The sequence below is a fragment of the Panthera onca genome, chromosome E3, assembly GCF_046562875.1.
Source record: "Panthera onca isolate mPanOnc1 chromosome E3, mPanOnc1 haplotype 2, whole genome shotgun sequence".
NCBI lineage: Eukaryota > Metazoa > Chordata > Mammalia > Carnivora > Felidae > Panthera > Panthera onca.
In genome coordinates, this window is record NC_138354.1 from 20,250,081 (window position 1) to 20,371,976 (window position 121,896).

General features: G+C 53.9%; 3 protein-coding genes across 12 annotated transcripts in view; 1 reads left to right on the forward strand and 2 right to left on the reverse strand.

Annotated features, from left to right (window-relative positions):
• GTF3C1 (general transcription factor IIIC subunit 1) overlaps positions 1-6,450 on the forward strand; it is a 76,223-nt gene extending 69,773 nt beyond the window's left edge. The window contains exons 31-38 of one of the 2 annotated variants that reach the window (XM_078440438.2): positions 1-74; positions 260-519; positions 1,498-1,778; positions 2,948-3,437; positions 4,101-4,152; positions 4,947-5,139; positions 5,366-5,579; positions 5,870-6,450. The exon at positions 1-74 is cut by the window's left edge and continues 214 nt beyond it. In XM_078440438.2, the coding sequence (XP_078296564.2) occupies positions 1-74; positions 260-519; positions 1,498-1,778; positions 2,948-3,437; positions 4,101-4,152; positions 4,947-5,139; positions 5,366-5,578 (1,563 nt within the window). In that variant the 3' untranslated portion in view covers position 5,579; positions 5,870-6,450. Of the gene's footprint in view, positions 75-259; positions 520-1,497; positions 1,779-2,947; positions 3,438-4,100; positions 4,153-4,946; positions 5,140-5,365 lie in introns of both variants that reach the window. The other variant, XM_078440437.2, reaches the window with a different exon arrangement.
• A 7,953-nt stretch (positions 6,451-14,403) lies between these two features.
• Positions 14,404-48,048, reverse strand: IL21R (interleukin 21 receptor). Of its 5 annotated transcripts, none has more exons than XM_078440454.2 (11): positions 47,449-48,048; positions 42,410-42,512; positions 42,089-42,183; positions 27,040-27,104; positions 24,362-24,464; positions 22,227-22,426; positions 20,237-20,382; positions 19,196-19,373; positions 18,778-18,871; positions 17,613-17,694; positions 14,404-15,920 (listed from the first exon to the last, which is right to left on the reverse strand). In XM_078440454.2, the coding sequence occupies exons 4-11, from the start codon at positions 27,086-27,088 to the stop codon at positions 15,156-15,158; spliced, it is 1,617 nt and encodes a 538-aa protein (XP_078296580.1). In that variant the 5' UTR covers positions 27,089-27,104; positions 42,089-42,183; positions 42,410-42,512; positions 47,449-48,048; the 3' UTR covers positions 14,404-15,155. The 5 variants fall into 5 exon arrangements, with proteins under 5 accessions (XP_078296580.1, XP_078296579.1, XP_078296581.1 ...); XM_078440453.2 differs by having other exon boundaries at positions 42,383-42,512; XM_078440455.2 differs by lacking the exon at positions 42,410-42,512.
• Positions 48,049-79,827: 31,779 nt separating this feature from the next.
• On the reverse strand, positions 79,828-120,664 carry IL4R (interleukin 4 receptor). 5 transcript variants are annotated; one of them, XM_060648819.3, is made up of 10 exons: positions 120,533-120,664; positions 99,272-99,359; positions 98,111-98,243; positions 96,670-96,821; positions 95,398-95,549; positions 90,240-90,396; positions 86,728-86,824; positions 84,736-84,814; positions 83,302-83,351; positions 79,828-81,992 (listed from the first exon to the last, which is right to left on the reverse strand). In XM_060648819.3, exons 2-10 carry the CDS (start codon positions 99,339-99,341, stop codon positions 80,438-80,440), a joined length of 2,445 nt encoding a protein of 814 aa, XP_060504802.3. In that variant the 5' UTR covers positions 99,342-99,359; positions 120,533-120,664; the 3' UTR covers positions 79,828-80,437. The 5 variants fall into 5 exon arrangements, with proteins under 5 accessions (XP_060504802.3, XP_060504799.3, XP_060504800.3 ...); XM_060648816.3 differs by having other exon boundaries at positions 98,105-98,243; XM_060648817.3 differs by having other exon boundaries at positions 98,105-98,243; positions 99,272-99,362.
• Between the last annotated feature and the right edge of the window lie 1,232 nt (positions 120,665-121,896).

The window sequence follows — 121,896 nt, forward strand, 5'->3', positions numbered from 1 at the left end:
TCCGTGGACGTCCGGATCCCGGAGCAGATCGTGGTGGTGGACAGCTCCATGGTGGAGAACGAGGTCATTAAGAGGTAAGGGCTGGGGTGTAAGCAGGTGGGGCACGCACGCTGCTCTGAGCACAGCCGGGGCTCCGGCACCGGGGGCTTCCTCTCACGGCCGCGGCGTCACAGCGGCCACGCCCTGGGGGAGCCGGGGTGCGGCAGCCAGGCCGGGCCCGGCTCGCGCGCGGTCCCCTAGGTCCGTTTTCCTCTCCCAGCCTGGGGAAGGACGGGGGCTTGGACGAGGATGACGACGAAGAGGAAGACCTGGACGAGGGCTCTGGGGGCAAGCACCGGGCCATCGAGGTGAAAGCCCGCCAGGCCTCCCACACCAACTACCTGCTGATGCGGGGCTACTGCGCGCCCGGCATCGTCAGCACCCGCAACCTGAACCCCAACGACAGCATCGTGGTGAACTCCTGTCTGGTGAAGTTCCGGCTCCGCCGCACCCCGGCGCCCACCCGGCTCTGGCCCATCGGTGAGTGGCGCCGGCCGCCCCACGCCCCGACCCCCCTCGCCCACCCCCAGGCCTCGCGGGGGAGCCTCCGCTGGCCAGCCCTTCTCCTCCTGGGCCATCCCCCCCAGCGGCCGCGTTAGAGCGGACCCCCTCTTCTGTTCCTTTCCCTCAGTCCCACGTGCAGGCCTACACCCTCAGGTGGCCCCCTGGGCCCCGTGTTCTGGCCCACTCGCCACGCAGCCTTGTCATACTGCCGGTTTCCTCCATCGCTTGAAATCACATACTTTCACAAACTGCTTACGTGTCACTTCTGACCTCTTGCTAGGACAGTCGGGTGTTCGGCTGACATTCATTGCCTGTCACCTCCCTTATTTACACTTTTTATACTCTTTCTGTCTCTTCTGTTAATTACGTCTGAAGCTCTAAGTAGCCTGCTTAAACCTTCCGTTCCCACATACCCTGAATGTGAGGCAGTCTCTTCCTCTCCCCCCACAGAAAGTGAACACATTCGGGCCCCTTCCCACCCCTTTCCTGCCTCCGCCTTTCCTTCGCCTTCCCCCGTCGGGGTGCACGGTGTTTACTTTCAGTTTCAGAACCCCAGTTAGTGTTCTGTGCTCTGTCTGGAGTTTGGCTTGGGCAAAAACGTGGTCCGTGTGACCGTGGTCGTGGCAGAGACAGCTTTTACGGGAAGAACGCACACCGGCCCCGCTTGCGAGAGCACACGTGGGAGTTGGGGGCGGGGGCCCGCGATGTCTCCCGGGGTCTGAGGAGCAGGGAACACGGGAGCACCGACAAGGCAGGGCCCCCTCCGGGGTTCCGAGGCTGCACTGCTCAGACCCTGGCCCCAAGGGGCATCAAGGGACACGTGTCGGGAGCCCAACTGCCAGGGGCCGTGCCCTGTGCAGCCAGAAGGTGACCCCTTGCTGTTCGGGGGGCAGTGAGCTGGCGTTGGAGCCCGTGCTCCGGTCTGGGCTGATTCGGGTCTCCCTGTCTTCACAGTCACGTCTCTGGAAGAGCTCCCCGTGGGAATATCCTGCCTCCCCGACACGTTCACCAGGCTGATCAACAGCCAGGAGGGCCCCTGCAGCTTGGATGAGTTTGTCCACCAGGTGGAGCTGTCCGGGTATGAACCTGGAGACGTGTGCGCGGCCCTGGAGGTCCAGGGGGCCATTGCAGCCACGGGCTGCTTCGGGGTAGACCGAGTGGAGCTGAGCAGGTGGTTCTCCGCCTTCGAGGGGACAGATGGCGAGCGCACCAGGACCTTCGCAGACTACGTCCAGGTGAGCCGTGCTCTCGGGTCACCTGGGGCAGCTGCAGCTCAGGGGCCAGATGCACAGAGTGGGTGGGCATGGCTTGGGATGCGTGGTGGAATTACTTGCCAAGATTAAAAATAGGAGATTTTGCCTAAAACCCAGCTTTGGGATGTTAGAAGGTCTGGCAGCCTGGGCCCCGTTGCTTTAGCCACACAGCACGGTTGGACAGAGCCAAGTAGGGCCATGTCCGCGGCCGTGACTCCCGGGGATCCTGCCCCTGGCCCCGCGTACTCACCCCTCTACCTGCCTGGGCCCAGTTTCATCAGGCACCCTTGAACCTAGAGAATGTCAAAACAGATGGACCTCTTAAATCAAGTGCCGTGGGGCCTGGCTCTCCCTCCTGCGTGTCGTCCGTAGTTGGAAGCAGTGGGATGCACGTCAGCTATCGGTGATGTCACAGAGATGCCTGCCTTGCAGCGTTCATGGTGGGGGAGGAGAGTAGAGACCAGTGTTCCTGGTTATCAAACCAGTTTTTAGGAGCACAGGACAGGAGAGAGGGGTCGTGACGACCATTCACGTGGTGTTTCACTGTTCACGTAACTCCTGCCTCTGGAGCTCTAGGAGGTAAACCGACACGGGTCATGCGGCTCCCTGTGTTCCCAGCTTGCCCAGCCCCGGGCCCCAGGTGGCGAGTGCCCGCATGACCCTCCCCACCAGTCCTGCCTGACCTGGTTTCGGGACGTGAACTGGGGCAAGTTTCTTGAACCCTGACCTATGGGTCTTCGAATCTGGAAATGAAAAGAAGGACCACCCAGCGTTGGTGCAGTGCCTAGATCAGAACAAGGACCTCGGAAGCAGGGCTTGGCATAAGTACGAGAGGAGAGTTCCCGTCATTCATGTGGGAACGGTCTTGGCCTTTACAGAGCTCGGGGTGTTGAGTCCCCTGGGAGGACGCTTTGATGGCCGCGTCAAGGGCACAGCTTCGGTTCCCCGAAGTTCACACCAAGCGTAGAGAGGGCCACACGGCCAGCTGGCACCCACCTGGGGCTGGAAGGCAGACCTGGGCCCCGAGTTGTCCGTCCCGGAGGGACTGGGCTTGCCGTTTGCTCAGGGCGTTCAGACACATCGGGCAAGGGAAGCGGGCGTGAGGATCGTGGGGTCCCCCACAGACCCAGTGTGTCCCCCGCTTCTCCTAGGACCTCTTGGAGTACCACCAGGTGGTGGAGGTCGGCGGCAACACTGTTCGCCTGGTGGCCATGGCCTCTGCCCAGCCCTGGCTCCTGCACTCGGTGCGGCTGAAAGGCAAAAAGGAGGATGCGGACGCTCAAAGAGAAGACCACCGGAGCCCCCGGAGCGCCAAGAGGCGTGCCAGCTGGACGAGCAGCGATGTGGCCCGTGAGGGTGGGGACACCGACCTGGAGAGTCCCCAGAAGCCCCCCGCCAAGAGGCCCGCGCTCCAGGATGTGCGCTTGGCCCTGAGCCCCAGGCCCAGAGCGGAAGAGGAGCCGGAAGCCCTGGCGCCTGCTCCGCCAGCGGCTCCCGGAGACGCGGGCGTGAAGGAGCCTGCCCCGGGGGCGCCGGAGGCCGGGCAAGAGTTCCAAGAGAATCTGAGGGCAGCCAGCCCTCTAGGCCAGGAGCCGCTGAGCTGTCAGGCCCAGCTTCCAGAGGGATCTGAAGACCCCAGAGGTACCGAGCCTTGTCGCCGGCCCACCCTCCCCCACCTGCCCATTCTCTGCCCTCGGGTCCGAGCAGTCCCCACATGCCGCTGGGAACCTGCCACCGGCCACAGAAGGCCGTTGCCTCCAGCCTTTCCTGTCTCCGCGTAGAAAGGTCTCGCCTGCGTCCGCTCACTGCTTCCACTAGAGGGCCTCAGACTCCTGAGTGGGGGTGGGGGTTCTAAGCGTGGTCACCGGGGTGCTTCTGGAGGGCTGTGTGTGCCAAGGTGTCCCGTGCGAGGGAGCGGTGCCTGAAATAGGAGGCGTCTCGCTTTCCGTCGGGACCGGCTGACGCCCGGGGACTGAAACCTCCCCTGTGGCGAGAGCGCTCCTGTCTGGGCTCAACGCGGGCCTCTTCACGGGGCTTCAGAAGGTCTTTCCTGGGGTTGATGCACAGAGCTCTGCGGTCAGGGCTTCTGGGCGGGAGGGGCTCGCTTGGCTCCCCTTGTGGGGGCTCCTCGGGGCCCCGGGAACACCCCTCACACTCACACGCCGTGGCCCAACCCGGCTTCGTTCTGGGCGTGCCGGCTTTGTTCCCTCAGCCCCAGAGCCCGCACGTGCGTGTCGCACGGAGGGAGGAGGAAGAGGTGGACTCCGCCCCTTAGTCTCCCTTGCCCTTTCCCTCTCCTGTCAGGTTCGGCAGAGAGTTCTGTGGCCGGCAGCCTGTCCCAGGCAGCATGGGAAAAGTGAGTGTGTGCCCAGATTCGGGGGGCCTGGGCGGGGCGTGGGTGCGAGGGTGGGGAGTATGCCCCAGGGTCCCCGTAGCGATCATCAGGTGGAGGTGGTTCACGGTCGGGCACAGTGGTTCTCGGCGGGGAGACCTGCAGACTCATGGCACGTTGTCCCGCTTGCTGGGGGCACAAGGCAGGAGCTTCTTGCGTGCGGTGGGCGAGGGCCCGGGGTGTGGGCTTCTGCAGTGTGGGTCCATCTGGAACCGTGGCCTTTCTGGTGGGGGGGCACCCCCACAAGTGCGTACGTGGCCCTCAGCTTGGCGGGGCCGAGCGCCCCCGGCTCAGATGCAGCCCTTCCAGGGCCCAGCCAGGGCGGGCGGAGCCAAGTGTCTAGCCGATGCCGGGCCTGCCCTGTGCCTGGACCCTGCGCGGCAGACCGGTCCTGGGGATAAGGGGGGAGGGGGGCTGCCAGATAGGACACGGAAGTAGAGCTTCCGCATAAGGACCCCAGCTTGGCCCAGTGTGCAGGCAGCCATTGCCTCAGGGTCCGGGATGGAGCTGGTGAATCCAGAAATCGAAGCTCTTTTCCGTCCCCAGCCAGTGGGGGTCCGGTGGGGGGCTCATCGAGGCCTCGGTTGAGGCTGAGGGGGAACGGGTCCCCTCAGCCGGCGATCCTGGGCCCCGGGGCCGGGACTCCTCCGTCCAGGTGGGAAGGGCCTCGGCGTCCCCTCTGTGGAGCGGGGGGTCCGCGCCTCAGCGAGCCTGTCCCCTCGCCCGCCAAGCCCGACAGCGGACTGCCGTCCCCGCAGGGACTGCGAGGGCATCTCGTTCGTCGCCCGCCCGTGGCGCATCGTGGACGGCCACCTGAACGTGCCGGTGTGCAAGGGCATGATGGAGGCCGTCCTCTACCACATCATGACCAGGCCCGGCATTCCCGAGACCTGCCTGCTGCAGCACTACCAGGGCGTCCTGCAGCCCGTCGCCGTGCTCGAGCTGCTCCAGGTGTGGCCGGGCCGTCGGGGGGGTTTCTAGGATGGGCCTGAGGGTGCCGAGACTCCCCCCCCCCCCACCCCCCCCCGCCCCAGAGAGTCCTACCCCCCAGCCCTGCCGAGAGATGAGCCCCACGCCTGTGTCCTGCCCCGGCCCTGGGGTCCTGCAGCTCCCAGGATGGGGCAGAGGATGCGATCCGCAGGTAAGCCCGCCAACCTGGGTGTCCCGCTGTCTCCAGGGCCTGGAGTCCCTCGGCTGCATTAAGAAGTGCTTGCTGAGAAAGCCCGCGGCCGTCTCTCTCTTCTCCAAGCCCCAGCTCCAGGAGGCCCAGGCGCCCTCCAGCCTGAGCGACAGCCCCACGGTGTTCTACGAACCCACGCTGGACTGCACCCTGCGACTGGGCCGCGTGTTCCCCCACGAGGTCAACTGGAACAAGTGGATCCACTTATGAGGCACGTGTGGTCACCACGACCCCCCCTTCGCACCACTGGCTCCTGAGGAGGGGGTGACTGGTGGGGGGGAGGGCTCCACTTCGCCCCCGCGCACACCCCACCCTGTCCAGCGCACGGGGGCGGGTCAGTGCCAAGCCTCCCCTCTGGCCCGAAACTCAGAAGAGGGCCACTCGCCTGCCCTCTCCGGGGCTCCCTCCGGCTGGCCTGACACCCCGCTAGGTCCCAGCGGGAGCTGTCGGGGAGCAACTGCCAGGAGACTCCGGTCCCCACTCTCCCCCTCTTGTTCCCAGGGCATCTCGGCCCTTGCTGCCCGCACAGACACTGCCCTCGACGCTGCAGCCTGCCTCCTCTGGGGAGGCCGGGTTGTGGCGAGTTTGAGCAGCCCTCGTGGGCCTGGACTCCGAGGGCTTCCGAGTTGTGGCCGCCGTTGGGGAACAGAGCCGCCTGCCCGGGCCCCTGAATCTTCGGTGTGGACCTCAGCCTCATTGTCCTTTGGCCAGCGAGAGATCGGGAGCCCACGTCGCTTATGCCTCCAATGCAGATTACAGCCACCGTGGCAGAAAGCCCGAGTGCCCCTGAGTGGCAGGGCCCCAGCGGGGACTTCCTCCGCTCCAGGCAGGACATCTGACCCAGCCACCCAGAGAGGACCCTGCGCTTCCCTTTTTATTAGCCTGGCGAGCCGCCCGGCAAGCCTGCAGCGGGATGGGCGCTCCTTCCTGCTGGCTGCAGCCCAGGAGCCATGGAGGCCTTGGATTTGTTTGTTCTTTTCACCTCTTTCCTCTTTAAAAAAAAAAAAAAAAAAAAAAAAAAAAAATCTCTTGGCATGTATTTATTTTGGTTTTTTTTTTTAATTAAAGTGAAGTCAAATGCATTTAGTTTGATGTGTTTCCTAAAGACTCTCTGATCCCCTGGGGGATCCCCTGCTTCCACTTGCAGAACAGCCAGGAATAAATGTTCCCAGTAGAACCAGAGGAAGAGGGGGTGGCCAGCCCTGGGCACCGCCTCGCCCGCCTGCCTCTGCCCTGAGAGCCTTCCTCCTCCTCAGCTGGGCCCGGGCCTGTCCTTGACAGAGAAGTGACTGGAGGTGTGCCAGGCCAGCAGGCCGCAGAGGTCACAGGCCTGTAGTGTGGGTTTAGGGAATGAAGTTCTCTTTCGCTCTCTTCCCTCCACTCCCCTCCTTCCTTCCGTGTGTGTGTGTGTGTGTGCATGTGTTAATTGCCAACATTTTTTAAAAATTGGGCATTTCACATTTTTTAAAAATCCAGAGTTTTAGTTTCTTAAAAAAAAATGGAGAGATCCAGCAACAACTGTATCCACAGCCAGAAGTGTGGCACGTGCCCCCCTGGTCCCCAGGGTCCTGGCCCGGGCCCGGCCACATGCCCACCAGCTTCTCCAACTTAAAAAGCAGCCCATCTGGGCCATGTCTGACCTGCAGCACCTGACCTGGCCCAGCTCACGGCCCAGTGTCTCTATCCTGGGACCTGGACCCTGGACCCTGGTCACTCCAGGCCAGACTCCAGGGTGACAAAGGGCAGGATGGGGCACAGGGTGGGGAGTCAGGGTGAACCCCAGCACAGCCAAGAGCGGGCCACGTCTTACCATCATTTTTTTTTTCTTTTCTCATTTTTACTCAAATGTAAAAGAAATAGCATTTAGGGGGATTTTTTGAGATCAAATAGAATAAGAAGTGTTATCTGCTCTACGAACAGAAAATACTTTACGAATGCCAGGTGCTTCCTTTGGGAACACGTCATGTGGTAGAAGGAAGGTGGGGTCATGGGAACCCAGTGTTGACATTCACATCTCAGAGCCTTAGTTTTCTCACTTGAAAAATGGGGTAGACTACCTCTCTCATGGGAGGACCAGATACACTGAAGAACTCCCAACTGTGAGCGCATGGTAGGGTTCAGCAAAGTTTATCTTCTCTTTTCTTTCTCTCCTGCCCCCTGCCCAGATGAATGATGGTTTGGGCCTGTGTTTGGGGGTTAGCACATAGGGATGAGGGGTGCAGCCCTCTGGTGGAGAGATGGGCTTCTGTGACCACTGTTCCACATTCCACAGCCAGCCATTCTGTGCAAGGATCATCTGTTCCTCCCACTACCTACCTGTGCATCTGTCCATCCACCCATCCATCCACTTGCCCACCCACCCATCCATCCACCCATCCACCCACCTACCCATCCATCCATCCACCCATCCACCCACCCATCCACTTGCCCATCCATCCATCTGTCCATCCGTCCACCCATCCATCCATCCATCCATCCAACCATCCATCCATCCACCCATCCACTTGCCCATCCTCCCATCCATCCATCCATCCACCTACCCATCCATCCATCCACCCATCCATCCATCCACCCATCCACTTGCCCATCCTCCCATCCATCCATCCATCCACCTACCCATCCATCCATCCATCCACCCATCCACCTATCCATCCATCCATCCATCCATCCATCCACTTGCCCATCCATCCATCTGTCCACCCATCCACCCATCCATCCATCCACCCATCCACTTGCCCATCCTCCCATCCATCCATCCATCCATCCACCTACCCATCCATCCATCCATCCATCCACCCATCCATTCATCCATCCATCCATCCATCCACTTGCCCATCCATCCATCTGTCCACCCGTCCACCCATCCATCCATCCACCCATCCACTTGCCCATCCTCCCATCCATCCATCCATCCACCTACCCATCCATCCATCCATCCATCCACCCATCTACCCATCCACCCATCCACCCATCCACCCATCTACCCATCCACCCATCCACCCATCCACTTGCCCATCCCCCCATCCATCCATCCATCCACCTACCCATCCATCCATCCATCCATCCACCCATCTACCCATCCACCCATCCACCCATCCATCCATCCATCCATCCATCCATCCACTCACTCACCCACCCAGTCATCCAGCCACATCCATCCATCCACTCAAGGTAGCTCTGCCCTTCCAAGTTCTACAAAGTGCTCTAGGAACCACAGCAGAGACCAGAAGGTCTGAGCACAGATGCCTTCAGGGGTCAAGCAGGTAACATAAATGACAGGAAGAGGAGCCCTGTGTTAAATATGAGCGCTAGGGAGTGGTAGAGGCTGTGGAAAACTAAATTGTGTGTGTGAAGGGTGCGAAAGAGTTCACGTTTGGACTGAGCAGCAAAGGCGGGGGTGAGGAGGGACGCTGAGCCCAGAGGGCAGACATCCTGTTCACCCTGGCCTGCCCCTCACTGGAGGCTGGCACCACAGGGCCCGGACACCCGTGCCTCTGTCTTCTTGGTGTCCCCAACCTGCAACATGGTAATCCAGTCTCTTTAAAACAGTACAGTAAGACTTAAGCCTCCGAGTTCCTTTCCCCTGAAGACCTTTTTCTTTGTGCTTCCCTTTTATGTGCCCCTGGAAAACAGGCCTGTGATGATAAAGCTCACTCCGCTCCCCCGCGGGGTCCCTGGCACACCCACATCATCACATCTCCCGCTAACCGGCAGGAGTCCCCGGCACAGGCCCCCATGTCCTGAATGTCCCCCCTCCTTTCCCTGGGGGTGAGCACCGCCGTTCCTGGTTTCCCCCACCGAGCACCCTGGCAGCTGCCTCCCCAGACTCTGCCTCCCCAGACTCCGCCTCCCTTCTGTCTTGAGTCCTTAGATCTTGTCCAGCCCTCCTGGGTGCCTCCACCTGAGTCCTTCTTCCTCCCCTTCCTGCCTCGTTTCTCACCTGGGCTGAGAGTGATCTCTGCCTTCTGACCCTTGACCCACTTCTGCCAGAGATTTTCCAGTTGTGCTTGTATGCATGGATCTGTGTGCAGACGTGTAGGCGTGTGGACGTGCATGTGCGTGGGTGTGCGTGCACGCCATGCGATCTCCCTGCTTTGTGAGATTTCACCACCCCCACCCTCCAGGGCCCTGTGCGTGTCCAGCCGCCCAACGCGTAGCAGTCAACCCGTGTTGAATTAACGAAAGAACCCCATCAGCTCACTTTGTGTCCTCACCACCATATTCCCACTGCGGAGGGTTGCTGTGACCATCGTGCAGGGCCATATAAGCCACCTGACCCCAGCCTGAGGCCGCTGCCCTCCAGGGACACGTCAGACTAGTTCCAGTGGTCACCAGCAGGTGGCAGCACTGTTCGCTGCTCGTTCAGCGGGCTCTCCAGAGGTCTGTACAGCCTGGGCTGCGGTTGAGATCAAATCTCAACCTCAAATCTCTTGCCACTAAAGATGGGGGAAAGACCCCATGGTGTGAGCAACAGGGGAGGGTCTCCTGCTCCATTTACAGACTTCCAAGCAGGCCCCTGTCTTCATCTCTGTATCCCATTCTGTGGCACTTCCAGGGTCGGGGCCAGGTGGCCCTCTCCTGGTCTCGGTCCCCTCCTTCCTCTCTGCCCACTGCCTTGTCAGTGGATATTCTGCCTTTGATTGATTCACTCACTCATTCGTTCATTTACTCAGTATTTGCTGAGCACCTGCTCAATGCAGGTGCTATTCTAGACTCTGAGACATAGAAGTGAATAAAACAGACAAGACCCGGGGCGCCTGGGTGGCTCAGTCGGTTAAGCATCTGACTCTTCATTTTGGCTCAGGTCGTGATCCCAGGGTCATGGGATCGAGTTCTGCGTCGGGCTCCCTGCTGAGCATGGAGCCTGCTTGGGATTCTCTCTCTCCCTCTTTCTCTCTGCTCCTCCCCCACCCTCTGAAAATAAACATTTAAAAAAATTGTAAAAGAAAGCAAAGAGCAAAATTATCTTTAACAACAACAACAAAAATCCCAAAAAACAAACAAACAAACAAAAAAAGACAAAACCCCTGTGCTAGTGGGATAGACAGTAAATAAAATAAATCAAAGACATAGTTTAGAGCTTAATAAAAGGTTATGGAAAGAAAGAAAACTACGTCAGCGGGGGGTGCTTTGGCTCTGAGTGAGGGGCCCTGGGCAGGTCCTGCTGAGAAGGTGACATCTGAGCGGAGACGTGATTCCTCTCGTTTCCCATTCCAGGGTTGATGTTTCTTGACTGCCGAAGATTCCTCTCCCGTTTCCTTCCTGCTGAGAACGCAGCTTGCTTCCTCCTGCCTTCTGGGTGTGATGGGCTCCCGGGACGGGAAATGCATGTGCTGACTCTCCCATCTTTCCTGTCCCCGGTTTTCCGAGAAACGTCTGGAGTAGCCGCGGTGGGATGTGCCCTGCAGGGTTCCGGTGGCCAGTCCCAGGTGGGAAGGGGGCAGAGGCTTCCCCTGCAACAGGGAGCCTCCAGGAAGAGGCTCTGCCCCTGCTCTGCTTTCTTGTGTGTTGGCCTCATCCCAGGTGAGCGGTCCCTCCCAGCAAGCTGAGGGGCTGATGGCTGTCCCTCACCCCCTGCCCAACGACGACGGGGAAATTGAGGCTCAGAGACAGAGAGTGACAGCCCAAGGCTGTTCGTGAGAAGGGACAGAACCTGGTCCTCTGGTCTCAGGATGGGAGGAGAGTCCTCACGAGGCTAGGACACTCCCCACGGCAAGTGACACAAAACCACCTCAAACCCACGGAGGCCAAAAAGGGAAACTCACGGCCCCTCAGCCCAGTCGGGCCAGGCTGGGTTGTGCTGAGCTAACAAGCAGCCCCCTAATCTTGGTAGGTTACAACAGGGATTTATTTCTCACTCACGACTCGTGTCCCTCTCGGGTGACCTGGAGACTCCGCTCTCCGTGTCTCCTGATGGAGCAGCCCCCAGCTCACCCGTCACGGTGGCAGAGAGGAACAGCGCTCTGGAGGACATCACGATGGTCAGGGAAATGCTCTGGTCCAGAAGTGAGACGTCACCACTTCTCCTTACAACTCACTGGCCAGTCCCGGTCACGTGGTACCACACAAGAGGAACCAGAGAGGGAAGAGCTGGAAATATTTGGTCAACAGCATAATGACTTCCGTACCCGTGGTTTCAGGCATGGCTGGATCCAGGAGCTCAAGAGGTATTACCAGGAATCTCTCTCCACTCCCGGCTCTGCTTTCTTGGGGGGTGGCCTCATCCCAGGTGAACTGTTCCTTCCTGGTGCCCCCCACCCTGCCCTGCGGCCCCAGGCTTTGTTTAGTCCTGGTTCCAGCAGAAAGAGCACACTGAGCTGCTCGGGTCATGTGCATGTCCCTGAACCAGCAGCGTGGCTGGGAGGGGCACAGAATACTCTGTCAGCCAGGCCCGGGTCATGCAGTGGCCACTCCCAGAGCTGGGGTCAGCAGCCCCACACGGACGCCGCACAGGCAGGAACAACAGGCAGCCTCAGATATTTGCCGAGAGTTTGTTACCTCTTGACCTCGGTCCCTTCCAGCAGAGCAGAGCTATGCTTGGGATCAGGAGACTAGAGCCCGAAGTGGGGCTCAAACACAAGAACCCTGAGATCGTGACCTGAGCCGAAGTCGGATGCTTAACCCACGGAGCCACCCAAGCGCCCCGATCCTCCTGACTCTTAAAAGAGTCTTAGCGGGGTTGAGTGTCTGACTCTCGATCTCAGCTTGGGTCATGATCTCGTGGTTTGTGGGTTCGATTTCAGTGTCGGGCTCCGTGCTAACGGGAAGGAGCCTGCTTGACATTCTGTCTCTCCTCCTCTCTGCCCCTCGCTTGTTCGTGCTCTCTCTCTCTCAAAATAAATAAATAAACTTAAAAGAGAGAGAGAGAGAGAGAGAGACTCATTGGCAATTGTGGCCTCACCTTCCCCCACCTGCAGATGCTCAGGGCTCCAACACACCTCCAGGTCCTTCCTCAACCTCTTCCTTCTGCCTGAAGGGCTGGTGAATCGAACAGCTCCTATTCGCGTTTCAGAGTGCAACAAACACCACCTCCTCCCTGAAGCCCCCCAGCCCCTCCTGATGCCCCTCTGGGCTCCCATCAGTGGGGCGTGCTGCCGGGGCTGGCCCGGCCCAGCCGGGAGAGTCGATGGCACGCCCCCTTTTCCCGATCCCTTTTAGAGTTGTCGGGTGAGTAGCTGGGAATCGGCCGTCTACACCATGGAAATAAGCACATGCCACACACTATACAAATCGGGCTGTTTTGAGTGGCTCGGATGTGCCGGGCTACAGATGGAACAGTGAACAAAATCAAGCGAGTCGCCCTCGCGGAGCTTAGAGTCGACTTGCCATCTCTGTCTCCAGCACCTGTTTCCAGAGTTCTTCCTTCGAGGCTTTCGCTGTCCCTGTCTCCACCCATCCGTGCTCCCACCAGCCCCTCTGCTGTCCATCCACCCACCTCTGCTCATCTGTCCTCCCAGGAGGGCCAGCTCTTGCCTCTGTTTTGCACCCGAGTTTAGGAGCGGAGTCCCCTTCAGAGACAGAGGCAGTGAGGAGCCGTGGCAGGGCCAGGCCCGAGCCCCCCACCAAGGCCCAGGCCTGGCCTCCGTGACCCTGGTGCCCCTCCCCTGCACCCCGGCCCAGAGCTCTGTCGCCTGGAGAGCTGGGCTGCCTCCCCAGGGAGCTGGTGGCTCAGGTGGCCCCTGGACCCCATTGCCCCCGAGAGGATGTGAAAACCACAGCACAATTTGGCCCAAGTGTCCCCGGGGGGGGGGGGGGGGATGGTGGGGGAGGGGGGGGAGGGGGAGGGCTGCTCGCACGAGCAGGGCCTCCGGTTTCAGACCCCAGCTCCTGTGTGAGCCTCGCTCACTTTGATCCCGGGTCCGCAGCCCCACGGTTGAAGCCATCAATGTTCTAGAACTTTCAGCACCAAGGAGTCTCATGTGTGACTCTCTCGGGGACTTCCCCAGTCACCCCATCTTACAGATGAGTCACAGCGAGGCTTTCAGCAGGACCGACTGACATCTACCAACTTGTAGGTCAGATTCATCCAAGAGGAGGGACAAAGCAGAGCTTTCTCCTTTAGAAAATGTTACCCTGCAGCCTGGCCTCTGGGGACAATGACAGGAGGACGGGCTCAGACAGTTCCAGGCAGGAGTGGGGACGCCCCCAGGGCTCTGAGAGCAGGCCAGCTGAACCCCACTCTCTGCCTCCTTAACCCTGCTTGGTGGTCTTGAAAAAAAACGTCTCTAAGGGCACCTAAGGGGCTACTTCTGTTAAGCACCTGACTTTGGCTCAGGTCATGATCTCGGTTTGTGGGTTCAAGCCCCGCATCAGGCTCTGTGCCGACAGCTCGGAGCCTGGAACCCACTTCGAGTTCTGTGTCTCCCTCTGCCCCTCCCTGTTCAGTCTCTCTCTCTCTCTCTCTCTCAAATATAAGTAAACATTAAAAAAAAATTTTTTTTTAAAGGAAAAAGCCATCTCTAAAGGTGAGCACCCTTATTGGAAAAACGATCTATGTTCTTGTGGGGTTTTTTGTTGTTGATGTAAAAGTAGGAGTTGACTGATACCCAGCTCCCGTGCAAAGCTCATGTTCAGGAAGGTGCCTTCAAACGTGGCTAAGAAGTGTCTTCTTAGCTTCTTAATTCACATTTGAACAGGCTCTCTGATAATTCATCAACAAGAACTTGACTTCCCCCTAAGTCCCCGGAGGGGAACGGAGGGCTACATCATCACTGCCGATTCCTGCCCGCCCCTCCCCCAAGGGAGGTTTCCACCCCCAGTGCTCCCCCCACCCCGCCACCGGGTACCCCAGAACCCGGCACGTACTTCTGCCCCATGAATATTTCTTGGGTGCGTTAAAGGAATAACTAAGTGGGCAGCAGGAACCAGAAACAGAAATCTTGGTTGGTGGGGGCTGTTTCTAAGAGACAGGCTGATGTTAAGCCTGGAAACCCCCCGTGCGCCCCTCAGTCTGGTGGGAGAGCCCACAGGCGCCCGGGCTGTGGCCGATTTCTCAACCCCGCCCACCTCCAGCCCCAGGCTTGGTCTGGGCAGCAGAAGGAAGGAAACTGAGTTTATTGAGGGTCTGCTCTGTCGCACCCTGTACACTGCGTGACCTCACCCATTTCTCCCCAAGATGGGTCACGTACCCCCACACCCTAGTCCAAACGGGAAACTCCAGCCCAGAGAGGGGAAGCGGCTGGCCCAAGGCGGCACAGCCCAGAGGCATCACAGTTAGGAAGCAGATCTTGACCCACCAGGCTCCCCCCAAACCTCCCCACACCCAGGATCACGGTGGGCCCCCTCCATCCTCTTCCCCGCCCCGAGAAGTGAAAAGGAACAGTATGGACGTCCTGCGGCTCCTGGAGGCCGGATCCGGAGGGCTGGAATTCGGACGCCGCAGGCAGTGGCCTGGTCCCGTCAGGGCCGTGAGTAACCCTGGACCAGCCCCTCGGCACACGACCTGGGGCCACCCCACGTGTCTGGCCACGAGCGAGGCTGGCATCCCGTGCACACAGTCACGGACACATGTGCTTCTCACATCCGTACACACGGGGACCTCGGGTGGGCACAGACGCGTGTGGCCTCGGGCACGTGGCTTCACCGCGGCACGCTCCGTGCCCTCTGGCATTTGTGCTGGTCACACACGGACACAGCAGTGTGCACCTGGGTTGCCGTAAACACCGGGCCCGGGGGCCCCGTCGGGGGGATGGGAGGTTGCAGGCCGCTTCACCCTCCGGCCCAGGGGCCCCCAGCTCTGGCTCAGGGCCGAATGGCTCGGCCGGCTCCGGACGGCCAGTCGGCCTCGCTAGCTGGCCTGCGGCCCAGATCCCTCAGGTGGAGGGGTCATGACCACCCACTGGCGGAGGTAGCTCCTGGGGGGCCCTGCGTCCCCGGGGCTGGCAAAGTCACACTCCACAGGGCTCCCGCAGTCAGAGCCCGCGAAGCCGCTGTCAAAGGTGTCCATGTCTAGGCCGGCCGGGGGCGAGCCTGCCTCGCTGCCAGGCACCCCTCGGGGTGGCCCGCCGCTCCAGGGTGGCCCCGGGGTCCAACCCGCCTCATCTTTGAGGGGCAGCTTCAGCCTGTCGAGGAGGCTGCCCAGAGGGCTGTCCGGCCCGCCCAGGCCACCAGTCGAGACGCAGCCACAGGACAGGACTGTGGTCTCTGTGTCCAAGAGCGGGTCCCCGGTGCTCGAGCCGGGCTCCAGACTGGCGTCCAAGTTCAGGGCTGGGTAGCCATCATCTCCGCAGGTGCAGGACCAGGCACAGGGCCCCTCGGTGTCCGCCACGGTCACCGTGTCAATGGACACGAGGCCGTACGGCCGGTCCCTCTCCTGGCTGTAAGCTGAGCCTCCGAGGCTGCTGACGACGGAGTGGGCTGGGCCCCAGAAGCCCAGCTCGGGCACCCCGTCCGCCTCCACCAGGTCCGCGGGCTCCAGCAGCTCCGTGGGCTCCGGCCCCTTGCTGGCACCCTGCGGCGGGCAGCCGGTGTGCGTCTCCAGGGACGAAAGCGCCTCTGGGCTCCAGGGCACCAGCTCCAAGCTGGAGGCAGTGAAGGGCGTGCCCACCCATTTCTGTACAAGAGAAAAGGGGCCAGTCATGACGGGACACGGGCGAGGACGGTGTGAACAGACACAGAGACCAGACAGAGACAGCAAGTGACGGGGACACCAGTAGATAAAGAGAGTGACGGCGGCCAGAACCCTGGTGTGCCCCCGTCCAGACACGCTCCTCACCACTGTCCCCTCCTCCCCGGGCCTCGGTCTCCCCACCTGCAGTGGCCTGCCAGACCACTGGCGTTCAGAGGCCCGGGGTCTGCGTAGGGCCTGGGTAGCGGGGGCCAAGATTCCTGAGTGGCGGGGACATGGGGGCGGGAGGGCCTGAGTCCAGGGTGACAGCGCCATGGCCTGGTCCCCCCGTTCACTTCCTCCGGGACGCTTCTCAAAAATGGCCATTTTCCTGTTGGCGTCCCCACTAGTGTGGACGCTTCGGGTGCCAGTCTCGATTCTTCTGGTCGCAGCTGCGTCCCTAGAGGCTCACACAGCGCCTCGCACACAGTAGGTGCCTAATAAATGCTTATTAACTAAACGAACGCACAGAGTGAATCAGCGACAAGCCGCTTGGAAAGGCCTCTGTGTGCTTAGTGGGTGAAGGATGTGGGGCAATGATAAACCGAGGCGGCGGCCCCCAAGCTTTGAGAACCCCCCTGCCCTCACTGGCCGGGGGTCCCACTCATGACACAGGGCCCCCTCCCAATGGGGAGTGAAAATCCCTGAGGACCCGGGGCTCCCAGTTCGGGCACCTTCTGCCTCAGAAAACCCATCTCAGGACCCGGCTGAGGCCCCCGCGACTGATTTGAAATTACTTGTCAGCTGAGGCACCAGTTACTTGGCCTTTCTGTGCCTCAGTTTCCTCCTCTGCAAAACGGACCTGCCAGTGGCACCGACCCCACGGGGTTGTTGCAAAGAGTGAACGGGTTCCTATCTCTGAAGCTCCTGAGGGTCGGTCGAGGGAGCACCGAACAGGTGCTCGAGCTTCAGGGCAGGTGCAGAGGGGAGACGAAAGTCTCTCTCCCGTGGGGGGGAGGGGGAGGAGCCCGGGCCGCTCCCCTGCCTCCCTAAGGCCGTTTCCCCACCCCGAGCCTCAGACGGAAGGGGCAGGGGGCAGAGAGCGCTCAGTGCGGTGCCAGCCAGCCAGCAGGGGCTCAGCCACTGCTCTGGTCCGCGTTTCCTGACATCCAGGTTCAGACGGAGGAGGCGGGCTGCTCCCCTCCCCACCCCCCCCCCCACCCCCCCCCCCCCCGCCCCGCCAGTCACCACATCCTCTGTGCGGCGGGCCCTCCCACGCTGGGTGGGTGTGGAGCGGTAAATGGGCACAGAGCCCCGTGGGCGCCAGCGGGTGCCGGGTGGGTGGGGCTCAGCGGGAGATCCGCGTGTTTTGCAGGTAGGGCCAGAGGCTCCCCAGAACCCGCTCCCCGTCTACCTCCCTGTCAAGGGCTCCCGACAAAAGACCCAGGAGGCCAGTTTGTGGCTCACCCAGCCCCTGGCCCAGCTGGGCTCCCCGGTCGGGAAATGCCGCCCCGTGTCGTGTCATTTTTACACCAGGTCTGCCCCACCGGAATGATTTCCTGCACTTTGCAGGTGCGGCGACCGAGGCCTGGCTGGGGCCCGGGGGCTCTGGGCCCACACACCTGGCGTGCGGGTGCACGTACGCCCCCAGGGGGTGAGAGGTTTCGAGGGGCTTGTCCCCGGGGGCAGGGCACTCACCCTGAAGTCTCCGCTGTGGCTCACGTAGAGGGGCTGGAAGAACTGCTCTGGGCTGGGCACCTGCACCCACTCTTTACACAGCCTGGGAGGGCAGAGGCAAGGTGAGAACCCAGCTCCCCAGCCCCCCAGAAGGCGGCCCGGCCTCCCGCTCAGGTGCCCCCCCACTTTGTCCCGCAGGAGACTCAGCCCCTCCCAAAACACACCCCGGCACCTCCCTTCCAGTCCTCTACTCCCGGGCCTCAGTTGCCACATCTGTAAAATGGGGGCAGGGAGTCTCGTGAAAGTGCCCAGAGTTTAAGTGCCTGACTGCCTATTCTCTGCCGGGCTGGTGCTGCCCCTTCTGAGCCTCGACTCCCTCCTCTGCCACCAGGGACGCCACAGGGGAGTGAGGAGCGGTCGGTGGGTGTCCGCACGGCGCCCTGCCCGGCTCCCCGGCAGCCAGACAGTGCCCTGTGCTCTCCGCTGTTATTCGTGTCGCTCTCTCTCCCCCTCCAGCTTCCCTGCCTCTGGATGAAGATGAACGAATTGAACTGCGCCCGGGGCGGCTTGGGGGCTGTGGGGGTGCGGATCCCCTGCCCAGGGCTCGGCACACGGCACCTGCATTTCCTGCCTCTGCCAGCAGCACTCATGAAGGCCAAGGGCGTTTAGGTTTTAACGTTAATCGGTGGCGACCTTCAGCAGAAACCCAATAAATAAACGGATGAAAGCAAAGGCTGTGGTTGGAGCAGAAGGGGCGGGGCGGGGGTGGATGATCACCCCTACCTTTCACCCCCACCTGGCGGCCCCACGTGACCCCCCCCTCCCCAAACCCCGGACTCAAAGCTTAAACTTCACCAGATGAGATCATAGCCTACGTCACCGTCATGAGCACAGGCTCAGCCCCCCTATTTCAGAGCTGTGCGGCTTTGGGCAACTTCTTTGACAGCTCTGTGCGTCCTCGGTTTCCCCATTTGCGCAGTGAAGGTTGTCACCAAATATCCAGCTCATAGGGCTGCTGTGAAGGGGTGAGTGGGCACCCCAGCTGCACCGTGCCCAGTCAACAGGAGCCGTTTCCTATCTCCGTCACTGTCATTATCACTGTCGCGATGACAGGTTGTGTCCCCCAACCGTGGGTGGGCACAGAGAGGCCGAACCCCTCCCGGCCTCCCCGAATCCCTGGCCTCACCTCCAAGGCAGGTCGATCTTCAGGCCCAAGAAGACTATGACTACAATGACCAGGAAGATATACAGCAGGTAGATGTGGCCGTCTCCCTTTAGCTCTAGGAAGGAAGCAGACCCTGGGTAAAATGGAACCAACCTCCAGCGGAGGCCACAGGGGGCGGGGGGGGGGGGGGGTGGTGGTGGTCGACGGGTCGGGGCAGGGGGGGGGGGTGGTGGTGGTCGACGGGTCGGGGCGGGGGGGGGGCATTGGAGGCTGCCAGTGCCTCGAAGTGAGATGGGCTGGCGGCCTGCTCCCACCCCCCCCCCCCCAGACAAGCGACTTCATCTCTCTGAGCCTCCGTGTTCCCAGCTGCAAAATGGGCAGGTGCCCCTAGCGTGGGGTGACCAGGAGCAACCGGGTGCCTCACAGGAGTCCTACCCACCTTCCGGCAGGGTGTGAAAGGTGACCGGGTCACTCCACTCGCTCCACGTCCCCTGGAAGGAAGAGCCCGGCTGCGGCCCCGAGCGCACCTGGACCTCGTAGTCCGAGTCAAAGCGGAACTCCAAGGGAAGGAGAGAGACGCTCCTCGCGTCCACGGAGACCAGCTTTCTCCCCGGACTCTGCCGGCACAGAGACAGGATGCACCGGGTCAGCCCAGGCCAGCCGCCACCGGCAGCAGAAGCACCCTTCACCAGCTGCCACGAAAGGGTCCACGTCTCTCCTGCAGAGTCCCTGCCCCCCTACAAGGACCAGGCTCAGCCTGAGTCCCGGCCACTGCAGGGTGGGGGCAACACAGAGCCACGGGCACTGCCTAAACCTTGCATGTCATACAACGCCTTGTTCTGTTTGTCTGTGACCCCAGCTGTCCTGGCAGGGGACCCTCGCCGCAGGGGCTGGGGATGCCCCAGGAGCAGCGGTGGTCCCCTCCCGGGAATCTCTACCCAGTGGGCACTTTTGGGATTCTCCCACAGAGGGCCTTCTCAATAGCAGGCATTTCTGGAAGCCTTCAACCACAGGCATCCCAGCAACGGATGCCTCTGGACGTCTTCCCCTGGGGACCGTCCAAACGACCACATGTATGGAATTCTTCAACTGGGACCCCTCTGAAGGGTGGATGATTCTAGAGGTCTTTGGCCGCGATGGTTCTGAAGAGAGGGCCATTTGGGATCTCTCCAACACTCTAAACAAGGACACCTCCAGAAGCCTTCAGCTGGGAAACAATGGTCCCTCTAACACTGGACATTCTCGGTTATTGAAACTTCCAGAGTTCTTCAATTGTGGCCGTTCTAAGCCCAGCAGGAAGGTTCCGGATGGCGCCCATCTCTGAAACTTCCTCTACTGTGACCAGGCTCAAGGTGGAGCCCGGGAAAATGCCAACCCCTTCCTCTCTGGCACGCTGTCTCTAGGAGCCCCCTCCCCACCGCCAGCACCCAGGCTGCTCAGCCCTGTGCCTCCCCTCCCCTCTGTCCCCCGAGAGCCTCACCAGCGCCCAGGGGTCTCCCTGCCTCCTGTACCGCAGCTCATGTTGTAGCTTGCCCTTCAGCGGATAGGAATCGTGATTGGAGTCCCAGGAGACGTTATAATGTTCCGAGAAGGTCACGGTCACATTGAAAGGGGGGGACGGCTTGACTTAAAGGAAAAAGCCAGAAAGATAAGAAGGGGTGAGACTGGGCAGCAGCCGAGGAGGGTGTGGTGGCGAGAAGAAGTTCCCTGACCCCAGCTGGGCGATGGTGAGGTCGGGATCCGTGTCCCCAACGCCCCCAAGTGACTCTGGGGGAAACAGCCCCTGTCTCCGGGCCTCAGTTTGTTCCTCTGGAAAATGGGAGGTTTAGACTAGCCGGGGGCTGCAGCCGCAGGGGCAGGAGGGTGACAGGAGTGGGCAAAGCCTGTTTGGGCACTGAGGCCATGTAAAGGGCCCTCCCAGTGTAAAGGGAGATGCCGTCACTCAGGCTGGGCAGGACTGCAGACCAGGGTGGCCAGAGAAGGACAACCTGAAATCCCAGACGGGGGAAAAGCTCTCTCAAGCCCTGAAGGAGCCACTAATCCAAAACCTTGCTAAGCAACATGTGAGCCAGAGGCACCCATGCCTAAACGATGACATCATTTCCGTTCTAAACGATGACGTCATTTGCTCTTAGAGCCAGCTTCCCTGAGAAGCCCAAAGATTCTCCATTAGCATCGATGCTAATGAGCCATCGTTAATATTAATTGATGCTAACGTGCGATCGTTAATATTAATTAATGCTAATGACAAAAGCGATCACTTCCGTACAGGAGCAGAGGCACCACCTGCCCCTTCTCCGGGATCTTAGCTGCGTCCGGCAGAGGTTGTCCTCTCCGGGGTCAGTGTCACGCCCACGGCTCCCAGGACAGGGCAGGAGCAGGATGTGCCCTTGAGAAATACTTGTAGATCAACAAATGAAACTTGCAGGGGCCGAAGGAAGGAACCAGAAAGGTGGGTTGCTGCCTCTCGCTCAGAGGCCGGAGGGTGGCCCTGCTCTGTGAGCTTGCCACGCTGAGATCCAGAGGGCCCAATGAGCATGTGCGTGCCCGTATGTGCGTGTGTGGACATGCACGTACACGCATGTGCATGCATGTGCATGTGTCTGAGACAGTGTCTCTGTCCATGCTGTCCAGGCCAGGGTTGGGGGGACATCTGTGCATTTGAGGGTGTACTTATGAGTGTGTGTGTGTGCACGTGTACAAGTGTGGGTGCGTCTGGATACGTGTGAAGCTTTGCTCACCCGCTGTGTGCCAAGGGGTGCAAACATGGACCCCCAGAGTGTGAATGACGATGGCCTCTTATCTTCTTGTCCCACCGCCGGGAATCTGGGGACAGTAACTCCCAGACCTCAGGGGCTGAGCCTTCCCAAGGGCAGGTCCCTCTTGGCAGTCTGTCTGCACGCCTCTGGGCACGGGGTTCTCACTCGCTCCCTGGACCCTCCACTTTGGGTACACGCGCACGCACACACACACGCACACACACACAGCCGCTTCTTATGCCCTTCCCCGCCCCACCCTGGTTCTGGATCCATAGAAACAACGGTTTCCACCAGGGTCCCTCCCTTCCTCCAGGGTGGAGGGAAATCCTGGGCCCCATAAATGGGAGAAATCTCAGGGAAGTTTTTCCCTTGTGACAGTCTCCCCCGCTCGCCTCATGATGGGGGCAGAATCCCAGAGAGTTGGGATTTAAAGGGCCCTCATTCTACAAAGAGTGAACAAGTCCAAGGTCACCTACAGGCCGGTCCTGGGCCCCGGGCCAGGCCCATTTCGTGCCTCTGCTGCCTCTCTTTGGTTAAGGCCCAAGCCTAGTTATCAACCCAACACGACTTCACATCTGCAGAACAAACTCTAAGGGCAATAAGGACACAGGACAGGTTGGTTTCGATGATGGGGGAGGGCCGGCCCAGGGGGCAGGGGGCCCAGCCCCCACCCGGGTGCCCCCTGTGCTCTGGGTCCCGAGGGATACTCACTGCTCTTAGCCAGGACAAAGCTGCCACACTCCTGGGAGCGATTGCCGGACTGATCTGTCATGTTGACACTGAAAATGTCGTCGGCCATGAAGTGGAACACATCCATGTGGCACGTGTACTCTGTGTGTGTGGCATTGTGGGTGGACCGGCGGAGGCTGCAGGAGGTGACCTCGTCCACTAGTTCTCCGTATAGGTCTTGCCTTCAAGGACAGAGCAGCCGATCATGGCTGGAAGCCAGCGGGGCTCAGTGCACAGGGCCAGGGCGGAGGCCCCGAATCTTGGGGCTGGGCGGGATTTGAGGCGAGGCTGGGGGTCACCTGGTCTACCAACACTTTCCCAGGGAAGGTATTCCTTCCCCTGCAGCATCCCCGGTGGGCTGTCTCCAGGCTTGGCTTGCATGCCTCCAAGGAGCCGGGAACTCACCACCTCACATAGGGCAGCAACTCTCAGCTTGCCTAGACTGAGCCTAAATCTGTCCCTGTCGATTCCATCAACTGGATCACTGTCCTACGGGAAGGATGCTAACAGCATTTCAGGTCTCCTTCCTGCCTTCCTGCCATCCAACACCCACTGAATACCTAATAAGAACCTGTGCTGGAGGCTAAGGGCCAAATGAACCTCACCCCCTGCTCTGGGTGAATTTCCAGGGAGGCTGTGGAGAATGGGGTTGGCGGGGGGGGGGGGGGTGGGAATGCTCTGGCTTTTTAACTCCCACTGGGCAATAAACAATGGGTCTTGAAGTGTGCATAGGAGTTCGGCAGATTCTTGTTTCCCTGCCTACACCTTCAGGCTCTGAACTTGACCACCCTTCAGGGCCAATAGGGACGTGTGGACTCTGTTCTTTGCTAAATATTTCTTAGAATAGAAACGTCTGCTCTGGCCTCTGCCTACCTCTTACCTTCTTTGCTTGTTATTCTCGCTCACACTGAGTCGCTCTACTCGGGCCACAGTGACTTCCTCACTATTCCTCAAACTCAGCTGCTCTCCCTCCCTCTGGGCCTTTGCACGGGCAGTGCCCTCTGTCTGGAATGCTCTTTCGCCAGCTCTCCGGCTGCTTCCTCATCCAGAGCGGCCTGTCCTGACCACCTGCCCCCATGTCACTTGCTCTGTACCCCCGTGGCCCAGGTTCCCGTTCCCTTTCATTGTTATCAGAAAGCAGCCTGACAGTTGTTTGTGTGATTATTGTCTGTCTCCCCAGATATTTCCCACACTGCAGAGCTTCTGGGACCTCATTGGTCTTGCGCTCTGCTGAGCCCCCAGGGCCTGCAGGGGTGTAGCATTAATTATGGCAAGACTCCTGCTAAGTCAGGTGAGCCAGAATCCCCCCCCCCCCGGATGTCTGACGAGCCTCCTCACTTCCCATCATCCCCCTGGGCGACACCTGACCAGCCCGAGCTGCCGTCAGCAAGAACCCCCTTACCCTGGCCTCGTCCTATTGGTAATTTTCTATCCACTGACCCCACCCCTGCTCGTTGGCTCTAAATCCCTGCTTTTCCTGTCCCACCATTCTTAAACGAGTGTCGTCAATGAGTTTTTCTTTCACCACACGGACGGATGGGGGCCCCGCGGGTTTTGGAATCAAGCTGCCCGTGTTTCAACCCCAGCTCCACCAGTCACCGGCTGTGCGACCTTGGGCAAGTTGCATAACCTCTCTGAACCCCGGAGTCCTCGTTTGGAAAACGGGTGCAATAACCGTGGGGACTGGAAGGGATCATTCACAGGGAGCACGGAGCAGGGAGGCACGGAGGGCTCAAAAAAAAAATCACGTGGGAGTCTGGTGATCCGCGGGTCTCAAAATTACAATTGGGCTTCCGTGGGCGAGAGAGTACGGCCTTTGGGGCTGGACCGAACTGCCCCGTTCGTCTCTCAAGGGCATGCTCCGGACACGTCGGTGGGCCCCGTGTGGCCGTCCCTAAGACCGGCACGGTGATTCCAGGCTCACAGTCTTTCTTGGGGCTAAACCACCTGTTGCTGGTGACATTGCTGACAGGACGGTCCGGAAGTGGCGGCTGTTATTTTAATTGCTAAGCCACGTGCCCGGCACACAGTGGGTCCAGCTCGGCTTGTGGTCTCCCGCGGTCCCGCTCCACCGCAGTCCCAGGGCCGGTGAGGCCCGGCGAGGCCCGGCCACTTACCAGGTAAGGGTGAGCGTGCCGGGGTGCAGGGTCCATGTCTCTAGGGTGCAGGTGACTGTCTTGAAGTAATCGGTGTAGCAGACGAGGTCTAGGCAACCCCAGGCTGGAAGGTTAGGAAGAGAGAGGCCGTGGTGGGGGGGGGGGGGGGGCGGGCCGGAGGTCGAGTGGAGAAAGCATCCCCCCAAACCAAGAAGCCTTCAAATACTTTGGCCAAAACGTATTACCCTTCTGGCCACACCGCTGCCTCCGCCGAGGGACGTGGGCCGTTTTGTTGGGAGATTTCATGCTCTCCCACCCCCGACATGAATCGCTCCCCTTTATTCTGAAAGCATGGGTGCAATCGTAGCCTCAATGCACCTACATGTTTGACAACACATCTAATAACCTTTAGCTTCGTTTTGTTTCGTAAGATCAAGGGCCAAGAGTCCTGTTTCCCCCGCCCCCAACCCCCCCAGCTATTTACCAGAAATTTGTTCCCCTTTTCAAGCGGATTCATTCTTAGTGGCTATTTTCCTATTTGTCCTTCACTAATGAAGGCCCAAGGGGGTGGCGGGTACATTCCCTTCCTGGGCCTCACTTTAGGTCAGAAGCCAGATCTGCAGCCAAGGAGGCTGTTGCCAGAAAACCCTTCTTCGGCTGCCCCTGCCATCTATTTTTTTTTTTTTAATTTTTTTAACGTTTATTTATTTTTGAGACAGAGAGAGACAGAGCATGAATGGGGGAGGGTCAGAGAGAGAGGGAGACACAGAATCGGAAGCAGGCTCCAGGCTCTGAGCTGTCAGCACAGAGCCCGACGCGGGGCTCGAACTCACGGACCGTGAGATCATGACCTGAGCCGAAGTCGGACGCTTAACCGACCAAGCCACCCAGGCGCCCCAGCCCCTGCCATCTTATAGATGAAGACCTGGAGGCTCTGAGACTGGACCACACCTCCAGTCACTCTGGGTCCGGGTCCGGGTGTGGGTCTGGGTCGCGGGAACGCTCACCCAGGAAAGGAAAATCGCATCTGAGCTACCGACTGACATCCGCAGGCACAGCAGACATTACTAATCGATCATGGCGCTCTCTCCCCTGGGCGACCCTCAGAATCCTCCTCAACACAAATCTCCGTGTGGCCAGCACCAAGGGCGCTGAGTTGTGGCGGGGAGTCCAGCTCTAGGAGGAGGCTTCCCCCCCGCCCCGGGGAGGAACCCAGGGCCTGTTGGTGGGCACAGGGGGCCCGGGCCGACACTTGGTGGTGAAAACCTCTTTGGTCTTGATCTTGGCAAGGCCTAGACCCCGGGGCCGCAGAAGCCACTGTACATTTATATACTCCTTGTTTATGCTCTGGTTATTCTCCCTCAGGGTTCCAGAACTTGGAGAGGAGCTGCCATTCCCAGCCAGGCTCGAGGTCACCAGGGGACAAAGTTTGTCCTAAACTTAACATGAGACACTGGGGAGGGGACAGCAGCCACGAAGCCAGCGTGGATGTGCTTTCAGGGGCCCAGTGGCCTGGGTGGTAGCCCAACCCCCGGGCCACCCCCTGCCCCGGGTCAGCAAAGCGCGCAGGAGGCTGCGAGAGGCCGGAAAAGTGGACGTGTGACTCACGACTGCTCCGAGTCCCTGATTGTGAGCTGGGGACACTGGCCCCCGTGGGGGGGTGTGGGGGTATGCGGGTGGCATCACACCAGCACAGACCATGCTGCCTGCCCGGGGCACTCAGTTAAAGCAGCAAAGAGGCTAAACCCACGGGGATGAGACAGACTTAGGGTTCCAGCGGCCTGGCTGTGTGGCTGTGGGCCTATCCCTCAACCTCTCTGAGCCTTGGTGACCTCGAACCAGATGTCCGGGCAGCACGGACTGCACGGGGCGGTGAGGTGATTCCCGGCACCCAGTACGCAGCGAGGGATTATTATTTGCACCCACGGGGCGTGGCCCCCTGGCGGGTGACCTAGCACGGGTGCTGGTCACTCAGAAGAGGAAAATAAAAGAGCCAGACATCTGTTTCCTGAAGAAACTATTTGAAGCTCTGGGTCTTTCGGTAAAAACCAGAGAGAAATTCAGAGTCAGCAGAGCAGCGGCCGAGGGACCCCTGCTTCCAGTCCAGCCCCGCTGTCGAGCCTGGATGCCACGTCCCGCCTCCTCCGGGAAGGCTTCCTGGATCTCTCAGCCCCGGCTGTGCCTCCAAGTCTAACCTCTGGTCTCTGACTTTCTCCTTCTGAACTGCAGCGTCCTCTAGTCCCCTGGGGTGCCTTCCAGGGTTTGGCTACTTTGGTCTCCACCTCCCCTCCTCCCCCCCCCACAGGGGACCATCCGTGCCTGCTGAGGATCCTGTGGTTGTTGAAAAACATCTCTCAGGAGAGCCAGTCCATCAAGACAAAAGGAGGTTAGCCCAAAGGCAGGGCTTCCTCACTCCGAGGAGTGGCAGCTGCAGAGACGAAGGAGTCTCTTACCCCCTCAGGGGGACCCGAAGACCCCAGCTGTTTGCTGCAGAAGCCGGGCCACCCGCAGGACTCAACACCAACCCCTCCCGGCTAACGGAGCCCTGCGGTTGCACGGGTTCAGCTTGACAGAGTGGGCTGGTCCAGCCCAAGCGGGCAGACACCACAGCCGCCGCCCCGGAGCTTCCAGCCATTCCCCGGATCCAACAGGCCGGCCCGGTCCTCCCCACCCGCAGACCTGGGGGCGCCCCTACTCACCACCCTGGAGCATCAGCAGGAACAGAGGGGCCGCCCAGCCACACAGCATGCTGGCTCTCGGGATCCTGGAAGAGACGCACAGTGAGAGGGCGGGCCCAGGCCTGGGGACCCAGGGACCCCGAACAGCCTCCCTGTCTCTGGTCCTTTCCCTCCCTTGGAAGCCTTGCCTCGGATTCTTGCAGAAGCCAGAGTTTGAGGAGCCCGTGGAAGCTCCCAGGGGAGGGGACACTGGTATTTGACAAGCAGAGATCTTGAGTCCTGTTCTCCACGAAGCACCCGTGTGGATGCTAGTTGGCCGGACAGACGGGCTCCCTACTGAATAGCAGATCCAAGGGTTCGCCCACGAAGGAGAGCCCTCCTGGATTCCAAAGATAAGGTGAGCCCGGAACGAGACTTCCGCGTTGGTCACGGAGCCCAGGTTAGTGAGTACGCTAGGAAGCTTGCGGGGAACCCAGGCCGGACCCCCCCGGAGGACCCACACCCTGACTCCGGGACCCGGACGAGACGGAGGAGAGGCCTCTTTGGAGAACTGCACGGACCTGCCCGGGAGGAGCGACCCACCAGGCTGGCACTGCAGGCCTCTTGCGGGCACTTTGCCTGCTGCATCCCAGCTCCGAGTCTGCTTAAGCAGATGCCAGCCAGAGGCCCCGGGGGTTCACCTGCCCAGGCCCGGGAGCCCCATCCACACTGGCCCCTGGGGTCAGGATTGTAGCTGGAACGGAAGCCTAGAGGGATGACCCATGCAGGGGCTGAGCTATACACGCGGCTTCTTCCAGACACAATCCCTGAGCCCACAATGGGAAGACACCCCCCCCCCCCGCCCCGCCATCCTGGGTTTCCCTCCACCCTACTCTGGCCCCACTAAGAGCTCCCTCTGAGCTCCCTAACGAGTCACCAAGCAGGCAGTGGTTAAGCGCACTGAGAGGTTGAGATCACCAGCTGCGTTGCTCTGGGCTGGTCACTTCCTCTCTCTGAGCCCTAGAGAGACGGTAAAGCCTGCTTCCCAGATTGTTGTGAGAGTTCAGAAAAGCATTTTGCAGACAGCCCTGGACGTGGCCCCTGACACATAAACACCCAACACACAGCTGTGACTCGTACAGACTTTAGAGCATTCGAAGTAGAGGGACCCCGGAATGTTCTAGCCAAGAGGTCCCTACATTTCTCACTTTCAAAATGTGGGCCATATTTGTAGGTCGTGTGTACTATCATTTATTTAACGTTTTCTATAAATGAGCTCCCTTAAAAAAATCTAACTCCAGCGGGGCGCCTGGGTGGCTCAGTCGGTTAAGCATCTGACTCTTGGTTTCAGCTCAGGTGGCGATCTCACGGTTCGTGAGTTTGAGCCCCGCATCGGGCTCTGCACTGGCAGCACAGGGCCAGCTTGGGATTCTCTCCCTCTCTCTCTCTCTGCCCTTCTCCTGCTCTCTTTGTCTCTTGAAACTAAATAATACATAAAATTGTCTTTAAAAATCTAACTCCAGACTCATCCTAAGCAATAATATCCAGAGCTCTTGTGTTTTTTCCTCACACACCTGAAAATAAATAGCATAGCTATGAAAATAAAATAATGTTGGCTGCTGAGCGCCAACAACCAACAGCTGAGCTGTTGTACGTACGTGAAGATAGAACCAGATAAAATAGTGTTGAAGACAAAAACTTTTCAGTTTTTACCAGCCTGCTGGAAGCTGGTGATCTTTTTTTTTTTTTTTAATTTTTTTTTTTTTTTTGTGAAAGAGAGAGACAGAGCATAAGCAGGGGGTGGGGCAGAGAGAGCGGGGGACGCATAACATGAAGCAGACTCCAGGCTCCGAGTTGTCAGCACAGAGCCTGACGCAGGGCTCGAACTCATGAGCCGCAAGATCATGACCCAAGCCGAAGCTGGACGCTCAACCGACTGAGCCACCCGGGTGCCCCTGGAAGCTGGTAATCTTTATCACCTCTTAAGGACAGCCTGCCTGAATCTTTCTCAAAACCTGAGAAATACAAATCCAGAGTCCCCATGGCATTATTTGAGGACCTGGATCCAGCTGTATCTGATGTCCACCTCTGGCCTTTTCATTTATACAAGCTGGAGAAAAAACACACCCTATTTGGCTCAACCATGTTGAATTATATTTCTCTTGCTTGCCCCCAAAGATACCTGGATACAGTGGAATAGAGCAAGGGGCCCAGAATCTGGAGCCAGCATATCTCGGAGCAAATAACAGCTTATCTCTGGTGTTTCTTCTCTCTGACCTCGGTTATCATCTCTAAAAGGGGGACAATCATGTCCACTGCACCTGGCAGTTCGGGTCAGTGGAAAACAGATGTGACGGTGTTCCGTGAAGTGTAAAATGCTATACAAAGGTGTTGGGTTCTTGCAATTACTGGCCAGCTTCTGTGAATTACTCAGCACCCCCTTAGCACTGAGGCCCCATCATGCCTCTCTGCCTTTGCATGAGGCGAATTCTTGTGCTGAGTCTTCTCCTTGAACACCTTTCCCCCTCCCGACCCTCTAAACTCAGTCTTCGTGGCCCCCTTCCTCTACCTTTGTATCCGTGAAGCCTCCTTGGAATGTTCCAGAACGCCTGCCACTTAACTGCCTTCAAGGTTTTCACGGGTGCTATTATCTACTTGCTAATGATCTTTACCTTGCCTTCCATTTCTGGCTCCAATCAACATGTCCCGAAAGGAAATGAATCCGTGCAATCAACAGGTAACTCGTATGAAATGGAGAGACCGTGTGCACCGCGGTGGTTAAAACACAGGCTCAGGGCCAGCCTGCCTCAGCTCAGACCCCAGCACTGCCGTTTATAGGCGGTGTGACCTCAGGGAAAGTTCCTGGGCCTCAGAGTCCTCATCAGTGAAATGGAGACAATCCTAACCGTACCCACCTCGGAGGGGCCCTGGGAGAAGTACGTTACTCAGTGTTTGTAAAGCCTCGGGAACAGTGCCCAACATATGTGTAGATGTTCTGTTGCTGTTTCTTAAACAAAATGGTTGCTCGGCTGTAAAACTAAACGCAAGGGAAACAAAAGAGAGCAACTGAATTTGGGTGAGATGCCATCTCCTGCCTGGCACGTGCAGGTGGGGCAATCCCGCCCGCGACCATCAAAAAGGAGGATTCAAGAGCATCAGAGGGGTGTCGAGGGCCACATAGCGCCAAACGGAGATTCTCACCACTTCCCGGATCAGAGGACTAAAAGAAGACTGAAAAAGGCCTAACTCTTTCATTCGGGGGTGCAGGGATATTTCACACCTAAAATCAGCCCCTCCATTTGGGAAAGAACAGCCCAGAATGGTAAAGGCCTCCTCCCCGGTCCCATCGCGCTCTCCCTGCGCCAGAATCTGCCCCTCGGTGGGTCTTCATGCTCAGGCTGAGTCGTGAGGACAACAGCACTTTCTCCCCAGGTGCACACCAAACCACCCGCGTGCTTTCTGAGCGAAGGGCAGAGGGTCCCCTAAGCGCCTTCCTGCGGTGGGACCCCCTGTGGGAGCGCCTACCGCTGGGGTCTCCTACAGAGGAGTGAAGGGCGCCCGGATCCCAACTGTGCGTCCTTGGGCAAGTTGCTGGCCCCTCTGATTCTCTGTGTTCTCGTCTGTAAAATGGGGATGGACCGGAGCCCTGGAGGGGTGTTTATCCACCAGGCTCGGAGTTCAGGGGTTGTAGTAGTTCAGACTAAAAGCTGAATTCCAGGAGATTCTAGGGAAGTAGAGAAGCTTGGAGGTCGCAAATCAGAAGCAGGAGAAGCAGGGGCCACGGGATCAGAAAGTGCTTAACCTCACAGTCAAGAAAGACATGCAAATGAAAACCACAACGACGTGCCGTTTAATTTTACTAGTCGGTGGCAATTCAAAGGCTGACAACATCGCGTGGCGCTGAGGACACGGTGTCATGGAAACAAACACCTATTGACGGCCATTGGTGTCTGGGAAATAGTGTGGATACCCTTCCGCGAGAGAAGGGAAAGATAAGGTGTGGTGTGAGCGCTCCGTGTGAAAATGAATCGTAGCTCTGCACCAACAAAGCAAGCGACCCCCCCAAGCAAAATGCGTGATGAAGATAAAATAAAATAAGCAGAAATGCATGTAAGACCATCTATGGCACAAAACACTGCGTAAAACAGCGCTCTCTCTGTCGTTTAGGTGAACATACCTGTGTCCTGGCCGTATAAGGAAATTCAAGGGGACGATAAAAAAAACATCAAACTGAATAGTGTAGAAAAGGAGGGGATGGGATGGGGGGGTGGTATCCAAATGTGTCAACAGTTTGGTGAAACCGAGCCAAGCTCCCCCATATGGGTGTTGACTCTGTTATCTGATACACCTTTTTGTACGACCGAACTGTTTCATAAAAGTTCACATGTCAGTTAATCTCGTATTTGCGAAAATAAAACGTGAAGGGGGACTTCCATTTCTGGCTACGGTGGAGGAGCTGGTATCAGACAGAAGCCCTACAGTCGAGAACAGCTACTAAGCAAGAAAAAAACGTGAGAAGACACAAGAGAGAGCGACCAAGTTAGAGAGTAGTTGAGAGGCCGGGGTTCCAGAGAGAGAGCAAAAAAAATGCATTGGAATCTTGCACGCAATTTCCCCTCAAATCATTTGCCAAGTCATTGCAAATGAGCCAGCAGCAGAGAGAATCTGGCAAGAGGCTGAAAACCGAAGAAGAGATTTTGACAATTTCACAAGGCTGAGGGAAGTCTTGGGGTTCAGGGCCTGACAAGGAAGATGGGACCTGGTAAATACCCAGTTATTCGGGAAAGGGTATACCTTGGGAATAAGGAAAAGTCAGGACCCGTTGAGCTGTGACTGCATCCAAATGACCTGCCTGTCTGCTAGGAGAAAGTTAGAACCTATGTGGAAAAAGTTAGCTTCACTCAAAGCCTCTATATTTTTCATGCACAATGTCCAGCATTCAATTAAATTGACAAGGCAGACCAGGAAACAGTACCAAATGACCAAAAACCAAGAGGAAAATAGAAACGGACACGTGGGCGATTCAGAAAGTGGCATTATCTAACACGATTTAAAAGAACCCGGATGAGGATGTTCAAGAATTCCACCAGAAATCTAGAACCTATTTAAAAGTAGGAGCCCCAGCACTAAGAAAATTCAATTAATCGAAATTTATAAGAATTGAATGAATTTAGCAACAGATTAGTAACATTAGAAGAGAGGATTGGTGAGCTGGAATGGAAAATACTCAGACTGAAGCATGCAAAGAAAAAGAATGTTTAGGAATACAGAAAAGAGCAAAAGAGACATATCCATTGCAAAGAGGTCCCACGTACATGGATTTAGAACATCGAGGAGACAGAACAAGTCGGAAGCAATAATAGAGACGTTGGTTAAGAATTTTTCAAAAGTAGGAAAAGACATTAATCCAAAGATTTGAAAAGTCTTACAAACCTCAAGAAGGACAAATACAAAAACGATCAAACAAGCAAACAAAACCCACACTCTACACACATGATAGGAAAACTATTTAAACATTTAAAGAAAAATACATACTAAAAGCCAACTTAGAATTTTATATAAAAAAAAAAATCCTTCGCAAAAATAAGGCAAGCTCAATATGAAAAAAAAAAAAAAGATCTACTAAAATCCCACAGTCAACATTATACTTAATGGTGAAAAACTGACAGCTTTTCCTGTAAGATCATAAACAAGACCAAGATGTCCACTCTCATGATGTCTATTAAACATTGTACGGGAAGTTCTAGCCAAGACAACCAGTCAAGAGAAAGAAATAAAAGTCATCCTGATTGGACAAGAAGACGTAAAGCATTTCTGTTTGCAGATGACATGATCTTGCATATACATTCTGGAGAATCCACACCAAAAAGCCAAAGTGAAACAAAACACACAAATAAACAAAAACTATTAGGCCCAATAAGTCAGTTTAGCAGGGTTGCAGGATACAAGAGCAACATGAAAAACCAATTGTATCTTTGTACAACAGGAATGAACAATCTGAATGTGTGATGAAGAATGTAATTTCAGGGCTCCTGGGTGGCTCAGTTGGTTAAGCGCTGGACTTTGGCTCAGGTCACGGTCTCGTGGTTCGCGAGTTCGAGCCCTGGGTCGGGCTCAGTACTGACACGTCGGAGCCTGGAGCCTGCTTTGGATTCTGTGTCTCCCTCTCTCTCTCTGCCCCTCCCCTGTTCTGTCTCTCTCTCTCTTTCAACACTAGATATGCATTTAAAAAAAAAGAAAGTAATTTATTTCACTTACAATAATATCAAAAAGAATGAAATAGAAATTTAACAAAAGTGCAAGACTTGCACACCGAAAACTACTAAACATTGTTGAAAGAATGATAGAAGACCCAAATAAATGGAAGGCTATCCCACGTTCATGCATTGGAAGACTCAGTATTGTTAAGATGACTTCTCCAAACGACCAACGGATTCAAAGTTATCCCTATAAAAAGCCCAGCTGGCTCTTTTGCAGAAGTTAAAAAGCTGATCTTAAAATTCATATGGAGATACGGAGGGCCAGCATAGACACAATAATCTTGAAACAGAAGAACAAAATTGAAGGACAGACTTCTCTGTTTCAAAGCCTACAAGACTACACCAATCAACAGAGTATGATATTAACCTGTATATAGATCAATGGAATCGAATTCAAAGTCCAGGGAGAAACTTATACGTTCGTGTTCAAGTGATATTTGACAAGGGTACCAAGACAATTTGCTGGGGGTAAATAGCCTTTGAAACCAACAGTGCTGGGACAATGGGACATCCACACGCAATAGCGTGAAATTGGACTCCCATCTCACACCATATACAAAAGCTAACTCAAAATGGTTTGAAGACCGCGCTGTAAGAGGGAGAACTATTAAACTTTAAAAATAGAACACGGGTGGAACTCTTGGTGACCTTGATCACATAGTAGTTTCTTAGCTATGACCCCGAAAGCACAAGGATCAAAGAAAAAATAGATACATTGGACTACTTCAAAAGTTAAAACTTTTATGCATCAAAAGACACTAGCAAGAAAGTGAAAAGGCAATATACAAAATGAGGGAAAAAAATTGGATTTTGTTTATGTTTATTTATTTTTTTTTACAGTTTCTTTATTTTTGAGAGAGAGACACAGAGAGGGGGAGTAGGGGAGGGGCGGAGAGAGCGGGGAAAGCAAGAATCCCAGGCAGGCTCCCCACCGTCAGCACAGAGCCCGACGCGGGGCTTGAACTCACAAACCATGAGATCACGACTTGAGCCAAAACCAAGGGTTGGACGTTTAACTGACTGAGCCACCCAGGCGCCCCTGAGAAAAAATATTTTTAAATTATATATTTGTTAGGGCTCTAGTATCAGGATATTTAAAGGGTTCTTACAACTCAAGATCGAAAAGATAATGCAATTTTAAATTGTACAAAATATTTGAACGGACATTTCTCCAAAGAAGTTATACTCATGAGCAATGAACATATGAGAAGATGCTCATCATCATTAGTCATTAGGGAAACTCAAATAACACCCACTAGATGGCGATTTTAAAGACAGAAATATTAAAAGTGGGGGAAAAAGATGTAGCGTTTTGGAATCCTTATACATTGCTCATGGGATTGTAAAATGATACATTTGCTGGGACGCTCAGTCAGCTGGGTGTCCGACTTCAGTTCAGGTCCTGATCTCACAGTTCGTGAGTTCGAGCCCCACGTCGGGCTCTGTGCTGACAGCTCAGAGCCCGGAGCCTGCTTCCGATTCTGTGTCTCCCTCTCTCTGCCCCTCCCCTGCTTGCTCTCTCTCTCTCTCTCTCAAAAAATAAATAAATGTTAAAAAGATTTTTTAAAAATGGTACATTTGCCATAGAAAGCAGTTTAAAAGTTTCTCAAAAAGTTCATATAGGGTTACCACATGGCAAAGCAAACTGACTTCTAGGTACACAGTAAAAGGAATTGAAAACATACGCCCATTAAAAAAAACCTCTGTACCTGAATATTCACAACAGCATTGTTCATAACAGTCCCAAACTTGAAGCAGCCCCAATGTCCTTCAGTTGAATGGACAAAGCATAGAATAACCATAGAACAGATTATTATTCAGCCATAAAGATGAATAAAGTAGTAACACATGCCTCAACACAGATGCATCTTGAAAATTGATACTGGGGTAAAGAAACCGGGGACAAAAAGCCACATATTGTACGACTTCATTTACATGACATTTCTAGAACAGGCAGATTCATAGAGCCAGGAAAGAGATTAGTGGTTGCCAGGGGCTGGAGCTTTGGAAGGAGAGGGAATGGCGGATGATGGCTAATGGGTATGGCTTTTTTATTTTTCTTTGGGTGTTGAAAATATTGTGCAGTTAGCAGGGCTGATGGTCGCACAGCTTTGTGAATGTACTAACAACCGCTTAATCGTACACTGTTAAAAAGTGAATAAATAAATCCGTGAATTGGATCTTAATTACGATTTTTTAAAAATGTGAATCTTTAAAAATAAAGAGATTTTTCGAAGCAAAACAAAGCAAAACACCTGAGAGAATTTGTCACTAATAGACGCTAACTTGTCACTGATAGGCTGATAATGTCTTAGGAAGGTTAAACTTATGCAGAATTGAAACACATTACCGTGATGCCCCAAAGGTAAGGAGTGAATAAAGTTAAAGGTTACTGTATTGTCTGGGAAGTGATAAAAGGACCAACACAAAGTAGACTCAAAAAAAAAAAATCAAATATGCATATTGTAATCTCTAAGATAAGCCCTAAAAAAATTATAAAAGAAAATAAAACAGAAAAGAAACATACAATACTAATGTTTTAAATTTTATTCTTCCAGGGGCGCCTGGGTGGCTCAGTCGGTTAAGCGTCCGACTTCGGCTCAGGTCACGATCTCGCGGTATGTGAGTTCGAGCCCCGCGTCGGGCTCTGTGCTGATGGCTCAGAGCCTGGAGCCTGCTTCCGATTCTGTGTCTCCCTCTCTCTCTGCCCTTCCCCCGTTCGTGCTCTGTGTCTCTCTGTCTCAAAAATAAATTAACGTTATAAAAAAAAAATTTTTTTTTAATAATAAAAAATAAATAAATTTTATTCTTCCAAAAAAGGAAACAAAGAAGAAAAAAGGAGTTAAGAATAGACAAAAGGAAAACGAATAGGAAGATGGTGGATTTAATCCCAAACACGTCAGTACTTTCATCAAATGTAAGTGAACTAACCCTAGAATGAAAGATGTAACTTTGTATCAAAACTTGACATTAAGGGGCACCTTGCTGGCTCAGTCAGTTGAGCATCCGACTCTTGATTTTAGCTCAGGTCACGATCCCAGGGTCATGGGATTGAGCCCCACGTTGGGCTCCCCAGTGAGCTTGGAGCCTGTTTGAGATTCCCTCTCTCCTTCTGCCCCTCTCCCCTGCTTGTGCTCCTTCTCGCTCTCTCTCTCTAAAATAAAAAATAAATAATAAAAATAAAATTTAACACCTTGACATTAAAAGAAAGTAAAATTAGGGGCGCCTGGGTGGCTCAGCCAGTTAGGCGACCGACTTCGGCTCAGGTCATGATGTCACAGTTTGTGAGTTCGAGCCCCGCGTCGGACTCTGTGCTGACAGCTCAGAGCCTAGAGCCTGCGTTGGATTCTGTGTCTCCCTCTCTCTGCCCCTCCCCTGCTCATGCTGTCTCTCTCTGTCTCTCAAAAATAAATAAATGTTAAAAATATTTTTTTTTAGGGGCGCCTGGGTGGCTCAGTCGGTTAAGCGTCTGACTTCGGCTCAGGTCATGATCTCACATTAGGAAAATAAAAAAGAAAATGTGTATCATAATTTAACAGGTCCAGAAAACACATTTAAAAAATTGTAACACCCATTCGTGATTTTTTAAAACACTCTCAAAAAACCAGGAATAGAAGGAATCTTCTTTGATCTGATAAGGAGCGCACAGACAGGCATGTGTGCATAATATACACAACCAACATCATGTGTCATGGTCAAATACTGAACATGATATACTTGAGGGCAGGAAAAAGACGCGTGTCTTATCCTGGAGGCCCCAGTCAATGCAGTAAGGCAAGAAAAATAAATAAATTTATAAAGATCAAAAAACTATAAAGAGTAAAATGATATAAGGACTGAACACCTAGAAATGTCCAGATACTTAACAAACTATTAGGATAATAATCATTGAACAAGGATACTGGATATGAGAACAATATAAAAAAAAATCTACTGTATTTCTAAAGATCAACAAAATTGACAAACTTTTAGCTAGACTAACAAAAGTAAGAGAAGACTCAAGTAACTAAAATCAGAAAAGAAACAGAAGACATTGCAACTGATGCCACAAAAATAAAAAGGATTGTAAGAGAATACTACAAATAATTATACACCAACAAACTCAATAATGTAGAAGTGGATAAATTCTTAGAAACATACAACCTACCAACACTGAATTATGAAGAAACAGAAAATCTGAACAGACCTATAAATAGTGAGGAGGTTGATTCGGTCACCAAAACTGTCACAGCAAAGAAAAGCCCAGGACCAGATGACCTCACTGGTAAATTGTACCAAACATTTTAAGAAGAATTAATGCCAACCCTTCTCAAACTCTGGAAAAATTGAAGATAAGAGAACAATTCCAAACTCATTTCATGAGGGCAGCATTATACCGATATCAAAGCCAGACAAAGAAAACTCCAAACCAATATTCCTGATGAATACTGATGCAAAACTCCTTGATAACATACTAATAAATGGAATCCAAGAACATATTAAAATGGTTATATGCCACAATCAAGTGGAATTTGTCCCTGGGATGCAAAGATGATTCAGTATACAAAAATACACCACATTAATAGAGCAAAAGGCAAATCACATGATCATTTCAACTGATGCAGAAAAGGCATTTGACAAAATTCAACATCTTTTCATGATAGAGACATTTAACAAACCAGAAACAGAAGGAAATTATCTCAACCCAAAAAAGGTCATATATGAAAGGCCACAGCTAACCTCTTACCCAGTGGTAGAAAACTGATAGATTTTCCTCTAAGGTCAGGAACAAAGCAAGAATGCCCACTCTCACCACTTCTATTTAATATAGAACCATAAGTCCTAGTCAAAGCAATTAGGGGAAAAAAAAAAAGGCAGTCAAATTGGAAGGAAGAAGTAAAATGATCTCTGTTCATAGCTGACATGACCTTATATAGAGAAAACTCTAAAGATTACACACACACACACACACACACACACACACACACACACACACACTAATTAACAAATTCATTAACAAATTCATTAATTAACAAATTCACAAATTCACAAATTCATTAACAAATGATATAAAATCAACACTCAAAAATCAGTTGCATTTCTATATGTTAACAATGAACAATTCAAAAGGAAATTAAAATAATATTTATAATAGCATCAAAAACAATAAAATATTTGGGAAGAAATTTAACCAAGAAGGTGAAAGACTTGTACTCTAAAAACCACAAAACATTGCTAAAAGAAATGAAAAGAAAGCACAAATAAATGGAAAGACATCCCATGTTCATGGATTGGAAGACTTAATACTAAAAATGTCCACAGCAATCTACAGATTCAAGGCAGTTTCTGTCAAGATCCCAATGGCATGTTTTGCAGAAATAGGTAAAAAACCATCCTAAAATTCACATGGAATCTCGAAGGACTCTAAATAATCAAAGCAATCTTTGACAATGAAGAACAAAGCTACAGACCTCACACTTCCTGATTTCAAAACGTATTACCAAGCTACGGTAATCGCTGTAGGTATAGACATAAAGGCAGACAGGCACATACTGCTGCATAGACAGACAAAGTAGGTATTGGCATAAAAGCAGGCATACAGATCAATGGAGCAAAATAGAGAACCCGGAAATAAACCTTTGCATACATGGCCAATGAAGAAAGGACTCTTTCTTTGAAGAACTCCTTCAGTGAAGAAGGACTCTTCAACAAATGGTGCTGGGAAACCTGAATATGAAGCATGGACTCTTCCCTCATACACAGAAATTAACTTAAAATGGATTAAAGACCTATATGTAAGCCTTGAAACTATAAAACTTCTAGAAGAAAACATAAGGGAAAACTTCAGAACATTGGGCTTGGCAATGATTTCTTGGCTATGACACTGACGAGAAAGACGCAGACAACAAAGCAAACGTAGACAAACAGGACCACGTTAAAAGCCTCTGCGTAGCACAGGAAATAATCAATAAGGTGAAAGGACAACTTAGAGAATGATACCAAATATTTTGCAAACCATATACTGAATACATTCAGAATTATGAACTCCTACCATTCAGTAGCAAAACAAAACAAAACAGAACAAATGGCCTGACTGCAAAATGACTAAAGGTCTTGCATAGATATTTCTCCAAAGAAGATTGAAAAAAAATGGCCAACAGGTGTATGAAAAGATGCTCAATATCACTCATCATCAGGGAAATGCAAATCAAAACCACAATGAGTTATTACTGCACACCTATTAAGTTGGATACAATGTTGGTGAGAATGTGGAAAAACCATAACCCTTATGCCCTCTTTGTGGGATTAGTCAATGGTGCGGGCGTGACCGAAGACAGTGTGGGGGCTCCTCAAAAAATCGAAAAGAGAACTACCGTGTGATCAATCCAGCACCCCACTTCTGGGTAGGTATCCAGAAGAATTGAAAACAGTCTCAAAGGTACTTGCACGCCAATGTTCCCTGCAGCATTAGTCACAACAGCCAAGACCTGAAAGGCACCTAAGTTTACCAACTGATGAATGAATAAAGAAAATGTGCTACCCACATACGATGGAATATCATTCAGCCTTAAAAAAGAAAGAAGGCTGCAACGTTGACGAATGTTGAGGACATTACGCTAAATGAAATAAGCCAACCACTAAAAGACGAACACTGCATGATTTTACTTATACGACAGATCTGAAGTCATCAGACTTGTAGAAACAGAAAGCAGAATGGTGGTTTTTCAGGGGAATGGGGGGGGTGGGGGTGGTGGGTAACGGGGAGTGGTTCAATGGGTATGAAGTTTCAGTTGTACGAGGTGAAAAAGTTTCAGAGATCGGTCATACAACAACACACATACGCTTAACAATACTGTCCTGATCTGTATGGTCCCTGCAAAACTTGTTAAGAGGATACAAAAATGTTACTAGTTTATGAAGTCCACAGCTGGGATGCTCTGTCTTGCACTTATGACCTGAGCAGATGGGGGGGGGGGGGTCTGCAAACCCCCCTGCAAACCTTACAAGGTAAGAAACAAAACAAAGCTACAAGACAAAGGTAAGAAGTCCCCAGCTGGGGACTGGGTTTGGTAGCTATTTCTTTCTATATCTGAAGCTCCAGTTTGAAAAAGCGTGTTAACAAAGTTAAGAAAGTGCGAAGAAGATCTGGTGTATTTCTATATACCAAGAGCAAGCATGATTAAAATGATACCGTTTGCATCAGCATAAGAAATCAAATACTCTAATGAACCCCAGTGAAAGACGTACAGGACCTCTACACAGACGCCTACGAGATATCAGTTACATACATTTTTAAAGATATCAGTAAATGAAGGGAGATACATGTTCATGAATTAGAAATGAAACAGTTTAAAGATGTCCATTCTCCCCTCGTTGGACTAAAGTTTCAAATGAAATCTCAAGTTTCAAGAAAATCCCCAGCAAGATTTCCTTTGGTGGAAATTGACAAGCCAGTGCTCAAATTTATACAGAAATGCAAAGACCTGAGAAGAGTTTAGAGAATCAAAAATAATGTGGTATTGTTGCAAAGGAAAAAAAAACCTTGCCAATGGAAAGGAATAGAGTCCAGAAATAGACTGGTGTTTATAGTCATTTGGTTTTCAAGAAAGGCACTACCGAAAAGTCATGGGGAAAGCATGATTAAAACAAACAAACAAAAAAAGACAGTAGATCAATTGGATATTCATATGAGGAAAAAATGCACCTTGACCTTCCACTTTATATCATACACAAAAACAAATCCAGAAATTTTGTAGACCTATTGTCAGAGGTGAAACAATAAAACTTCCACAAGGAGGCAGAGGATAATATTTTCATGACCTTAGGGTCGATGACGCTTCCTAAACAGCACATAGAAAGCTCGAGCCATAAAGAAAAAGACTGATAAATTGAACCTCATTAAAATTAAGAATTTTTGTCCACCAAAAGATTTCATTAAGAGGATGGAAAAGGGAAATGGGAAGAGATTATACCTGTATCTATACAATATAGGTTTCTTTTATATAATTATATATATAATTCAGATTTTATATAGTTACATATAATATGTAATATATATAAATTATAAAATATGTTATATATCATTTTTATATATCTGTGATCTATATATAGCTTGTGTGTGTGTGTGTGTGTGTGTGTGTGTGTATACACACACATATAGATCTGTATCAAGAGTATGTAAAGAACTCCTACAAAACAATAAACAAGGGCACCTGGGTGGGTCAGTTGGTTAAGCGTCCGATCCTTGATTTCGGCTCAGGTCACGATCTCACGATTTGTGAGATCGAGCCCCGCGTCCGTCTCTGCCCTGACAGTGCAAGAACCTGCTAGGGACTCTCTCTTCCCCCTCTCTCTGCCTCTCCCCGGCTTGCTCTCTCTCCCTCAAAATAAATGAATACATATTAAAAAAAAATTATTTAAACACAACGATAAACAGCACAAAACTCCGTTTGGCAAGAAAGGAAAAGAGCTTAAAAGAGACACTTCACCAAAGAAGACCTTCCAAATGGCCAAGAAGCATAGTAAAAGTTGCTTGAAATCATGACTCATCATGCAAATTTACATCTCTGTAACACCACTACACGTCAACCCGGAAAGGCTAAAATGAGAAAGGCAGACACCATGCCGTGTCTACGAAGGACGCAGGGTAACCCAAACTTCTCAACCTCCCCTCAGTCTTCTGGGGTGCGTGCCATTCGGCACGGCCACCCTGGGACGCTTCTGCTGAACAGAACCCCACTTCTAGACCGGGCATCGAAGAGAAACGTGTACACGCGCAGACGTGGGCCGGAGGGTCCCCGCAGCGGCATTCACAACCTCCCCAAACTGGAAAGAACCCGAGCTTTGGTTACCCCGTGTCTTTCCCTCACTGACGCTTCAGGAACGGGATTGTGGAGGGTCACAGGTCAGCTGTCATCTCCAGCGGGGGCTCGGGCGGGGATTGGGGCTGGAAAGTGAAAGGTAGGCGAGGAGTGTGGTAAAAGCAAAGCGGCCCGTTTCCCAGAGGGACCGAGGAGAAACGAGGTGGGTGAAAAGGGACTCCCCAGCCATGCCAGAAACAAAAGCCGACGGGTCGCCAGATGGGGAAGTGTCAAGACTGAGGGACTTCCCGAAAGGGAACATAGGCGAAAGGGCTCCCAGTTTACCCCTGGGCTTCAAGGACTTCTGCCCACCTGCCCTCCTGCCAGCCTCCTCCCTGATCTCTCCGGCACCCAGCTGTGGCCCTCCCAACCACGTCCCCGTTGCAACTGGGTCATTCGGTGGCTCCCCATTGCCCTTCAGAGAAGACCCCGGATTTCTTAGCGCAGCATTCAACACATTTCGGGATCTGCCCCCCCAACATTCGTTCCCTCTGGCCCCCAGCACCCATCCTGAGCTGCAGGTACCCCAGGCTCCCGACAGCTTCACCAACAGTCCCCATGCATCTGGCTTCCACACCTCTGCACGTGTTCTTTCAGCCGCCGGAACGTTCTACCCTCCGGGGCGGACTGACAGCCTCCTACTCAGTCTTCAAAATCCAATTCACTTGTCACCTCCTCTGGCAGTCTCCCACCCCTCCAAAGAGTATGAGTCACTCCTTCCTCTGGGGTCCCTCCCTCCGCCAGGGCACCCTGCTCGGGGTGCTTTCACGGACGTTCGCAGCAACAGGCAGGCAAGGACCGTGTGCCTCTTGGCTACCGCTGAACCACGCCAGGGGTGAACCGGTGCCCGACACGCAGCGGAGGCTCAAAACACTTGTGACACGGGCGGCCACGTGAAAGGGTAACGGGTTCTGAGGCCCACCCTCGGAGCTAAAACCTGCATAGACCGTGCACTCCGAAATGAATTGCTATTCTTTTCGACTCCACTCTCTTAAATTTGGTGCCTGGAACATCTTTACGTAGTCGATAAGGGTAAAATCTCCAGTGCTCCCACTCTCCTCCTCCACCCCAGGGCCTTGGCACATGCCTCTGTCCAGAACACTTTTCCTCGTGCTTCTCTGCTTCCTCATCCTCCGGTTTCAACTTCAGTGTCGCCTCCTCAAGGAGGTGATCGCCGCTGGCGGGTCTGGATCTCCCCTGCAGTGCTCTGGGCCCCACATCCTTCTGTTTCCTTCTTCACGGTTGTAATATTAGGGTCAGGTCAGTAAACGCTTCTGTTTTTGTGTTTATGACCTGTCTCTGTCCCGGAGCATAAGCCCCGCCCCCACCCCCACCCCCACCCCCACCCCCACCCCGGGAGGCTGGGAAATCATCTGTTTTGTTCACCAAAGAAAGTATCCTTAGTGCGCAGAACGGGGCCGGGAACTCAGTGGGTGCTCGACGAGTAGCTGAGGAGTTGGCAAACGAACGAAAGAGGGTAAGAGTTGCCGTGTCCAGTTACACGAGGAGCCAGGCGTGGGGCCGCAGGCAGCCCCCGAGACATTTGTTTCCCCATCAGCTTCATCACGGTCCCCAGGAACTTCCCTCCACCCTGAGCAACACCCTCAGCTCCCGGGGTCTGAGCAGTCACGACTGCTGTCATCGGATTAGTAACAAGGAACCTTCAGAGAGGGATGGCGGGGCGCCCGGGGTCATACAGAAAGTTCTTAGCCAAGCAGAGCGCTCAGGTTGGGGGAGAATCAGCCTGGTGGCCCTGGGGGACCCTGAGGCATATCCATTCCTTTCTCTGGGACTCAGTTTTCCTCATCCATAGAATGGGGCAGCGCCCTGGCCTGGCTGAGGTGGTGTGGGGCAGGCACACTGTAGGCGAGTGGGTAACGTCAGTTGTTTTTTCACAATTTTTTTTTTGTGTGCCAGTGGCAAGGGGCGGGTTGTGGGTGTCTGACGACAGATGTCCCAGGACCCTGGGGTCATAGCTTAGGCAGTAGGAGCCGAACATGAGGGGAAGGTCCCATCCCAACCTGTCAGTCTTCCTCTGTCTCCCAGCCAGGCCGGGATCCCGGTTCACGAAGCCTCTTTTAGCCTGAACGAGCTCTGCCTACTGCACAGCCTGGGCAACCGTTCACTCCAGCCGCCTTCCCGCCAGACCAGGAGAAAGAAGAGAGGTTTGCAGCTGCGGGGTGAGGGGTGGGGGCAGGGCTGGCAGCCTGCCTTCTGTCTGGCCCCCTGCTTGGCAGGCCCCCCCCCCGCCCCCCCCGCCAGTCTGCCCTGGCCAAAGTAGGCTGAGTGTCACGGATTCGTACAGGAGAAGCTTGGCAGGCCCTAGTCCCAACGTACACCATCAAGCCCCCTTGCAGATGAGGAAATAGAGGCCCAGAGAGGCCCAGTGCCTTGCCTATGGTCACACAGCGAGGAAGGACTGGGGCCTGAGCAGGGAGCCAGGCTGGGGTATTTGCCCCACCTCTCTGGGGACACTTCGGGTGGCCGGACCCTTCCTGGGGGCTGTGGGGACCAGCAGGCGAGGCCCCTTGCTGCAGGTGTCCTGGCCATCGGGGGGGCATCAGCAGGGCCCCTGCCTGCACCCTGGGGAATATTCTCAGGTTGTTTCAGAAGTTCCAAGTTTACTCAGATCCTGCATATGAGCTGTCATCAAAAGTCCCTTTGGCCAGGCGCCCAGGCAAGGAGTGGGGGCGGTGGCACCTGTGAGCCAGGGGTGGGGGTGGGGCTCCTCTCCGCTCCCACCCCCAGCCCCGCCTCCGCATTTCGGGGTGCCCTAGAGGGCAAGGGAGAAGGGGGTGAGGAGGGGGCCTCTCCTCGAAGTGTCTGTTCCCCCCTCTCTCCCCAGTTTCCTTCCCTCTGCTTGCGAATGACTCCCTGGGTGACCCTGAAAACCCTACCCCTCTCTGAGCCTCAGTTTCCCCAGCTGTGCAAGGGAGCGTAAAATCACCATGCGAGCTATCGTTTATTGAGGGCTTAGTGTATGCCGGAAGGGACGCCGTGCGTTCTAGCGAATAACAAGGCAATTATTACCAGCCATCCCTAAGGTAAAGCGTAATTGCTACTATTTCTTGTGAACCACTGCTCATGGCGCTGGCCCTGTCTCCGCCACTGAATCCCCAGGACCTAGGACAGTGCCTGACGCCCCAGTGGGTGCTCAAAAACTACGCATAGAATAAAACCTCACGACAAACCGGAAATGGATGTTAGAGACGGGGAAACGGAGGTTCAAGGGAGGTGAAGTGGTTTACTCAAGGTCACCCCAGAACTAGGGGGCGGAGCTGGGTCTCCACCCAGTCCTGGCCGCCTCCAAGGCTCGGGATCGCCCGTGGAGGTGTGTTGGCAAGCGGGCCACGGGTCCCACAGCCCCCCACCTGACGGCAGGGGGGACCTCCCAGCCATCACTCCTGCCTGCAAGGGATTCTGAAGGCACTGGCTCTCCTCCCTGCGTGGAGGATGCCTTCTTCCCTTCACTCATTTATTTATCAGGCACCAGGGAGGGAAATGGTGCCTCCCCAAGCTTCTGGTGCCTTCCCTCTTTCCATCTCCTCTTGAACGGGCCTCCTCCACCTGCCCGCCCCCACTGCCCTCAAGCCTTTTGTGGTCCCCAGCCCCCACCCCCACCCTTCACTGGACAGGTGGGAGCCTAGGGCTCAGGCTTTGTCTTGTTCACCCCACGCCTCCGGGCCCTCGATTTTGTTCTCCTAACACTCGGGCTCCTGGTTTCCTCCACTGCGGGGTGGTAAGGATCCAGACACCCTCCCAGGTGTGAGGTGGGCAGGACCAGGGCTCCCTCGAGTCCACCATGGGGAGCAGGTCGTCAGGCCTGTCCCTCCCCTTCTCAGAAGGGTTCTCAAGACTATGAATCTTGTTTTTATGCCATCCTGTCTGGCAGTGTGGCCCTGCAGTCAAGCGGACCGGCGGCCCAAACCCAGCTCTGCGTCTCACGGCCACGTGGTGCTGGGGTCCTCGATCTCCTCATCTGTGAAATGGGCTGAATGGGCTCCCGGCCTCACCTGATGTTGTAAGGATAACGGGAGCCCCTCAAGTGCCAGCAGCGGGCTGAGCCCCGGCGCTCGGAGGACCAGAACCACGGGGGCTGAGGGAAGCCGATCGCGGGTTCTCGAATGTGCCCCCCGCACCTTCCACTGCTCTTGGACCCTGGCCCTCCTCTGCCACGGGCCCCCCTTCCTGGTGGAACAAGCTGTCTTCCTGGGCGGATCTCCCACCGGCAACTTTCATATTTTTATGCCCCCCAATCTTCACAACTAGCCCCACGGGGATGGAGCTGCCTTCATCCCCATTTTAGAGATGAGAAAACTGAGGCTCCATGAGGTTGGAAGAAGCACAGAAACTTGCTCAAGTTCACCCAGCTAGGGAGTCGCATGGCCGGCTTTTGAACCCGCCAGGTTTTCCCCACTCGGCCATGTGCTTCTAAACCCATGCTCCCCCCCCCCCCGGGGGAATACAAATGTCCTGAGGGGAGCAGCCTGTGACTTTTGAATGCCCCCGGCCCCGGGGCCGCTCCTCCCACTGCGCAGGCTGGCCGTTCCTTCTCGAAGTCCAGGGTTCCCACCAGAGGCCTCTCCCCACCCAGCTGCTCTGCCGGGAGGGTGTCTGCCTCCTCCTTCTTTCCTCTCCTGTCCACATGTCAAACTTCAACCCCTGCCTCCAGACTCAGCCTCCCCGCGCCTCCCGGCCTCCCTCTCTTCCATGCACAGAGGGCCCTTGGCTTCTCACCATCGGCCCATCCCCTGTGCTTTGGTGAGAAGGAGACAGCGTGGAGGACGGGGCCAGCCTCCGAGTCACCTGCCCGCCCTGCTCCGCGCTGTTGAGTCTCCTTGGGAAAATCGCTCTGGCCCTGGAGCCCCTGTTCTCTGTCTGTGAAATGGGCACAGAAATCCGTGTGGAGGGGTTACAGGACACAAAGACGCTGAAACCCAGAATCTGCCCCCAAAACCAATGCCCCTCCCCAGAGGGGGCCCCCTAGAAATGCCACAACATCACGCCGTCACCCCCGTGCCCACCCCTGCCCTCCTCGGCTGCCGGGAACCGCGGTGACTGTGGCATCCCGTTTGGCCTGGGACCGGCTTTCCTCCCGCAGCCCCGGCCTTTTGGAGCTCATGGGGTCATCTCAGCCGTGTCCCAGCCTCCAGACCTCCAGGCCTCCCGCAGACGCACAAAAAGGCACTTTGGGCGTCCTGGGCTGGGCTGAACAGGAGACTCCAGCCCCAGCTCTGCCGGCCTCACTGTCCCCAGCTGTGAGGAGGGGGCAAAACCCCTCTGTGTCCTCCCACCTCGGGCAGAGAAGGCGCCAGACCCCCCGCAGAGAACAGTGGCTGGAGCTGAGTTACCTGCTGTCCCAGCTTCTCCCTCAGGAATCCATTCTGTGTGCTCGGGGGGGGAATCCAGTGGCCTTCCAGGGGTGGGGGTGCGGGACGGGAGTCAGAGGGAGCAGGCGGGTGTAGGGGGTGGGGATCCACAGCCTGTCCTGAGTCACCAGCCAGACAAGCCTACGACCTGTCACCGGGACGGATGGCCCCGGGCCCTAGGCAGGCAGGCCACACAGAGAGAGCCAGCCGGGGTCACAGGCAGTGGTCGCTCACATCCCAGGGAGGTCACATACAGACAGAGGACAGAGATCGACTGCACCAGGGAGAGACCCACAGCAGACCAGGGCTGGTCAGACAGGCAGACGGACAGACAGGGGAAGGGAAGTCGAGCAGACAGGCAGGTGGCCAGCCGGGCAGACGCAAAGAGAGACAGGCAGGCAGGCAGGCAGGCGGCCGTGTGGCTGTCAGTCACACTCAGGGAGGAGCAAACAGTCGGCCCCGGAGCCCATGGGTCACTTGGCAGAGCCCCATGGGTCTGTCAGAGCGCGGCTGCTGCCCTGCCGCGTGCACAGGGTGGGGAGGCAGGGGAGGATGTGGCGAGCAGCAGCTCTCCCCGCAGGCCCTGCCCACAGAGCAGCTGGCCCCTCCCTGAGGGAGTGAGAAAGAGGTGGGAGGGGGCCGGGCCCCTGGCAGAGCCCTCGCTCACCAAAGGTCACCTGCTAGGAAGACATTTGGGGCCACCAGGGTGATGTCTGCCTCTTGCGGATGGGTGGTGTTACCCCCCCCCCCAACCCCGAGGTCTCACGGTCATGACCTATGAGGCAGGCAGGGCCCGTGAGCCACTGCTTCTCACAGATGTGGCGACCGAGGCTCAGAGGGGTGTGGAGGTAGGTTAGTGGACCCAGGGGGCCCCGGTGGTCCTGAGAGCCCAACTCTCAGTTCAGAGAGAAAGTTGAGGGCCCAGGGCCGGAGACCCCCCACCCCCCGCCCCCCGCCCCGAGGTCCCATGCTTCACTCACGCACACCACCTGCCTGGCCCAGGAGGGGGCTGCGTTTGGACCCCCCACCCCCACCCCAGCCAGACCCCTCTGACTTCGCTTCCTTTGAATCCAGCTTTCCACTGCAGGGTTGCAGGGAGCAGCCCCCTGTCCCCAAGCCCTTCAGAAGACAGTCCCTCGGGCGTGTCACAGCACCTCTCTGAATGCCTCTGAATGTCAAGCGGGGATGCCTAGCCGAGGGGAGACGGCAGCCATGGGTAACACATGAGAACTCAGGCAAAAAATAGAGAAAAGCAATTCTCAAGAGAGTTTTCTTTCATCTTGCGGACGAGCCGGGGGCCCGTGAAAGGGTCGGACGTCTCTCTCTGGCAGAAGTTTAAGAAATCAGAGACAAAATCCAGCAGGCTCCTGCCCAGCAGCCTCACAGGGAGAGCCAGAGAACTTACCACAACCCCTACCATTACTCTCTTGCATTTTTTAGGCCCCTCCACGATCTCATTTTATGCCCCAGACCCTGCCAGGCAGAGCAGAGTGCTTCCCTTTTAGAGATGGAGCAAACAAGGCTCAGAGAAGTGAAATGTCACACAAGCTACGGAGTGTCATAGCTGGGGTTTGGACCTGGGGGGTATCTGATTCCTAAGCCCGCACCAGGCTGTGACGACGAGTCTGAACCGGGACCAGATGCTATCAGGGTGCATGGGGGCTCCTTTGTGCTGTGTTGATGACACAGGTTGGCTTGGAAACACATGCCATCTGCCCCCCCAGCTGACTCATTTTTGGGAAACGATTTGCAGCTAACCCACATGACCACTCCAAAGAAAAAGAGAAAGCATCTTACTATTTATTTCTTCTATTTTTTTTTTTTCTTTTTCTAGCTGTTTTTGAGGAACTTGGTACAAATTCCCCTGTGGTTGATCTGAAGGATGTTTGCCCTATAGAAATTCTCTTCCTCACTGCTGAAATATCTTGTGTTCTCTGGAGAACCCACGTTAGGAGGAAGCCAGATTTTCTTTTTCTCTCTCCTGATCTTCAGGGTGAGTTTGACGATGCCATGCATCAGTAATCTGAGTGGTGGAAAGATCAAGAAAAGGAATAGTGCCATGGACCTAATATTTGCTGAGAGTTTACTCTGTGCCAGGTTGTTTTGGGTTTTTTTTTTTTAAATAAGGTTGGGGTTTTTTTTTTGTTTTTTTTAAAGTAATCTCTACACCTAGCGTGTGACTTGAACCCTCAACCCCAAGATCAAGAGCCACACGCTTCACTGACTGAGCCAGGCGGGCACCCCTGTGCCAGGGTTTTTAAGGACTTTAAAGATGTATCATCTCACTTAAAACTTATCGTCATGGTCCCTATTTTACAGGGAAGGAAAATGAGACTCGGAGAGGGTAAATGACTTGTCCAAGGTCACACAGCTGGTGAGTGGCAGAGTTGGGATGAGTGAGTGGCAGACTTCAGGCTCCTATGTTCTAGATCATTCACAGCACTGTTTCTGAACGTGCATTAACCTAAGGATATTTGATCTCTCCGGCCTGCCTCCCTTCTACCTGCCTGCCTGTCTGCCTCCCTAACCTTCTCTCCACCCACCCATTCACCCACCTACCTACTCATCCATCCTTCTATCCACCTGCCCACCCAGCCATCCATTCTCCCATCCCTGCCTTCTGGCCACCAATACTGAGCAAGCCCTTGGCTTTGAACTGGGGGTGCCCCGCAGAAATATTCACAAGCGACAATCCTCATGTGGCCTGTATTCTAACGGGGGAGACAGACAAAACGAAGTGATGGGCAAATGAAATGCAAATTGTACTAAGCGTCACAGAAAACTGATGAGAGGTCAAGGCATCAACTCAGCCGTAGGGGAAATATTTTAGGCAGAAGACACTGGAGGTGCAAAGGTCCTGAGACAGGAAGGAATGTGGCCTGCTCCAGGAACACTGAGGTCAGCGGGGTGGAACAGAGCAAGGAAGCAAAGGCATACAAGGAGGCGGGCCACAGAAGTCACACACCCTGCACACCGCCTAGGACCGTGCAGGACAGCAAGGAAGGTAGATTGGGTTCCAGGGGAAACTGGAAGCCATCCGAGATTTTCATCAGAGGAGTGGCTTCGTTCAATGAACCTTTTCAAAAGCTTGCTCTGGCCATGACTTAGGGAGGGGGTGGGGTGCAGCAGGGGCCATTTAACCCCTCATGTTTAAAAAGCAGATACTTTTTTTGGGAGGTGGAAATTGAACAGATACCATGTCCTCTGGGGTGACGTGAGTCCCCTCAGAAACAGATGTGTGTTGAAGGAAGGTTCCCAGGGCGGAGGGAGGGCTTAGGGCCTGTCTCACAAGCGTGGCCCCCAAGGTCCGGAAGGAGAGTGTAATCGGATGTCTCAACATCTCCCAACCCCCCCTCCCACCCTGGTATTCAGAGCTGGTCAATGGAGAGGAAGTGGTTAAATTTACATTTCAGCCAGAGGCCTACTGGGGAAAAATAATTGAGACAACCCCCTTCAACTCATTTCCTCTTTTTTATCTTTATTTCAACAGCTTTATTAAGATACAACTTACCTAGCATCAATTCCAGCCATGGGACGTGCATAATTCGGTGATTTTTTAGGTAAGTGGTGCAACCATCCCCACGACCCAAGTTTAGAACGTTCCCAAAAAAGATCCCTTGTACCCGCTGGCAAGCAATCCCATTCGCCCTCCCGGCCCAACCCATCTCCTTTCTCTCTTTGCTGATTTCCTTTGCCCTTGCTGGGTGTTTCGTATATAAACTGAATCGTGCGCGTGTTCATTCATTTGTGTTGCTGAGTAATATTCCATTGCAATGATATTATTGTAACGTAATAATAATGCAATGATGTACCCAATGGATCTGCCACCTCTGGTACATCCATTCATCAGCTGGTGGACATTGGGAACATGCTCACTTTGTCTTTATCCTAAATAATACTGCTGTGAACATCTCCATGCAAATCTTGGCACAGACGTGCATTTTCAAACCTTTTGGGTGCACGACTGCCAGGATTGGATTGCTGGGTCTTAGGGTCATTCTACGTGTCATTCCCTGAAGAGCTAACGGTCTGTTTTCCAAAGCAGCTGACCATTTTATATTGTCACCAGCAATGTACGAGAATTTGTTTGTCCACATGCTTGGCGACACTCTTATTTTCCTTTTTTTTTTTTTTTTTTTACTGTGGACATCCGAGTGGGTATGAGGTAGTGTCTCACTGTGGTTTGGCTTTGCATTTCCTTAACAGCTAATGATGGTGAACATCTTTACATGGGCTGGGCACTCATTTGTTTATCTCCTTTGGAGAAATGTCTATTCAAGTCCTTTGCCCATTTTTTTTTCCATTGGGTTGTGCTATGGACAGAACGCTGTGTCACACAACCGGCCCTCCAATCATATGTTGAAATTCTAACCCCCAGTGTGATGGTAACAGGACATGGGGCCTCTGAGAGATGATTAGGTCATTAGACCAGAGCCCTCATGAATGGTGCCTTTATCAGTATCCTTATAAAAGAGACCCCAGAGAGATAACTCACCTTTCCTACCATGCGAGAACACAGTGGTCTCTGACCCAGGAAGCGGGTCTCACTGGACATCGAGTCTGCTGGAAACTTGATCTTGGACTTCCCAGTCTCCAGAACTGGGTGAAATAAATGTTTGTTGTTTATAAGCCACTTAATCAACTATATTTTGTCGTAGCACTCTGAATGGACCAAGACAGGTTGTCATTTTGTTGTTGAGTTGTAAGAGCTCTTTATATATTCTAGATACTATCAGATATATAATTTGCAAATATTTTCTCTCATTCTGTAGTTCCCCTTTTCACTTTCTTGATAATGTCCTTTGATGCACAAAGGTTTTTAATTTTTATGAAGTACAATTTTTCTCTTTTTTCTTTTGCTGCTCCTGCTTTGGTGTCATTGTCTATGATCCATCACCAAATCTAAGATCATGATTTACCCCTATGTCTTCCTCTAAGAGTTTTATTGTGATAGTTCTTATATTTAGGTCTCTGATCCGTTTATATAAATTGTTGTATATGATGTGTGATAAGGGTCCAACTTAATTATTTTGTGCGTAGATATCCTGCTGTCCCAGGGTCATTTGCTGAAGACACTGTTCCTTCCCACTGAGTCGTCTTAGCATCTTTGTCGAAAATCATTGGCCATCGATGCATAGATTTATTTCTGGACTCTCAAGTCAATTCCATTGGTCTCTATTTCTACCCTGAGCCAGTATCGCTCTGCCTTGATTACCGTAGATTTGTAGTAAGTTTTGAAATTGGGAGTTCGAATCCTCCCACTTTCTTGTTCTTTTTAAAGACTGTTTTGGGTGTTCTCGGCCCCTCGCAATTCCATATGAATTTTAGGATCAACTTTTCCATTTCTGAGCAAACAAAAGGCTATTGGGATTTTGATAGGGATCGCGTTGAATCCATAGGTCGCTTTGAGGAATACCTGCCACCTTAACAATACTAATTCCTCCTTTAACCTGAACACAGGATATTCTTTCATTTATTTAGGTCTTTAATCTCTTTTAGTAATGCTTCGTAGTTTCCACTATGCACATCTTTTACCTCCTTGGTTAAATCTATTCCCAAGGAGCCTATTCTTTTTAACATTATTGCATCTGGAATTATTTTCTTAATTTCCTTTTCATCTTGTTAGCTCTAGTGTAGAGAAGCTAATTTTTGTATGTGGATCTTGCACCCTGCCCTTTTGCTTAGTTTATGAGCCTTCATAATTTCTTTGTGAATTTTTTAGTATTTTCTATTTTAAGTTTATTTTTACTATTGATTTTGAGAGAGAGAGAGAGCACACAAGCGGGGGAGTGGCAGAGAGAGAGAGGGAGGGAGAATTCCAAGCAGGATCCGCACTGTCAGCGCAGAGCCTAATGTAAGGCTCAAACTCACGAACCGTGAGATCATGACCTGAGCTGAGATCAAGAGTTGGACGCTTAACCGACTGCTTCACCCAGGCACCCCCTTCAGTATTTTCTAGATATGGTATTATGTCATCCATAAATAGAGGTAGTTTTACCTCTTCCTTGCCAATTTCCTTTTCTGGCTGACGTGCTCTAAAACTTTCAGTACGATGTTGAACAGCGGTGGTACAAGCGGGCATCCTTGCTCCTGGTGTTGGAAGGAAAGCCTTCAGCTTCTCATCCATCGAGTGTGATGCTAGCTGTGGGTTTTTTTATATATATAACAATATCACCACAATCATGTTGAGGGATGTCTCTTCTGTTCCTAGTTGGCGGAGTATTTTTAGCACAAAACAAAATGTTCGATTTTGCCAAATGCTTTTTTTGCACCCATTGAGATGATCATGTGGGTTTCTTTTCTCCCCCCTTAATTTTATTAGTGTGGTGTGGTACGTTGATTCATTTTCTCGTGTTGAATCTCACTTGCACACCTGGTATAACTCCTGTTTGTTCATGGTATATAATCCTTTTAACACGCGCTAGGATTCGGTTTGCTGTCTTGTTGAGAATTTTGCATCGTTATTCATAAAAGATATTTGTCCATAGCGTCCTTCCTCCCTCCCTCCTTCCCTCCCTTCCTTCCTTTCCTACTTAAATTAATTTTATTTATTTCACTTTTGGGTATGGTCCATAGTGTTCTTTTCTTCTGATGTCTGGCTCTGGTATTACAGAATGATTGAGGAAATGTTCCTTCCTCTTCTATTTTGGGGAAGAGTTTGAGAAAGATCAGAGTTCATTCTTCTTTATTATTTTCTTTTAATTTTTTTTAAGTTTATTTATTTATTTTGAGAGACACAGACAGAGCACACGAGTGGGAGAGGGGCAGAGAAAGAGGGGGACAGAGGATCCAAAGCTGGCTCCTTGCTGACAGCAGAGAGCCTGATGCAGGGCTCAAGCCCACAGACCGTGAGATCACGGCCCAAGCCAAAATCAGAAGCTTCACCGACTGAGCCACCCAGGTGCCCCTCTTCCTCTGTAAATGTTGGGGAGAACTTACCAGTGAAGGCATGCAACTCTAGATTTTTGTTGTTCTTAGGAGGTTTTTGATTACTGATTCAATTCTCTACTTCTTACATGCCTGTTTAGACTTTCTATTTCTTCGTGAGTCATTTTTGGTAATTCGTGTCTTTCTAGGTATTTGTCCATTTCATCTAGGTTATCTAATTTGCTGCCTACAATTGCTCGTAGTATTCTCTTATAATCCTTTTTTTTTTCTGTAAGTTTGGTAGTAATGTCCCCATTATTTCCATTTCCAATTTTACTTGCATTTTTCATTTCTTCTTCTCTCTCTCTCTCTTGCTCTCACCCTTGCTCTCTCTCTTTTGGTTTTGCTTAATTCAGTTAAAGGAGTACCAACTTTTTTTTTCAATAAATAATTCTTAGTTGTGTTGGTCCTCTCTATCGTGTTTCTATTTTTTATTTCATTTGTCTCATCTTTATTATCCCCTTCCTTCTGCTAGCACTGGGTTTAATTTGCTCTCCTTTTTCTAGTTCCTTAAGGTGCACAGTTAACGTTACTAATTTGGAATCTTTCTTATTTTTTAATGAAGGCATTTGTAGCTCCAAATTTCCCTCTTAGCTCTGTTTTCACTGCATCCCATACATTTTGGTATGTTGCGTTTTCATTTTCACTCATCCTTAAGCATTTTCTAATGTCTCTTGTTATTTCTTATTTTGTTCCTTAGTTGTTTAAGAGCGTGTTGTTTAATTTCCACTTATTTGTGAGTTCACCGGTTTTCCTTCTGTTACTGATATCAAGCTCCATTCCACTGTGGTCAGAGAAGATATTTGTATGATTGTAATCTTTTAAAATGTATTGAGATTTGTTTTGCGGCCTAACGTATAATCTGTATAGAGAATGTTTTGTGTGCACTTGGAGATCACTGCTGGGCTTGGATGCTGTGTTCTATACGTGTCTGTTTGGTCTCTTTGGTTTATAGTATTGTTCTAACCCTCTAGAGCCTTCTGTCTAGGTGTTCTATCTAGTATTGAAAGTGGGCCCTGAGGGGGCGCCTGGGTGGCTCAGTCGGTTAAGCGTCCGACTTCGGCTCAGGTCACGATCTCACGGTTCGTGAGTTCGAGCCCCACGTCGGGCTCTGTGCTGACAGCTTGGAGCCTGGAGCCTGTTTCCGATTCTGTGTCTCCCTCTCTCTGACCCTCCCCCGTTCATGCTCTGTCTCTCTCTGTCTCAAAAATAAACGTTAAAAAAATATATTAAAAAAAAAAGCGGGCCCTGAGGTCTTCAGCTATTACTCTAAACTGTCTATTTTCTTCTTCGGTTCTGTGAGCATTTGCTTTATTATTTTGGGACTCTGTTAGTTGGTGCATACCTACTCGCAGTTGTTATACCTTTTTGATAAATTGACACTTTTAGCAACATATAATGTCCTTCTGGGTCTCCCGTAAAAATTTGACTTGCAGCTCATTTTACTGATATTATTAGAGCCTCTCCGGCTCTCTTCTGGTTACCATTTGCACGGAATATACTCTTCTATCCTTCCGCATTCGTCCTCTTTGTGTCTTTGGACATGAAGTGAGTCTCCTTAGACAACATAAAGCTGGACCATGGCTTCTTTCTGTCTCTCAGTGTGTTCTCTGTTCTCTCAGAGACAAAAAGACGAGTTACAAACCAAAAATATAGTAATACTGGCTCTTACATTACCTGTGTATTTACCTTTACTGGCATTCTTTACTCATTCATATGGCTTCGAGTTACTTTCTAGCTAGCATCCTTTTATTTTGGCCTGAAATACTCCCTTGAGCATTTCTCATAGGGTAGATCTCCTGGTGATAAACTCCCTCAACTCTTGCTTATCTTGGATTTTTTTTTTTTTAAGGCAGATTCTGTGCATGTGTTCGTGGGCGGGGGTTGTGGTGAGGTTCTGCATGTCTTTTCTTTTCTTTTTTTTTTTTTTTTAATGTTTGTTTATTTTTGAGAGAGTGCAAGCAGGGGAGGGGCAGAGAGAGGGGGGCAGAGGATCCAGAGCAGGTCCTGCCCTGACAGCAGAGAGCTGGATGTGGGGCGCGAACTCACGAACCAGCCGTGAGATCATGCCATGAGCCAAAGTCGGACGCTTGACTGAGACGCCCGGGTGCCCCCTTCTTTATTTTTTGACCCAAGATGAGCACTCCCCTGGTTGCTGTGTGGTTTGGGTCAGATTCCAGAGTGTCAAAAAAGTTAATTCTGACTGTTTCTGCCAGCTTAATGGTTGCTTCAGTGGAAAGACTAATCCTTGGAGCTCCCTACATTTTATAAATTTTCCTGAAGTTCAGTTTACCAATTTGTGTGAGTGTGTGAATTACACTTTTGCTGCCATGTCTAAGGTAACAAAGGTAACAGATGTCTTCTTTTTTAAAATTATTATTCTTTTTTTTTTTTTATTTTAAGTAGGCCGCCTACCCGACATGAGGCTTGAACTCACAACCCTGAGATCAAGAGTTGTGTGTCCTACCAGCTGAGCCAGCCAGACACCCCAACAAAGACCTCCTTCATGTTGTCTTCTCTAAGTCTTACTGTTTAAGTTCTCATGTTCAGAACTATGATTCATTTTGAGTTACTGTGTGTGTGTGGTGTGAGATAATGATCTAAATGTATCTTTTTTGCTTGTGGCTACCCAAGTGTCCCGGCATGATGTGCTGAAAAGATTATCCTCTCCCCCCTGAATTACCTTGGCGCCTATTTTGGAAATTAATTCACTCTTACATGTATGGGTTTATTTCTGGACTCTCTGCTCTGTCTCATCAGGACCACATTGTCTTGATGAGAGCCTCGTAGTTAAGTTTGGAAATCAGGAAGTGAAAATCATTCATCTCTGTCCTGCTTTTCCAGAATGGCTTCGGCTACTCTAGGTCCTTTGCATTTCCCTAAAAGTTGTTAGGATCAGCTTGTTAATTCCTGCAAAATTCCCTGCTGAGAATTTGACAAGGAACGTGACGACTGTAGGTCAACTTGGGGAGATATTGTGTCTTCCAGTCCAGGCAGGTGGACTAGCTCTCCATTTATTTAGGTCTTTAAAAGTTTTCTCTCTGGGGCGCCTGGGTGGCACAGTCGGTTAAGCGTCCGACTTCAGCCAGGTCACGATCTCGCGGTCCGTGAGTTCGAGCCCCGCGTCGGGCTCTGGGCTGATGGCTCGGAGCCTGGAGCCTGTTTCAGATTCTGTGTCTCCCTCTTTCTCTGCCCCTCCCCCGTTCATGCTCTGTCTCTCTCTGTCGCAAAAATAAATAAAAAACGTTGAAAAAAAAAATTAAAAAAAAAAAAATTTCCTTTTAAAAAAAAAAAAAAAAAAAGTTTTCTCTCAGATCCCTCCTTCCTCACCCATTCCCTTTTGTGGCCCAACATTGTGGGGCTCCTCTGATGGTTCAAATGGTCTACTGAGGGTCACAATAGACCCAACGAAGGGCAGGAGGCGTTTCACTGGGAGCTCAGCTCACAAGAAGGCAACATCCAAGAGGGTCATTACGGGAGGGCTGGGCTATACACACATGTGGCTGAGATTGGAAACCCCCTTTTCACCCAGTTATCTTGACACAGTGGGTTCATTGGAAGAGCAGTGGCTGAATATGAAGGCAAAAATGAATAAATAGTACCCTCAGTTATCAGCAATGCAGAAGGGATAGGATTATCCTCCTTTAGAGACTCACCTTGTTTGTATCAGGCTCTGGACCCGTAGCTGTGTCATTCAAGAAGATGATAAGAATGTTTTCGGATTTTGTGAATCCATGCCTCAAATTAAACTCTCTGGTGGGCTGATCAGACCCCCCAGCCATTGATGACATTGACTGCTATTTGAGGATGAGGGCTGTCTTGGTGGGGTTCCCCAGAAACTGTTTCTAATTAAGGCTTTCAGTGCAGGTAGTGGATTTGGGAGGCGGTCCCAGGAACCACTTGTAGGGGAGTCGGGAAGCGAGGCAGGGCAGGGAAGAAGGACAAATAGAACGTTCCTCCCAAGTGTCCCAGATGTGGAACAAGGAAGCCGGGCTATTTCTTCACAAAGACCCAAGACCCCATCTGCCAGGAGTAGAGGGTTGCTTCCTGAGGCAGAGTTCTGGCACTTCCAGATGGCTAGCCATGTGCACCTGCAGCCAAAAATAAACCCTGAGGCAGAGAGTTGATGGTTTTTGCAGTAGGAATGCCTCAGTGTGTAGAGCTGAGAGGGTAAGGGTGAGGCTCCGACACCTACTACAATGCAAATGGCAGCAAATCATCCATTGGCCATCCAATGGCACCAGTCTCCCACGATGCCCTTCTTTCTCCTATGAGAACCAAGGTGTAATTCTGGACAGCGACGTGCCCAGCTAACAGACTACTCCCCAGTGTCTGTTGCAGCTAGCGATGGGAGTGTTCAGATGGAGCTTCTGAGAGCACCCTTCTTGACCCCTTCTCTCTTTCGCTTCCTCCTTTCTCCTGCTTAAAGGGTAGATGTGATGGCTGGTGCTCAAGCAGCCATTTTGGAACCAAAGGAAAAGACCAAGAGAATCACAGAGAACTTGGCCCTAATATCACAGGCCGTGCACCAATGCCAGTAGCTACTTGCCTCCAGGCTTCACATTCCACAGGAGAATAAACCCTTAAGGGTTTCAGCCACCAGAGTTGGCCTTGTGACAGCCTCTGAAGGCAACTTCCAACCACACGAGGAGCTTGAATGACTCTCAAAAAGACAAAGGAGCTTATTTGTATGCCCAAACTGGTGAAGCAAGTTATTCCAGGTACGATTAAAACTACTGACAAAGTCTAAATGAACCAGGAAAAGAGGGTTGAATTCATAATTTATAAAGCATCTACAAAACGGAATACTCTGCAGATATTAAAAATGGATGATTTGTCTATAAACATTGATGATAATAGAAATGGATATCCCAGGGGCACCTGGATGGCTCAGTCGGTTAAGCGTCTGACTTTAGCTCAGGTCATGATCTCACGGCTTACGAGTTCGAGCCCCGCGTCAGGCTCTGCGCTGACAGCTCGGAGCCTGGAGCCTGCTTTGGATTCTGGGTCTCCCTCTCTCTCTGCCCCTCCCCACTCACACTCTGTTTCTGTCTCTCTCAAAAATAAATAAACATTAAAAAAAACTTTTTTTTAAAGAATAGAATAGAATAGAATAGAATAGGGGTGCCTGGGTGGTTCAGCCAGCTAAGCGTCTGACTTCAGCTCAGGTCATGATCTCATCGCTTCTGAGTTCGAGCCCCGCATCGGGCTCTGTGCTGTCAGTGCGGAGCTGGCTTTGGTTCCTATCTCCCTCTCTCTCTGCCTCTCCCCAGCTCGTGCTTTCTCTCTGCCTCAAAAATAAATAGCCACATCAAAGAAAATTTTTTCAAAAAGAATAAAATAAAATAAAATAAAATAAAATAAAATAAAATAAAATAAAGTAAGTAAAGCACATTTTCTTGCTACCTGGAGCGTGGGTGTGGTGGTGGGCATCTTGGACAATGTAGACGAAGGCAAAAATCCTAGGGAGGGCAGAGCAGCCGGCATGGGTCCCTGGGTGACCTTGTGGACGCCTACCTCCACACTGTGACAAGGGGGAGGAACGTCTCTTACTTAGGCCACTGTCAGTTTGGGGCTCTGTATATGCAACTGAGCTTACCTTTGAGCTCGTGCTCACAGATACAGATTTAGACACGCACGTGGATGTAGGCACAGAGGTGGGTGGAGCCGTAGCTATAACCCCGACTGATGGCTAGATGGCTGTCGGGGTCTGTACAGACTGAAGAAGAAGAAGAAGGACAAGGCTGATACTGGGTAGGCAACTAAACATCGCTGTCATATCCCGGAAAATAAAGTAAATCACATGCGATCCCTCGGTGCCCGTGAGTGACACAATTATTTCAGCTGCAGTCCTAGAAAACCAAATCGAGTACGCTTAGCGAAAATGGGACTGTGCTGCAGAGAAGGAGGAGGTGCCCCAGGATACCGCCGGGGCTCAACAGAACTGCCAACTCACCGGCAGTCAGAGTGGGGGGGGGGGGGGGGGAAACAATGGTTCCCATGGCCTCCCGCCAGAAAAGTCCCAGGGAATTCTTTGATTGGCTTGGATTGCCTCACAAGCCAATCTGCGCACCAGTCTGGGGTCAATGGTGGCTCAGCGTGAGTAACCTGGTAATCCCTGGACCAGGGCCCGTGGCCAGAGGGAGGGGGACTCTGGGTAAGTGCCAGCCCATCTCTGCGGCTGTCACAAAAAGAAGGCGGTGAGGCAGTGCGGGGTCGTTCTGTGCAACATTCCGTGCAAAGACAAGAGCCACTACATAGACTGATATTGTCCTGACGGACAGAACTGTGTCTCCCTCCCTGCCCCCCACAAACGCATATGTTGAAGTCCTAACTCCCAATGTGATGCTCTCTGGACACAGGGCCTTCCGGAGGTCAGAGTTAAAGAAGATCGTAAACGTAGAGCTCTGGGCCAACAGGCCTGCGGTCTTTGAAGAACGAGAAGAGACACCGGGGTTCTCTCTCTCCACCGTGTGAGGACGCACCAGGAAGGAAGAGGGCCCTCCCCAGAAAATGACCATGGTGACACTGTGATCTTAGACTTCCAGCCTCCAGAACCGGGAGGACATCGGTTTCTGTTGTTTCGTACTTTGTAACTTGTTTACAGTTTTAAGGGGCTTACCATGTAGCAGGCCCTGCGTAAAGCTATCCTAACCACGTATTAATATCCACATTTTAGACAGGGGGAAACAGAGGTACCAGAGATTAAGCAATTTGCCCGTGACCACAGATCATAGGAAGTGGAGTCAGGATTGGAACATGGACAGTCTATCTCCAAGTGGTAACAAGGCTATTTGTAGGTCATGGGGGTTTTTATTGCTAATTTTCTTGTACTTTTCTGTATTGATTTTTTAAAGTGATGTATTACTTCTAGAACAATAATAAAGCTATTCGATTTTGGAAATTAAAGGAAGGAAGGTCACAGTGTACCTGCGTGCTGGGGAAAGGACACAGCAAGAAGGGAAGGCATTAAAAAATCTATGGAGGGGCGCCTGGGTGGCTCAGTCGGTTAAGCGGCCGACTTCGGCTCAGGTCATGATTTCGCGGTCCGTGAGTTCGGGCCCCGCGTCGGACTCTGTGCTGACAGCTCAGAGCCTGGAGCCTGTTTCAGATTCTGTGTCTCCCTCTCTCTGACCCTCCCCCGTTCATGCTCTGTCTCTCTCCGTCTCAAAAATAAATAAACGTTAAAAAAAAAAATTTAAAAAAAAATCTATGGAGATGTGAGTAAGGGGTCCTTCCAAAACCACTGACCAAGGATGAGTGCCATGCCCTTTACTTTAGGTCCAGCGGTCAATTTCACAGGTATGAGGATTAGAATCACTGAAGCAACATGTGCTTGGGGGCTTTTCCCCAATTCAAGAGTGTCTCATGGCCCAGAGAAACTTGAAGCCCCCTGGGACTCCATGAATAGAGGTATGGAGCACAGAGTAAGGGAGGTTATCCTCACCACAATGGCCAGACCAGCAGCCTATGTCCAGTTCTGAGCCCTCATTTTAAGAACATTGGTAAATTGGAGTATATTTAGAAGAAGGAACCAAGAAGCCGGGGGGTGGGGGGTGGGGGAAGGGGTGTGGAGAGGGTCTGAAAACCATGAGCGAGTAGGTGGGATCCAGGGTGGGAGACATGAGAGTTGACCTTCAGGCTCAGACCAGTGCAGTCAGAGTTGCCTCATTGAGGGACAGTGAGCTTCCTGTCTCTGGTGGTATGCAAACCAAGGCTTGGACACCTGTTGATGTGGGTATATGGTTGGATTGATTGAGTGTGTGGTTGGACCACAGGGCCATAAAGGCTCCTTTCACGTTTAGTGTCTACGTGACTCTGATTTCTGGAAAGATGTGGGAGGGTTTACCCTGGAAGGCAAGTGCTATGCACCAAATCGTGTTCGTGTCTCCCCGGAAAATTCCCGCGTTGCAACTCTAACCCGGCTGTCACTGTCTTTGGAGATGGGGCCACCCAGAAAGTCGTGAAGAATCGGATTAGCGTCCTCGTTAGAAGAGCCACCAGTGAGCTTGTGCCCTCTCTCCACATGCACGGAGGAAATACCACGCGAAGACACAGCAAGCAAGTGGCTGTCTGTCTGCACACGAGGGAGCGGGGTCTCACCAGGAGCTGAATCAGCCAGCACTCTCTCTTGGCCTTTCCTGCCTGCGGCACCGTGAGAAAGACGTGTCTGTCGTTAAAGCCACCCTGTCCGTGGTGTTTTGTTACAGCAGCCCGAGCTGACTAAGACAGAGAGTTACCGCAGCGGTTGCACACATCAGATGCCTCTGCTTAGCCTCCCCCAGGGGATCCTGGGGCTGAAGCCCCAGCCTCAGGGTACCAGCCTCCAAGGTCTGGGGGGTGGGCTGATCAGGGGAGAGGAGGAGTTGCCCATCTCCCCCCGCCCCCACCCCCACACACAGCCAACTTGACGTTTGATTTTTTTTCAGTAGGTAGAACAGATCTTCTCTTTACTGTTGAGAGTCTCAAGTCCAGTGGGGAAGGGACACACAGGACTGAAAACAAGGCACTTGGGATAATGGCATGTGGCAAGTGTAAGCGTGACCTTTAGGAGTTGTTGTGGTCAGTAATGGGCAGCATTGCCTTGTTTTTGGCTTTTCAGCATTGGAAATGCTAGCATTGTATCCTGGTAATTGTATCCTGATTTTTTTTTTTTTTTTCCTGAGATGCCACCCCTCCTCCTTGCTTAGTTTCTCTCCCCAGGAGGGCACGTGACCCTGCCCTAAGTCGATTCACTCTATTCTTCAGGCCATGTTCATTGATCCCATTAGAGTAGGTGACCCAGTCAGAACCAATGAGACCCCATGAAACTTTTGATTGGAATGATTGGGGCAAAGACTGGGCTCGGAGCAGAGAGGATATGCTATCTGAAGCAACTTTACATATCTTGTGGCCACAGTGGGAGAACTTGCCTCAGAACAGAATGGAGTCAACATACAAGAAGTGACTCATGACAGGAATTGAATCATCGGGCATTAGGACCCCTTGATCCAGCTGTGCCTGAAAGCCAGACTTTTTAGTGAAATGAGACAATAAGTTCCCTTTTGGTTTCAGCCAGCTTGGGTCAGTTGTCTTTCACTTGAAACTGAAAAGTTCTTGACAGATATAGCACTGTGTGCCTACCAGTGTTACACGATGATCTGTACAAAGTGCCACGGGAAAAGAGGGGAGGCAACTAATTATATGCCTGGGGTGGTGTGGAGGGAGCGTCCAGGGAAGGCTTTGCAGAGGAGGGGGTCACTTAAACTGGAGTTGGAAGGAAGAAGAGCAAGCAGTTCATCTTGTCCGAAAGACAGAAGTGACCGTTCCAAAGCTTGTCAAAAACATGGGCGGGGAGGCCAAGAAATACACTTATAAATAATCTAAGGGATAATGAGAAAAACCACAGTGGGAAAGTCAGAAAACATTTTGAACTGAACGACATAGAAAATGCCTATCAAAACTTAACGGGTGCAGCTAAAGTCATACTTAGAGGGAAATTTGTAGCCTTAGAATTTGTAAATTGGAAAAGAAGACACCCTAAGAATAAATGTTCTGAGCATCCCTCTCAAGAAGTTAGCAGCAAGATAAACAGAAGAAAGTAAAAGAAGGGAAATCATCGTGATAGAAAACAGACCGAAAGAGGAAGGAAGCAGAGCCTGGGGAGGATCAACAAAGCCCCAAGTCTGCCGCTGGTGAGCCAGAGACTCAGGGGCGTGACCGCATGGCCTATTTGGGGAACAATACCCCCCCCCCCCGCCAGTGCCAGAATGGGTGGACTGGGCAGAGGAGGCCGCCAGCAAGAGGGAAATGGTGAGGCTGGAGACTGGAGAGGTCAGTGGTGCCCAGAGCCCAGAGGAGCAGGACCAGGACCCCACCCCGTGGGCCGTGGAAGCCACGGAAGGTTCTCAGCAGGTTACTGGGCTGGGGACGTATCTGGCCCTTGGGGACCCTCTGCAGATGAGAGTGGTGGCTCAGATGCTGGGGCTGATTGAAAAGGAGAAGAAAAGCCACAAGGATGTCATGTTCAGGTTTCCAGGAACCAGCCTCCGTCACGGGGAACTGTCACCACCGCTGTCTGCTCCCACGGCCACCTTGCACGTGGCACAGGCTCACTTCCCTTTCAGGCAGGGGCTGCCAAGCCCCGAGGGTGGTCTCTGAGAAGGCCCTGGAAGGTAGGGAGAGTCTGGTTTTTCAACCTCAGCACCTCTGACATCCGGGCTGGACAATTCTTTGCGTCGGGGGCTGTCCTGTGCATGGTGTATCCTGGGCCCTAGGCACTGAGGGCCAACAGCACGTCTTCCCAGTTGTGACAGCCGACGGTGTCTCCAGACGTTGCCAAGCATCCCCCGGAGGGGCCACTGATTTGCTGTCGTGGTGGAGGGGCGGGCTAGACCCCCTGCCAGTGACATCTTCCCCCCACCTGCCAAACGGGGCTGAGGAGACCCACCGCACAAGATAATAACGGGCATGCGGTGGGGTCACCGAGCCTGGCAGAGGAGGGGCTCAACACACAGCAGGGCTCACGATTACGCGCCTGGGTGACAACTATTTCGCCTGCCTCTGCGGTGGGGCCGGAGGCGCTGGACCGCCAGTGCGGCCGTGTCCCCAGCACAGCCACCGAGCTGGCTCAGCCGTGCCTGCCGCTGTCTCTCAGGACCCTACACCCGGCCTCAGGAAGCCTCCAGTTCCACCTTGAAAGATGCCCGGAATCCACAGCGACGGCCACCAGCATCCCTCAGCGACAGCAGGCCGCTAATTCCCCACCTCCATTTCTGGGCCTCCAAAAGCCACTGTTCTCCTCACTGCAGCGATGGTTTTCAAGCTTTTTTCAAATGTTTTATTTTATTTTTGAGAGCGTGCAAGTGGGGGAGGGGAAAAGAGAGAGGGAGACACAGAATCCAAAGCAGGTTCCAGGCTCCGAGCTGTCAGCGCAGAGCCCCATGCGGGGCCTGAACCCACGAACCCTGAGATCGTGATCCGAGCCGAAGTCGGACGCTCACCAGACTGAGCCACCCAGGGGCCCCTGCAGTGATCATTTTAAAGCAAAACCTCCAAAGTCTCCCTGCCATTCTCGAAGAAACGGGAGTCCTCACTGTGACAGGACTGTCACCCATCATCTCATTTCTGCCTCCCCAGACCCCTGCGAGCTGGGCAGGCAAAGACTGGCCCATCCAGCCTGGGAGGGTGGAGTCAGGTGACCAAGGAGAGACCAGGTTCTCTGGTGAATGGGTGGGAGAGACGGCTGAGGGGAGGGGACAGCAACGCCCTGCCCACTCCCGCTCCAATCACCGTCGAGCAGGAGCCTCTCAGTTCCCCGTAACCCACCTGTGAATCTCGGTGCCCAGCAGAGACAGGGTCCTCGTTTCTCCAGGGCCGGGGCGGGGGGCTTGTCGGGGGACACAAACGTGCATACCCAGGTGTGTGCAACGCAGAAATAAAAACAGCAGCAGGTGGCCTGCTGGAAGGCTGCTGTGTGCCAGGTGCTGGTATCTGATTTAGTCCCCAGAACAGCTCTAGGAGGCAGGTGCTGTGCTTACCCCCACCGCACAAAGAAACGGAGGCACGGAGAATGTAAGCTGCCCGTCCAGGGCTGTGCAGATAGGAAGGAATGAAACCGGAATTCCAACCCCGGGCAGCGTGGCACCAGAGCCTGCGCTGTCACCCACCGCCCCGCGATCTCGATCACGAATGCCCGCGCGGGACCCTGTAGGAACACAGCTCACACACCCACAGGTGCACGTGAAACCACGCCCTCGCTGGCGCACTCACGTGCCGCTCACGCTCAGAGGCGGAAGTTCCCACCGGCGAGAGGTCCACCGCGCACGGTCACGCAGGCCTGGGAGGCCCCGCCCTGCTTGCTCGCGCATGCTCTTTGAACACATCCGCGCACGCCTGCGTAGAAAGCGTGCAACACCGTCGTCCCCCCCCAAGGGCAGACGTGTGCAAGCGCACGCTCGTTGTCCTGTCAGCGCAGGCGTATATACGTGCACGTGGGCGCGCTTGCTCATGAGTAAGTATTCGCGGAGCACCTGCTAGGCGCCAGACGCCGTGCCGGGGAGACGGCGGTGAGGAGCACAGTGGCCGCCTTCCCAGGGCGCGTCCTTCAGCGGGGGCACATGCCTGCGTAGGTCCGCGCCTGCGATGGTCCCAGCCGGTCGATCGACCCTGGCTCTCACGTATTTACCGCGTGTCAGATGCAGAGCTGAGCGTTGGGAGGCCGCGGGAGCACCGCCCTCCCGTGTGCACACGCGTGTAGTCCAAGCCCCTTTTTGGCAGGAGCCGCAGGGCACAACTTGGGTCTTGGCAAGAGGCGAATGCGGTGCAGGGGACAGAAATCAGTGTTACTTTCAGCAGCCTCTGTGGTCTGAGGGTCCCGGAGCCTCCTTCAACCCGTCTGAAGCCAGACCGTGATCCGAGTGACAAATGCCATGTGCATTTGCAGACACGGGCACACGCCCACGTATGCTGGTATATGGGCACATGTGTGTGCCAGCCCCCCCCCGCCCCATCAAGAGCCTCCTCCCCAAAGTTCCCAACCGCCTCCTCACCCCCCCCCCCCCCCATCTTACACCTAAGGGAGCCACAGCCCAGAGCCACTTGGGTCCTCCAAGAGGCTGCACACACAGGGAAGAAGGGCACCGATGACTCCATTTCCAGGCAGCTGTGGTGAGTTTCTGCAAAGACTCCCTTCCTCAAAGAGGCTCCTCTTTACTGAAAGTTCAGGCTGCTGTGGTTTCCCCGCACTGACACAGAGGAAAGGTCAAACTCACAAAAATGTTTACCAAAAAACTGTCCATCAGTCGATCAGCAAGCATGTACTGACAGCTGCCGTTTGCACCCTGGGCCGCGTGCAGCGCCGGGGGGGAAAGAGGGAGAGGAGTAAGCACGGTTTGTCCTACCGAAAGGTCAAGGACCACGCGGGAGCTGTGGTTGGTCCAGAAGAGAGGGAGCTCCATGCACAAAGCCGGGTGGTGGTGGATGGGGGGTGCGGGGGGGGGGGGGGGGGCGGGCTGGGGAGGGGAAGCATGTTCTGGGCAGACCAAAACAGGTGTTCCTTTGCCCCCCCCCCCCAAATCACAGCTGGCAGTGGACTGCTAAGCCAACCATCAAGAAACAAAAAACAAAAACTTTACATGTGGCATTTGCTGCTGTCTGTGGTGTGAACAACACCCCCGCCCCGGCCAGTTTCAACCCGAGCCGCCAAACGCAGGGTTGACAGGGATGCGCACAACGGACCCGCGGGAGGGAGCTGGTGCGAGCCCGCCTCGGCACCCCGCGGAGCCACGGCCTTCTCTTTCCAGCGACAGGTGGAGGACAGAGCCAGAAGTCCCGGTTACAAAGGCCAAGGTCGAAAACAAAACCACTGCTCGTTCCTCAGTGCGTGTCCTGGTTTGCCCTTTCATTAACTCGGCACCCACCCTGCGCCGGATGCCGGCCCCCCCACCCCCGGGGGTGCCACAGCCCATCCTACCTGTGCTGATGGGGAAGCACAGGTGCTGAGGAGCCCGGAAGACTTCTCGGAGGAGGCGGCATCTAAGCTGAAACATAACGCAGTGAGATGGTGAGCGAGGGGTAAGAAAGGGCTCTTTCTGAGCAGAGGAAATAGCCTGAATGAGGGCTTTAGCGATGTCATGCACTTCTTGGTTAACCCAGCCAAAGCATCCTGTTGAACAGACTCCTTAAATGAGCCGGCATAAGTGCCATACGGGTCCTCGCTCATGTCGTCCTCAGATGACCCTGCGAGGTACTTACTATTTTTAACCTCCTTGTACCTATGGGACAACGGAGACCAAGAGGAGGTGAGCCAACAGATCCGCTGCCCTGGTTCCCTCTGCCTCTGCACACACCTCCTCTGAGCATCTGAAGTGGGTACAGCTTGGGGAAATTTTCGGGGGTACCCAGACACGGCAACCACCTGTAAGTTCAGTTTTGGGTTTAATTAAATGTCAGCGTGTGGGAAGTGATCTGTTCAGCTCAAGCGTAGTCCTCGCCCCCCCTTTACACACAAACAAGGCAAGAGTGCGGTCCACGGTCGAAGTGTTTCCCGGAGACGTCAGTCAGCCAGTCCGCACACGCTGGTCAGCATTGGCACGTCTTGGCCTGGCCTGGGGCCGAGACGTTTAGAGTGAGCCCTTGTTCACTCTCGGTCTTGTCTTGTTTTTCCACTGAGCGTTTCGTCTGGGCCGGGCCCGGGGCTGGGGGCTGGGAGTCACAAGAGGAAATAGGTTCTAGTCCCTGTTCTCCACGTGTCTGGTAGGAGAGACGCCCCAGCAGTGACTTCCTGTATGTTTGAAATATTCCGTTATCAAATACAGAAAATAAAATTGACAATTACAATAAGTGATCGTAAAGGGGTTATGTGCTGAAGAGAGATCGATTCTGCCCTGTGTTTAGGAACGGGCTCAGAGGGAAATGTCCACTGAAACGGGGCATTAGAAGGTGATATTTCATCCATTACTGGGTGGTTGGGGGGTGCAAGTTGGGAGTGATGATATCTAGGGATGGCCAGGTCGCGGGGTCTAGGGGTGACAGGTCATGGGTCTAGGGGTGCCCAGGCCATGGTGTCTGTGGCTGGCTGAGTCACAGTATCTAGGGATGGCCAAGTCATGGGTCTAGGGGTGACAGGTCATGGTATCTACGGGTGACAGATCATTGGTCTGGGAGTGACAGGTCATGGGCCTAGGGGTGCCCAGGCCATGGTGTTTGTGGGTGGCCGGGTCACATTGAGTGGTGGTGCCCAGATCCCAGTGTCTAGGGGGCCCCGGGTATGATTTCGACACTAATTTCCACATGTGTGGGTCTCTACACCACCAAGCCGTTAACTCCATTCTAACACTACCTGCCTGGAGATGCACCAGATCCCACAGGTTGAGGGCTCAGTCCTACCAGACGGCCCTGCCCCACGCGCTTCAGACACCCACGTCAAGTCCGGCTGTCACCTGCGCTTCTGGCAGACCAGCAACCGATCAGAGGTTCCACTTCTGCTCCCCGGGCTCCACTCATTTGCTAGAGCCGCTCAATGTCACTTACTAGGTTTCCGGTCTATGACGAAGGGATAGAACTCAGGAACAGCCAGATTTAGGGTTCTCGGGCAAGATACGGGGAGAGCCCAGAACTTCCAGGCTTCGGTGGAGCTCGCCATTCTCCCAGCCCCTCTGTGTTCACCAACCCAGACGTCCCCCTGAACTTAATCCCTTTTGGGGTTTTATGGAGGCTTCGTTACCTAGTTGTGATTGGCCATTGGTGTCTGCAGCCCTCCTCCCTTCCCCAGAGGTCAAGGAGGTAGGACCAACGCTTTCAACCTAAGGACACAGTTGGTTCCCCTGGCAACCAGCCCCATCCTAAGGTGGGCTAGGGACTTCCCAAAGGTCACCTCATTAACATAACAAAAGACACATTATTGCTCTAATCACTTAGGAAATTCCAAGGGTTTTAGGGGCTCTGAGCCAGAAAGGGGACAAAACCAAAGACACATTTCTTATGTAAATCACAATATCACACCAGCTTGCAGATTCTAGGGTGCCCAGGTCATGTCTTGAGGCGATAGGTCAAGGTGTCTCGGGGTGACCAGGTCATGTCGTCCAGGGGCGACAGGTCACACTGTACCCAGGGCCAACAGGTCATGCTACTTAGGGGCAACAGGTCACGATGTCTAGGGTGTAATGTAGGCTGAAGGGACAAGAAGAGAACGAGCCAGGAGCCAGGTGGCAAAGGGGTTTGGACTCTGAGCTGTAGACCAGTGTCTACATGAACAGCGCCACAGGCCATTTCTTCCAAGCTTCCCTTTTCTCCTCCACCATCGTGTCCTTAAACTTGCTCTCATAGGGCCTTGCTTGTTTTCTTTAAGTCATTTTATTTTATTTTATTTATTTATTTATTTTTTTTTTAATTTTTTTTTTTTCAACGTTTTTTATTTATTTTTGGGACAGAGAAAGACAGAGACAGAGCATGAACGGGGGAGGGGCAGAGAGAGAGGGAGACACAGAATCGGAAACAGGCTCCAGGCTCCGAGCCATCAGCCCAGAGCCTGACGCGGGGCTCGAACTCACGGACCGCGAGATCGTGACCTGGCTGAAGTCGGACGCTTAACCGACTGCGCCACCCAGGCGCCCCATAAGTCATTTTATTTTAAAAAGAAACGTTGTCCTCCTCACACATGGAAAACAAGAATCCTGTGTCACAAATAGAAGGGAACTGTAAAAACAAAAACAGTGAAACCAAAACTGAGTTATTAAATTCTGGCGACACGCTGCGACCGTGGAAGGCTAGTCAGATGAGGACAGAATTGAAAAAGGATTCGTTTCCTCGGCTCACAGCCCTTTTACGCCACACCCATGTGCCACCTAAAAGCATCTCAGGGCTTTGTGTCCCCCACCTGGGTTACCCTGGGGTGAGTGACCCATACTCCTGCCCTACTGGGAGCCAGGAGGTACTGGGAGCAGGGAAGGGAGGTGACTAGCCCGAGTCTTGGGAAAGAGGGAGTAAATGGGCCGCCTGGGGCAAAGCCTGCTGTGGCCTTAGCAACTGGGACCCAGAAGGAGGGGGTTTGGGGAGGGTGATGGAGCGCCCGCGTGGGATACGCTGATTCTGAGACGTGGGGACATCCATGTGGGGATCCATTCCTTTGTTCAAAAAGTATTTACTGAGCACCTACTGTGTACCGCACACTGTTCTAAGGCCCTGGGGATAATGCGGTGAACCAACCAAACAAAAATCTCTGTCCCCGTGGGGTCTACGTTCTTGTGGGGGAGATGTGGGAGCCCTGATAAGAAATAAGGGAGTTAATAATACCTCATAATAGGGGCGCCTGGGTGGCTCAGTCCGTTGAGCGTCTGACTCTTGATTTTGGCTCAGGCCATGATCTCACGGTTTGTGAGTTCGAGCCCCACACCGGGCTCTGTGCTGATGGTGCAGAGCCTGCTTGGGATTCTGTCTTCCCTTCTCTCTGCCCCTCTGCAGCTTGTTCTCTCTCTCTCTCTCTCTCTCAAAATAAATAAACTTAAAAAATTGTTTTTAAATATGTCATAATATATGTCACATTAGATAGTGATGCGTACTGGGTAAAACACGTGTGTTTGGGTGGGAGAGGTGAGAATTGAGATGGATGTATGGGTCTGGAGTTCAGGCAAGAGACCTGGGCTGGGGAGACCTATTTAGAAGACATCATTCATTCATTCATTCATTCAACAAATGTTTGTGGAGCACAATCTATGTATCAGCCATGGATACATAATGCTGGTACACACAGCCTTCGAAACTCCAGTCCAGTTATAGTTAACTCGATGGTGATGGGGTGCAGGGGAGGTCGCCCCCAAATGTCCCAAATAAGCAAAATATTGATTATTTTGAATTAAAGTTACTTAAGACAGCGTGTGCAAAAAGGACACTGTGACCCTCCTCTGTCCCCCTGAAAGCAGGGAATAAATCTCCTGGGGCAAAGGTCCCCTCTGTGTACCAGATGGTAAAGAGATGCCCTTCTCACCAGAGAGGGGACATTCAGGGCCGAAAAAGCTGTAGAAACAAACCTTGTTACTTTTACCACTTTGTCGCCTCAACCCAAATTTTGCTTACAACTCCTTACTAGTTGAAGCTCCCAAGCGTAATTTTCCTTTGTCCTGTCCGTTCCTCACGGATTTGCGTCTGTCTACAGGATATCAGAGCTGCATGCTTTTTCGTCGTTTCTTGGGTCTCAGTTTTATCATTGGATCTCCCTGTGCACCTCATTACGCTTGGGTTTGTTTTTTTTTTTCTGCCATTAGTCTGTCTCGTATCAATTTAATTCTTAGACCAGCCCGAAGAACCCTTGAAGGGGACAAGAAAAGTTTTCCTCCTCAACAATGGAAACAGATGAGATTGCCCATGGAGCGTGTGGGTAGGTGGGTGTGGTGGGGGGTGCTGGGGACCCCCAATGTTTACGGTGGGGCAGAAGGGAAGACCCAAGGAAAGGAGCCTGAGCAGGAGCCAGCGGCTGTTACCAGAAGAACCAACAAGGGCAGAAAGGTATGGACTGAAACAGACCTGAACTTGGTGGCTGGTCTCTGTGAAGGCAGTTTTGCAGCTTCTGCACAGAGAGGGCTGGGGAGTGGGTGTGCAGGGAGGAAGTGGAAACAGAGAGGAGACAGCTTTCAAGAACGTGGCCGGGGAGGGAAGGAGACAGAGAGAAAGAAGGAGAAGTAGGAGGGGTGGAGGGAAACTTTGACGGCTTGCAGAATGAGGGGACTTGACCAGAGACCCGCAGGGATGGGCAGAAGGCGGCAGAGGGAAGGAGCTGAGAACACAGGGGACGGTGGTGTCTAGGGTCCAGAGAGAGTGGTGGGCTCAACCTTGGAGCCAAGGGCCAACCCTATTTCAGGAACGTTTACGTAACTCGAGGGACTCAGGGCAAAATGCAAGTGAAGGTCTTCTTCTTCAAAAAGTACTAAGAATTCAAAATGGTGACTCTTGGTACCCAGATGGGTAGTGGAAAAGAGGCTTGACTTCTTGGCTTGGCTGAGTTGACAGAATCCACTGGATGTGCAAACTGGGTGCCGATCATGAGCGAGAGAATGGAGATGTGGGGATAGGGCTTGAGGAAAAGGCCGGGAAATATCTGTGTATTCGTTCCCTATTGTTGCTGTAACAAGTTGCTGCAAATCTAGTGGCTTGAAACGAACATCCATTATCTTACAAGTCCTGGAGGTCAGGAGACTAAGATCGGTCTCGCTGAGCTGAAAATCAAGACGTCAGCCGTCCTGCATTCCTGCTGGAGAAATCTAGGGAAGAATCTGTCCTTGTCTCTTCCAGCTTTTAGCGGTCACCTGCATTCCTGGCTCACGGCCCCTTCTTCTGTCTTCGACGCCGGCTGCATGGAATCTTCACCTTTCTCTGGGACACTAACTCTCCTACATCCCCTTTTCACGATTATAGGGACCCTTGTGATTCTAAGAGCCTTGGGCCCCTCCAGATAATCTAGGCTCATCTTTCCATTGCAAAGTCAGTTGATCAGCTGACCGGATTCCACCTTCAACCTTGACCCCGCCTTGCGCTGTAACATAACAGATTCACGGTTTCCAGGGACTAGGATGTCCATATCTTTGGAGGTTCATTATTCTATCTGCTACAATCTTTAAGGCTGCTTTATGGCTGCAAAAGAAACTCCACAGTGACTTAAACAAAATCAGGTTTATGGTTTATTTAAGAATCCAGAGGTTGGGGCGCCCGGGTGGCTCAGTCGGTTAAGCGGCCGACTTCGGCTCAGGTCACGATCTCGCGGTCCATGAGTTCGAGCTCCCGCGTCGGGCTCTGCGCTGACTGCTCAGAGCCTGGAGCCTGTTTCCGATTCTGTGTCTCCCTCTCTCTCTGACCCTCCCCCGTTCACGTTCTGTCTCTCTCTGTCTCAAAAATAAATAAACGTTAAAAAAAAAATTTAAAAAAAAAAAAAAAAAAAAGAATCCAGAGGTTGATTTGATCACTTGATGATGTAATCAAGGACTCATGGTCTTTTCTTCTCCCGTGTGGCCATATTCAAGACACTAGCTTTCATCTCCGGTCTTGTTCCCTCATGATCACGAGATGGTTGCCAAACCACCAGACATCACATCCCAAGCAGCATGGATGATGGCAAAGGGACCTTCTCTTACTGCCACTCTCTTTGGTTAAAAAAGGAGAACTGCCAGCTTGCCCTGCGGTTCCGTGGCAAAAAGGAAGGACCACATATGTTGACCAACTCGAGCTGAATTTACCAGCTGGAAATCAGGAAATGCCAGTTCCTGGTTGGGGTGGGGTGTCAGTGTATAGGAGTGAGGAGACCAGATGGCCAGAATCACAGTCTACAGCTGGGGTCAAAGATTAGTTTGTGGCCAGGGAGAGGGGTCAGCATGTGGCTGGGGTCAGTGTGCAACCAGGATCATGATGAATAGGTCCCTAGCGTGGGTCAGGAATCATTCTATGGCTTGAGTCAGAAGTCATTCTGTGGTTGGAGTCAGGTTTCAAACTGGAGCTAGGATCAGAAGTTTGGGGGTGCGCCTGGGTGGCTCAGTCGGTTGGGCGTCCGACTCACGGTCCGTGGGTTCGAGCCCCGCGTCAGGCTCTGTGCTGACAGCTCGGAGCCTGGAGCCTGCTTCCCATCCTGTGTCTCCCTCTCTCTCTTCCCCTCCCCTGCTTGTGCGCTTGCGCTGTCTCTCATTCTTTCTCTCAAAAATAAGTAAATAAACTTAAAAAAAAAAGAGAGAGAAGTTTGGTTTAGCATTGCGCTCTCTCTCCCTGCATCTCTCCCGTCTCATTCTCTGGATTATTTACACTGATGTGAGTGTATCTAGTTGGGTCCAGGAGACGAGGTGAGCTCAGGGCCCTACTCGGCCATCTTCCCAGGCTCTCTCGTCTCCTTCTCCTTCTCTGACAAGATCTGCTGGAAGCTTGGTGACTTGGGTCTGTGGGGAAGAGAGAAGCAGAGTCTGGGCAAGACCCTTAAAGACAGGCGGGGAGGGGGGGGGGTGTGGGGTATGGAGGAGGAAAAGACTGCAGTAAAACAGCGATGGCGGGAGGGCGAAAATACATACAATGTGAATGGATAGATGGGGAGAGATCCGTGAGCCAAACACACACCTACCCATCCCGCATATGAACAGCATCCAGAAGCGATGTGCGGACAGCTACAAACACGAATTGGTGAGGTGTTGCCATTGGGACCATTCCTGTCCTTCTGGTGTGCTAGTCTGAACTTTTGGCAATAAATTAGCATTAAATTCAGAGTGCCGTTGTTTCTTTGAATCATATTTCGTGCCTTCATTTCCACAAAACCCACGGACCCATTCGGTCTGACAAGAGTGCTAGCAAGCCCGTGGACAGCGTTGCGCGTGTGCAGGCGCCATTCTGAGCCGTCCACCTATCGACATACACGCCAATATCGGGTTAATTTTTAACTGGTCCATGAGGGCGGTGCTATTATCGTTCCCATTTTACAGATGAGGAAGCAAACACAGAGAAGTTATGTGACTGGCCCCGAGCCACACAACCGGTCCTTGGAGCACTCTGAGGTCCTAATGTGTGGCAGGCCCTTTTGCCGGGTGCAGAAGGGGACAGGGGACAAAGGCAGGTGCGCGGAGATCGCCCACGCCTACTTTTCTGGGCGTGGCATCGCCTCGGAGCCGCCGAGGCAGAGGCAGGCGCTGGGGCCAGAGCCGGTCACTAGGGGGCAGCAGGGACCAAGGAGCGAGCCTGCAGCCCATCGGATGCTGCCGGTTCCCCCCACTGGGCTTGTCAAAAGACACGTGGGAACGGCTGGGATTCTAAGGAAGAGCTGGCGCTGTCCAGCTGCCGTCAGGTAACTTAGGCAGATGCATCACAAGGGCAGCTGGGCATCCATCACCACCTCTGCTGCTCACCCTACCACTGCGGGCCGTGGGCTGCAGGCTACTTCTTTCCGTCTTTGACGGGGTGGAAGTCGAGGCCCAGAGTGGTCAAGTACTTTGCCCGCAGTCACACAGCCCCAAATTGGCAAAGGCAGGTTTAAACGAGGCAAGATGAGTGCAGAGCCCTTGTTCCCCGGAGCCTGTGTTCTCCCCTGGAAAAGGGATATGCGAGGACGGGCAAACGGTGGCCACGAGCGACCAGGAATCAGGGCTCCTCACGGGCAAGTCCTGCCCACGTCACAGCCTGGGGATCCTAGCTGTGGGGATCCGCTGAGATCATGCCTCTCTCTTGCAGTGGGGGCTCAAAAACTTCTTGCTGTTTTTTTCTTTTTCTGATTAATAACTTTCGTGGGAAAATAATGTCAGAAAGGTTATTCAACAGGATATGCACGGAGATACACCTTCAAAAACAAACATTCATTTTTGTGACCTCCCACATGGTTCCAGGAGCAGGGGCGGGGGATGGGATTTCCGGTGGTTTTCACTTTTCTCTTTATACCTTTATGTTTTCTCTGAATCAGAGAATCCCGGCATGTGCCAATTTAGTAATCAGAAACAAACAAATAAGCAGGGTTTTTGTGTAAAAAAAAAAAAAAGAATAAAAATAAAGTAAAACAAAATAATTTTAAAATAAAATAAGATAAAATAAAGCATAGGCACACCCCTTCCCCCCCCCACCCCCGCCGCCGGGGGAAATCTTGGTAAAATCGAGGCTGGGGGTGTGCAGGGCCGGAGTGTGAGGGGGGGAATCCTGGAATCAATGCATCGGCAAGCCCAACCCCTTCACTCTCTGCACCTCTAGTCCTGTCCCGCAGGGGGGCGCTGGGAAACTCCAGCCTTCAGCATCTCCCTCCGCCCACACCCCTGCCGCCTGCTTCTAGTTCTGGGCTCCCCCCATCTGCCAGACCCTCACCCCTCTGGGGCTCTTGGGGCAAACATTTGGTGCAGCCAATCCCTGTTCTTCCCCTCATCTTTCCGGATCGTTGCCTCTCCCCTCCACACCAGGGCAATGGATGTCTAAAACAGCAGGGTCCATTCATTTGCCTTGCCACAAAATCCCTTTCTACAATTATTTTTTTTGAGCCGACATTTTCTCTTTCTCTTTTCTTCTGATTTCCTTCCTGCAGATCTCACCTGAAACTTTGGTCCATGCTCATAATTTGAATTTTTGTGTTTCCTTTAACAACTGACTCCCAGGGAGTAGTTACTAAACATTTGAGTGAGGGAGTGTTCTGCCAGGTGGGGAACTCCTGGCCAGTGAAGGAGTAGGCATGAGCCAGAGAGCTTGGGGACCGAGAGAGGGCACAGGCAGGGGAGCTCCCACGTCAGGAGCCATCAGAGACCCACCAGGGAAGCTTGGAAGGAGCCCAGGGGATGATGAAGATGAAAAGGGACTTGATCTCCAGGACAACCCCAGGAGGGAGGTGTTATTATCTTTCCTGTTTTACAAATGAGAAAGCTCAGGCATAAAGGGGGTGCAGCAGAGAAGGGGGCTGGGGCTCCCTGCCCTGAATACCCTTGGGGTTTCTTGCCTAATGTGGAGACCTGGGAGGCCAAGAACCAGATTTTAAGGGGATTTTTAAAAGTCCTTTGTTGAAGAAATGTCCAGAAAGGCCCTGGCAGCCAGCCATTCCCTGGGGGAAGTCACTTCAGTCCTGAGTGAGAATATCAGCAATGAGGATTTTTAAGCTGCCCCCCCCCCCCAACTCCCCTTGGCTGTAGTCAGGAGGGCTGTAGTCCCCTGCTTATGGGTAGCTTAGTTTGGGGACTGGCTGGTTTCTTTCGGACCATGTATCTCAGTGCATGGGCTAATGTGCAGTCGAGCCAAGATAAAAATTCCTCACTCCAGCCCCCATCCTGCCTGATCTTATCTCCCACCACTGTCCCTGGCTCACTGCGCTCTAGCTGATCTTTTCTGAACTATGAACAGGTCGAGTTCATTATGCCGCAGGACCTTTGCACTTGCTGTACCGTCTTGCCTGATACATGCTCAGTAAATATCGGTGGGGTGTGAAGCTTCCCTGCCCTCTGCTTCCTCCTTCCTGGTGTTAAGCTGGAGAAGAAGGTTGGGGAAGCAAGAACAGTGGCCTTGTCCCAGCTTCCCTGAACCAAGGAGGGTGGGTTTAAATCCACGTAAGAAATGCGAGGTGTCTGATTCTCTACTCCTGCTTCCCAAAGCCCAGACGACTCTCTGTTACGAGAGGAGCCTCAGCTGACCACCTGGGTCCCTTTTCTCTTAAGATCCTGGTGGGGCAATGAAGAGACCGGCGTCAGGTCTGTGTCAGACTTCCATCCCGACCACCCCTCCACCATTCGCACATCTTTTCTGTTTGCTGCTTGCTTTTAACAGTTGGTTTTCTGAGACGACGCTCAGGCAAAATGGACTGGAGCTGGTATTTGAGTGGCTGGCATGCCGTGCATGGGATGGCATACCATGGCGGCTGGGAGCTCTGCAGCCTGACCTGGGTTCAAGTCCTGCTCCGGGATGTCCTTGCTGTGTGGTCCTAAGTGAAACCTCAGCCTCTCTGGGCCTGCTTCCTCATCTATAAAATGGGGGTAATAACTGAACCTGCCCGCCAGAGACGTGACGTCGTGGACGTAGAGCACTTAGCACATTGCTTGACCTTAAAGAGAGATTTTTATTAAGAATTATATATATAATTTTTATAAAGAGCTCTTGAGGGCAAAAAGTCCAGAGGGCTAGTTCAGGCTCCGTCATTCACTGTGTGACCTTGGGCAAGTCCCTTTTCCTCTCTAGCACAAAGTTCCCCCATCTGTAAATCATGGGGTGGTGGTGGGGGGGGGGATGACTTAGGCCTCTAAAGGGGTAGATTTGGGCTCAGCACAGAGGAAGGATTTCTAACAAACATCAGGCTGCATGTGAGGTAGTGAGCTCCCCATCACTCCTAGCGCATGGTACAGAAGGCCAGAACAGAAGGGAACCTCATGCGGCCCAGCCGCTTCTTTTGCCAAGGGTGGCCGTCCGGGTAGCTACTCAGGGAGCAGACTGATCACAGACACAGAGCTTACGTCCCCGGCCTGCGTCTTCATGCCACCTGCCCGGGTTCAGCTACGGGCCTGCCACTGACTAGCCGGGCCACCTTGGCAAAGTGCAGCAGCTTCCGGTAATCCTTCGTACCTCTCCGTCTGGGAGAGCGTCCAGAGGAAGCTGGTGGCCCAACACCCGGCTCCCTCACCCCTGCAGGGATAGCTTTGGACAGGCGCTGTGCATGGTTACCCGAGGCTCCCAGCGGGTGGAAGGTCAGTTGCCCGGGCTGGCCCCGTTGGATAACACACCGTTTACTGCCTCCTGACCTTCCCCGCCTCACGTCCCCACTCCCGAGCAAGGTTTCCTGGAATCACCACCTACAGCAGCTAACTGCCCTTGAGTCCTTGGCTCGGGGAGCAGGGGCGGGGGGGGGGGGGGAACCCAAACAAACAGAGACAGAAAGTTAACCTCTTGGACCTCATTTCCTCTGGATGGAAAGATCCAATGAGTTAACAGAGATAAAGAGCTCACCACCTCGGGGAGCAGGGGCGGGGGGGGGAACCCAAACAAACAGAGACAGAAAGTTAACCTCTTGGACCTCATTTCCTCTGGATGGAAAGATCCAATGAGTTAACAGAGATAAAGAGCTCACCACCACCTCGGCCCGGATGTTTGTTTAATACACGGAGAGGGCAGGGAACGGAGATAAAGAGGCTTTATTTACACAAAACACCACGCCCTGCCCTCCGATTCCACGCTTCTCAGCGAAGACAAATCCCAGGCGATAAAATAATCTTCGAGATGCAAACAAGCATTACACAACCAGAGGGGCAGGTCGCCGTGCCAGCTGAGGGTGTGGTGTGGGCCAGCAGAGCCCTAGCTCGGCCAATCCCTCCCTCCCTCCGGCTGCTGCGGCTGCCAGCAAAGCGCCCGCGGGGGCACAGACTGGCCCCGAGGTAGCTGGCTGTGTTCATTCTGGGGCTCCTGTGCTTAACAGGAGCCCCTGGTCTCAGCGGTTGTGTGGGAACCAGACAGCAGCCAGTCGTGGCTTGGTGATCCCAGTCTTTCGGGTCCTTTTGTGTCTGTTACCGCACTTGACTTCGCGCCCCGCCACGGCCCAGGTCCCGCCCCCAGGGTTGACTTAAGGAAGGTCTGTTGAATGAATGGGCACCTCCGGGCAAATGACCACCTTTCCAGGACCAGGATGTCCCATCCATTTCCCAAGGTCTCCCAAGTCATTCCCCGGTGGGCTCGGCCTCCAATCCGGTGAGACAGCGGCAGCCGATCCCAGAACCCGGCAAGACATGAGCAACAGAGTGACGAGCGGACAAAGCGCACCCAGGGTGAGCGTGGCAGGGAGAGCGTGTAGACCCATGAAGTGGCCAGTGGCTCGTGCATAAGCCGAGGCACCCAAGGAGCTCCCGATCCCCGCAGGGGCCTCTCCCCCGTGCCCTCCACTCCCTTGGGTTGTGGCGAGCCCAGGCCAAGGCTGGGAGCTGGTGGAGGGGCGGGGTGGAGTCCAGTCTCTGTACCCCCAGGTCAGACCACCTCCCAGCTTCATAGCAGGGTTCTCCAAGTCTTTCGCAAATCTGCCGGCCTAGCCGCCTTCCAGGAGGAGGCACTTCCCAGGCCGGGCTGAGGCCCAGCCCTCACTCGTAGACGGCAGTGACAAGCGGGCACACGCCTAGGAAGCCATCGTACACGTGGGCTCTGGGGAGAGCATGGCCACCTTTTTGGGGGTCTGGCTTGAGCTGTGAGCATGGCTCGGGGCAGGCTGGAAGCACAGGGAGGACGGGCCCTCCTCTGAGACAGCCAAGGGTGCCGGGGAGGCTGGAGCGAGGCTGGCCTCCAGGGGCACCCCACCTGGCAGGGGGTCCGGGGCCCTCAGAGGGCTCACCAGCGGGGAGGACCTGTCTCCACAGCAGCAGCCGCAGCAGGGGCTGGCCACGGGATGGGCCTCGCCACCCTCCTCCTGGCCGTGACACTGCTTCAGGTGGCCACACAGGTGGCAGGTGAGGGCTGAGTAGACAATGCCGCTGGCCAGGTCGTCCCGGAGGGGGTCTGCGGCCTGCTCCGGGGCCGGCGGGGTCTTGTGGCTGTCCTGTGCCTTCCCCGCTGGCTCTGGGGAGCTGCCCGGGAGGGGGGAGTCCTGCGGGCAATGAGGTGGCTCCGCGTCCAGTCCGAAGGTGAACAGGGGGACGGGGACTGGGGCGGGGGCCCCAGGGCAGCCAGGAGTGAGGCTCTGGAAGGGCTTGTAACCCCCGTCCCCACTGCCGGCCTCACCCCCGGACGTCTCTGGGCAGACGGCACCGCTAGTGAGCAGACTCGAGAAGGCCTTGTACCCGGCCTCCTCCGAAGGGCCGAAGCCCCCCACCCCGCCGTCCTGGGTGCTGCCCTGCCTCACGGCGCACACAAACTCTCGGTAGCCGCTGCCGGGGGCCGGGGCCAGGGCCCCCCTGTGCTGCAGGACTCGCTGACGCAGAATCTGCTCCCAGGTCTCTGGCTCGGGCTGGAGCATGGAAGGCGCCTCCAAAGGCTGGGGGGCAGCGGGGATGCCGGGGTCCGCCTCCCCCAGGCGTCCCGCCAGCTCCGGGCCCGAGTCACACTCGCCGGGACCTGAGGACTGGCCCTGGAAGGTCCCGAAGCTGCGGTAGGCGGGGTTGTCTGTGACAACCGGGGGCGTCTCTGGGAAAGTCGGGCTGGCTGGGCTCTGGGGCAGAGTGGCCAGAGGACCGGACCGGGGGTCGAAAGGCTGCTCCTTGCCCTGGGGCGATGCCTCCTGGGACCCCGGACCCGGAAACTCAGCCCAGGGCATCTGAGCACCTGCACTTCCCGAAGGAGGAGGAAACCACGATTCCAGAGAGCCCTGTGGGCCAAAGCCCCCTTTCTCAACCCCGAGAAGGTCCAGGAAGAGGCTTTCTGTCAGCCGGGCCGCGATGCCCTCCCTGCCCTCCTGGAAGCTGTCCTCGAGGTTCACAGGCGATGGGCAGAAGCTCCCTTTATCTTCCTCCTCCTCCTCCTCCTCGCTCTCCACCGGGGCCTCCAGGAGCTCCACACATCGCACCACGCTGATGCTCTCCGGCCAGAGGATCGTCTTGCTGACCTCCACGGGGCACCATGCTGATTTTCCAGAACCCTGCAAAGGCCCGTTTCTGGCAATCTTGGAGGGATCCTCTTTCCTTTCCATGCCGTGCTCCAGTAAACAGGGCAGGAGCTTCCTAAGACAAGTCTTCCAGTGTCTGCAACAGCAAAGAAAAGTTTGGTTGGGATTCGCTTTCTCTGCTGGAAAAACTCCTATTCGTCCTTCAAAGCCCAGCTTAAAATCAGCCTGGACTGACGTCTATCTAATGCAGACAGGCCTCCTGACTTTAATTTTTTTTTTTTTTTAACATTTATTTATTTTTGAGACAGAGAGAGACAGAGCATGAACAGGGGAGGGTCAGAGAGGGAGACACAGAATCCGAAACAGGCTCCAGGCTCTGAGCTGTCAGTGCAGAGCCCGACGCAGGGCTCGAACTCACGGACCGTGAGATCATGACCTGAGCCGAAGTCGGACGCTTAACCGACTGAGCCACCCAGGCGCCCCTGGCCTCCTGACTTTATAGTCAATAATCTGTCAGTCTGACTTCCCTACTAGCCCAGGAACTCCCTGAAGGCAGGGCCCGTGTCTCACTTTGAGATTTCTGGAGGCCACACATACAACCTGGCACCCGATGCAAACTCAGTCTACTGAATAAGGAAAAGTCTCCATCAGGGACGATGACATTTAAAAATACTTATCAGGTTGACAATAAACTTCATATATTGAAAAAAAAAATACTTATCAGGGGCACCTGGGTGGCTCAGTCGGTTAAGCGTCCGACTCTTGGTGTCAGCTTGGGTCACGATCTCACAGTTTGTGCGTTCGAGCCCCACGTAGGAGCCTGCGTGGGATTCTGTCTGCCCCTCCCCCACTTGTGTGTGCGCACGCGCTCTCTCTCTCAAAAATAAAAATAAAAATAAACTGAAAAAAATACTGATCAATTTAAAATATTTATCAATACCACAGCACAAGTAATGACCGGGGCTGTGGGGTCCTAGGCTGGGGCAGTGTCCTGGGGCCCCCGTGCTGTGCCAGGTACCAACTCTTTAGTTACTGGATTGTGGGTCATCCAGGGACGAGCTAGGGGAGGCAGGGGCGATGGTCAGACACTCAGGGGTTCCAGAGTTGGCGATTCGCCAACCAGCACGCGATGCTGTTGACATTGTAACAACCGGCACAGCCGTCCGGCTTGTAACCTCTACGAGCCTGGCTCAGGCCAGACTGCGCACTTCCGAGGGGGTTCGGCCTGGGCCTGACCCCTGGGGAAATTCAGGGGGCTTAGCCAACATGCCCACCTACCCAGACCTCCTCTCCTCCTGCCACCCTCCAAGCCCAGTGTCCCAGGGCAAGTCCTGAATGCTCAGGAGGAAAAACAGGCGGGTGCGGGGGTGGGGGTGTGGTCCTACCGCCCCGCTTCCAACATCCTCCAAATCCACACAGGCTGTGACCTGAGTTCATATACATACGGGCACTTGGCTGGTTCCTGGCCTCGGGACCGCTTCCCCCACAGCGACACCTAAAATACAGAGACAGCCAATGAAATGGAGTGGAGAGGCCTTGCGGCCCAGCCTGGCATACGGCACGGCTCAGGGAGTGTTTGCTGCAAAAGGAGTGTTCGACGAGACATCACATAGGCCGGGAGTCCAATCGAGGTCACTTCAGCTCTCTGAGCCTCAGCGTCCCGCGGGATCGACGAGACTGCCCAGATATCAAGTCGCCGGGGCGGATGGTAAAAATGGCCACACTGCTCTGAAGCTCCTCCCACCCTCTGAATCTGGCCTGGGCGTGTGACTCGCTTTGACCGACAGGATGCCGCGGAGTGACATCGGGCCGGCCAGCTCGAGGACGTCGCCACTGCTCCAGCTGACAGTCAGCCAACTTCCAGACCTGTGACTGAGGCCACTGGGAAGGGGCCCATCCCAGAGCCTTCCACCCTCACCACTGCATGGAGCCCAAACTGCCCACCTGCAGAAGCAAGTGCTAATTTAGAGTGTTTCAGCTCTCTAAATTTGGGGCTGATTTGTTACACAGCAAAGCTCACTGATACATGAACAGCACTTATGACGTGCAGGACCCTGCAATATATACTTTATATGTGTCGCCTCCATGAATTCCAGTATCAGGTAAGCACTACAATAACCCACATGAAGAAACTGGCTCAGAGAGGTTAAGCAACATGCCCGAGTCCACACCGCAGGTAAATGGCGAAGCCAGGGTTCCAAGCCAGACCACTGGACTCCAGAGCCTGCCAGCGGGTCCCTGGAGAACGGAGGACACTTGGATGTTCTGTTCTAGACAGGGCTTGTGTCCCCCCTCCCTCCCTCCTACAGAGCCCTGAGATCACCCAGGAAACCCCACGTGGCCATGGCATTGGAGAAGCTCATCCCCCCTTAGTTCAGGGGTATCCATCTAGCTGGTCTCAGAGCATCCCCACTCCCTTACTGGTGAATGCTTTAGGAAAGGGCGTGTGGTACAGTTCAGACCGACGAGAATCGAGGAGAGATTTGCTCATGCTTTGGGGGCAGTTTTCTGCTCGTAAGAGGAAGACACAGGAAGCCTGTCCCCAACCCCCTCACCTTTTGGCTTCTTGCCCTGGTACAGAGACCTTTCCAGGAGATGACACGGAGGTGACCTCATGGGTCACCTCCTCCCGGGGGAGATAAGACGCCAAGCAACCAACCCAGAGGAACCCGGCCCGTCGGAAAGAGTAGCCACGGAAGCTAGGGGGCAGGGAGCAAAGGCCTCTGGGCTCCTAGTGACCACACGAAGCTGCTGCTGAAATCCGGAAACCTTCCTGATTTGTCACGTGCAGTTCCAAAAGCCAACAGCCTCCCAGGCATTTTGAATCCTGCTTCCTGATGCGTGCGGCCTACAAAACGCTAACCAACCCACTCTCCTACCTGTGGCTCCTGGATGACTATCGCCACTAGGTGGCTGTGGGCGGGGTTGGGAATCTGGTCCCACCATTCTTTCTTAATCCTGAAAAAGAAAAGGGAGAGTTATTGAGGGGCGCCTGCGTGGCTCAGCCGGTTAAGCGGCCGAATCTTGATTTCGGCCCAGGTCACGATCTCACAGTTTGTGGGTTCGAGCCCCGCGTCAGACTCTGAGCTGACAGCCCAGAGCCTGCTTGGGATTCTCCGTCTCCCTCTCTCTCTCTCTCTGCCTCTCCCGTTCGTGCTCTCTCAAAATGAAAAAAAATAAACATAGAGTTATTGGGTGCGTGAACAGGTTGACGTTCTTTCCGTGAAGGGGTCAGGGACCACGTTGAGAGGGTTCGTGGATGCCTTGCCCTAACCTCATTCTACAGATGAAGACACCAAGGCCCAGAAGTGAAGTGACAGCTGGACCGTGGGCAGAACAGCCAGGTTCTGTTAGCCAGGATGGAGCTCCTGATGTGGCCACCTCTGCCCTCCGTGGGAATAAGCCCCAGGGAGTTAGGAGACACCCAGGCAGCAGAGAGAGAATTCTGGGTTTCCCCATCAGCAATTCTGCCCTCCCCGGGGCAGCCGAGACCAAGATGCTGGGGTGAGGCCTGGGATGGCCAGAGCAGTTGAGGGAACCCAGAGAGAAACGGAGTCCTTCTCTCCGTCTGGTCTGTCCGGAGCCACACAGCATCAGTGCTGGGAGGGAAGGTTCTCACATCACCTCTGACTGGCTTCCCGCTTCACTCAGTCTGGCAACACATATTTATTGAGCATTTGCTATGCACCATTCACTGGTCCAGGCGTCGGGAACGCAACAGTGAACAAGACAGACAAAATTCTCCGCCCTGGCGGAACTGACCTTCTAGAAGAGAGCGACCTCAGCCATGGCAACTTCAGTGTCATGAATAAAAACACACAAGAAAGGGAATAGAGAGGAATGGAGGGTGTGCTCGTGGAAGGCCTCTTGGAGGAGGGGACTTCTGAGTGGCCACGGAGGCGGGGGCAGGAGCCACGGTGACACCCGGGGAAAGGGCCTCCCTGGCAGGGAGGGACCGCCGATAGGGAAACTGAGGCTCACAGAAGGGGAAAAGACCAGCCCAGGGTCACGCAGAGCCATCCGGAATAAGACACGAAGGGAACCTGTATTTGCTGCACGCCTACTGTGTGGCCGGCAAAATGCAGGACCCGGCTCGCTCAGCGCCCAGTCGTCGCTAAGCCTCACGCGGTGAGCCAAGGCTCGCTGGTCCCATTTCAGAGATGGGAAGATGGCCGCTGCGAGACACCACGAACCCAAGTGCCTGAGCTCTCACTGGAAACAAGGCTCCTTCTATCCCCCCCGCCTACTATGGCCCGGGACTGTCTCAGGACTCTCAGCACTCATGAAATAAGCTCCTTCCACCTGCAACAGAGACCCAAGGCTGAGAGGTTGGGCCTCTTATTGGCCACAAAGCTCCCGAGCTCCAAGGCCAGGATCCAAACGCAGGTCTCCGGGGCAACTGTCTAGAATTCCTCTGTCTCCTGCCACGTGCTCTGAGTGTCTGGACCTCACCCTGGGGACCCACGGTGACCCATCTTCCTTCTGCTGGAGGAAAGTCCCTCCCCAGCTCATTCTCCCTCCAGAATATCCCTCAGCTCGAATATCGCCTCCTCAGAGGGGCCCGCCTGGCCTCCCAACCCAGCAGCCCGCACATTTCTTCCCTTCACCCCGGCAGATTCCCTTCAGCGCACGGATCACCATGGAAACCAGCTGTGGTTATTGGTTGACCGATGGCTTCGGTCTCCCCACAAAGAGCACAGACAGGGTCGTGGTCGGCCCTGCTCTCAGCTGTTGCCCCTGGGCCTCGCGCATAGTAGCTGCTCAATAAATACGTATCGTGAGAGCGGACGGACCCGAGGGGGGTTCCCACCCTCCGCACACCCCAGCGGGGCCGGCTCGCGGGCCATCCCGTGGCGAAGCCCCGGACTCACTTGATGACGCTGAGGTAGCAGGACAGGCAGACGGCCAGGATGACAAGGCAGGAGATGCTGACGCCAAGTGGGAGGTGCTGCTCCCAGGGCTCGTAGTCTGCAAGTGGGAGGGAAGCCATGAGCCTGCGCCGTGCTGGGTGCCGCCCGCTGGTTCCCAGGCCGCCGAGGCCTCCGGAAAGGGTCCGCTCAGACCCTGCGTGGGCCGGCCTCCACCCAGCGCTCCCGCCTCACCCACTGCTACTGAGCCCTGGCCACACGGCCTCCTCACTCTCCCCTGCTCCTCCCAAGCTCCGTGGCACCCCAGGATCTTGAACTCGCTGCTGCCCCTCTCCTGAAGCCCAGAGGTCAAGAGCGGGGGGCCTGCGGAGCCCGACTACCTGAGTTCAAAGCCTGACTCTCATATCCTTGCTGGTGACCCAGGACAAGGCCCTCAGCCTCTCTGTGTGCCTCGGCTTCCTCATCTGTACACTGGGGTTAACACAGCACTGAGGTCGCAGGGCAGTTGTGGGGATCACACGACGCGGTCAGAGCAGCGCCCGCATGTCCCATAAGCCTTTGCCGTTGTTGTCTGTGCACAGCTGGCCCCTTCTCATTCACTTCACCGTCACCTGCTCCAAAAAGTTCCGGCACGCCCTCTCCCCTGCTGCCCCTCCCATCTCTCCGTGCCTGCACCCTGATTTTCTCCCCGGACTTAATGTCATACGGGTCAAGGGCTATCTGATTTATTTTCCTGTTTACTTGTTTGTTCTCTGTCTCGCCTCCAGAAGGTCCGTCCCACAAGATCAGGGATTTCTGTCTGTTTCGTTCATGGCTGATGCCCCAGAGTCTAACACAGGGCCAGGCGTGCCGTATGGGCTCAATACATATTTGTGGAAATAACGAATGAGTGTCCAGCCCATCGTACATGCTCCATAGAAGCCATTTCTCTCCCTTTCCTTCCCTTCCCCAGGGCAGTGGTATAATCGAGTGAACTTTGCCCAGCACTATACCACGTGGGACACTCAGTGGGAGAAGATCCTACCTATGGAGTGGAAGGCAGATGGGTCAGGAGACGTCTGCAAGGCAAGACGAACAACACAAGAGGGCTAAGGTCAGGGGCGGGGGCGGGGCGGGGCGGGGCGGGTGGGGTACCCACCCGCGGCCACTTTGCCCGGCACTTTGAAGACCCTTCTCCCACTGGGTGCCCACAACAGCCCTGCTCCTTCTCCATGGTACAGACTGGTGCCTGAGGCGGCCCCCTTACTCAACAGGGAGCAGTGTGCCCACCCTGAGGTTTGGGTCAATCGTGATTATCTTATTCTCTTTTCCAGGCATGAGTTTCCAGCCTCTCTTGCAGCTGGGAGAGGCCCCGCGACAGTCCTGGCCAATGAGATCTAAGGGAAGTCCGCTAGGGAAGCTTCTGGAAAGATTTTTGCTTCCTGATGAAAGAGATGTCCGAGGAGCACTTGTTTGTGGAGCCTTTCATTTCTTTTAGGCTTTGGGGCATGAGGGCGTGTGCAGCAGCCAGCTTGGGGCACGGGGTAACAAGTCTAAGGATAAAATGCTACCACGCTAAGGAGGGCTGGGGGAAAGAAAACAAGCCTCTGGGGCCACATCACTGAGCTGGGGTATAAACCAGGGAAGGTCCACTTGTCAGACTTCATTTTATGTGAGATAAATCAATGTTTCCATTGCAAAAAGCCATGAGTAACAGTGTTGCAAAGACCGCTTGTGGGGGCCGGTGGGGGTAATGCAGCTACTGTATGAGGGACTACATCTCCCAGAATCCCTTGCAGCTCTGTGTGGCCATGTGACTAGTTCCACCAATAAAACTGGAGAGGAAGTGGTGTGTGTGTGTGTGTGTGTGTGTGTGTGTGTGTGTGTCACTTCTGGGCTCAGGTTTTTAAGAAGCGCTTTCTTACGCCATAAACAAAAATAAATTCAAAATGGATGACCTAAATGTGAGACCTAAATTGCGACAGGAAATCATAACACAGGCAGCAATCTCTTTGGCCTCGGCCGTGGCAACTTACTAGACTTGTTGACAGAGGCCAGGGAAACAAAAACAAAAATCAGCTACTGGGACCTCATCCAGATAAAGAGCTTCTGCACAGTGAAGGAAACAATCAACAAAACTAAAAGGCAGTCTACGGCATGGGAGAAGATATTTGCTAACGACATATCTGATAAAGGGTTCTCCTCCAAAATCTATAAAGAAGTTATCAAATTCAACATCCAGAAACCAAATAATCCAGCGAAGAAATGAGAAGACATGAATAGGCGTTTCTCCAAAGAAGACATCCAGATGGCCGACAGACACATGACAAGCTGCTCACCATCACTCATCATCGGGGAAACACAAATCAAAACCATAATGAGATACCACCTCACGCCTGTCAGAATGGCTCACATTAATGACTCAAGAAACGGTAGATGTTGGCGAGGATGCGGAGAAAGAGGATCTCTTTTGCACTGTTGGTTGGAATGCAAGCGGGTGCGGCCGCTCTGGAAAACAGTGTGGAGATTCCTCAAAAAGTTAAAAAGAGAACTACCGTTAAGACCCAGCAATTGCACTGCTAAGTATTTACCGAAAGGAGACAAAATTATAGATTTGAAAGGGTAAATGCACCCCAACGTTTATAGCAGCATTATCAACAATAGCCAAAGCATGGAAAGAGCTCAAATGTCCACCGATGGATGAATGGATAAAGACGCAGTGCACACACACACACACACACACACACACACACACACAGAGGAATATTACTCAGCCATCAAAAAGAATGAAATCTTGCCATTTACAATAATGTGGATGGAGCTAGAATGTATTATGCTAGTGAAATAAGTCAGAGAAAGGCAGATACCATGTGATTTCACTCATATGTGGAACTTAAGAAGCGAAACAGATGAACATAGGGCAAGGGAGAAAAAAAAGAGGGACACACACCATACGAGACGCTTAATGACAGAGAACAAACTGAGGGTTGACGGAGGTGGGGGGAGGGGATGGGCTAGATGGGGGATGGGTATTAAGGAGGGCAACTGTTGGGATGAGCACTGGGTGTTGTACGTAAGGGATGAGTCCCTGAATTCTACTCCGACCCATACCGCGCTGTATGTTAACCAACTAGGGTTTAAATAAAAATTTGAAAAGAACAAAAAATAAATTCACTTGTTCAATTCTCTTAAAAAAAAAAAAAAAAAAAAGGATCTTCGTCCTAGAGAATGATGGAAACCACAGGAAGAGAACCATCCACAAACCAGCGATGTTCACGCCGGACCGTTACGTGAGCGAGTCATACGTTTCGGCGGTGTTGAGCCGCACGCCTCGTGGGCTTATCTGTGACCGCAGCCTCGCCCTGGCCACCCTGAGCAGTACACCAGGTTGGTCGGGAATTCCGTTACCTGCGGTCAGAGGCACTCTATGGGACCCATAGGGTGGGCAGGCGGTGGGGGGGGGGCGGGGTCTGGCCAATAGGACAAATGGGAGTGGCCCCGGCTCCAACTGCCCATGGCTCCCAGGAGATACTCACAGTTAAGCCACTTGGTGCTGGGGCTCCACTCGCTCCAGGTGCTGTTGTAGCTCTGAGCCCAGGCCCTCACGCATGCGCTGTAGGAAGCCCCAGACTTCAGGGTGCTGGCTGCCACGCGGAGGGTGGGCCCCATGTAGGTCACGTTATAGATTCTGGACTGGGAGAGGAAAGGGACACGTTAACGCACCAGCTCGGGGCAAAGGAGGTACCGGCTCCCACCCTGGCTGCTGTCCTTGGCTGACCCCCCGCAGTGTCGAAGGGCCACCAGCCTCGGTGTTTGGTTGTTCCTCCAATTCAGGCCTGTGGCTGCCACCTCCACAACCGTGACCAGAGTCAGGCGGGAGGGGTCAGGGAATGCCCTCCCCCCACCCCCGGCCCCGGCGCCCTGACGATCAGCCACGCAGCATGACTGGGGCCAGCCGATTAAGCTTTGAGTTGTAATTTCCTCCTCTGTAAAACGAGGGTAGGAGTCCCTGCTGCCACTTTTTAGCTGTGTGACCCTAGGTGAGTCGCATAACCTCTCTGGACCTTGACATCCTTCTTCTGCAAAATGGTAATAAGTAATAAATAACGATTTATCTTTTATTAATAATCATTATTAACAATGATTTATTTTATTATGATTTATTTATTCCTGGCACACAGGAAGCATGAGAGCGACCTTTCTACAGCACAGGTAAGGTCCCCGGTGTCTCTCTCTCTCTCTCCTTTGTGGGCTCTCTGGAGCCGTCATAGTCAAGCCCAAACTCTGGCCTAGAATCTCAGCCCTGCTCCAACTGCTGGGAAGGGACTTCTAAGGCCTGTTATCAAGTGAAAAAGGTAAATGAAAAGTAGTATGTGCTGACTACTGCTTTTTATGTTTAAAAAAAAGGGGGGGGCGCCTGGGTGGCTGAGTCAGTTAAGCATCCAACTTTTGATTTTGGCTCTGGTCATGCTCTCACGGTTCATGAGTTTGAGCCCCACAAGGGGCTCTGCGCTGAGGGTGTGGAGATTGGGATTTTCTCTCTCTCCCTCTCTCTGTGCACTGTCTCTCTCAAAATAAATAAGTAAATAAACTTTAAAAAAAAAAAAAAGACAGACTCTGGGATGGCCCTGCGATCCCCCACCCTGTATCACGCCCCTGTGTAATCCCCTCTTCTTGAGTGTGGCCAGGGCTTGCGACCCACCATGGGATTATATTCTGTAAGGCTATATAATTCCAACTTGCTAGGAGACTCTCTCCTTTGCTAGCTTTGAGAAGACAACAGGGAAGGAACTGAGGGCAGCCTCCCACGAAGGGCCAGCGAGAACCCGAGGCCCTCAGTCCAGCAGCCCGTAAGAAACAATGCTGCCAACAACATAGCAGCTGGGGAGTGATCTTCCCCAGTCAAGCCTCAGATGAGACCGCAGCCCCAGCTGAGTCCTTGACTGTGCCCTTGGGAGAGCTGAAGCTGTAAGCCACACCCAGACTCCTGGCCCCCAGAAATGGTCAATAAAATGTGTGATGTTTAAAGTCGCTACACTGGGGCACCTGGATGCCTCAGCTGGTTAAGTGCCTGACTTTGGCTCAGCTCATGATCTCTTGGTTCGTGAGTTCAAAACCCGCATCGGGCTCTGTGCCTCCAGCTTGGAGCCTGGAGCCTGCTTCGAATTCTGTGTCTCCCTCTCTCTCTCTGCCCCTCCCCTGCTCATGCTCTGTCTCTGTCTCTCTCTCAAAAATAAATAATAACATTAAAAAAAAATAAAGCAGCTGCATTGGTGGTGATATTATTACATAACAAGAGAAAACTGACACGGCGGTGAATGAACACACATGTTTCATGCTTGCTTGTACAGGCACACACTCTCTGGAAGGACACAACAGCCTTCACGACCTCTCCTGGCTCTAACCTGGCCTTCCTTCCCCTCCTGGCAGGAGACAGGAGCAGTCAATCTCTGGGGGTTGGGGTCACAAGAGAAACATATTACCGTTCTAAGTGCTTTCAAGCCATCTGGCTTTTTTACTACTCGTAAATATTACTTGTGTTTAAAAACCCTTAAGACGCGAAATGAAATCTGTGTTCAGGATCGATCTGACGACATGGGAGTAGCCTGAATCCTCTGCCCGCGGCTCCTCTCCCTGCCAGGTCCGTCCCTTTGCAGCCCTGCTTCCACTCACGGGTTGGAGCAGAGGTCAAGGGGAGAGTTATGGGAGGAAGCGAGGGCAGAAGACAAGGACACTCACTCACAGCCCTATTTTCTCTCTAAATATGAGTAAGCAGGAAGCAACAGCTGGACCTAGGTTGCCAAAGGAATCGTATACCCCAGAAAGGAGTGGGGGGCGGGGGGGTGGGAAATGTTTTACCAAGAAACAGAACAGAAACTGGGGATTCCCAGGAAACACTTGTGGCTTATTGTTGTTGTTGTTGTTGTTGTTATTGTTTTGGCAAAAAGGACCAAGTGTTTGGGAGGCCACCCCTGAGAGAAGGATCCAAGGAAGAGGAAACAGCACTGGCTCTGGAGTTCAAATCCTGGCTTCCCAGCCCGGCTCTGCCTTTTCCAGCCGGGGGGCCCTGGGCAAGCCATTCCACCTCTCAGGCCTCAGTTTCCTCATCACTAAAATGGAGAGACCAACACCCTCCCACCTGCAGGGCTGTGTTGTGCCTAGCACATTTCAGGCACGCAAGCAATGGTAACCATTCACGATCCTGAACAGACTGGTGGCCTCCTTTTCTGCTGCTTCACTGCACTCACTGCCACATCTCCGTAATCCCCAGACACGCCATGAATCTTCTTATCCCCCAAGCCTTTCCTCACGTGGTTCCCTCTGCCTGGCCTCCTACTCTTCCCTTCCTTCCCCGTCCAGAAAACTCTTCTACAGCCTCCAATGCCCGGGCCAAAACTCCACCTCCATTATGGACCCCTGTCCAGAGATCATCCAGGACAATAGGTAGCTCCACTCCCCAAATTCCACTTCTAAGGTGTCTTCTAGAACTGATCCCATCTATGTCATCCATGGGGAACACAGTTGCTCATATTCTTTTCACTCTGTGTGGTGACAGGTGGTAACCAGACTTACTGTGGGTGATCATTTTGCAATGTGTACAAAACGTCAAATCACTACGTTGGGGTGCACCTGAAACTATTACAATATCGTATGTCAATTATACCTCGGAAAACAGAAAAACAAAAAAATCGGTCCAACCCAATCGGAGCTGTAGCTGGCGTCTGCAATATGGTAGCAAACGGGGCTGGACGCCCATCTTTGCCGTTGGGGACACGTCCTCAAAGCTCAGGGCAGGTAAGCCTCTGACTCCACCTCCAGGGCTCATCCTCATTGGCCAGGACCAGTTGTGCCCACCCCGTTGTCTAGCCTGTGATTGGTTAGAGATCAACTCCGGCCAATGAGGAGTGAGGGGACTTCTACAGGCTGGGTCCAGCCCTGGGAAAGGGAGAGATGGGCGAGGGGTGTGTCCGTGGCGTCTGCCCCACCAACAGGGGAAGCTGAGCCAGGAATTCTGAGGCTCCGGGCGGCGCCCAGCACGTCCGTGACAACTGAGCCATAGCTCGGGTACACTGATTAATTCTACCTGCTGGTTGGGAGTCCAGGCCCAGGTCCCAAGGCTGGCTGTTACAGCCAGCCCTGTCCCCGCTTCCCCTTCCCTGGAGTTTGCTCCGGGGAGCCACCCCTCCCTCCTTCCCAGCCCTCGTGGCTTGGGGGGAACTGACCACACCTGCGCTCCAGAGGTGGGCGTGTGACTCACCTCTGGCCAATCAGAGCACAGTACGAGCACCCTCCTTCCTGCCCACAGCCTGGGCCAGGGTCAGAGATTTGCAAGTGATCCGAGCCAGGCAACCGAGCATCGGCCCCAGAACTTCTACCGGGACTAATTAAAAGTGGGACTCTCCCAGTGTGGCGCTGGCACGTAGCCCCGGAGGCGCTGGGGTGGGGTGGGGGGGGGCATGCTGGCCACCACTTAAAAATGAACCTAACCCAGAATAAAGCCGGGCCGAGGGAGGGATAGATTCCCAGAACCTGGATGCAGCCACGATAAGCAAATGAAGAACACTTCACACCCCTCTCTCCCCTCCGGACTTCACCCCCCTGAAGCCCTGCACAGGCTCAGCACACGGGGAGGGGATTCACCTACGAAATGGGATCTGCCTATCTCTTTCGGCATCAGAGCAGCCTTGCCAGTGCATTCTGAGCCTCCGCTGTCACACCCGGGCCCCTCCATCCCTGCTCCCACCCTGCGCCGTGGCCCAGAGCCAAGGGGGAAACCACACCTGAGAAACCGAGAGATGGAAGCCAATACCCGCCCCCTCCCTGGCTTAGGTGGGAAGGACAGGAAGCAGAGAAGCTGATGTGAGAGGGCGAGACGAGTGGGGCCTGCTCCCTGGCAGCGGAAGCCAGGCCAGCCTGGGTCCCAGGACACAGGACACAGGGCGTGGCTCCGAAGAGGCCCTCGGCGACGCTGACGTAGCGAGTTCTAGACCAAGGTGTGGGAGGCCAAGGCCGCCGGGGCTTTCCAAGGCCTGTGGCGCCCCGGCGAAAAGGAGAACAGTGCTTACGACACATTTAGAGCCAGGCCGGGGGAGCCTGTGTCACACGCTTGGCGCCCTCAAGGGCTGATGGGGCGGGGACGCTTATCCTCCCCATGTCACAGAGGGGGAACCGGGGCCCCAGGAGGTTAAGCGACAGGGCTAGGGCCCCGCAGCCAGGGAGCGGAAACAGGTATCGGGAGCCCGCTCTGTGGGAGGCCGGGGCCCAGGGTGCTCAGATGTGCCTCCCGTGGGGATGCCTGAGGGGAAGACATGGGTGGCAGGAAATGATCTCCAGCCCCGCCTGAAACTAAACTCAGAGGCCAAGCCATCCCGTGTGCAGGCCCCTGCCAGTATTGACCCGGTGGTTTGCTGCCCATCAGCTCTCCCTTCTAAAAACCGTCAACGCGTCGTTTAAGAAGGAAACTCACGATCAGTGCTGTGATCGCAAACCAGGTGTCAGCCTCCATCGGCCGCCTCTAGAAGTAAGTGCTATGAGGACCCAGCGACGGCATGAAATGACGGCACACTGGGAACCAGGCACACAGCGGGGGCGGGGTGCACAGAGCCAGGGTGGAAGTCGGGCTCCAGGGGCCCCGGTCTCCACCCGCCCGAGTCCCAAGAGGTGGCAGAGAAACCCCGAGGCACACACACTCACATCCGTGGGGTCGTCTTCGCTCGAGATGTTGACCATGTAGGTGAGCTCGGCGTGCAGGTGGTTCTCACGGGGGTAAGGGTTGCTCCACCTCAGCAGCCACGTGTGGGAGACGTTGGGGTGAACCGTGAGGTTTCCGGGAGCCCTGGGTTTCACTGCGGAGAAGCAGTGGCTGGTGAGGCGCTTGTCCAGGTGCGGGGAGGAGAAGGGTCCGCAGGGCACGGGTCATTTAGATGCTCTCGGTCGAGCACACCTCCGTAGCACATTTACGGAATAGCGTGTGGATATCGTCTCAGCAGAGAATGGCCACCATCATACTGATTACAATGTCGCGAAAACTCCGCTTCCCACGAGTGGGGACTACCCGACTTTCTACAGTGAGTGCACCCAAAATGTGGCTTTTTCACTTCAGTTCCTTCACACTTGGGGCCACATCTATGCGCTGTGTTATGACTCAGAGTTTTTGTTGATCTTGACCCGCGTGTTTTAAAACTCAGTCTCCTTTTAAGCAATCCTATCCAGGAGATTACAGGTATGTAAAGTCGGCCCACCCGTGCAGAAACGATTTTAATTCATGGGTTCGTTCTTGGGTCTATCTCAACAACCCCCCGACCGTGGGCGGTAACTGCTGAGCTCTGAGCTCGGCGATACTCTTGCAAGAATATTCCTCTGCAGCTTTGTGGCCGTGTGACCCGGGGCAGGTTACGCGCCTCCTCCGTATTATACCCGATCGTAAAACGGGGATAGCTCTCTTCTGGAAAAGGAGGCCCAGAGAGGTGATGTGACTTGCCCAAGGTCACAGAGCAATAAATGATGTCCGAACCTCCCGTCACTGTACCGCAGCAGAATCGTGGTGAATTGCTGTGGGGACTCTGGCTACCAGGATGAAGTCAGACTTCTGAGGTCAGACTGTCCGAAGAAGCAGCAGCTGACCAGTCCACACAGCGGGGAAGGAAGGTTCCCAGCTCAGTCTGTGGTCTACAGCAATGCTTTCTATTAAGCACGCCTCATCTCAGCACCCCAGGCTGGGCACTTACATTCAGGCGGCCGAGACGCGTAGACTGAAGGGGACCTGACGTCCTAGGGAGCCCAGCCCCATTTCAAAGATGGGAAGCCGGAGCCCAGAAAGGGGCAAAAATCCCGTCTCGTCTGGGGACGCGCAGAAGACTGCTTGCGCCTCCCTCCCCCGCGTGGAGCCTGCCGGCCCCCCCCCCCGCCCCACCCCAGAGCCCAGCCGGGGTTGGGGGTCCGGGAAGCCCACCCCGTGCCCCTCACCGTGACTGCTGGGCTTGAAGGAGCCGCTCCACAGCAGCTGCGTCCCCGCCCACAGGTGCAGCTGATACACGTCCGCCTCGACGAAGTCGTCCATCAGCATGCTGCACGCACACGCCGCGCCTTCTCCGTTCTCAGGGACACACGTGCGGTTTCTGCAGACACGGGTGTCGCATTAGGCTGGCTGTGACCCACGGGCATCCCGGGAACGTGCCTCAAGGGACACGCGCTTGGAGGGCCACGCTGTGTGTGTCTCAGCCATTCAAGTCTGCTCTCCTAGCACAAAAGCAGCCACGGGAAACGCAGGAGCGAATGGGCGTGGCTGTGTGCCGATAAAACTTTATTTACAAAAGCAGCTGGTGGGCCAGATGCGGACCTCGGGCCGTAGCCTGCAGAGCCCTGGTCTAGGCCAGCGTACCACATTTAGAAGCAGAGCCCGTCTGCCTCGGTAGGTAGGGGAAGGCCTCTGGCAACGTACCCTGCACTCTGGGGTGGGCACACCCCAACACGCCCCCGTGACTGCGTGCCTCGCGTACCCAGCCGCACCCTCAGCGCCGCCTGGAAGAGCACCCCATGTGCCACGGCTGTCCCGGTGACCCAGCCGGAACCACGTACCCCAGCCTCCACGGTCCCCCAAAGAACACCGTGGGCTCCACCGCTAACGTGCCCAAACAAGCGGTCTAGCCAGCGGTTCTCAAAGCGGGGTCCGGGGGGGGTCACGAGGTCAAACTCTTTTCATAATACCAAGAGGCCGTGCGCCGTTTTCCACTGTTTCTTTCAAGCGTAAGGTGGAATTTTCCAGACGCTACACAGCGCGCGATCATTGCCCCGACGGCTTAGCGAATGTGGACCCGCGTGCTGTCGTGATCTAGTATCTCTGTTTTAATTACTAACAGGCTAAATAGCAATATTACGAGCCACCGAGACAAGAGCTTTGGTCTAACTTTGAAGCAGACGAACAAACCCCGGGACTCCAAAGTCTAGTCCAACATTCCACCACACCCACACGCCACGCGCCTCAGTGACAGTGCACTTAGAGCACCGTGACATGCCCACTGAGCCCCAGGGCGCCTCCCTTTTTTTTTTTTTTTTTTTTTATAACGTTTATCCATGTTGGACAGAGAGACAGAGCGCGACAGAGGGAGACGGAGAGAGAGAGAGGGAGACGCAGAATCCGAAACGGGCTCCAGGCTCCGAGCCGTCAGCACAGAGCCCGACGCGGGGCTCGAACCCACGCACCGCGAGATCATGACCTGAGCTGACCGACCGCGCCACCCAGGCACCCCAGGGCGCCTCACTTCGAACACCACGCTCAGTCAGCTGCGGGGAACCCCATTCAGCACCCCGCGCTCCAGGGCACCGCCGGGACCAAGTGAACTCCTGGGGTGAACGCTCTGGGCTCAGCCTCCCCCAGATCCCAGCTCCACTCGTGGCTTACTCGGACCCCATGAAGTTCAGCTGGTAGGACAGGCGGAGCTCAGCGCTGCAGTTCGTGGGCACATCCATGTTCCACTGGCAGACGGAGGTGCTGAGGTAGTCGGAGAAGCAGGTGGGCGCACGCAGGACCTTGACGCTCCCTGGGGAGACACAGGAGCGCCGTGTGCGGCCGGAGCCAGACAGCAAGGGGCACGTGCAGCAGCGGGACAAGCAGGAAAGCGGGACAAGCGGGACCGAGGGGCCAACGCCACGCAAGGGAACCACAGTCCCAGGCACGGTTGTGGGCCGGCGTCCGGGGAGCTGGGGGCAGGACGGGGCTCTGCGGCGTCCCGGCTGGCATGGGGGCGATTCCCGATGTGGAAGACTGCCCCCCGCGGCAGGCCTACCTTGCCTCATGGCACCTCCACTGCTTGCCCTTGGCCAGATTAAAGGACGTTTCTAATCTAAGGCATTTCTAGTCTTTTCCATCACCACGGGCGTCTGCTCCAGAGCCGTGTGAGCAGGAGGAGGGCCGCCGTCCATTTGCCCGCTCCCGGACCCCATCCGTTCTGCACCCCTCTCTGGCTCAGGCGGCTGAACGCCATGGTCTTGGCACTCAGGCGCCCCTGTCCTCTGGCTGCCAGTTCAGTTCAGCCAATGTCAAGGGCAGCATGAAAGGCTGGGGTATTTCTTCCCACTGGCCAGTGGCAGAGCTGGGGTGTGAGGCCGGCAGGGCACGTACTGGGTTTGCCAAATCGTTCGAGAGCCCGACAACAGACAGGCAGGTGCCTTCTCGCTCTGATGCCCAGCACCAGCCTCCACAGCGGATACGTTGGCACACACTCGCCGGATAAAGGACTTAACGTGTCAGGCAGAGTCTTAGATACCTAACAAAGATCTCAAACTCACCTCGTGTCCAAAACTAACGTCCGATTCCCCACCCCCCGCAAATACGTGCCCCCGACTCTGTTCTGTGCTGTGTTTTTCTATCACTTTCTAACGCTCTTTACAATTGACTTATAATTAGGACCCTCTGTCATTGGCCGTCCCCTCCCACTACAATGTAAGCTCCTCAAGGCCCGGAATCTGTGTTCCTTTCGCTGATTATCCTAGGACCCTGGCATCTAAACAGCCAATGAACGTTTGCTGAATGAATGAGTGGATGAATGAATGAGAGGTGATGACTTACCAGAGCCTGCCGCCCACATCAGGATCAGACAGCTCACAGGGAACGTGAGCCCAGAGCAAAGCCGCCCCATTGGGAGATCCTAAGACACCTGCTGAGTGAAAGCGAGCCAGGTTAGTGCCAAGAATGAGCCCTCTGTGTTCACTAGAGCTCACCCTCTCTCTCTCTCTCTATCTACCTATCATCATCATGAAACGGTTGTGTTTCAGATGTACAAAGCCCACAATGCTTGCCCACAAGAGACACTTCGTGAAAAAAATCCCATGACCTGCTAAGTTTAAGCAGCCCCTTGGACTTACGGGAGACCATAATGCACATTTGTGTGTAAAGGCTCTGATAAGTCCTGCAGCAAAGAAACTTATTTTTCTTCATTTAACCCAACACTTGCCAAATTTATTTCCCTACTCAACCTTCATCTGTATGTGTGTGTAGGCTAAACCCCCAATTAAACCCCCAAGAGACTTACAATTCCTTGGAATGTACTTTGGAGATGTTAATCTGTTTAGCCTTACGGGGCAGGTTAAATGAACAGGAGACCCATGCAATGCAGTATTAGGTGGCCACTAAAAAGGATGCTGTTGAATGTGTTAGACTTACACCAATGGCCCCAATTCTTCCCAGTCCTCCTGGATCCATGTAACCTTGCGGTGCCCACCGCCTCCTTCCCCTCCTCCCCTCCCCCTCCCACTGCCCCGGGCAGGGCATTCTCCCCTGGCCTTCGATTTTGGGCTCAACCACGTGACTCGCTCTGGCCGGTAGAATATGAGCAAAAGGGATGCACCGAAGAAGCCTGCTTTTGCACGACCACTGTCTTAAGAACGCACGTGCCAGCCTGCTGGAGGATGTGGACACGTCGCATTCTGCATCGGGGAACAGGCAGCCACCCCCAGTCACGTGAGCGAGATCAGCAGATCGGCAGAACTGTGTAACCGACCCCAGGCCGACCACAGGGGCACAGGTGACAACCTCCAGCGAGGTTGGCCACGCCCAGGTAAGCCGGCTCTCCCGGACCTGAGCTAAGTAAGCCTCTCCTGCTACATGCTCCTGGGGTTTTGTGCTTTATTGCCATTCTCCGTCCAGTCGTTCCCCACCACCTGGACTCCTAACCCCATAGACGACCTCTGTGTTTTGTGTTTCAGATAAATGGGATCGTACACTGCCCCTACTGTGTTAGATGCGTCCCATGTAATACATGACTGGGGAATAGAAGTCAGCAGCACAGACACCCAGAAAGAAAACACAGTTCCAATCCCTCCAAATCCCAAGGCCACGTACACGGTCGTATCAACTCTTCCAGATTTGTATCTGTACAAACAGGGAGATAAGTACGAATTTTGTTTCCCCAACTAGCAGCACCCTCTTCCTACTGAAACTTAAATTTTAAGCTTAATATATCATTAAATATCTTTCCATACCACTAGAGATTCAAAGCATCCAATCAGTGGGATCTCCCTGTGTGTCACTGGATTTTAGCCTTTAGTGACTACTCTTACTGCTTTGTTGTTCTTTGTTTTGTTTTTTTAAGGTATGATATTGATCTTTTTTCCTATTACAAAAGCCACACGGGATCACCGTAGACAATTCGGAAAAGAGAGACAAGCAAACGTACAACAAGAATGCCTGTAGGGGGCGCCTGGGTGGCTCCGTCAGTGAAGCCCCTGGCTGGCTCTTCACTTCCGCTGGGGTCCAGGTCTCCAGGTCTGTGGGACCGAGCCCCAGGTCGGGCTCTGTGCTGACAGCGCGGGACCCGCTTGGGATTCTCCGTCTCCTCTCTCTGCCCCACCCCTGCTCACAGGTGCACGCTCTCTCTCTCTCAAAACTAAAGAAACTTAAAACAAAAAGGAACGGCTGTAATTCCGTCACCTGGAAAAACGCCCCTGGAGACATCTGGCATCCAAATCTAGTCCTTTCCATGCGTACCTAGTTTGACAGATCGGGCCGGTACAACGTCTTCTGTTTTGGAGCTTGTGCTTACATCCTGCCCCCCTCCCTCCTCTCCCCGCAATGGCTGTGCAGCGTCTTCCTGAAGTTTGAACACCTGCTCTGTCCCTTACTCGTTATGAACGTTCAGCAAACCGCTTAGCCCCTCCGTGCCTCAGTTTCCCGCCCGGTGAAGTGGCGCTGGGAACGGCCCCCACCTGACCAGGGTGCTGTGGGCACTGAATGGGCTAACACGCGCAGGGTCCTCAAACAGTGACCTGAACACAGCCACGGCCCAAGGAGTCGCTTTCGTGAAGGGAAATGCTCCGCAGTGGGATCTCGCCGGGTCAAGGGGCGTGCGCTTCCCCCCAGGCACTCGCGGCACGTGGCGCCCTCTAAAGCGCGACGTATGGAGGAGGCAGGTTTCCCGGCGATGCTCACAGCATCCGCTCTCCCTGTCCCCGTGTGGGTCTCGACCTCGGCGTCGCATTCAGCCAAGCGGCGGCCAGGCTTCCTCCTGGGGCTTGGGAGCTATGTGCGGTTCAAGGCAGTCCCGCGCTCATCATCGCAGCGTGGGCCTCCTTACCTGCAACGTGCAGATGAGACGGAGCCTAACCTCGCAGCTGTACTGCAGAAACGAAGAGACGCGCGGACCTGAAGCCCTCCGCACGGTGTCTGTGCAGCATGGGGGGGGGGGGGGGCTTTATGTCCCTGCCGGAAGCTCCCCAGGGACTCTGTTCCCCTTGCAGGGCCTCCCCAGCGGGGCCCCGCCCCCCTCTCCACCTGGCCCAGCACCTGTGCACGGTGCTCCCGCCACCGGCCACATCCTCGCTCCTTGCTGCTCGTGAAACACACGAAACCCATTCCCGAGCGCACACCTTCCCCCTCAGTCTGTCTCTGTTTTATTCATTTTATGTATTCGTTTGTTCACAATGAATAAATCACTCCTTAAGGCTCCAGTGTATATTTCGGAGAACGAGGTCATTCATTCTCCTGCAGCCACAATGCAACTGCCCAAATCAGGACATTAACACTGACGCATGACTGTCGGCGGGTCCGCAGACCCTATTTCCATCTTGCTCGTTGCCTCCACAGAGCTCCTTCTTTTTAAAAAATTTTTTTTCTTCATGTTTTTATTTATTTTTGAGACAGAGAGAGACAGAGCATGAGCAGGGAAGCCGAGCCGAGCCGTCAGCACAGAGCCCAACGCGGGGCTCGAACTCGCGGACAGTGAGATCATGACCTGAGCCGAAGTCGGTCGCTCGACCGACTGAGCCACCCAGGTGCCCCTCCACAGAGCTCCTTCTAATGAGTCCAGGATCCGAGCAGGGAAAGTGCATGACGAGCCTGGAATCCTTGTGTCAGAGGGTAAGGACGTGCTCCAAGAATGATGGGCTCCCGTAAAAAAAAAAAAAAGACACAGGAGCCAACTAAACCGCGTCCACCGGCCCACACGGGCACAAGTGAAGCACCCCAATAAAGGTACAGTAACCAACCGTAACCCCTGGAGTTCAATAGGGGTGCGGGAGTCTGTCCCGATTTAGATCTATACGCGGGGCAGAGAGAGCAGCTGTATTTCAGCAGGGGCAGCCTCTAAGCATCTGCCCACAAAATTCGTATTGTCTATTGACTAACGAATCAAAACGCTTGTTAACTTTACCGCATCCTATGCTTCATAGACGTGTGTGCGTAAAATCGGAGATGATGTAGAACCCTGGGAGGCCCCACCTTCAACCAAGTGGTCAAAGGTGACATCTCCAGGAACGGGACAAAGCAGGGTCATGAGCTCTCTGAGACTATCCCCTGAGAACATAGCCTTCCTTCTCTGGCGATGCTGCCCCAAGGGCACAAATCACAGGGGAGTGTCAGACAAACCTAACGGAGAAGTCTATAAAAGAACTTGCCTGTGGTTTTCCAAAAAATGCTGGGGGCGGGGGGGCGGGGGGGGGGGGAGACAAAAGGCAAGGAAAGTCCAGAACAGCTGTTCTTTTTCAGTTGCTTGTCATCCTGAGAGCTGTCATTTGTCTTGTTCACTGCCAGGTTCCTGGTGCCTCTACGTTGGTGCCTGGCGTATAACAGCTGCTCAGTTAATGTTTGTGGAATAAAGTCATTTTGGACATGATGTGGGGCCTCTAATGGGCTCAGCACGGGTCTGGAAACCCTCCCCAGGGGGAACCTGGTATCTGTTCCAAGCCCCAACTCGCTTCCCTTCAAGAGTTACAGTGAAGAACAAGGAAGAAGGGGCGGGAGTGGAGCGGTGGACCCGTGACGCTGGTGTCCTCTACGAAGTCCTGGTGACACTGCCTCTGACAAGTTCACACGGGGCCACAGCCTCCTATGGCAGAGACGGCAAAGGTGTCACTTTCGCCCCGATTTCGAATGAAGAGAAACAGAGAGGGCAAGACGTGCGTACAAGGTCACACAGCAGCCCAGCGTCCGTTTGCACGCCTCCACGGCAGGACGCTCAGCTCCAGGTCATGGCTGAGCAGAACTGAGACTGGAAACAGTTTCCTTAGATCGAGCCAAAGATTTGTGTAAACACAACCCCTCTTGTGAAGTGCTCACATTGTGCCTGGCACTTAGCTGCGTGCGTTAGGAACATTACCTTATTGAATCTGCCCAAGAGCCCTGCTACATGGGCCATTACTTCCGTTTTCGACCTGAGGGAACTGAGGCCAAAGAGGTCAAATAGCTTGTCCGTCAGGAACCACAGCTGGCAAGAGGGGAGCGCTAGAGTCAGAAGCCAGTCTACTGGCCTCTGAGCCCGAAGTTCATTCTGGCATTATCAGTGCCTTCACCTTCTCCAAGGACTGCAGAAAGGGCTCAACTGGGTGAATGAAATAAGCCAGGAAGAGCTGGCCCCCCTGCTTGCCAATTTCTTTCTTTCTTTTTAAAATGTTTTAATGTTTATTTGTTTTTGAAGGAAAGAGAGAGCGTGAGCAGGGGAGGGGCAAAGAGAGAGGGAGACACAGAATCTGAAGCAGGCTCCAGGCTCCGAGATGTCAGCACAGACCCGGACGCGGGGCTTGACCTCACAAGCCTCGAGATCATGACCTGAGATAAAGTTGGACGCTTAACCGACTGAGCCACCCAACGCCCCTGTCAATTTCTAACGTAAGCTGCCCAAGCAAAGAACCAGAAACAGCAGAAAAGACTCAGGGCTTTTGATGTCTGCAAATGCCCCACACGCCATAGGTGAAGCAGCACCTTTAAAAAAAAAAAAAAAAGACAAAAAAAAGCCAGTGAAAGTCATATTAACAGAGATATGAAAGCCAGGACAAAGGAGGGGACAGTGCCCAACCACACCTGTGTATCCCTTTGGAAGAAACCCTGCTGATCTGAAGCTTGTCTAGAGGATGATTGATAACTGACACAGAGAGGGCTTAAAAATCCCAGAGGGCCTAGGAAGTTTTTGCCTAAAGGTTCTGCCCCCCTACACCCTATAGGCTCATGATTCACTTAACAAACATACAATATTTCCCACGTGCCAAGTTTCCTTGTGAACACCGCACTTTGATTAATTCATTCAATACTCAACGCAGCCCTATGAAGTAGGTACTATTCTTTCCCCCATTTTTAGATGAGGCAACCAAAGCACAAAAGGAGTAAGTGACTTGTCTGAGGGTACAGAGCCGTGGAGGTCACGAGATCTGAAAAGGGGCCATCAGGTTCGGGGGCCTCAGCTCCTAACCACTATCTCTGTCTGGAAGGCACAGTCCTTAATGTTCTGGAGATCACTGATCCGTCTGAATATGTGATGCAAACTCCAAACCCTCCTTCTCGAAAAGTGCACACGTTACATTTTGCATCCCATTTTAGGGGTTCACAGCTCCCCCAGAGCCCAGGCTAAGGGCTCCAGGTCAAAGACCCCTCCTCTAGGCAATGAGTGGTTTTTAAGGGTCTTTGAATTAAATTTCTTTTAAGTTTATTTTGAGAGACAGAGACGGGGGGAGGGGGCAGAGCATGAGTGGAGGAGGGGCAGAGAGAGAAGGAGACACAGAATCTGAAGCAGGCTCCAGGCTCTGAGCTGTCAGCACAGAGCCCGACGCGGGGCTCGAACTCACGGACCACGAGACCATGACCTGAGCCGAAGTCAGACGCGTAACTGACAGCCACCCAGGTGCCCCTTAAGGGTGTTTGAACAGGGTTGTGGCAAGATTTTCCAAAGGGCTAGTCTGGGGCTGAGAGAATGATGGGGCAGGGGCAGGGTGGGCGGCAAGGAATTAGCAGTTACTGCAAACATGAGTCACTTCGTTTCTTTGCCACACTGCAGGCAGAATCATTTTTTTTTTAAGTTTATTTATTTTTGAGAGAGAGAGAGAGAGAGAGTGGGAGAGAGGCAGAGAGAGAGAGAGGGAAACACAGAATCCAAAGCGGGCTTCAGGCTCCGAGCTGTCAACACAGAGCCCGATGCGGGGCTCAAACCCACAAACCATGAGATCATGACCCGAGCCAAAGTCAGACGCTTAACCTGCTGAGCCCCCCTCAGGCGCCCCGGCAGAGTCATTTTAACATCAGAAACCAGGCCATGAACTGTCTGCTCAAGCCCTTCGTTAGCCTCTGGCTCCCAAAGGGTGTCTTCGCCCAGGGACAAGGATGCCTGGAGTTCATGGCCCATCCAAGAGGAGCATCTCTGACTCAGCATTCAACCCAAGCCCGGGAGTGAAAACAGCCAATCCAAAAGGGTGCAGCCTGTGTGATTCCATTTATGTAACATTCTTGAAATGACAAAATTATGGAAATGGAGAACAGATGCACAGGCGGCGGGTAGGAAGGGAGGTCCGTGTGGCTATAAAAGGGCAACACGGGGCTCCTCGAGTCGCGGCTGCTGTGCTGGCGAAACAAACCTGCACACGGGGTGAAACTCCACAGAACCAAACACCCGCAAATGGGTACAAGGAAAACAGGGGTGCTCAGCGGATCCTATCAATGTCAATATCCCGGTTAGGCTATTGTGTTTTGTGAGACGGCACTCTTGGGCAGCAACGGACTCTGTTATTTCTTACAACTGTGTGTGAGTCTACAATCGTCTTAAAATAAGAAGTGTAAGAAATGCAAAAACCCAAACCAACCTAACAAAACCTTAAGCCCCCTGACGATCTGGCCCGGTACACATCCACCGTTGCCTCCCACCCCGTCCCCGTCCCCCACGAGCCTTTGGTCCCACTGGCCTCCGAGCACCTTGACGCACTCCTAAGCCCTCTTCTCCCTCACAGCCTTTACACCCAGAAACCCTACCCACTGAGGGTGCCCCCCTGTTAACTGCTCATCGCAACACCCTGTTTATTTCTGTCCTACACTTATCAGCATCTCTGTTCGTATCACTGAGGTTACACATGTGAATGTTTATTTCAGAACGTAGCCGGCAAAGACTGAGAGATCTGACTGCAAAAATGTTTTCAACTTCCCCAGTTCAAAATGCACCACTAAAAAAAAAAAAAAAAAAAAAGCAGGACGCCTCGGGGGCTCAGGGCGTTGACTCCTGATTTCAGCTCAGGTCATGATCCCAGGACTGTGGGATCGAGCCCTGTGTTGGGGCTCCGTGCTGAGCGTGGAGCCTGCTTAACATTCTCTCTCTCTCTGCCTCTACCTCTCTCCAGCCTCCCCTCTCTCAGATTTAAAAAAAAAAAAAAAAAAGCAAGCAAAGACTAGACAAAGATAGCAATCTACATTGTAGACAGCTAATGACCTTCCTATAAAGAGACCTTACAAATCAGTAAGACAAACATCCCTTTAAGAAAAACAGGCAAAGGTGGGGCGCCTGAGTGGCTCAGTCAGTTAAGTGTCTGACTTCAGCTCAGGTCATGATCTCACGGTTCCTGGGTTTGAGCCCCGCACCGGGCTCTGTCTGTACTGACAGCTCAGAGCCTGGAGCCTGCTTCGGATTCTGTGTCTCCCTCTCTCTCTGCCCCTCCCCTGCTCACGGTCTGTCTCTCCCTGTCTCTCAAAAATGAATAAATGTAAAATATTAAAAAAAAAGAAGAAAAAAAACAGGCAAAGGGCATAAATTATTCACCCAAGAACTATTCCACGTTGGCAAAACATGAAACAGCCCCTCTCATTCTGCTGCTAGTTTGCAATGTTCTGAGTGTAGAGGATCACCCATACCATTTAAATTATTTGTCTATATATGTATTGTTTTTCCCCCCTGCCCCACACACCCCATCAGAAGGCAAGCCCCATGAGGACAGAGCTTTATGGTCATTGTTTTGTCCCCAGGACCTGAATAGTGCCTGACACATACATAGTGTATGCTCAATAAACATCTATTAAATGAGTGGCTAAAAACCAAGAATAACAGATTCTGTAATCTATTTTCAAACACGGGGTGCCGAGCTGTTGCTTATGACGATTGCCGTGCATACACCTCTATAAGGCAGGCTGCCATTGAAACCCCCATTTTACACAGGAGGAGACAGAGGCACAGAGAAGTTACACAGCTAGGATTTGAACCCAGGCAGCCTCACTCCAGAAGCCACGTGCCTGACCACTTGTTTTTGCCGCCTCGTGAAATGCCATCCCTGGCCCCCTGGGAATGCGGTGTTATGGCCAAAACTGAGGCCTAGAGACGGGCAAGTGACAAAACCAAGGTCAGGGAGGTAGGAAGCAGCACTTAGTGAAAGCCTGAGCCAGGAAGAGGTCAGAAGTGCTCTGAGTGGGAAAACCCTCCTGCTGGCAGTGAAATACACTTAACTCACTCTTTCTGTTGGGGAGGAGGGGAGTGGAGAGTCTTGAAATGTCAAGGCCGGCGGCAGTCAGGCAGTGACCGGGCAGGCTCTTCCTGAGCCCAAAAGGGTTGCAAGGCCGCCCACACAGGCTCCTCTTTCCTCTCTTGACCACAAACCGGCTCGAAGTGGGGCTGGACGGGCAGACAGGATGCAGCCAGTCCCATGAGGAGCGAGCGCATGTGAAGAGGAAGCCGATGACAGCAGGGGCTGACGGTGGCCTCCCTGGGGGGAGCCACCAGCCCCTGAAACTCCACAGTCTTAAGCCAGCCTGGAGCTTCCTCTGGCCTCCGGGACAGCTAGGCCAGTCTGGCGGGGAGCCAGGGGCACACTTCTCCTCCCAGCGGTCGCCTTCCCAGAAGCGCTGCCCGGCAGAGGTTCCCGGAACCGGCAGCCGCATCAGCAGCCCCGCCTGGCCGGCAAGGCGGGCCAGGCCAGGGCCCCAAGACCGAAAGCCGAGTGAGGAGTGACGGCAGGCTGCCTCCACTACTGCTGGAGGCAAGAACCGGCCACCTTGGCCAACAGAGCCCAGCGGGCTCCCCGTGCACCTACTGTGTGCTCCCAGCCTTTGCCCGCGTGTATTCTCGCGGCGGGTGTTACTAAGCGCCTACTACGTGCCGGCGACCGCAGACGTGGGAGAAGCCACTCATGCATTCGCTCATTCACTTCCTCCCTCTGACAAGTACTTGAGAAGATAAGTCACTGGAGGTTTTTGAGCAGAGACGTGACATTATGAGATGTTTTAAGCCATCTCTCCGCTTATGTGGTCTACAGGGCCCACGGGGTGAAGGGCAGAAGCAGGTACCGGTGAGGAGCCTCCTGCGCTGGTCCAGGCAGCAGGTGCCGGGAAGGGTCTGTAAGAGCAGGCTGGATTCCAGATCTGTCGAGGGCACAGCCAGCAGCATTTGCTGACCGCACAGACTTTGCCAAGAGAAGAGAGCCATCAAAAAGGCTAGATCTGGTCTTGTCAGGATGCCACACAGTGTGGGAGGGACCCATGCGGGAAGCAGGCCTGCAGAGGGGCTGTGGGTACGACGAGGCTGTCGGCAGGCAGCCGTCAGGGAGGATCCACGCTGGTCCTCGAGGGTCAAGTGTCCCTAGAGGGACTCCCCAGGGGAGGGCAGGGGTGCCGTGTGCAGAGGGAGGAAGACCTTCCCACGCACGGGAGGCGCCGTGGACTCCGTGAGGGCAGGCCACGTCGCGTCCTCTGTAAGCAGAAGGCCAAGCCCGGCGGCCGGTGCAGGGTACCTCCTCAACAAGCAACCCTGCGTCTTCCACCTTGTTCTTATTTCTACACTTACACGGTGCTCCCCCAGTGCCAGCCGCTGTTCTAGATGCTCTAAGTCCTCACTGTGAGGGGGCAACAATAATTAAGCCCATTTTTGATCCTGAGGAGTCTCGGGAGAAGGAAAGAGACAGGGGAAGTGACGAGTGAAGGATGAGTGAATAGCCAGGGAGGATGGAGGGCATGGCCCATCCCCCACCCCGCAAGATAGGCCGTGGGCTGCAGGGACGGACAGAAGGAGAGGTCAGCGGGGCCAGAAGACAACACTGCCAACCAGGCACGGTGCGTGGTTCAGACCCCGTCCATCCCCAGTGCAACGGGGAGCCACTGAAGGCTGTCAGGCAGGGCAGGAGCAGGTGCACCTGCCAGAAAGTCCACTGCACCTTAGGTGTGGAGAAGGGCTGTAGGTTCGAGGCCGAGGTGGCCAGGCTGAGGGGCGTGCTGGGTGCTGCTGGAGACGAGGGGCAGACTCAGCCCTGCACGGGAGGTAAGGGTGGTGAACTTGCCGATGGCTGGCAGTGGGTGCCAGGAAGATCACGCGCCCCCCATGCCGGGGACACGGGGAGTCGAAGCAGGTGGTGGGGAGTGGGCATCCAGTCCGGGAGGCAATATATTCTTTTTTTTTTAATTTTTTTTAATGTTTATTTTTGAGACAGAGAAAGGCAGAGCATGAACGGGGGAGGGGCAGAGAGAGAGAGACACAGAATCCGAAGCAGGCTCCAGGCTCCGAGCTGTCAGCACAGAGCCCGATGCGGGGCTCGAACTCACAAGGAGTGAGATCATGACCTGAGCTGAAGTCAGACGCTACACCGACCGAGCCCCCTAGGCGCCCCACGGAGGCAATACATTCTACTGGCCTGGAGCTCAGAAGGTAGGCTTGGGCTGGAGACAGGCCTGAAGGTCATTAGCCGTGTCAGAACCCACGCGGTTGCGCAGAGTTAGGGAAGGCCTTGTCTGAGGGGGACAGGAGAGGGTTGGAGACCGTGGACCTCCTTCACAGGACATGGCTGGGCCAGACCCGCTGGAGGGGGCACCATCTTGGGGACAGGCTGGCCACTTTATGGCAGTGGGGACACTCGTGCTGGCTGTCCCAAGCTGCCAGTGGGAACCCAGGGGAGGCTGGACCTCAGAAGGTCCTGGAGGCCCCAGGGAGGAGGCTGAGCCTACGGGCCCCGTGTCCAGACGCCGCAGAGTCAGGAACGGCAGCTGAGCCCCATCACTTGCAAGGCCATTTCTGTGTTTAGCACTTATCCCTTGAGGCTCACCACATGCACACACGTCCTGTACCTCGGTCCCAGCTCCCACGAGACCCGAGGCTGTGTCCGCCCTGTTCACTGCTGGCACCCCAGAGCCATACGCCGCTCGGCACACAGCAGAGGGGCCACGGGTATGTGCTCAGTGCAGGAGGGCCTGGACGGCCATCCCTCACGAAAGCAGGGACACAGCTCCACAAGCTGGAATTTTCCACCTCTCACAGCTAGATAAACACTGACCAATTCTGGCTCCGAATTTCCTTAAATACCTTAATGCAGGCACCGATCTTGGCCACCCCCGGGGGAAGTGACTGCAGAATGCTGGTAATTGGGGCATTACCATGATTATGACATCTGGCCCCAAGATGCTGATTAGATTTTGCTGGTCTTAGGGACAGTCACGGCTCCCAGTGGGCCTGCTTCCCGAGGTCCGCAGAAGTCACCATGATTGCCCCTGTGTGTCCCCAGTTCCTCCAGCCATTAGAGACCATGCCCTGGGCCCTTCTGCCCAGGGGTTCCACCCCACCCCCCAAACTGACCGGCCACAGCCTTGGTCAGAGCAGACTGTCGTGCACTTACAAGTTAACCAACTCATTTAACCCTAACAGCAACCCGAGGAACAGGGCAGGTGCGGTTAGTACCCTCCCCACGGCAGACACGGGGGAAACTGACACCCAGAGGCCCAGGAACCTGCCTAAGAACCGCAGAGAGAGAGGGAAGCCGAGGCTCAGAGGCGTTCAGGGATCATCCAAGGTGACCAGGCAGGAAGTGAGTGAGCTGGAACTTGGCTTCTGTCCCTGTTTGCCCAGCCCTCCTCTGTGAACTTGTCTCAACAGTGACCAGGACTTTGCCCCCTGGGCAAACCCACAGCCGGTAGGTAGCATGTCAGCACAGGCAAGATCTCCCTGTTCACTTTCTGCCTGCAGACAGGTGCTGGGGGCAGAGGTCTCCCCCTGGAGCGCATCCTGCTGTCCACCCTGCCCTGCGCCAATGTTATCCCTGGCACGGTGAGGGACACCCGGACGCGTGGGGCCGCCCACGTGGGCAGCGACCTCAGAGCATCTGACACACAGAAGCCTAACTCTGGGCCTAAGTGTGCAGGCCCTGCCCTGCCCGGCTGACAGGCCTAGGCAAGCCAGGGGCCCTCTCAGAGCATCAGTCTCCTCGTCTGTGATGTGAGGACAGAACCACTTGCCTCGCCGGTCGCACAAGGGGACGGAGAGACCACAGCGGGGTGGAAGAGGCACTAGGGACAGCGTTGATGGAGCAGGTGGCAAAAGCCCATCTTCAAGCACCAAGGAAACGCTCCGAGACCCTGAGTAGCGACAGGTGCCATGACAACCGTGGTCAGGTCTCACGGGCGCGAACTGAATGGAGGAAGCCGGGTTCCAAAGGGCAAAACTGATTCCATTTACATCAAGTTCCAGAGGAGACACCCCTTGATCCTGGGGGTCAGAAGTCAGGGAAGTGTCTTTGGCGGGGCAGGCAGGAGGGAACCTTCTGGGGGGCCGGTCAAGCTGGGTTACACACGCAAGTGCACACTTTGGGAAAATGCACGAAGCTGTGCACCGGCCTGCACGTAAGCTCACTAAGGAGGAAAAGGGAAAGAGATGGGTGAACGGGTGTGCGATCCGGGCTGAGGGGGCACGGCCGCAAACGTCTCAGCCCACCCGTGCTCAGGCCCACGAGGGTCCCCAAAGACCCCGCAGTCCACTCCCCAGCCTTTACAGGGGCCCCCGACTTCAGCCTACCTGCTTCTTCACTCACTGTCTCGGCGGGGGGGTCGCACAGCTCACAGCCACCTGCCCCAGACGACCCAGGTGTCTACGGGATCACAGACCCGACACCTCAATGGCAGAGAAGGGACAAGCCGCAGCGGGTGGGCACAGGCCCAGCCCTAAAGGGCAGCCGTCACTCTGTGTCAGCCGCTTTTTGCCACATCAGCGAAGGCCTGGGCATTGCTAGGTCTCCTGATTTTTCAAAAGAAGCTAGAAATCCAGATTTCTATGCATATTTTCCTGATTTTTAAACGTCGGAAAAGAGTTCCATTTTCAAAAACCACACCACACATCTGTGGTCTCCCTTTGGCTTCCGACGACCAGCTGGTGTCATCTGGGGTGGGTGGGTGTCCTGAGACACCTCCCCCCCCAGCCTCCTGGTGCACCGGCCCCACCCCCACCCCTAAAGGTGTTAAGGCTGATACCTTTCCCTCCCTTCTGTCCCTAGTTCCTCTTATTCATTATGGGATGTGGTTGTTATGGTGACAAGGAAGGGATGGGGCTGGAGACCCAGCTTTGCCTGCTCTTTGGTGTCAAGGATCCTCCAAATTCTGCAAGCCCCCTGCCTTCCGCCTTCGTCGGGGAGGACGAGGAGCCCAAGAGCGGTCCTTACCAACCTTGCGCCCCCCCAGCGCTGCCCCCCACCCATCCCCAAATGTGCCCCAGACTCCCCTCTCAGTGCCCACCTCCTAAGCCACCCCCTTGGGTCACTGCTACTCAAACCCCGCTCCTTCCTCAGCCCTTCCCTGCCTGTCCCTCTGTCCCATGAGCAGTGAGCTGCACCTTCTTCCAGACCAGAAGCCCCTCCAGGCCAGAGACTGTGTCTTACTCGTGTATCTGTGAACAGCCCAGGAAGCCAACCAGGGGCGGCCACCGTGAAGTCGGCCTTCACCCTCAGGGCTCCGGCAGGCACAGTCCTCCCTCCCCCTCCCTCCCTCTCCGTCCCTCCCTCTTCTCACCGTCTGGAAAGCCAGCCCATATTCACACCCAGTGACTAACTTGTAGGGATGTAGGCAGCTCCTTTTCTATTCTCCACTCTCATTATTTTTCCAGAAACCCGAGAGGAGAGGCCAAGTGAGTCATGTCCCCATTTTACAGATGAGGAAATTTAAGGCCCAAGCAGGCAAAAGGACTTGCCCCAAATTATGCAGCAAGTGGGTTACAGAGCTGAGTCTGAGAGGTAATATATATATGTGTGTGTGTATATATACACACACACACATATATATAATTATTTTTAATTTATGTGGCTACAAGACTGTAGTCAAAGAAAATTCCTAGAAAAGTCCTTCAACTTTAGTGTTGAAGAAAAGAAGACAGAGAATTGGTCAAGAGACCAATGCGCATAAAGATAAGAGGTACGGGAATGAAGGAACACTGAATAAAATAAATTCAAGACAGCAAAGTATTAAAAGAGAGAAAGGTGGCTCTTTTATACTGATAAAAGGAGCAATTCACCAGAAGGAATAAATATCATGAACCCTTCTTCGATTCATGTTTTGTTTTTATATGCACCTAACAGCACAGCTTTGAAAATAAAGCAAAAAAAAAAACAAACAAGAAAAGGTCAAGGTGAAATGAATAGATCCTTTATCAGAGCGGGAGATAAGTCAGATAGAGAAAAACACGTAAAAATATAGAAAACATGAATGATGTAATTAGCAAAATTGATCTAAGAGCTCTATTTCTGAAACGTTACACCCACCTTGGGGGAGCCTGGGTGGCTCAGTCGGTTGAGCCTCAGGCTCTGGATTTCAGCTCAGGTCATGATCTCACGGTTTGTGAGTTCAAGTCCCACATCAGGCTCTCTGTTGTCACTGCAGAGACTGCTTCAGATCTTTGGTCCCTCTCTCTCTCTCTCTCTCTCTCTCTGCCCCTCCCCCACTTGCACTCTCTCTCTTTCAAAAATAAACAAACATTAAAAACAAAACAAAAACCTCCACACCCACCAGAAAATATACATCCTTTCAAACACAAGTGGAAGATACAAAAGAAACTAACCAGAGAATCTTACAAAGATCTTCACAAATTCTCCATCACTGATATCATACAAGCCATAAATACTGACCACAATGCAACAAATTGAGACTCCAAGCATACAAGGATAACTTCAAAAAAAAAAAAAAAATCCATTCATCTTTAAAAACGTTTGAAGTGCGTAACACTTTTAATCAAAAGGGAAACTAAATTATTTTTGCATTGTGTCACAAGACCTGTGGAATGAAGCCAAAGGAGTACTCAAAAAAAAATTACAGCCTCTTAGCCTGAAGTAGATTTACTAGAAAACAAGAAAGCCTAAAAAACAACTGCCAGCCTCAAATAAGGAGTCTCATGACGGAATATACTTTGACAGACAGCAGCTCGTGCAGAAGAGAGATCTGGAGGTTTTAGCTGGCAAGCCCAATGTACGCCCCAAGCGGGATGTGGTCACTATAAAGTATGATTGCAGGTTGTATCAACAAAGATATGGGTCCAAATCCAAGGAGGTGAGAGTCTTCCTCCTCTGTGACTGGGCAGACACTGGGGGAAGCAATGGGTTTTATGTGAGACTTTGACGAATCTGTTCATGTCTAAAGCCAAGCTGAATTCTCTACAATTCCTTGAGTCAGGAAGAGTGGTTGAAAGGACTATACCTGTGTAGTCTGAATAAGAGAAATATTGGGCTCAGGTTGGGGGGAGCTGGTTACTACTTCCAAGGGGGCAGAACCAGAGTCAGAAAGTGAATGGTACCGGAAAGTGAGTTTGGCTAAATCTCAGGAAAGATTTTCTCCCAGTTAGAGCTGTCCTGCTATGAGGATCTGCCTTCCAGAAGGCCTGTGCTCTATGGCCAGGGGCAAGATCGTCAAGAGGCTATGGCTCCAAGAGCCTGGAGGACTGCCCGTCCAGAGATCTAGTGTCTCCCCTCTCCAGAGAGATTCCGTTTCCTCTTTTCAAAAGGCAGAACGCTTTCCTGGCTCCTTCAGGAAAACCTCAGGGCCTCCCCAGTTCCCCAAAATGGCTCTGGGTGACTGTGCTCCCCTCATTTCTGACCGTGAAACGTAGTTCTCTACTCCTTGGGCTGTATGGCTCAGAACAGCGGTTAAATGCATAGGCTCCCAGGTCAGCAGCCGTGGGTTTGAATCCAGACTCTGCCCCCTTGGAGCTGTGCCACCCAGATCGGCCACTTACCCAGAGCCTCAGTTTCCTCCTCGGGGAAACGGGGAGGCGCCCACTCATCTACCCGTGTTCACCCAGCGCAGTGCCTGATCCTCACTGTATGCTCTGTGCTGTGGTGGATGTCACGGTCACGGTCACAGGCCGGGAACGTGCTCATTGGCAGAATGATCTGTAAAACGATCTGTATGATGATGGAATCACCCGTAACACCAATCCGGGCCTGACCACATCCAGGTGTTTTTTTGTTGTTTTTTTTTTTAATTTTTAACGTTTATTTATTTTTGAGACAGAGAGAGACAGAGCATGAACAGGGGAGGGGCAGAGAGAGAGGGAGACACAGAATCTGAAACAGGCTCCAGGCTCTGAGCCATCAGCACAGAGCCCGACGCGGGGCTGGAACTCACGGACCGCGAGATCGTGACCTGAGCCGAAGTCGGACGCTCAACCGACTGAGCCACCCAGGCGCCCCCACATCCAGGTGTTTAAACACCATGGTAAAGACTGGAGATGCTGGAGCTGCTGGGTTCACGGCCCCGCGCTGCCACCCGTGTGACCCCGGACAAGTTACTCAACTACTCAGTGCCTGTTTCTTCATCGGCAGAGTCTAGATAAGAGCAGTTCCTACTTGGGAAGGTTACTTTACAAGGTGAATGAGACACTGCAGGGATCTGGTTCCCGTTTTCCTCCCTGACCTATGCTCCTACCCCTCGGTGTCTGGCTCACTTCCATACCACCACATCAGCTTCCTTGTGGGTCAGATGCACCAAGCCTGTTCCCACCTCAGGGCCTTTGCACCTGCTGTTCCCGCTGCTGGAATCACTCTCCGGATGTCCATGTGCCTTTTTACCTCAGGTCTCACCTCAAAAGTCACCTCCCCTGCTACACTGTCAGCTCTAAGAGGGCTCTCGTTTCTGTGTCATTCACTGCTGTGTCCCCAGTCCCTAACACGTCTGCTGAGCGAGTGGAAGCCTGGTGCTGACCCTCAAGACGTGTGTGTACCTGTTACTTTCAGGTGTGTGGTTAGTCCCTTCAACCCGCTGCTCAGAACTACAGTCCTTCCGCTAATATTAGGAAGGGTTCCACCAAACCCAGGAAGCCACGCTCTCTTCCCCTCACACGGACCCACTTCCTTCCTCTGTCCCTGGAGGAGGGAGGAGGGTGGAGGGAGGACTCAGATGCCCGCCCCGCTGCTGATCCTCTCCAGCCGGCTGGCACCCGGGCCTGCTTGAGACAAGTCCCAGAGTCTCTAAAGCAAACTCGGAAATGCCACGTGGGCCCCCGTGGGTGAGAATGAGTCAGTCAGAGCCAAACCCGAAATCTCAGACTCACGGTCACATCTTGGAAAGGCAAGGACATGCGAGTTTAGACAGAACTGTGCGCCCAGAGCCAGGGACAAGCAGTGGGCCAGGAGGCGGGGTTGGTGGGGTGGATGAGACCTTCCCTGCGGGCTCCCTCCCCACCCGTGGCCCATTCTTCCCCGGGGCCTCTGCCCCACATCGTCCTAAATGTGGCTCCTCGGGAGAGGCTCCCGCAAAGTCCACCCTCACCCGGCTTTTGTTTTCCTCCCCAGTCCTGACGGGGTCCTGAAGGTCCCTGTCCTCTTGTGTGAAATCCCCGGGGACCAGGCATGTCTCAGAAGTCACAGTAACTCAGATTATAGACAGGTTATTGAGGATGAAATCCCACCAGGCGTAACCACCCACCCTGCCTCCCTCCCCCCATGGGTCCAGCACTACCCCCTCCCTCCCCCCCTCCATCGCTCATGTCAATTTCTCCACAGGGCAACACATAAGCGTTGGCGTCCAGGGGGATTAACAAACACACCAAAGAACCCCCTGATTAGTTGCCCTCAGTTCTTGCTTCCAACTGAATGATGGAAAACCTTGTCGGTTTTCAGAACTTGCAGAGTTCAGAATTAGGAATAAGGGTGATACATGTGAATGTGTTTGCTTAGTTGTGTATCGCCCGTCTTCAAACTAGAATTTAAACTCTAGGAGAGCAAGGACTTTGTCCAATACTCGGTCAGTAGCTCCTGGAACATATAGGTGCTTGATGAACATTTGGAGACATGAATGAGCTAGCCAGGTGCTGGATATGGAGAAGCGATTGTCCTAAGAAGAGAAACCGCCATCACTGAGCCGTGGGCAAGGTGCCTGTAAAAACTATGCCCTGAACACCCCCCAATACTCATTTTCGTGACAAGCAAACCGAGGCTCACAGAGGTTAAGCAAGTGCCTCATGATCACACAGATAGGAAATAGCAAGGTCAGATCTGAACCCGGGGCCCCTGTCTGCAAGCCTGTGTCCTTCTCTCTGCCTCCTGCTCAGAGAAACAGAATGACTCGATGGCAGTCAGAAAACAGGGAGACAGCCCTGGGTGACGCTGGTTGCCCTGGCCTCTGCAAGAGCCTTCAGTCTCCCCTGGGCTTCCTGTCCACACTCTTGCAAAGGGCAAGTTCATACACAGCCAGGCGAGCCACTGGCCTGTCTTCTAGCCTAGCCAAGGGAATTCTGGCCAAACGTGACTGGGCATGTGGAACGCTCAGAAAGATGTCCCTCTTGCTAACCTGAGCAAACTGACATAGCAGGAGAGAACTCAGGCTGGGGAGAAAGGCAGATTCAAATCCTTCCCTGTCGCTCCTAGACAACATGGCCTTAGGCAAGGCCACTGCACACATCTCTGGGTCTCAGTTTCCTCCCTGGCAAAATGGATCGATTCCATCCCATCCAATGGGGTTCCTTTATTTATTTAACAAGTACATAGTGCTCAGTCAGTACCAGGCACTGCTCTGGAGGCTCGACATGTATCCGTTCACTTAATCGTTGCTACAATGGTATAAAGCAGTCACTGTAATTTCATAAACGGGGAGACTGAGGTCCTGACAAATTAGTAAATTGGAAAGCCAGCATTTGAACCTCGGCAACCTGGCTCCAGAGTCCATACTCGTTACCTCCACGCTATACTTCCTAACGGGTAAAAACAGTCATGAACATTTGTTGTGCATGTACGACGCTTTGGAAACTGTGTTAAGTATCTTATAAAACATGATGCCCTTAGCCTTCGTGAAAGCCCAGCCTGACAAATGTGAAGCACCCCGGGGGGCTCTGTCCCTGCCTCCCTTGCAGGTGCCATCAAAGGCAGCTGAGGGCAGAGGGCAGCACCTCCATTCTGGGGGGCAGGGGAGTAGGGGTGGAGGGAGAGGACGGGTCCAGGACAGGCCCTCTCCTCACTTCTCCCACAGTGCATTTCAGCTGCGTTGCTAAATCAGAGCATCTGGAAACTGACTGCCTCAGGGGACCACCTCCCTGCCCCTGCTGTGTGGTACAAAACACATCAGTTACTGAGCTGCTGCCCGGAATGTGGAAATCTTCAGGTGATCCCAGATCTGCTGGTAACTGGGCGTGTGGTAACCAGAGTGCCTGACTCACGAGTGGTTTTCCCTCCCTGCTGCCTTCCCAAGGCCTCCCTCCAGCCTTGGCTTTAGGGATCCGGGGGCACCCAGGAATCTGCATTGTGGTTTTTATGGCTCGGGCTGAGGTGAAGTGCACTGGGCCACACTCTTCAGCATGGCATTCAAGGCCTTCCACAACGTGGCCAGACGCACCTTCCCATCCCTGTCTGGCTGCCCCCCCCTCCCCCGGCACCTCTCCCTCAGGCCTCTCCCAGCTGCTCCCAGCTGCTCCCTCCCATTCTCCCGTAGCCAAGCTCCCCCGCCCCTCTTCCAAGGCTGGCTCAGGGGTCCCCGCTCCATGAAGCCTGTCCCTGCCAGGTGATCACCCCTACTTGCGCGAGCCCCCCCGAAAGGCAAACACCAGTGCTATTTAGAGCAGTGTCCTGTAGGAGCCCAGCGGGTGCTGATTAATGAATGGATGGCTGCGGGAGGTTGCCCCCCCCAACCCCTTGCTCCCTGCCAACACCACAGCATCCACATCTGTAACCACTGGGCAGGTGAGCTGCTCTTGAGGAGTCTTTGCAGGACTCTGGAATCCCCTGACCGTGGGGGGACACCCTGGACAGAGGTGCACCTCACTCTCAGTTTCCCCATCGGACTTTAGGATTGTAATCAAGGCACTGATGTCCCAGAAAATGCCCAGGCTTCTAACAGGCCACCCTTAGGGAAGGAGCAGCAGGGGTGGAACCTGGGAGGCAGCTGGGGAAGAGCAGAGGCTAGGACCCCACCGGGATGAGTGCTGGCAGGGGAGCCATCTGCAAATCCCAGCAGCAGGACCACTGAGGGTTGCTTGGTCCCGTCTTGCTTGATATAAGAAATCCAGATGTTGTGGGTTTTTAAAACTCCAGATTCCTAGATTTACTGAATCGCAACCTCACTGAAGACAGCCCGGGAATCTGCCTTTTAATAAAATCCCTTGGATAATTCGTTTATGGGGTAGTTTGACAAATATTGCCGACGGGTGGACCACGACAGGCTCTGGCGTCAGAACCGCCTGGGTTCGAATCCTGCCGCACCCTTTCCAGGCAGTTGTCCACCTCGGGCAAGTCATTTAAATTGCCTGTGCCACACAGCGTCCTCCTCTGAAAAACGGACGGACACACGGCACCGACCAAAACAGTTATTTTGCGATTTAACTCAGAATACGTTCAATGCTCAGGACAGAATCTGTACAAAATGAGTCCAGTTAAATGACCGCTATTGTTACTGGGTCTACCCAGCGTTCAAGTAAGGAGACAAGGAGTCGACAGGGCCCCGTTTCCCCAGATGCCTCGACCGGGTAACCAAGTTCAGTTTTCGGAACTCCCCCTCCCCCCCTCCGCCCCAATCCTCACCCATTTCCTGCGCGCGGGGCAGGGGGTGATCGCTGGGACACTGGCGCTGCATGGCCCGAGCCCCGCCTCACCCCACGCTCACGACGGCCCCGGGTCCCCGAGGGGCCGTCCCCGCTGGCGTCTCCGGGCCAGCACGAGTTTGGGGGGCGCGCCGGGGACCCCGCTCCGCGCGTCCGCCGCCCCCGGGGGCGCCCGGGCCGAGCCGGCCGCCGCTCGGGGCGCGGGGAGGAGTGGGCTCCGGGCGACCCCCGACGGGGTCTGGTCGGCCCGGGGGTCCCCGTCGCCTGGAACCCCGCCGGCGGCCGAGCCCATCCCCCGGCCGGTCCCCCGTCTCCGCCGCGCGCATCGGCCCGCGTCCTACCTGCGCGCCCCGGGTCCATTCGCCGCGCCGGCGCCCGAGCGGGATGTGGGGGACCCCCGGTCGGCCAGTCCTGCCCGCGCCGCGCGGGGCTTTCCTGGGCGCGCGAGCCGGCCCGCCCCGGCTTCCTGCGCCCCGCCCCTCCGCAGGCCCCGCCCCTCCGCAGGCCCCGCCCCGTGCCCCCGCCCTCCCCGCCCTCTCCGTGCCTCCCGGCCGCCCACTGTCCCGGCCTGGCTCCCGCGCCCGCCTCCTCGCCCGCGCGGCCTCTCCCTCCAGAACCCCGCAGTGCTTCCCCCTGGCTCTCCGAATGGCGTCCCGGCTCCGGCCCCAGCCTCGCGTCGCAGGGGAGCAGGTGCATGTGGGGCTGGGGCGTTGGGCGGCTTTCATCCCTCTGCCCTTCCCAAAGGCCCAGCTTCTGCGAGGTGCCCCTGTGCGTTTGTTCCTTCAATGTTTCCTGAGCGCCTGCCTTATGCCGGGGGCCCGAAGAATTTAGATAGTGGAACAACTCTTCTGGCAATAGCTGGTAAGATCTGGCAGGCTCTGTTGTGAGGCACTGCATGTAGTAATTTATTTAACTCTCACAACTACCCTAGGAGGGAGCTGTATTACTATCACTCGTTTTTACGGATGGGGAAACTGAGGCACAGAGGGGCAACTTGGTGAGAATCGTGCAGCAGGTGTGGGATTTGAGCCCAGGCCCCGTAGACCACTAACCACTGGACACCATAAAAACCCCAATGGAGCCAAGCAGTAGGGAAGAATGCTAAGAGAATAAAATATTTCAGGTGACAAGAGGTCCGGAGAAGAAAATAAAGCAGAGAGGGACCTATTAGGTCAGTCGGGGTCGGTGGTTGAAAGGTGTCCCTGATGAAGACACGTTTGAGCTGATCCTGAACAGAATATGGGGGAAGACTAGTTCAGGGAGAGAAAACAGCAAGTGCAAAGGCCCTGGGGTGGCGTGTTGGAGTAATTGTCTGAAGGCTAGCTTGGCCGGAGAGACTTGAGGAAGGGAAAATGGAAGGAGGTAAGGTAAGAGGATGTGCTGACTCAGGCTGCGAAGTGCTGGAGATCCAGAGGGTAATTTGACCCCATCTTAGGCTCAAGAAGCTCCTGGTCTTAGAATAGAGGCAGAATCCTCACAGCCAAGGACAGCCCGATGGGCTTGCTGTGGTGGAGGGTGAGCCAGGGGAGCAGAGAAGCCTCTGGGAGGGGACACAGTACTTCAATTCTCTTTCGTTATTTTTCATGCACTTATTTTTCTCTCGGCCCTACTGTGTGCCTAAGCCTGTGACAAGTGCTGAGGACACAGATATGGAGATAAATATGGACCCTGCTTACTGAGACCTTACAGTTCAAGTATATGACAG

Coding starts and splice junctions, on each gene's coding strand:
- IL4R (XM_060648816.3), bottom strand. CDS start 99,341: ATGGGGCGGCTTTGCTCTGGGCTCACGTTCCCTGTGAGCTGTCTGATC. Junction 90,397..95,397: donor GCGAAGACGACCCCACGGAT/GTGAGTGTGTGT, acceptor TTCCTCTCCCAG/TCCAGAATCTATAACGTGAC. Junction 86,825..90,239: donor CAGCACCAAGTGGCTTAACT/GTGAGTATCTCC, acceptor TCCCACTTGCAG/ACTACGAGCCCTGGGAGCAG.
- IL21R (XM_078440450.2), bottom strand. Junction 19,374..20,236: donor AGGGAGACCCCTGGGCGCTG/GTGAGGCTCTCG, acceptor CTGTGCCGGCAG/AGTCCGGGGAGAAAGCTGGT. Junction 15,921..17,612: donor GCCACAGCGGAGACTTCAGG/GTGAGTGCCCTG, acceptor TCTCTTGTACAG/AAATGGGTGGGCACGCCCTT.